The 121,825-nt window shown below is 40.5% G+C and overlaps 5 protein-coding genes and 1 long non-coding RNA gene across 11 annotated transcripts; 3 read left to right on the top strand and 3 right to left on the bottom strand.

The window, feature by feature from the left end:
* Positions 1–15,561: 15,561 nt before the first annotated feature.
* Positions 15,562–19,931, top strand: erlec1 (endoplasmic reticulum lectin 1). Its single transcript, XM_069538882.1, has 14 exons — positions 15,562–15,910; positions 16,047–16,151; positions 16,504–16,584; positions 16,740–16,817; positions 16,916–16,979; positions 17,097–17,143; positions 17,240–17,463; positions 17,587–17,728; positions 17,823–17,984; positions 18,067–18,126; positions 18,396–18,520; positions 18,599–18,676; positions 18,829–18,904; positions 19,065–19,931. The coding sequence occupies exons 1-14, from the start codon at positions 15,764–15,766 to the stop codon at positions 19,134–19,136; spliced, it is 1,461 nt and encodes a 486-aa protein (XP_069394983.1). The 5' UTR covers positions 15,562–15,763; the 3' UTR covers positions 19,137–19,931.
* A 630-nt stretch (positions 19,932–20,561) lies between these two features.
* On the bottom strand, positions 20,562–23,945 carry gpr75 (G protein-coupled receptor 75). Its single transcript, XM_020105680.2, has 2 exons — positions 23,804–23,945; positions 20,562–23,506 (listed from the first exon to the last, which is right to left on the bottom strand). The coding sequence occupies exon 2, from the start codon at positions 23,388–23,390 to the stop codon at positions 21,747–21,749; it is 1,644 nt and encodes a 547-aa protein (XP_019961239.1). The 5' UTR covers positions 23,391–23,506; positions 23,804–23,945; the 3' UTR covers positions 20,562–21,746.
* A 679-nt stretch (positions 23,946–24,624) lies between these two features.
* psme4a (proteasome activator subunit 4a) lies at positions 24,625–46,854 on the bottom strand. Of its 4 annotated transcripts, XM_020105684.2 has the most exons (47): positions 46,062–46,827; positions 44,898–45,038; positions 44,518–44,634; positions 43,319–43,375; positions 41,719–41,763; positions 40,462–40,611; positions 39,583–39,646; positions 39,418–39,492; positions 38,898–39,020; positions 38,709–38,801; positions 37,437–37,702; positions 37,113–37,299; positions 36,936–37,025; positions 36,778–36,842; positions 36,012–36,162; positions 35,810–35,908; positions 35,644–35,713; positions 35,459–35,526; positions 35,120–35,335; positions 34,227–34,384; positions 33,983–34,078; positions 33,832–33,887; positions 33,677–33,733; positions 33,527–33,582; positions 33,135–33,233; positions 32,908–32,970; positions 32,739–32,834; positions 32,447–32,578; positions 32,123–32,332; positions 31,381–31,517; positions 31,211–31,264; positions 30,958–31,087; positions 30,742–30,823; positions 30,483–30,636; positions 30,293–30,362; positions 30,065–30,190; positions 29,819–29,971; positions 29,614–29,718; positions 29,419–29,510; positions 29,206–29,337; positions 28,870–29,081; positions 28,623–28,708; positions 28,371–28,499; positions 27,666–27,821; positions 26,404–26,566; positions 26,168–26,301; positions 24,625–26,035 (listed from the first exon to the last, which is right to left on the bottom strand). In XM_020105684.2, exons 1-47 carry the CDS (start codon positions 46,256–46,258, stop codon positions 25,901–25,903), a joined length of 5,547 nt encoding a protein of 1,848 aa, XP_019961243.1. In that variant the 5' UTR covers positions 46,259–46,827; the 3' UTR covers positions 24,625–25,900. The 4 variants fall into 4 exon arrangements, with proteins under 4 accessions (XP_019961243.1, XP_019961244.1, XP_069394725.1 ...); XM_020105685.2 differs by lacking the exon at positions 43,319–43,375 and having other exon boundaries at positions 46,062–46,854; XM_069538624.1 differs by having other exon boundaries at positions 30,483–30,823.
* Positions 46,855–47,973: 1,119 nt separating this feature from the next.
* On the top strand, positions 47,974–81,958 carry wdr27 (WD repeat domain 27). Of its 2 annotated transcripts, none has more exons than XM_069538885.1 (24): positions 47,974–48,367; positions 48,821–48,986; positions 49,281–49,405; positions 49,636–49,749; positions 49,881–49,932; positions 50,208–50,278; positions 50,417–50,531; positions 50,651–50,753; positions 52,365–52,456; positions 52,869–52,933; positions 53,467–53,579; positions 54,518–54,591; positions 58,271–58,340; positions 58,762–58,830; positions 58,917–59,020; positions 59,573–59,662; positions 60,256–60,377; positions 62,015–62,148; positions 62,690–62,787; positions 63,734–63,855; positions 66,209–66,306; positions 70,126–70,228; positions 72,646–72,744; positions 81,140–81,958. In XM_069538885.1, the coding sequence occupies exons 1-24, from the start codon at positions 48,227–48,229 to the stop codon at positions 81,251–81,253; spliced, it is 2,454 nt and encodes an 817-aa protein (XP_069394986.1). In that variant the 5' UTR covers positions 47,974–48,226; the 3' UTR covers positions 81,254–81,958. The 2 variants fall into 2 exon arrangements, with proteins under 2 accessions (XP_069394986.1, XP_069394987.1); XM_069538886.1 differs by having other exon boundaries at positions 47,975–48,367; positions 48,845–48,986.
* On the bottom strand, positions 81,184–84,479 carry LOC138413658 (uncharacterized). Its single transcript, XR_011246069.1, has 3 exons — positions 84,194–84,479; positions 82,551–82,678; positions 81,184–81,323 (listed from the first exon to the last, which is right to left on the bottom strand). It is a non-coding gene; the product is annotated as an uncharacterized lncRNA (long non-coding RNA).
* Positions 84,480–94,599: 10,120 nt separating this feature from the next.
* thbs2a (thrombospondin 2a) lies at positions 94,600–111,733 on the top strand. Of its 2 annotated transcripts, XM_020098274.2 has the most exons (23): positions 94,600–94,896; positions 95,223–95,294; positions 95,573–96,126; positions 96,490–96,574; positions 98,807–99,006; positions 100,793–100,933; positions 101,020–101,113; positions 101,503–101,673; positions 102,699–102,875; positions 103,204–103,377; positions 103,756–103,883; positions 103,993–104,145; positions 105,266–105,484; positions 105,563–105,670; positions 105,762–105,921; positions 106,021–106,139; positions 106,219–106,453; positions 107,758–107,985; positions 108,094–108,365; positions 108,452–108,549; positions 108,938–109,077; positions 109,831–109,861; positions 110,166–111,733. In XM_020098274.2, exons 2-23 carry the CDS (start codon positions 95,228–95,230, stop codon positions 110,167–110,169), a joined length of 3,558 nt encoding a protein of 1,185 aa, XP_019953833.1. In that variant the 5' UTR covers positions 94,600–94,896; positions 95,223–95,227; the 3' UTR covers positions 110,170–111,733. The 2 variants fall into 2 exon arrangements, with proteins under 2 accessions (XP_019953833.1, XP_019953841.1); XM_020098282.2 differs by lacking the exon at positions 109,831–109,861.
* The last annotated feature ends 10,092 nt before the right edge of the window (positions 111,734–121,825 follow it).

The raw sequence follows: 121,825 nt of genomic DNA on the forward strand, positions 1-121,825 counted from the left end.
TCTTAATAAAGAATCGCTTCAGACCCATTCACAAATGTCACTTTGACTTGGGATACTGGTTTACATCATCATATGAATCAAATATTTTTAGCTCTAAAACTTTTAAAGAGCTCCTCACAACCCATAAATCATTGCATTAGAAAAGAAAAACAATGGAAAATAGGACCTTTAGCAGGTTTTTTTCTTCCTTTCTGTCCACCTTAACACTAATCCTACAATCCAAATGATATTTCCCTAAATCAATATGACTTCCTAATAGCACTGAGCACCATATCCAGTATCTGATCAGGGGATGTACATTTGCTCATGATTCTTAAGATTTCTTGTTCATGGCTTCTCTGTCTTTAAAAAAAGATGGAGCTAACATGTACTGAATAAATAAAACAAAAGGGTCTTTGAAATTGAGAGGAGGAGACAAGGTAACAAGGTTATAACACAAATAAACAATGATGAATTATTTATGAAACTGGAGTTGAGTGTATGTCACAGAAATTATGTCTGTTAAATGGGGCCAATCACTCCAAGCAGCTCCATGGACCTTGTGGGGTTTTTTCTCTCCCCAAACACACATTTGTTCATATTTTCCCTCTCTCCTTAATTCTAGTCATTTTTTTTCTCAAGGCAAGTCATACCTCAGAGGATATGAAAAGTAGCTACATGTAAAAAAAAAAATACTTTTTGACAGAAGTGGAACTTTTCAAAATGAGGCTCAGTCCTTAAATGAACTTGTTCAGAAAGTTGGCTGCGGCTTCCGCATGTATTCTTTGTATAAAGCAGGCATGCGGACAAAACTCATAACACGCATGAAAGTGGTCAGCTCTTCTGTCGGAAATTGCCATCTGTTTTTAAATCAGCGGAGATGAAAATAACATTCTAAAAGGGAACAGTTTGGAGAATCAGCTCGATGCATTCATACAATAACGATATATAATTATCCACGGGCAAAGTTTTTGTAACATTTGTCATCGCTTTTTGATATCTGCAATCCTTTTATTGGTAATTTAAGCATCACACTTGTGCTATAGATGTTAATCCATAAATATGTTGGATTAACAAACTCAATAAAAAAAGTCACTGAACAGATCATTGTCTATTCCATCTGAAATAGGACATGTCCCCCTTATTATTACTGAAGCTTGAGTGACACCAGTGAGATCCAGAATCACTGCTGAGTCAGAATAAAGAACACCTTCAACTTAATTTAAATTAAGCGATTGCTTGATCTAATACAAACGGGCACCCCCCCCCCTCAGGAGCATATTAAGTGAGACACATTCCTAAGTCTTGAATTTTGTATGGTATTTAATTGTGCATACTAATGAGGTTCATTCATCACAATAATGGTTCCGCTCTGAGCTTGGCGATGCAGGTGTTGACTCCACAGTGGTGAGACTGCAGAAGCAGGAAGTCGAGAGAAATCTTCCATCACAGTGTTAAGATGAGAACGTGGCCTTATATAGAGTTTAAGAAATACCAAAGGTTCAGAAACTAACAGATTGTTTGAGGGGTTCAGGGACATGTCCCCTGATCTTTATGGATCATAAAACATTTGGATAAAAAAAATGGAAATTACGATCTGTATATGTGCCCAAAATCATGGTAGTCCAATATATAAACTACATACAACAGAAGTGAGGATGGACTGAATGAATGAACAAATATATATCATTTCATGTAGTATATAATAAGTGCCGGTTCATAGGTTCAGTTGTACAGATGAATGAATTCTCAGAGGCAGACAAATCTAGTTCAAGCAGCAAAGGTAGAAGTAGCAACAGATCAGACAACACTTATACTGTATAACCAATCCCTGGAACAGTCACAGCATGGGTGGTAATGGAAGACTCTGACAAATGCAAAGTTGAAAGTTGAAAACAGATGAGAAAATTCCTCGGAGCTCAGCCAGAAAGGGAGCAGGATTTTCCGGTGAAGGGCACAGAACAGCGGCACACTGGTAGAATTTACACGACTGTTCGAATAAGATTTGTTATTCATTCCTCCTTTAATGTCAAAGCCCAGTTCAATACAAAGAAAGAGCCCATCTGTGACTGGTTGTGGCTGCACTGGTGTATCTTATTCATTAAAGTTCCTCTTGTTTTGCTTTGATTTTAAGTGGTCGCGACTCCTCTGTAAGAACTGAGCTTGTCGGTCGGTTGGGGTTTTTCACTCATGAAGCCTTTTGTAATGCACAGTGCTTCAGGGAATTACAGTGTGTGCCTTTTTACCTTGCACAGCCGTAAAAGTGGTGCACAGTGTGTGCTCATGCAGCACGCTGTGCGAAAGTGACAATGCATTCATTAAATCTTTTCTTTGGCAATTTTCCCTGTTACAACACTGGAGTGCCAGGGTGGAAATAAAAACCCCATGTGAACAATATTTTCTACTGTAATAAAACACGTATGTGAGGATACATTTCCTTCATTATTGTAGAAAGCCAGTTGCTGCAGCTCCAGTCTTGTACATATGTGACATCTGACATGTATGTGCTTCCTAGTGTTGTGGATATCCTCACTTACACGCCTCTATCTTCTTACAGAAACAAATTTGCAACTAGCTTCAGGATTTTCTCTCATGCTGCCGACACTCACTAGAGCTCTTGTGACCGTGATCAAATTAGCACATCAGAAACTTTCCTCAGGGTCCTGGAGAAGCTCAATAAACCATTCCTGAGTGTATTTAACAATTCTGTTATTGATTCTGGGCTTCAATGAGTTTTCAAGGGAACCGTTTTCACATGCAGATGTTTCTAAGGATATAACCGGCGGATCAAAATGTCAATATCACATAAAACATGAAAACAGAATGTATACCATAAACCAATGTGGTGCAACTGTGATATGATGTTGTGATATGATGTCTCATATCAGACTCCGTTTACACTTCGCTATTAAAAATGTTTCGTTTCGAGATATTATTTTAACCTGATTGCCTTCACACCCATGTGTCTCTAGTGTCCACACTGAGATCTAATTGTGATCTTATTGCACTTTCCAGCTCATGTTACATCCCTCACAAATCAACGAAAAAAGGAGAGAATAAAAGGAAACTGCAGCCATCAGTTAAACTGTATTATTGCATTAAGATTATATAGTTTGCAATAAACCATGGTTTAACAATGGACATTGAAACTTTTAATTTATTTTTTCCCCAACTGTGTTCTTTTGCAATGACTCAGTCAATAATTATCTCAGCACGCATTATCTTTAAATTATGAGCAGATTCTGTTTTGGCAGAAATACAGTATGAAAAATATATATCTAATAATAAATAAATAATGATCTCTGATAATCTACATTAATCTCAAGGGCACCTCTACTCTCTAATAAATACTTAATGATAAGACCACATCAGTCCCTTGTGGTTGCATTTAGAAAGTATCTTCTGTGTTTGTTAAGTAAAGTAAGAAGGTTAAAGGGTTCAAACTCAAAAGAAAATCTCAATCTGAGATCAATGTTTTTGTCCTGTTTAATGTTCCCTTTAGTCAAGTGTTGTGAATATACTTTGCATCTCTCAGGACCCAGCAGGCTATTTACAAAGAGATTAAATTCCTGGGTCAATGCAGCCAGCAGCTGGATCGAGCTGCTCCCTCCATGGCAGCCACTGAAGTACATTTGAAGGCAACCTCTTCCTCGAAGACAGCCGATTGTGAGCTGACAGCAGTTGGCCAACGTCGAGCCATGTGGCACTCTGCCTCTCTCAGCCTCTGGTTATCCCATTCTCTACACATTGTGAATAAGTTACCGCTAATGTCGCCCTGTTGTGTTTTTGCCTTTTCTGCACAACTGTAATTAACTGCCCCAAATATGCCTAAAAAGGATGTTTACATGCAAGGCGACAAATCTGTGTGAGCATTTCATTCATGCTGTTATTAGCAGCTATAAGACACAATTTGCATCCCTTTCACCAAGTGTAAAGAAGACTTGTTCACTGGCTAAGGAGATGAGAGAGGCACAGTGCCACATGGCTCGCAGTTGGTTAAGTGAAGAGTGTCAGACCACTGTTGGCAGCCTCAGAGGAGGCAGCTGTCTTCCAGTCACTCAAGGAACAAAAGTTCCTCCAGATGTTCAGGCGTTTAGAGCTAAGTCTGAATCGAAGACATTTGAATATGAATCAGGAAATGAACTGTAATTGTCGGTAAATCGTCACATTCAGTATCAAGTATTTGCTTTCAATTTCAAATTGCCGCATTCAGGAAATTCAGTTTCAGCTGCTCAGTGGAAGCTTGATAAAATCATATTCATGCAGGTTCAAATTGAGCGTTCACATTAAACATAATATCAAATCACATTATGTCACAAACAGACACCATATTGTTCAAACAGGCTACAGTTTGGCTAAAGTGCAGAAACGAATCATCTGACAGAATTTAATGTTTGCAGGACCCAAATGCAGATGACAGACCATCTAAATAAATGAAACTGACTTACAGTCACTGGAAGGCGGGTAGATCTACCGAAAGTCCAAAAGCCCACAATAAAAATCCAAAAATAACAAAGTCGACTCACGATGGTGAGTAAAACTGACCTCCCAGGACAAAGGGAAACTTAGAGACTGAAAACACAAGGGATGCTGGGATTGTTGAACACAGGTGAAACACATGAGGTGCAGATGAGCACAAGGGAGGAAACAGGACAACGGCAGGAGAGACACACAAGAAATAAGCTTCAAAATAAAACAGGAAACAAAGCACTCAGAGTGCAAACACATAACCCAACTTAGAGCACAAATCCAAACACAAGGACAACAAGATAAATGTCCATGACTTCAAAAGTCTATACAACATCAAATTAACAAAAGGGCAGAATCAGGGACCAACCAGAATACATATAGTAGTGCAAAAGACTTGAACATTTTCGTTATCTGAACTGGCTTTAGTCTAGAGGTGTTCATAATTAATAATTTATAAACCCATTCAATACATTTTTAAATACCAAGTATTTGACTTTTCTCAACAGGATGAATAATCAGTCAAGAGTAAATGTCAGCAAGTGAGAAAACATTTCATTGTTTGCGTGTACTTGTCTGACACTTATCTTACAGGCATTGATACTGCTCCAGCGTGTACTGCAGATCTGAAGTGTGCATGGCATGTTATACAATACTATTTTTTAAATCAATTTTTATGCACAAAAACACTCACCCTGCATTTTCCCATAATGCCCCTTAACTGCCTTCAGAGTGGGCAAAGGCAGCACTATGCCATTCAGCCATAGGTTATCCGTGGGTGGCAAATGTAACAGAGATACCAACAATTTATTGTGAGAGGGCAAGAGACCAAGGCTGATGTGAGAGTGTACTCTGAAATAAAACACAATATGAATTGTACTGAATTTAGTATCTCTTTCTCAACAGAGATGGATTTCTTGCGACACGATTGCTGAACATTGAAGAAAATTATGCTAGAAATGGGCATTTGTTCTCCTCTTTTATTCAGGTTCTTTAAATCTGGCATGAACCATTTACAGGTGAAAGAAAATCTTCAGGAAAAGACACGGCAAGACATAAAATATCATCTCTGTCTGGTTACTTATTCTCAAAAATATATATAAAAAATAGAGCACCCAAACAATAACACAGATTCAAAATGTTCTTTAGAAGTCCATTAAAATGGGCTGGAATAACATGCGATGCATTTTATGGGTGCTACTGTAACAAGGGAAGCCTTTGTTTCGGTACATTGTAAATTACACTGTATGTTTGCATAATGACGGGTGAATCATGAGCTAAAAGTATCCGCTCAGCAGGTCATCTGTCAGGACTGCTGACAGTACCAGCTGGCCCATTCTGGCTGCCAGGGGTACAGGCAGGTTAGAGAGTGGGCCTCCCGCAAACATGCTTCTCCTTTCTATATCAGGGGCTGGAAACGCAGCCAAGGCTCAAGTTGCGGTGGACTCGTTCTCCAGAACAACAGCATAACAGATCCAAAAAACAACAGAAGGGAAGGAGGAGCAGATTGCCCACGCAGCCATTCATACCTTGGACATTATACTGCGGGTCCTGGAGTTCAAACTAGGTCAAGGATGAAATATCAGAATCAGAGAGGATAGAAGATCAAAGGTGTGCGAGTGTGTGTTAGTGTGTGTTAGTGTCAGTGTGTGAGGTTAATAAAAAATGATGAAAGTGTGCAGGTGATGAAAAATTTAAAGCCTCCTGGACATTATACTGGCAGGCAGAAAGTGTTTATGGGTTTTACCAGATTGGTTATCAGTGAATATGTCCCCACATAGTCCCTTTGTTATCATGTGTGACACAGCAGTCTGGATGTGTCCTGTTCTAAACAAATTTCACTGTTAGTGAGAAACAGTCAAAGAGAAAAGTTACTTTTCCAACATGTCCTGTCGCTGGAAAAAACAAAAGTCTTTTTTGTTTTGGTTTAAATGAACGTTAATATTAAATCCGAACTGAGAAAAGTTTAGGACAATTCTCTTCTGCTGAGAGAATTACTAAAATCTACAATCTACATCTACACATTGGCAGGAAGGAAGAACAAAATAAACAAATACAAATAATTAATAGTTTACCAACAACAAACACAATTTAATCAAGCAGCGATGTTTCTTTGTCTTTCATTATTTCTTTGATTTAATCTTTTCTGAAGATACATCCTTATTTATATACTGTGATAGACTTAATTGATTTAAGAGCTAACTAATACACTGTCTCAGAAGGTCCCATTTCCCGAGATGCGAAATTATTTTTGTACTTTGGTTTGTTTGTGTTCATAGAAGTTGGAATGTGGAAAAAAAGGGACATTGTAAACAAAATGTTGTCTTTATGTATTTCGATTGTTGAAAGAACACATGGACACCTCTTTCCAATATTAGCATAATAACAATGAGAAAAGAACAAGGATCAGGTGAGAAAGACGTATAAATAATAATCATCGTAAAATCTTTACTTATATAGCACATGGTTACAAACTGCTTCACAAATCGATGCAATCAGATAAAACACAAAGATAAAAGACACAGTTAAAGTAAGTATTGTCATTATATCATTTTACTGTTTCGTATAGGAAACAGTAAAAGGATAACATGAACAGAAACTGAACTCACATAAAATCTGGAAAGTCAATACGATAAAAATGTGTTTTAAGACAACTGACTCCGTCTGTCGAATTTCCTCAGGCAGGATGTTACCATTATTCTAACGTACATATGTTAATCATAAAAATGTCTGTATTGGCTAAATAGTGGCTTTAAGGATGCTTGTGAGAAAAGTGTAAGATTTACATAAAGGTTCACATAAAAAGCTACAATAGAGCTGATTGTAAAATTATGTTGATTGGTTTATAAATGCTGAACTTCAACTTGAGATGGTATTCACATGAATTTTCCTAGTTTTGTGAAGTTCCATCACCACTGACGAGTAGCAGACTTATATAATAACTTCACAAAGCATTGAACTACAACCAGGTTCATCACATTTTTGGGTCCCCTGGAAACATTTCACCATTTGCAGCGCGTTTCTATATTTGCATGTGTCGTGACCTTTTGCAGCGCATGTGTGGTCAAATTGATGAAGTTGTTTTCTTAATTGCACAAGTTTTTTCTATTTGCATGTGTTTTCTTAATTTGCAGTGCGTTGAGCTCTCTCGCCCGCCATAGATTAGCCCATCTTCACTGATGAATCTAATTCCTCTGCCCTCTTCAGATACTAAATCTCATTCTGATGAGCCAACAACGTTAACCTAAAACCCCATCAAGCCAAAATTACATCTCAAAATCAAAAGTCGGAGCCAAATCCAACACCTTGAAGGAGGGCATGATTAAATGTGTCTGAGAGTAAGGCTCTCATTTTGCAAGATAATTGCCCGCGATGACACATCCTGGGAGATTTAAGGGCTGACGATTAACTTTGTGTTGGACGACTCTCGTCATTAGCTTTAGTATCCGAGGATTCTCTCAATAGATAATTTTAAGAAATACGTAGAATCATCATGTCTGCCACTTTTAAGGTAAAACCACTGACAAGTGAAACAGCGTGAGTTTATTTTGGCAGTGTACCTCCGCATCCCAGCAGAGCCGAGGGTGAGAAGCCAAGCAGTCAGCTGTGAGGAGAGCCCGGGTGGAAAATGTGGATACATCATTAATTTATCCCAGTTTACATTGTGGCAGGGAGTTCAAAGCTTACCTTTTTGTCTCTCTGTGTGTGTCCTCTGTCTTCCCCCTGGCCCTGACCGGCAGGCATTTTGGCTGGAGGCAGGTGGAGTAGCAGGTCAGAATGGAGGAGAAAGCAGCATGGATCCTGCCAGTCACACAGGGCCCAGAAGACTGAGTGGCCAGGTCCTGCAGGACCAACTGGCAGATGGCTGCCTCGGAATAATGACCAGGTGACATCTGCAGAGTGAACAAGCCATCAGGCTTACAGACTCACCTTGACCCACCAGGCAAGCCGAGCTGCCCGTTCTCATCCCTCTCCCGCTCCTCCTTCTGCAATTCCCTCAGGTCACACCCACAAACCAAGAACTATAACAGAAGTTTATTGATTTACTAAGTTTCTCAACTTGATGAAAAAAAAAAAAAAAAGGTGTGAGAATGTCCTGAAAAAACATTAACAGATTTCATGTGGGTGTTTGAATTGAATATTCTTTTATACACTGGAGATCCATTCACTGCCTCATCAATGCTGAAGGACTGGGGGTATATTTGTCTCTGTACCATTCTTCTCTTCTCTCTCTCTTTTGTGATGCTGACTAAAACTAAAGACATGAAGTTATTGTATGACAAACCAGACCCCCCCCCCCCCCGGTAGCAGGAATCTGTTCAAATCTAACATAATGCTAAATTAAATTGTTTTGTCGTTATTATTTCACCCACTATGTTGCTCTTGACAGGTGATTTTTTTAAAAGGCGCAGCTTGTGCCCTGTCTAAAGACTCATACACTCTGACTACGTGATGCTGTGCATAAAGGTCAATTTTTGACAGCACTGAGATCATGAAAAGGTCAGAATCTGGTGCCATTTGGAAAAGAGGCAGTGTGATACCAACCTGCCGATACAATTACAGCGTGTCTCTTTCATCGGTGTTAACATCATATATTGTTTACTAAATAGTTTAAAATGCCTGTACGACTGCTGGCAAACCGCAGGGTTGAAGTTGAAACTTTTGAGAAGGAGGTGCACTGTTGAATGAAAATGAACTGAAAATTGAAAATGACACATATAGTGTCTGCGGTTTCATGTTCGGGTGTGGACCAGATAAGAAAGTAAGTAATGTTGCATATGATGATTCAGAACAAAAAGACATGGGTACGGTAAGATACTGTGTAAGACTATTCACAAGCCAAATACACCCGGATGAATTGGATAACACACAGCGTGACTTGCAGTAGGGAAAGTCTTGATTTCCTCTTATTGTTTGGCAAGATATGAAAATCAATTTAAAACCAATTACAGTTGCTGTCTTAACTTGCAGAGGCAGTAGATTTTAGAAACTAGCTTAATAGAGGAGAATGTGCTGCAAGTACAATGACCACTTATTCCGACATGCATACAAATACAAGAGGAGCAAGTAATATCTACATCAGGTGCTCCAGCTGAGTTATAGTTAAATTAACTCAGTTGGACATCAAACAGTCTTCACTGCACACGTTACATCAGTGTAGTGCCTAATGTGAGGCCTGCATTCATTAACGGTTGTATTTATACACTGTAAAACATGCGTAGCACTAAATAATTATATATGTTTACTTGCTTGAAATTGTAATGTGAAATAATGCATGCAGTAGGGTTCAGATTATACACTGTAGATAAAGATGGATGACGTGCTCCCATCCTCTTCTTCCCAGTATTCAGAAATGAATAAAAATGAAAATTCACTTTTTATCTTCTCACCACTATAGCGATGGAGGGGTGGGTGAAGTGTTTGAGTCCACAAAACACTTTAGGAGTATCAGGGGTAAACAGTATATCAGCCAAGGCCACCTTTTCTTCAGACGTAATAAAACAACAAAAACAAAAAACATAACATTCCTCCATACTGCTCATGTGGTGTCATCCAAGTGATTCGAAACAAGGTCATTTAGAATGCTAGCAGACGTAGCTGCATGAACGCGCACCCCGCATGTGCATTTTGGTGAGAGTGTGTACAGTTGCAGTATGGAGGCATGTTAGGTTTTTTCTGTTGTTTCATTACGTCTGGATTCGGCTGCAACGCTGTTTACCCGAGACTCAAAAACTTCACTAATAATCGGACATAAATCTGTGAAATAATCACAACCTAAATTTACATTTTATGGACTCTGTTGTTTAAGTTTGGTACATTTCTCATCCACTAATATAGAGACAAGGTTTATGACCTATACTGCAGCCAGCCACAAGATGGCGATCAGGACACTTTGGCTTCACTTTCGTCCATTTTTACATCCAGTCTATGGTTCAGACAGAGCAATAATGTTGTGCTTTTATTAGCCAATTGTCTCCTAAGTCCTTTACAATCACTGGTTCGGCAATCATATTCATACAGGAGTATGACATTTCCATTATAATCTGACACTTCCTACTTGCACTCTGGTGATTATCTGGTAAGTTCTTCCCTGAATACCTCATTATCCTGAAGAATCTGAACACACATCCTGCTGGAAAGTTAAATTTTTCACAGTAAACTATTGTATTTGAGTGTTTTCTCCCGTTTGCCATGTGTTAGTGTGACATAGTGGATGCTTAACACATCAACCAAGTGGACAGTGTACTCAAACATGGAGTGGAAGAAGCTGTCGTCTCTCACATACATCAGTCAACCAAACCCGTCTGTGGTGTCAATTAGATCTTTCAACTGCATTCAAATGATGATGGATTGTGTGAGGTTGTCTTTGCATCAATTATGCCAGAGCTGCCAGTCAAATATAAAGTACTCAGTAGATGCAGTACATACTGTATGTGTCATCTGCACGATAATCAACTTGTTAAGAAAAAATAATTTGCTATATAAAATTGCTTATAGCCAAAAACGCACTTCTGGGGTTTTTACTGAATCTTTTGAAAAACGTAAGTCTCAAACAGTGCAAATAGCGTTTACACATATGAGGTCACCAGGGGGAAAGCTCATGGTCAGATTGGTTGCTTTCGTTGTGAAGAAGCTGTGACTCGAGCTTCCTGTGAATGAAACCATGACCATATGTAAATAAATGTATCCAAATATACATCTCCAAAGCTCCAAGAGTTCCCTTATGAAACCACATTTAAATTCACTGTACACCAATTCATATTTCGGTCCACACCAAATTGCACACACTCATAAATGTCAGTCCCCTAAACGTGCCTGATTTTTTCATCAAATCCATAAATTGTTCTCTGGGAAATTAAGGAAAATGGAAAAAAAACACACACACTATCTCACATTCCTGTATCCACCTCTGCACCAACATGTAATTGGTTCTTCCCTGACCCACACCACATCAGTCCGAGTATCATGGTGATTGGTCCAGCAGTTAGTTTTTGCGTAATCTTCCTAACTAGTAAATGGACCGGGGTGAAAACATAAACTCCTTGGCAGAGGTAATACTTTGGAACAACTATAAAAGAACTTACAATGCATTCAGAGATTCTCTGCCTCTCTTGACTCTGCTCTGATTTTCTCTTGTAAGAGTTAAGCCTCAGTCACTCACAGGCAAATAAAGTGAGGACCAGCTCTGTGCCTAACTGGATTCTATCCAGATTCATCCAAACAAAAATACTCTCTCTCATTATCTTCTCTGCAGGGACGTGGAGAGCGACGCTCTGATCCACTGGCATGGTTAAATCCATTTCTTTTATTTTTCACCAACTTGTTGTTTCTGCCTCTCTGCAGCATTTCTTCATGTGGTGGCCCCTTACAAGATTCGTTTAGCCGCCAACATAATGTTTTAGTGTGATTCGAAAACAACAGGTGTGTCAGGGACTGTTTAGCCTACATACGTTTTAAAATGCGTATCGGGAAGCGAAGCACATTTTCTGACACTTCAGTCCATAAGCTGGTAAACACACACCTACCAGCTTGCTTAAGGTTATTCAGAGTGGTGTGATCATTTCAGCACTCCAAAAAACTTAGCAGACAAATTGAGTGTGTGTGATTTGCGCAGCAGAAAAAAGATATGATTTACGATGAACCATATAATTAATCAGACATTCTGTATGCACGCCTGGTCTAAAGGTGTGTGTCAGAAAATAACTTTCAGTGAGGGAAACCTGCATAAATTACAAAAGAAGTATGTTTTACGCAAATCGATACTGACTGTGATTAAGAAAACCTGACAAAATTGACAATATTGATCTGACACCTGACATATTCCATGGATATTTTTGGGTTACAGCTCTGGTGATATCTTAATCTCGCTCGAGACCTTCAAATGCCACAATTCATTTCTCCCTGCTCCCTTTGGAATGATGTTATTATGGTTAGGGAGATGACAGTTGTATCAATTATGCATTAGGTAAGAGTGTGTGGAAGGCATCTATGCAAATCAAGTTTGCCCCACGGGTGGCAGTGAAAATAAATGAAAAATGCTGCTTTCAAAGTGGTGAGTTCAGTTAAGTTCCTGCCAGTCAGGCTCTGGATTAATCTGTGAGGAGGAGACGCTGAAGGAGGTTTGACCCTCTTCCACTGGCTGTATCTCAATCATGGGTTTGATACGTTCACTGTTGCTACTGTAAAAGAAATTTCATACATGACAGCAGGCAAAATAACTGTGCTTTGGAAAATATGCAGCGCTGAGTGCAATTCTTCTGTCGGGTTTTTAAATGTTCATGATGCATTAAATGATCTGTACGAGTTCTTTAAATGTTCAAATGTAAAAATCTGATTATTGGAAATATACTTTTCATTTTGGGTTGAAATGAGAAAATAAATACCACTCTCAAGTTTATATGCTAAATATGAACCTGTTGGCTTAGCATAGCATACACGTGGGCAAACAAACCTCAAGATCTGTCCAAATATAATAAATCTACCAACCAGCATCTCTAAAGCTCACAAATTAAAAAGTCATATTTTGTTTGTTTACTCTGTTCAAAAACTTAAGTACAAATACATCAGTTTGTTGTTTTACAGAATTAAGTTAGCTGACCCCCATGTTTCAGCCTTTGTGCTAACACTCTGGGAAGCCATTTCAATAGTCTCCTTTAAATCTCTACAAGAAACTGAATATGCTTATTTTCCAGAATGTTGTTTTAACAAGAAAATCTCAACCTAAGGTCAAGTTACTGAATCAGTAGCTTTCCAACAGCATCCTATTGTCTCATTGGGCTCAGTTCAAAAACTTTAAAAAAAAACAGCTAAACAAACTGCATGATACACAATTTGCTCAAGTCAAAATCATTTTCACTACTGTATAAAAGGCGTTGCATGAATCTGGACACTCTGGATCTTTTCAGTCCTGACCAAAATGTGTGAAAGGTCCCATGAGCCGTGATCCAGACCGATGGACCAAAATTACTATCATCCAAAAGAGGTGGTCCCCGTCAGACCAGTCAATGTCAACTATAGGTGCAGCCCATGTAGGTGATGACAACAGGAAATATGTACATCATACAAAATGCTTCACTACGCCCATTAAATTATATCTATCCATCTATCTATCTATATGTCTATCTATCTATATGTCTGTCTGTCTGTCTGTCTGTCTATCTATCTATCTACAGTTGTGTAGTCTAAACATAAATATATTACATCCATATGTAGTGTGTACATAGGAGGCAGTTGTGACTAGAGGCTGTGTGTGAAGAGCAGTGTTGTAGAGGGGGGATGATGTAGTGGGCTGTTCTCTTTCTTGTATCCTTCCCTGTTCCTCCAGATCCCTTTCTCCTTCTAATCCTCTCACTCTTTGTCTCAAAATCTCTTTTACAATCTCTCTCCCTTCTCCCGAGCTAGAAGGCTCTCAAATTATCACTCCAACAGCTCCACCAACAGGTGGGAAAAGGCCCATCTCAGGTTTTCACGCCTCCATGTTTCCATCCGTCCAAGGAGCACTCCACATTTATCCCTGAGAGTGAAATGCAACACCACACATTTTCAAGGTCTATGTTTTAAATTTTGTCTCCATGTGAACGGTTCAGGTGGGTAAGGAAATTATTTATTGTCATTCAGCACACAGCAGTGCTGAATCAACAGGGTCAGAGGATAAAAAGAGTAAGGACACGGCACGCTGGCGCAGAGCTGCTCTCGTCATCGCTTCTATATAAGTCAGCCAGCATAATACCCAGGATGTGCTCAGTCAATCACACCAGGATCAGCTGCACCCTCCATTGTCATACTGCATGCAATCCTTATAAAAATAAGTGTGAGACACCATGAGGAACATCAGTTCTGTGTGTTTGCAGGCAGACACAGTTCTAATTTCTATATCCATCCACTGGGAGGCAGAATTGAGGAGATGTGGTTTTTATTTTGTGCCTTCTTCATGTGGAAACCTTTCTGAAGCATTTAAACTCAACAGGAGCCAAACGCTTCAGGCGCGCTGTGGTCTGCATTCAGTCACAGCTTTATGAGAGCTGCTCTCACCAGAGGATGATGTGGTTAAAGTGAGCGTGACAGTAGAAACAGTACACAACAGAAGAAAATGTACTGACCAAAAGATTTCAGATACATGCATATTTATAACATTGATTTTCTTCTGACAGCCACAGCCGTTAGATATAAGCCTCATGTAGAGCCATTTGGATAACAGTCCATTAGGTGTGGAAAGACCTGCCGCTTTTCACACTGGCTTGTAAATAATACAAGTTATATTGTACTATATTTATGTAATATCTCAGATTGATCAACCATATGAAACAAACATATGATCAATGATTTAAGATATTGTAGATATTGCAGACTGCACTATTACCATAGTCAAGCTGAACTTTCATTAAAATTCACATAACAGATAGTGAGTGGGAGTAAAATGTATATTACATATGATTCCTAAGGGGAAATGTTGTATTTTGAAGATTTTGTTATGACATTCAAGACGTGAGGCTAGTTGTTAAAAGAAGTAATCACATCTTATAGTTATGTAAAGTAGTTATACAACAGTAAGATGTCCCCTGTGGGTGAGTATTTTTCTGATGGTTATTACCGATCCAAAAATGTATTAGCATCATTTCAATGTGGCTCATCAGAATTAGGCTGGTTTTTAAATACTCCATGTATGTGTCAGTAGTTTAGTCCAGTGATGCCCAGGCTATAGGGTTAGGCTATAAGATTACAGTAAAAAGAAAAGTAAAGCTGATACATATATGTATATAAATAAAACAAACTCTTATCTTTAATTTTGGACAATCACACCATCTGAGAAGTTCATATGGAAAGTCACTCCTCAGTGGATTTAACCTGATTTGATCTTGTATGTTATTATCTTACATGTTTTATGATACATTTCGTAAAGATCTTGATGCTAAATATGCTAATCTGAAATGTAATAAATGATTTTCTAAATAAAAGTATAACATTTCCCTGTGAAATGTAGAGAAGTACAGAACAAACCATTTCTCCTCATTTAATAACATGTTTAATAATCAACATGTTTAATCAGTACCTCCTCTTGCCTCTAGAGGGCGCTGTTGTAATTTCGGCCGGACGCGGAGGCGGAACTTGACGTGGCAAGTAAACCGTTCACTTCCTGTGTTTTGTGCCGTATTGACATCCGTCTCCCACAGTCTCACCGCCGATCGACCGGACCTGCTCGGACTCTGTAGCGGCTCTTACCTCAGCCCTCAGGCCGGTGTCGGTGCGAGCGGAGGCGGCTGCCGCGGTACATGAGGAGCGGGCGGCGCTGAGGAGCTCCGCAGCCGGGACAGGAGAGATGACGGCTGGGCTGCTCTTGGTGGTGGTGGTGGTCGGGGGGCTGCTGGAGGTCTGCGGCGGCGTGTCGGCGAACAGAGGAGGTTACCCTTCGTTTACAGACGAAATCCCGTTTAAAATCACCTGGCCAGACGCTGAGTTCACGCTGGTATGAGTCCTCCTGTGGGTGTATGGTGTCGGGGGGTGGGGGGGGATTGGACTGTCACCTGTGCAGCAGCTTCCCGTTTGTTCAGAGTCAGCTTCCTCTTTCTTTCACACCCTGACCTTATCTGTTTTCATTTCAGCCGACGTCAGGTGCACTCTACCGCGAGGATAACTTTGTCATCATGACAACAACAGAGAAGGAGAAGTACAAGTGTCTCCTGCCCTCCCTGACAGGTGGAGATGAGGTGAGCAGCACCAACCACAGTATTTGACCCTGGTTCAGGCAACTGTCCATCTGAACATAGATCGATGAGACTGGACGAGGAGCGAGTCCCTGCAGAGCAAACACACATTTACCTCACTTTGTTCCATAGTATACTTCATCCTCTACAGGTCAACATGCTTAGTAATGATATTGAGCTTTACACGATATGATGAGACTCAACACTGCCTCTTGTTCTTTTAACAGCATAAGCACCAGTTTTCAATTTACTTCACTAAATCACATCATACTGATTTTAAAAAAGACATGTTTTCATTGAAGTAAACCATAGAAGCCTCATGTTGTCGTTTGCTCGGTGTCTGTTGGTGTGTTAGGATAACAATAAGGAGTACAGTGGGCCGGGGCCGGGTGACATGCTGGAGCCGCTGTTCAAACGAAACAGCTGCTCTTACAGGGTGAGAGCTCTTTGGTTTCTTTTCCCCTTGAATCTAATTTCCCTGCTTCTCTCAGCAGACACACTGAAACTATGTCATGCTTCATTAACAGAGCATCACTAAAAACAAAAGTCTCTCATGTGTCTTAACTTGCTATTGACTCGCCAATATTGCAGATAGAGTCGTACTGGACATATGAGGTTTGCCATGGAAAGCACATACGACAGTATCATGAAGAGAAGGAGACTGGCCAGGTCAGTGGTTTGAGTCTGTAAATTAACTTTCAGATGCTAGGAATGAGTAGATATCTGTTAGTAAAGTTTGAACTAAAGCTGACTATGTTTTTCCTCAGAAAATTAGTCTTCAAGAATACTTCCTGGGAAATTTGGCTCATAAGAGCCAGTCGACAGAGACAGGTGAGTTTCTTTACGAATGGAATTTACGGATTAGTGTGTTTATATTATTTTGAAAATGTTATTGCATGTATCAGTTTCTCTTTGTTGTACTAAAGCAGGACATACATTTTTTTCCAGATAAAGTTGAAGAAGCAGAAGATGTCAAATCAACAGCTGAAACAGAAGTTAGTAAATGTAGACACTTTACTAACCAGCCACATTTGCTAGGCAAGTTGTCAGTTCTCACATTTGTTGCATCTTTTCTTTTTTCCTCTGTCCAGGTGCCCACTAAGAACATAGAGGGTCAGCTCACTCCCTACTACTCAATGGAAATGGGGAACGGGACTCCCTGCACGCTGAAAGAGAACGAGCCTCGCTCCACGTCGGTGCTGTACGTGTGTCATCCTGAGGCCAAGCACGAGATCCTGTCTGTCGCAGAAGTCACAACCTGTGAATATGAGGTGGTGGTGTTGACACCACTGCTTTGTGCTCACCCAAAGTACAGGTAGGCCTCTCAAAAAAGGACTTGTGTTAAAATATTGTTCTCAAAGGAATACGCCTCACTGATAAAATTATTATCGTCCCTGATTGTTGGGATTCTACTGAACTTGTGGTGTATCCCTGGCAGGTTTAAGTCGTCCCCGGTGAACGCAATCTTCTGTCAGGCTCTGGCTGGCTCCCCTATGCGACCTCAGCGGCTCGCCCAGCTGGACAAGGAGCAAGAGGAGAACCTTAAACCGCCTTTCAGCGCCACCTCGGAGGCGAGAGAGGTGAGCCATCAACTGAAAGGTCACTGAGGGGAAAATGGATTCTGCGTGAACCCACATCCACAGGTTCTTTCACATCTTTGACGTGTTTTTACAGGAGGAGGCGCCACCAGTGAGGGAGGAGGCCTTCACCTCCACTCACAAACCCATGACGGTTGGAGGGCAGACTCAGGTCACTGTGGGCACCACCCACATCTCTCGTTTGACAGATGACCAGCTAATCAAGGAGTTCCTCAGTGGCTCGTACTGTCTGCATGGGGTGAGCCATGTTCATCTCTACTACAACAGTAGTTTAAAATAAAGTACTTATTGATAAATAATCATCTTAATGTGTGTTTTAGGGAGTAGGCTGGTGGAAATATGAATTCTGTTATGGAAGGCATGTCCATCAGTACCATGAGGTAAGGGTCTTGCTTTGCATCTGTGTGTGGAAGCTGGGCGGATAATGTTTTAAAGAAAAAAATCAAATATACTTAATTTTATTAAAAATAAAATGCAAATATATAGAGCTTGAATTAAGTTTTTTCATAAAAAGTTAACTCAAATGTACATCTCTTTTGCATTTTTCGTTCTGTAAAATAAAAGCTATGTCTTTGAAATGCTCCTAAAGTCAATATTGTCAGCCAACCGGTGAATTGGTCAGTGATGAAAACGTTGCTTGCTTCCACAGGATAAAGAGCAAGGGAAGAACATTGTAGTGGTGGGGAGCTGGAATGCAGAGGAACACGTCGAGTGGGCCAATAAAAATGTTGCCAGATCCTACCAGCTCAAAGAAGACGGCGTGCAGAAAGTCAAGTATGTTTTTCATATTCCTGAACTCTAACCTTCGTGCAAACTGAGACTATCTGTTACATTTGTTCTGATCTGCGACAGGTTGGTTTCCCACTTCTACGGCCACGGGGATGTTTGTGATATGACAGGGAAGCCCAGACAGGTCATTGTCAAGCTCAAGTGAGTAAACGAGTCATTTGGGAGGGTTGGGGGGGAGGGGTTATGGCCATAACACCAGTTCAGTGTCACTGCCCTGAGTTGACGCGTGAGTAAGACGATACCCAAATGTCCCAGTGTTGATTCACTCATCTCACTTCTCTTCTCTGCATCAGATGTAAAGAGTCCGAGTCTCCACATGCCGTCACTGTCTATATGCTGGAGCCTCAGACTTGTCAGTACATCCTTGGGGTGAGTACTCTATTACCCAGTGAGTCACAGTCACTGGAAACACACGCACGTAAAATGAAAGGGACCTCAAGCTCCAATATCCAGCTGTACTGGCTGTATAGGAGGTCACCATGGATCATTGGCTTCACATTCATACTGACGTCTCTACTACTCCCTCTAGGTCGAGTCTCCAGTCATATGCAGGATTCTGGACACTGCAGATGAATATGGACTTCTGTCGCTCTCCAGCTAAACTGACCAACACCATGTGACAGCGACAGCACATGAAAGACAGGAAGAGGACAGACGGAGAGAGATATGCGCTTCCAAACATTGAGGACGCAGAAGCTGAAATATAGAGTAAGAGAGATGCCCATGACACTGTGCTAAAGCCAAGATCAAGATCAGACTTAAGTTAAACTTGAGGCTGAGGCTGGACTTCATGTAGCACAGGAGCTCAACCCACGGCGTCACCTGCGCAACGGACAATGCTACTATGTCGGTCTAATCCAGCAGCGGGTCTCGCTCAGACGTTTGTGGAAACAGTGAAACGGGGCCGATGCCTCCGCTCCATAAGGCAGTGGATTCATCACCTATCCTTAATAATCTATGCTTCACTTTGTGTTGATTAATTGCAAGTAAACGAGTGATGAATCAGGGGATTCATAAATATCAGGGGAATCAACAATAATCATGGTGGTTTTAATTGTCTGTGTGTATTTGAGTGGGTGTGTGTGTATGTGTATGTGTGTGTGCATTCAAGTGATTAGTGGTTTGACTGTTGCACTTTGTATTTGTAGATATGAGAAAAAGAAAGTCTTATAATGTTTTTGCTGCAGCGTGAGTTTGTTGCTGTGTTAATTTGCAGGATGAGTGACGACTAAAGTGAGCGGTTGATTTAAGTTTCGTTTGGGTTGGTAGGATGTACAGAATGTGAAGGTGTGTGTGAAAATATGAAAACACACACCGGGATTATAGTCACTGCTGTATCACAGAGAGGAAAACCAAGCGTTTGAAGGAAAGAATAAAAGTAAAACTTGAAACCTCATTAATTGTCATGAATTATTCCACAGTTTAAAATAATTGACTCAACTGAAATTTTGGCAAAAAAATCTTTAACTCTAGAAATATTTATTTAGATGTTACTTCTAAAAAATTTGAATTTGAATTTTGTTTTTTAAGTAACCTTCATAATACATTGTCTCTGAATATAGGAAATCCACTAAGTTTCCACCAGGGGGTGCTGACACTAGTATAATCATTTATGGGAACCTTTTTTTTTTAATTATGCAGAGAAAACAACTGAGACTCTAAAAGAATCACTGCAGAGAGTTCTATTTACACCGAGGAGTTGAACCATAGCCACTGCAGTCGTGTGCATTCCCAGTGTTAATTAAAATAAGAAATAGCAGACCGACTCTGAAATGAGGGTTCGTGAAACTCCAGCAAAGCTTCGTGTGCAACTTAAATGAAGTGACGATCATCACGTCAACACTCTTAAAACTAAATCTAAGACTGTGAAGATTCTAAAAAGCTGAAATGATCTTCTTATGCAGATTCGCAGGACAATTTAAACAGAAAAAGAAAATATAAAAGAAACTAGAATGGCAGTGAAGCGGAAACCTCCACCAAGGCTCAACAGTCCCCTTATGAAGACCAAATTGAAATCTACTGAATCCAGATTTTTATTTGGATCTGTCCCAAATCTCCTACACTCTTAAATATCAGTCCCCTAAATACGTCTTTTTATTAAGCTGCATTAATTATTCCCTAATCCACATCTTACCTAACGTACACCACATCCTTCTGTCAATCCATCCCATAGTACAATCTTGGTAACAAGCAACAACAAAGAAACAGACGGGTAAAAAGATAACCTCCTCTGTGAAAGCAAAATCAATATAGTTACTTGTAATTAATAGTGTGTCAACTCAAACTGTTTTGCTGGTCTGGTTTATCAGTGAATAGCTGTAAGATAACAACCACTGACACTGCTGCCAATTCATTCATTCAAGGCTGCAACTACAACCCCCTTCATTATTAATTCATGTCATTACTTCAAATCAATGGACAGATTTTCTCTAAAACATCTGCTCATTAAATTTTATGTATACCTAGAAATATTGAGTTTCAATCATATTTGAAGAAGCATCTGTAAAAGTTTGACCTTTTTTCTTTAAAAACAACAATTATGAAGATGATAAAATGGATTTAGCAATTGTCAGAATAGCTTCTGGTTGATTTTCTGTCATTGGGTTCATCAATTTGTCATTTTTAGCTCATTAAAACAGTGAAAGCACAGATCTGCTGCACTTGTCAAACATTTATTGTTTTAAAAAGTGTATGAGGTTCACAAATACATTTTTCTTTTTAAGAAGCAAAAGTCCATCAAGGTGCAGCCACATGCCATCGACATCCATGTGTGGGCCTGTGCGGGGTTTCACAGCAACTTCAGCCAAAGACTCTGCAGCAGTGAATCCAGCAGCTGCAGCCGGTCGCTGCAGTGACAAACTACAGTCTTGGGTTATAACGGCACATGCGTGCACAACGCAGGGGCAGATTTATGTGAAAATGCATGTGTTAAAGAAAAAAGAAAGTTAATTCAGTAACATTAAATAACTTTTTAGAACAGACACTCTCATTTGCAAAAATCTCTTGCATGTTTTCATGGCAAAGCTTATGACTGGTTCTGTAAATGTTCCACTCAAGAAAACTCGACATGTACGTCCACTGTAAAAGAGAACTAGAGACTGATTATGATCCCAGATACATACATCGGATGCTGTCCATATTCCTCTTTTGATTCACATTTGATTTAAAGCCAGGGTGAGATCGTCCAAATCCTTGTTTGAGATCTCTTGGATCAGACTGAGGGAATGGGAATCTGGTGCACTGAGGTGCTCTCAAAGTCTTGCAGTGCATCTTGGTGAGTGTGGTAGTGCATGGCTACATATGACTTGGCAAAGGCAAATGTCTGAGAGCTGACAGGCTGCAGGCTGGTGGGGGAGCTGGGCCCTGCAGAGGGACTGCTGTTGTATATGCTGTAGTAGGGCTCAATGCGGGTGTTGATGGGTGTAGAGGTGCTGGGGGGGCGAGGTTTGCGAGCACCTGTGGCCCTTGGACTACCAACGCAATCCCTGGAGTGACTGGGCCCACAGGCCTGGTCCACTAGCCTCCTCTGTGGCTTGGGAGACAGCACGTAGGCCGAGTTGGTTTCATGATGGGAGGATTTATTGCGATTGACTTCCAGGCTGCCCTTCCCCATCGCATGCAGACGAGTCTTTTGCTTGCAACAGAGAAAGCCCAGCGCCGCCCACTGAATACAGCACAGCACGCGGCGGCGGAGGCCCGCGCTGTTGCGCGAGTACACAAAGGGATTGATGCCCGACTTGAGAAAAATGAGCACAAAGCCACACAGTTCAAACTGGTAATGTGCAAAGCTGCTTTCTGGTGACAAAACGTCCTGTGCCAGTGAAACCCCCATTGGCAAGCAGCACAACAGCACAGAGAACACTATAACAACACAGGTGACCACTGCCTTAGAGTCTTTGGCTGTGGCCAAGTTGACCGTAGACACCAACTGACAGCAGGTGGCTCCTTGGGCAGCACCGGGGACCAGAGGGTGGCCGGTCCTGTTGGCATATGAGTGTGTCTGAACATTCTGCAGTTTGTTGTAAGTCTGGTTGCGGTACAGAGAGGGGCCTTGGACAGCACACTGCATGCTCTCAAAGCCTGCTGCAATGAGAGGTGGAGGGGGCGGAGGACACGTGGCATCTACTGTGATGATGGGGCATTTCCTCACTTGTGCATTCTTCCTCAGGGTTTGCGCAATCATCAAGTAGGACACAGACACCACAGCTACACAAAAGGCAAAGTCTGCCAGATAGACATACAACACAACCCTTGCCTGTCCACCTCCCAGGCCAAAGTAGGGCAAGCAGGGTCCATCTCTATGAGGGTACGCTCTCATGGTCAGGAGGGAGGCCATGGTGAAGCTGGACGTCCACAACAGGGCGGTGAGGACCAGCGTGCGGGGGAAGGAGGCGGTGCGGTTGGGCTGCTGTCCCAAAACCATGCGCAGTCTGTGCAGGGCGATGACAGCAACCGTCTCCAGGGACATGATGATGAAGCCCGAGCTGGTCAGGTGGAAGGCAAAGCAAAAGCTCTTCGACACGCCGTCCCCTCCGCCTGCATCCAGGAAGAGCACCAGTGCGAACATGGGAGCAGTCACACAGCAAATGAACAGGTCACAGAAGGACAGGTTGAGGATCATGAAGTCGAAGTTTGTGCGAAACTTGCGGAAGGCCGGGTCGAAGAAGGACAGGAACACCACGAGGTTCCCATAGGAGCCCAGGCAGAAGATGAAGATCAGGAGCAGGGAGCAGAAGGTCAAGGTGGCGGTGTGAATCACGGCCCAGCCGGATGGAGTTTGGTTGCCCAGGGTGCCATTGACGGACTGATGTCTCGGCACATCCACCAGGTCTGATGGTGTAACAGTGGTGTTCATTGTATTGTTGACAGTTTATAAGAGTCCCACAGTCATCGGCTTCAACACTATCCCTTTATATGGATGATTGGAGGATCTGCTGCCTCCGTCACTGCTGCTGCCACCTTGGTCGAATGCTACAAAGGAAACAGAGTCGTACATTAGCTCTTGGGCTGTGCAGCAGATCATAGCTGATCATCTGGAGCAGTATTTCACCATTGAGTGCAAGCGGGTCCATATTCAAAATAAAGCTGTGGTACACAACACAGCTTCTATAGCTATGCACCACTGCATCTGGCCAATTATGCCTTGTACCCACCTCCCCAGCACCCTCCTCCTTTCTCCTGCAGAAACCCACAGGAAACATGCACACCTCTGTTTTTTTTCTAACCTATGCAGACGATGGCTTCACATGAAGATGAAGCCAAACCTACCTCCTGAGATCAGTCGTGTGTCCGTCATCGTGGTCAAAGCAGCGAGTGATCGCACTGAGGTTTAGGTTTGCAGCAGCTCATCCAGAGATGCAGCAAGACAACATGTCTCCCCACATGTCAGCGTCGTTCTCACAGCACAGCCTCGAACAGATGACAGCCTCATACTCGGTTTTTTTTTTTTTTTTTGTGTTCCTCCTGGCGGTGCGTCCGCTCTTCCACAGGAGCCGCTGGACCCGCACCGAGCGGGAGGAGGGGGAAGTCACCGCCTACGTGTGTGTGAGCAGAGGCGGCTTCAGCGCCAGAGCTTCGGTGTGTGGCGGCGGACGTCTCCGCGAGAACTCGGGATTTAAATGAGCGTTAAAGGACATTCTCCCTCGGTTCGTGTTCTTCACGGTGCAACGATGAGAAACAGACCATAATCACAGCGTCTCTGTCACACGTCACACCCCGCAGCCGACCAGCGCTTCACCATGGCAACACGAGCCACTTCAGCCTCCCTCCATCAGTCTCGATATTTCTGTTCGATAAGGAAACAAACACAAGTCTTGATATTTAAACTGGTTCTTTACACTATATAGTGTAAAACACCCATTTTTATATATACACATATATACACACTGTACATATATATATACACACACACACACACTATATGTATATATACCACACCATTTTTAAAATTCAGCCAGCCAGTTTTGGCTTAATACAATTGTTTTATTAATATTACCTATATATTTGAACTGATATATATATACATAGTTATTTACTACAGATAATATTTTTTAGTGCTGTGTAAAAACTTGAATAAAAGACAAATGCAGTTTTTGTTAGAAACAATTTATTTTCATTTCAGTCAATAAGCAAACAGTACATCTAAAAAAAAGAAAATCACTGCAGTTTTGGCACTACACTATACATCAGTGAGGTACTAAATGCTTCAATGCTGTGACTGATTTCAAGTCATCAGGGGAAAACATAAGCAAACCAGAACTTTCGTTTTGCTGGGTTTTAGAAAAAGAAAAAAGTAAATTGATTTGAGGATAAGTGGGAAGAGGTCACAATTATGGACAGGCAGTTTGGTTATATTCTTGCACCGAGATACATGAAATGCTAATCAAACTGTGCTAAGGTCCTCACAGCAAACGTGTCACACAGCACAGCAGTGGGGAGTTAGCCCTCTCCCTTCCTTTGCACCAGTAGATGAGAACAGACTCTTGAAGTTCCGCCATCTACTTCCTCTCAGAAATGATTCCAATGAGAAAAACAAAAGTTAGCACTTCAAAAAAAGGTCAAATAAATAAATAAATATGTTTGTGCATATTTGCTATACGATGATATATACATACATGATGCATATAATCATATATAGATCAAACAGTCACACAAACATTGTGTGTTGCAGGTTCAAGTCTAACCCTAAGAGACCATTCTTCAATAGTCAATTCTCTGTAGCTTGCAACAAATGCTTCACTATCGAAAGATAGTAAAGAGTATGTCCTACATTGGACATCGTGTTGGCTCAGAGTTGATTCTTGGGACATAATCCTGAGAAATGTGTGGGACACCAGCAGATGTCTTCAAGCATCCCATAAACACACCCACACATATACATCCGTGCACATGCACACAAACAAACCAAAAAAAGGGGAGGGGGGGAGCTGTACAGTAATGTTACAAACTGCAGGTCACTCATCCCTGCAATGATTGATCCTTAAATATTAAGTATAGTAGAAATGTGAAGGAGCTAAATACATAAATACAAATATTATCAATCATTCAGTGTGCCACAACTCAGTTGACTTGTGTGCCAGTCTTTAACCACAGCATCAGTCAAGAACTGGAGCCAAGTGGCCCATGCAGGCTTCAATCTGTGCAGTCAGTCGTCCCACGCTGACAAAAGTGAGACACACACAAACAACTGTAGAGAGGTGGCTCCAGGAGTTTTCTCCTATCCTCTCTGGGATGATCCCCTCAGCAGTTTCAATCGATGATCTTCAGTGATGATTCATGTTTAAAATCTTTTGGGTGTGCATGTGAAGACATTCGATGAAATGTATTCCTGGAGAACGGTGTCACGTGTCTATGCTTTACCAGGATTTAGGCATAGTAACAGGGGGAGACCAGCAGGTCAGTCAGAACGAGCAGCTGGTCGTCTGTGAACTGCTGCTTATGTTGCTGCCAGTTGTCATGGTGAGTCCGTCTAAAGTTTGACAGAGTTTTCTTCACAGTCATCTAAGGAACAAAGTTATAAAAACACAAGTTATATTTAAATTTCTTATTCAGCGAAGACACTATAAGAGCGAGCCAACTGAAAATTAGGCTCGCTGCAACAATGTACGGTGATTAATAGGTGACTACGCATACTTCAATAGGTTGTGTGTCATTTAGGTGAGCACTGAGGTCCATCAAGAGCTGCGGCATCCAAGTGGGCACATCGTACGGGCTGGACAGAATACAAGCACTCAACCCGAGAACACCAGCATGGCGCCGTACCAGGTCTACAAAAACACAACAGGAGGGAGTAAACTAAAATGAGACAACAGCATAGTAAAAACACCATCACATATTATTGAGGAGTTCCTTCTAAGCTAGTTCTTTACCAGCAGAGGGAATAGTGTCCACTATGGAGCCGAGCTCCCTCTTCCTCTTCTTAGGTAAGGACGTCTTGCAGAGGGCCTCAAAATGTGCCTGCATAGGGGCGTCCATGGACAGGAAATTGCACTGAAGGAAGCCACTGAGCGTAGTAGCGGCCATTTCTCTCACCTGGGAAACAAAGGCAGATAACTGAGATGGGAAGTTGTAGTTTACAGTGTATGGGGTTGTTACAGTACAGTATTACTTACAACACACATTACAATGACTCAAATGAATACACATATTAAAAACGGATTGTTCTAGAACTTGCTGCCAGTAAATAAAATAATAAAGAAAGGAAAAGTAATTGAAAAACTAAAGCAAACATTACCTATAATTAATTGGACTATAGCTTGAGGACTGTCTTTTAACTGAATATTTGAATCGTATCATATAAAACATTGTGCTTCAATTAAATTTGGAAGGTAAGTGCAACTTTCAAGCTAGGGTTATGATGCTTTGTAGCACATTTAATGGTTCTATTCTCTGTTTAATTCTTTAAATGGGTTTTATCCAGATCTTTGAGCAGCATTCTCCAGAGAGAAGGCCTCAGATTAAATAAGACCTCTCATGCAAATAGGTTACAGCCTCTCTCTTCAGTGCATTTTTAAGTTCAGTATAAACTAACATGTTTTTTTTTTTCTTGAAAGGAAGGCACATTCCTCATGAGTCAAGCTCTGTGTTTTGTGTGATAAAGCTTACTCAGTGATATAATAAAAGAAAAGGGTTTGTGCATGCATTAGATGTGTTTTCATATGTACATCTAATGCATGCACAAACCCTTCATATAAACTATAAACCAGGCGTAGGTTAATTTAAGAGGCCAAACAAAAAATGGCTTCTTCCATCCATCCCCCACTTCTCCTTTGTCTCCACTCCATCCCCTCTCCCTCTCATCCTCTTTCAATCTGAACGTTATCTCCATAGCAACAGATTACTGCAGCCTGTGGTTTCCATAGCAACAGCTAGAGGACTGGAGGGGTGGGGATGAGTGTAGAGCCAGGAGGAGAGTGCTGAATCACTACAGTGAAACTGAAAGACAGCGAGAGTGCCTGCTAGCATAAACAAGTACTGGCCCATAGCTTGGAGATTATATAATCAGACAGCCATGTGTTTGTTCATGTCTCCAACTGTGTACCAGTTACCGTTCCGCCAGACTGATCGAATGTTTCATCTGTTAGTGTTAACATTTCTTATGAGCTTTAACATTGAGCTGCTTGCAGTTTACCTCCAGCTGCTCGTCTTCCAGCAGTTGTATCACAAGCGAGCGCACGTCGTTCACCGCTTTCTGGTCACTCATGAAGGTGAACAGGTTGTAAAAAACCATGATCTGGAGGTATGTGAGCACCGTGTAGCGAGCGTGCCAGGAGCTGCTGCCAGCAATCTGTAACAGAACAATGGACATATCCCACATCAATAACAGACACTGAGCATGAATTTGACAAAAGGAACAGAACAAGGTCAGGATGAGTACAGGATCTATGTTATAATAATGGAAATAATGTCAGAATCAGAGTTTGTGAACATGAAGACTATTGAAAGCCTTCTCTGCATGTCATCAATCCACAGCCTGGAACCGTTTTATTTTCTGATTATCAGTTGATCCACTTTCCATATAATGTTGGTTATTTGTCTTTATTTTAATGTTAAATTACATTTGTCATCATATTGCTACCAGTAGTGCAAAAGAAGATGCAGCCTAATGGGAATAATCTACAGTACTCTTATATTTTTATGTCTCAGGGAGCTGCACATAATAATGACAATATTTAATGGCGCTAAATAATTTAAGAATGAATCGTGAGCAAGTCAAATTCTGTTTGACCTCTCATCTTTTTTCTTATTGATCTCAAGGGTTAAAAGACGAGGTTGTGCCCAGTCATGTGGTACAGGTGAGAAGTGGAATAACAGCCACAGCAGCCAGATGACTCACCTCCTGCAGAGCTCTGAGGACCATGGGGATCTGCTCCGGGTAGAGGAGTCCCTGAGACATCAGAGACAGGCAGGTCTTTGCGTCCCTCTTCAGCTCATCGTAACTGTCATCGTTCTCAACTGGAGCAATCTGGAGCACAGGAAGGAGATGGTGAATGTGTGGGCTAGCGTCATTGTTGAATACACGTCAAGAGGAAACAATTTAAAGCGGGTAGTGACAATACTAGTTGCTATGAATGAATGAGTGTTTCACCTTGAAAAGCAGGGGGAGCAACCGCAGCTGTTCTGGCACAGCAGTGGAGAAGGAGCGACCGGCACTTGCAATCAGCCACTTCAGCACTGCAGAAGACAGATGTATTTTATGTTGATCTTATTTTCTAAATTATCCCCCCCCCCCATGTTTGACGAAAATAAATACAATTTCTGTTTAAAATAAATTCCCTATTCTAACTAGTATTAATTGTGACAGCTGAGTTAACATTGATAGGTTCTTCACCCACCTGTCTTAAGAAGCTTGATGGCTTGCGTCCTCTCATCCTGCACCCCCCCCACCTCATTCTCCTCAATCACGTGGTTCTGGATCTCCTCGTCGCCCTCATTGAGAGGCTTCAGCTGCAACAAAATCCGCTCTGTGAAGTCAGAGATGCGCGGAGACGTGGTCGGCTGGGTAAACGGCAAGTTTACATCAATCATGAAGATGTATGTGAGCACGCTGGAAGGAGGCCAAACCAGAGAGCGTAAGTTGAGAAACAAAAACCACAGAAATCATTTTTTAAAGTTAATAATGTCAAATGATGCATTCACGTTCGCCTGGGGTGTGAAGGACAATAACTCACCTGCCGATTCGCTCTCGTACATTCTTGTAGACCTGTGTGAGTTTGGGCTCCAGGTATTGTAACAGCCTGTGAAGGAGCTCTGGAACGCGCCACTCCTGCTGAGCCAGGCCTCCCTGCAGCACGTACAGACGGCTGGAAAGGAAAAGGACGCAAAATCATCAGAGTAAGTCAGTCACCTCTATGTCTGCTCCATGCAGCATCCATTCTACTCACCAGGCATCCACAAAGGAGCCACCCTCGCCATTTACTGGAGACTCCATTAGCAACTCAAACAGCCAGTAGAGCTTCCTTGGGTCTCTACTCTCCTGTAAAAGCCAGAAGAGTTGTATGATAGTAAGCATGAGATAGACAAGTTTAGGGAATGGAAGGATAAAAACAAGATGAATATAAGGGATCAGAGATGCTTACACAGGCTGTGGCGATGCAGGTTCCCCAGTCAGCGTAAGTTTCTATTGTGATGTTTGACAGGGCAATACGGAGAAGTGGACACAACAGCTCCCAAAGATTCTCCACCTGTAAACACAGCAGAAGTGTGCGTCCTGGTTTGTTTGTACATATCGAGGGTGAGAAGGACATTCTTCATCAGCTTGCAACATGAGTTTTAAATTCATACCTTTGAGTAACTCCAGTGCTTGCAGCCTCTGATCAGCCCAGAGATGATCTCTGCAACACAACGCTGCTTGCTCTCGTGGCAGTCTGCCACCAGGCGCTCCATGTGTGGCTGCAGCACTGGCAGAAAGGCATCGCTGAAGTTGCGAAACAATCCCTGGAAAGGCACAAGAAGGAAAGAAGTTATTTTTTTATTTGGCTGACTTTAGTGTTTTTAGTTACACATGAGAATTATGTGGAGAAATCTCACCTTGAACAAACAGAACCTGCGAGGGCTGAACTTGTCCTTGCCCTTACGGTCCTCAAGGGACAGAAACTCAATGAACTGGTTGATGAATACTGGGTCTGAGAAATGGTCAAAGATGATCTGCTCCCTCTGTTAAAAAGGACATGAACATTTATTTTAATGTATAGCTAATATAATTTTCTAATACTGAAGGTGTCCATTTTTTGGTGTGTATGATGTTAAATCACAAACCTCTGTCATTTCATCTCTGGACAGATTCTGTTTGGGTTGTTCCTCCAGCGGTGCATACATCATTAATTTTCTAGAGAACAACAATGGACCAATGGTAAATAAAAACAACCATAAGGCAAATCCTGGATATATCGAGGCAATGAAAGATAAGTTAAGTAAGGGATGAGAAATGCAGGTGTAAAATAAGGACCTTGGCCAGGAGTGGTATCCCCAGTGAGTCTTTTCCACAAACACACACTGATCCCAGTCCTGCTGTGTGCGTGGCAGACTGCTGCTGTTATATTGAAGCCACTGGTTGTCTGCACGGTCTCCCGCTACTTTACCACTGAGCTCCTTCACTCCACCTAGCAGAGATAAGTCAAGATTTTTGAGATCTAGAATTAAAACGAGACACAAACAATCATGTTTATACACAAAAACACAAGAGAAAACAAACGTATGATGCTTACAAAGCTCAGAGGGGTCGACAGGGACTTTCTTGTGGGGTCTCTTTATTTGTTTCAGTATCCCTGCTACAGCTGATATCGCCACCTAATGGAGAAAATAAGACATTTCAAGCAAAATGTCTACAGGAAAGGCTGTCGGGCATCCTTACAGTTTGATAACACTGTTATAGTGTTTCACAGCATTACTACTGCATGTGTCGTAAATTGTGAATGTCAGACCTTGCGGACGTAGAGGGAGTCATGGTTGAGGCTTTTGACAAAGAACATAACAGCAGGTGGTGGAAGTTCGTGGTCGTCTCTCAGCAGCAATGAGAGGAAGCCAATTGAAATGTGTTCAAACTTCCAAGGCCTGGAACAATAAACAAAGCAGGTGTTACAGATAATAATATGTATCTATATATATCAAAGTACGTGTATATATGTGCATAAACATGTACAAACATCATTTGATGACAAAAAATATTGAACTTACATGTTCCTGTTGCTGAGGTAGTCCAGCAGATCGCCAATGAGGTGTTTGTATTTCCTTCAAGAAAAGGTGAGATTGTTATTTCATATTATTGTAACCAATTCTATTGTTGGTGCTTTATTGACATCATCTGACAGTGATGAGTCTTTGTTTGGTTGCTGGTGTGAACTTACTGAACAGACTCAGAGTTCTTGAGTTCCTGCCTCTTTACACCCTCTGCCGTTTCTTCCTCTGAAGGGACGGGTTCCTCAGGAAGAGGATTTCCAGTGATCATAATTTGTTTGGCCACAGCACAGCACTCAGCAGGGATCTAAAGCAATGACAAAGACAAAATATACATATCAGAACTGATTGTATGAAAAAACCTAAAGCAAGGCCTCATTGGAAGAGAGTTATTGTTACAATTATAGAGTAAGATGTTCAGGGCTCCTCCACCAAGTCACTGTACAATCTGATGTGCTTCTTAAACAAATAACTTCACTGAAAAGACAATAAGCACTGGGCATTACACAATAAATATTGATAATCTCATTTATAGGCTGTATTTTTGTGATTTATAAATTGTGATTCAAGTTTGATTGTTTTTTTATCGTTGATGTATTTTTATTAAACGTCTCCTTTACAGTTATGTTAACTGTCCCTTTGTAAAAATGTAATAAAATAAGTTATATTTACTCTTTTTGTAAGAAATGATTTGTATTTATAACAGTTGTATTGTGAGGTTTGTAGTGTCAGCCAAACCTTTCCCACACTACTGATACAAAAATGATCTTACAGCAGAGAGATGAAGTGCTATTATGAAATTATGAACACCTATATGATAAATTATTGAGCCATTATTATAAGAAGGCAGATATCACTATTGTCTTTAATTGTATGATAGATTTGTGTGGGGGTTCTCAGTGTTTTTCTCACAGAGAAGTCCATGCCGATTGTCTCATACTGCCGATGGATTTTGTCTGCAAGGTCATCAAAGAGCCGCACAATGGAGGGCTTCTCCAGAGACATGGCTGTGCTGAGCCCAGAGCGCACGATGGCGGGCCACGTCAGCGTAATGCACTCCCAGTCGTGCAGGTTGGCCAGGCACACCCCGCTGTGATTTCCCAGAAGACAGTACAAGGCACCCTGGTGACAAACAGAGGGAATATTTGAGGAAATTAGAAATGTAAATTCCTAAATATGAAAATGCTCATCCTTATTTGAGGGTTTTAATGGTACAGAGTGAGGGGACTGTCATACTTTGAACTGTTGCTGTGTTACACTGCTGTTGTCCGGGTTGAGAAACTTAAGGACGTGGGGGATTAGATCTCTGCAGCAGAAATTATAGGTTCCCAGTGCAGTGAACAAGACGTTTTGAGCTCTGCTGCGAACCTGGAAGTACATAAAACATCTTTGTTTAGGTGGAAGTCAAATAGTCTTTTTGATCTATAATGTGTCAAAGAAATGAACAGAAAGCAAATAATTAAATAAATAGGGTAGACACACTGACAATGGCTTGATAAGATGTAGACAGATGTCCTGAAGAACTCACTTGACTGTAGGTGCTTGTGGAAAGCCTCAACAGATCTCTCATCAGCTCCTGGTGGATGCTCCTGTACTGACATCCTTCCACAGTCAGCTTTCTCAGCTGAAGAAAAAACAGAGTTAAAGAGGGAAATACATTGATATCCAACAATATAATTGATATATTGATGATTTACCTCATGCTGGAGCATGACTCTGTCTATTAGCAGAGCTCTGATGTGCTGCTTTCTGCCGTGAAGCTGCAAATACAAAAAGCATTCCACTTTCAGTTCAAACATAAGATGTAACATCAGCGTCATTGATGTGCATTATCTGAGCCTGGAGGGAGACACTAAAAGGTTTCTGAATCCCTCTGAAACAGTACAAATATAACAGCAGTAAATTTAAATGTCAGATGTCTCACTCTGTTTTCCATTGATTTCTTCACAAGGTTGAAGCTCTTCCAGCGGGAGTCAAACTCGTGTTTGTGAGAACCTTTGAAGTGCAACAGGTCGCTGATAATCTGAAAGGTAACAGACAAAAATACTGAATCATCTTAGGTGATAAGATCAATACATCATCTAATGGAGATAGTATAAGTTTAAGACTTGAGTGATAAATAAAATCAGTTATGGACTGTGTCTGCATAATTTCCCACAGCACATAACATATACACAGCTCTCTACTGTGGCTTTTCAATAGTATCATGTGAATTTAGGTCACGTGAATGTAAAGGATTTGTAATAAATGGGTATAAATCATGCTGCATTTTGGTGACATAGAAGTATACGGGTCATAATGTTACTGCTTGCCCACCTTGATGATGGAGAAAAGAGACTTGGTGTCATCCTCAGAGTGCTCCAGGATGTATTCTGAAAGAAGAGGTCAGGAGAGAAAGTTGTTTATGTGTCGATTAAAAAATAAAAAGAGTTCACAAGACCGACACATAAATGAGCTGACACTTACGCAGCAGCAGTCTCATTACACTACAGACAGCATCTCTGTAGTTCTCTCTGGATGCATCTGTAGGTGGAGATAAGATTATAGTGGAAGATTATACAACAAAAAACTTAATATCTATTGTGAGTCAAACTTTTATCATCCCACTTCAATATACGTACCGTACTCAATTCCTGTGTAGAGGATGGTCTCATCTAGATTCACCATGCTTTGGACCCTGGATAGAGAAAGCAGGTTTGAAACCAGTTTAACTACTGAACATCTGAAATGAATGTCAAGACATAGTATGTAAATGAGAATGCAGCCGCTCACAGTTCAGGGATGGGTTCTCCTTTCAGTGGCGGCATCAGAGTCCCAGCACCCAGCAGGCAGTGCTGAACAATGGTCAGACTTTGTAGGACATCATCTCTGAAAAACACAAAACCAACAACTATCAAATATAAAGTATAAATCCATTACAGAGCCTGGACTAAATGAAGTCTACAGCTCTGTCATCAGTGAGAATCAAAATCATATGTCTGAAAAAAACTCAGAGTGTTCAGTTGTTCCTCCATACCTGCTCATGTCCTGTTCTCCCTGTGCAAATCTCTGAAGGCGCTGAAGTTCAGGCTGGAGGATCAGGTCCAGCAAATAAAAAGCAAAAGATGTCTCCTCAACACTGGGCACGTGCCACCGGATGTCCAAATTCCACAGGTCCCCGGGGCGACCCCAGTCCTACATGCAATAAAAACAATGAAAAAAAACTTGTACTATACACATATTTTTGTAAAAACAAATTGTCTTACATGACACAGCTTGACAAATGATATCCACTTTCGAGTTATTCGAATGAATCATTATCATTATCCAAAACTGGACTTCTATTGGCACAAGTCTATTTGAGTTACTTCTGGCTAAAAGAGAGGGAATGAGTTCTAAAGTGGCTAGCCATACACTACATCATTTAATTGAAGAGAAATAAATATATGTCTACGCCATTAATTACAGAGCACTTTAAGACTGACATAACCCATAATACATTTCCCCAGGCCGGCACTAAAGCTGGAAACCGAGGAAACCACAAGTGGGCGGCAGTAGCTCAGTCCATAGAGACTTGGCTTGGGAACCGGAGGGTGGCCGGTTCAAGTCCAGCATGGACTAAAGTATTGAAGGTGTACTGGTAGCTGGAGAGGTGCCAGTTCACCTCCTGGGCCTTGAGCAAGGCGCCGAACCCCCCAATTGCTCGCAGGGGGTTCGGGGCTGCCCATCACTCCACCATCTCTCTCCACATTCCATGTCTATGAGCCCTTTGTATGTGTGTGGTTGTGTTTCGCGGTTAAAATGCATGTAAAAAAAATGAGTGAAAAAAGAATTTCCCCTTGAGGGATTAAAAAAGAATCTCTTCTTCTTCGTGAATTTCGTTTCTTTCGTACTTAAACTACAATTAAATCAATCAATCAATATTTGTACCTTGATGGGTAGGTAGTCACTGATTGGTTGGTGGAAGCCTCCTGGCATGCTGCAGTACTCTGTGGGGTAGATGAGGACAGTAGATCGAAGGATGTGGTGAAGCAGGTTGCAGGCGAGAGTGTAGCCCTGCTTACACTTGAGGTGCAGTGTCAACTGCAAAATCTGGACCAGGTCAGAGCGATAGGGCAGGATCTTGTCACCATCTACACGGGACACCTGAGCAGCATATGGCAAGAAGGGGAAAACATATTGTTTCAATACAGAACTATAGGTGGGAGGTATTGGCAAATACAGAAACTTAAAAGTTAAGGTTAGTCAATCATGAGTAGTCTAAATCACCTCAGACAGAAGTTGGAGATTCCACAACAACTCCTTGTCAAGCTCCTCCTCATTCAACACTTCCTCATCTGTAATACATCAAAATGTTCGTCAGGCAAATGACAAAAACTCACAGAAGAAAACAAGTCATCCATTCAAAACCCTACTCTTATAGAAATGCTTATTCCTGTGTGGGGATCACTTACTGACAGCGATTTGGTTTATGGCATTGCAGCAGTGTGGCACAAACATCTTGAGAGACTCTGCAGGGTTACACTGAAGACAGAAACACAGGATGGAGATAGTAAACAAATAGGCTACATGTCTTTCATGCTTGGGGTCTATATGAAATGTCTGAGTGGACTGACTGACCTTTGAAGCCGCTCTGCACATGTCAGACACCATTCTCCCAGCAACACGTGTCTCAAAGATGTTGGTGGTTGCAAAATTGAACACTTTTACCAGAGCCACCTGTTAAAATAACGTGACAAATGTGTTCATGTTTATACATAGACGTATGAATGAGAGAATGAAAATGTGAAATGAGATAAGAACGTGAAGGCTGAATCTTAACCTTGAAGATGTCCAAAGAACACTGAGTGAGGATGGTACTAAAAGTGGAGGACAGGCCGAGCTCTACCAGACTCTCCAAGTGAGTCATCTTCTCCGTTTCCGTTTCCTCTCGAGTTTGTTCCAGAGTGCTGCTGTCTATCAGGGCAAAACACCTGTACATATACACAAAACAAGTTACCAAAAACAAGTGAAGATATTGAGATTTTATTCAATTCAAATATCAAATAGACAAACATTTTCAAATTGAATGTTTTAGAGCTTGATCAATATATAAATCTATTTTTTAAAAATGCTATGAAATCAATATGTAAAATGCTTTAACAAGTTTTCAAATCCGTTCATTTTCCAACTACCTCCTTGAGCACACCACTAACTCAACTGAAAACACAATTTGAAGTCAAGAACAATGTATGTGTGTTCAAAGAAAACCGCTTTTTGCTGTCTACTGACTCCTTTACAAAATCTATCACAGATTTTTCATTCTGTTTGTTATTTTGAGTCATAGAGATGTCAGTTCCCCTAAATCATAAATTCAAACTAAAAGTGTGAAAAATCTAGTATGCTTGGTCTCATGGGTGTTGATTACATTCCTGTGCATTTTGCATTAGTTTACAAAGTTAATGCACATCGACTTAATTGCGATTAACTAATGAGTGGGAACTTGAATCCGTCACTGGGTTCACACCTGCATTACTGAAAGCAACTGCTGCAAATGAGTGAAGTGTCTTTTGATGCAGAGTGTGTTTTTATATCAGAACTCCACATACCTATCCATGAACTGAAGCACAAAGTCTTCAAACTCAGCTGAGGCCGAGCACATCTCTCTTTCCACCTGGAAATCATGAGAAAGCAACAAAAGCTATACGCATGGCTCATCAAATACCACAGTAATTATGAAAAGGGAAGAAAAATAGCAGCTGATCACCTCAGTTAAGTCAGTTCTTTCATGTAGGGCAGATGAACAGTCCACCAAAGGCACAAGAGTCACAAATGTAGCAATAAACTGGAATGTGATCTGCAGGGATATGAATAATGTTAATTTATGAAGTTAACCATTATATTGTCACCAAAAATACAGTGGGGATCGAAAATTGGAGCGCACCATGCACTTGCTGAAATCATTTGGGTCGACGCCAGGCAGAGCCCTCATGAGCAGGGGCAGCATGTGAGTGGGCCCCTCAGGAAAGCGCTGCCCACCTGACACCAGGCTCCGTGCCACACCAATCATGCAGCTCAGAGTGGCTGTCAGCTGGTGGGGCTCTGTTAGAGTCTCCAGAGCGGGGTATGTTCTATTGCAGAAACAGAGAACAATCAGCCATTTGTCTTAACATCAAAATTTGTTTCTCTCAACTAAAGCAGAAAATTAGTGGCAGAGCTCCAGATTCTTTAGAAGCAGAACTTTGAAGAGGCTTCAGTGAACACTTACTTCTCCAGCACAGGAGGAATGACTAGCTCAGGCCTCATTAGAGCCAGGTTTTGCAGGGCCTGGGCTGCATCAAGGCTGCCTGTCTTGCTGAACATGGCCAGCAGAACCGGCTGCATCATGCTCTCCACAAAGTTTGTGATATCCTCCTCTGTGAGCTTGTGGCTCTCTGGTATGGGCGTTAACCATGTCGGCTTTCTGTAGCGTTCTCTGTGCAGCCGCCGTACTACGCTGGCCGGGAGACGCTGAAGCAGCTTCATGAGCTTCATCTGCACATGAGGGCAGAGGGACAGAGAGACAGATACATGACAAAAGGGTGACAGACAGGTGTGTCCATTTACTCTGGACAAATGGAGATGTAGAGGGTGTGGTATGGAGCATGTGGAGACACACATGACATATGAACATACAACCACAAACCAGCTCACTGTGAAAACTGTTTTGTCTGCTTGTCAGGTATGATCATGTCTGTGCAAATTACCTCAGTACAGTCAAACCTCTTGATTGACATTAAATCAGACAAAGAACACTCATTTTGTGACAGTTACTAAATGAATATGGGAACCAATAATCTTACTATTGACCTTATTCTGAATAAGCCTTCTTGTTTACCCACAGTACATGGGGACCTAACTCGGTTGATTGCAAAACATTGTTTACATGTAACAAAAACTACCGCCAAGTGGATGATCTTCTCACGTGTTTCGAAACAACAGCCAGAAATACACAAAATTCCATCCCCCCTGCCAAAAATAAAGGCTTGTACAGAGGTAGTTGCATGTGGTATTACAAATCTAGTGCAAGAGGTTCCTCAAAACAGAAAGGCATGTGGTTTGGTTCCCAGTGACCTTTTTAGCGTCACAGCCTCCTCACTCACATGCCACTTCTGAACTATATACCGATGTTAACCCAGACAGCCAACGAAATTCAGGAAGCTTCCAGCAAAAACTATGACAAGTGACTACGCCCTCTGTCATTGTTAAATGCTGCTGCCATGTGTACTGTTAGGCAATGTTAACATGATGCTGGAATTATAGTTGGAACAAGCAAGCAGTCAACCCATCATGACTGGGATCTACCTTTTTTTAACTGTTAATGATAATTTCACGTTTCTCTCACTCAAATCTATATTCTAGAAAGGTTATATTTTTTGAATATTTATATATGAAAGAAAATCAGACGCTACAACCTCTGATCATACTGATTCTCTTAAAAAACGTGTTGATGCTTTCTTTTAATTGAACTCATGCTCCAGAGAAGTAGAAAGTGACTCACCAACCAGCGGCCATGGTTTGATGGGTGGAAGAAGGATGTAATACTGTTGAAAAGGCCACTGAGTTGTGCTTGGGTCTGCTTGCTGGGTCCTCCCTGAAAATGACGCAATCAACAGACTTCCCTTTAACAAACTTTCCTCATTTTGTTTACCAGTAAATATTTACAAACATGAAAGAAAAATAAACTAACTAGGAGGGATGAGACCCAAAGCACCACATGTCCGATGTCGTAGGCATTAGTGACATATCGTGGAACCATCATCTGACTGGTCCCCACAGGGAGATTCAAACTCCTCAAAATTCTTGTGAAAATCTAAAAAGAAAGGGGGAAAAAGTTATATTCAATGTCTTACTAGATTATTTTTACACAGTTCATGAGCCCATGACATTTAATTGCTAAACAGGTAGAATATCCCTATTTATGTTTATCCGTAACACATACTGGTGTTGTCAAAGAGCAAGGATCTAAACAATCACAAACATGATGCAAGTCACTTCCAGATTACTGACCCTGAGCAGGATAAACAAGGAAACACGATAGTTTGTTTCTCTGACGGGAAGCAACCATCATGAAATATACACCAAGAGCCAAAACCACAAAGGTTGCACCACACATGAGAGCATGTGCCACTAACCTCAAAACAAGCAAGTATGAAATTGTGTCATAGGTACTGGGGAGGGGGGGGTTCAGTAAAAAGAGTGCAACAAACCTTAGGGATATAAGGGTCCCAATCAATGTAGCCAATGTTGTCATTAGCCAAGCGGGCAAATAGACTGACCAGATGCTGCAGAGAAGTAGGACAACATGTCACACAGTGAGCACAGCACAGTGAAGTGTGTTTTGAAATATTCTGAACAATTTTTTCTCTACTCACCACTTCCCAGCTTGGGAGATTTTGCACAGAGACCCATAAACTGATCATTTCATCAAACCACAACCTGTCAACAAATGATATGGTTAGAAAAGCAGGGGACAAGCTTACTAAGTTAATGTGACCTTTCACAGACAGGTGTTAAAGTGACCTTTCACCGAATGTAGCGTCGGGCTGGGAAAAGATTGGGGCTTGAAATTACTATACTCCTACCATAACGTAGTACTTTGGCTTTTTTTTATCATCAACATTCCTCACTGATTATTTTTATAGGGTTAGGGTGAACGGTTAGGGTCAGTTTATTATAAAAACATAATTTTGTATGCACAGGTTGTGTCCAGCATTCCTGCTGCTTACTGCCTCTCATCATGAAAGTTAGCTTGAGTTCAGATCTGAAAAGTGCAGTAAAGTCACTGTCATGATCACTTGCTTTGTTGCACTGATGAAAGTTATATTTTTAAATAAATCAAAAGTGACTCTGAAAGTATGTGTTTGGTCAACAATCAGCAACACTTCTAAAGCATTAGGTAAGAGGTGACATTTAACAGAGGCTCTGGCAGTGTTAAGGGCCTTCTCTCACCACATATCTACACTGTGGTGTAATGGTGTGGGAGAACAGGAAAGCCAGACAATTATGGTAATGAAAAGATTGTTATGAGGTTTTTTTTCAATAAGTGGTAAAAGTACTGGAATTCAATATAGAAATCAATGTGTGTTAGGGGCTGGTTTTTCGTCAGGACCCTTTTATGTATGACAGACGCATTTTGCTCCTCTCATTACTGACATTTTCTTTACCAAGTGCCAAGGCTACCAAACTATCTCCAGACTGGAGGACTGGCTTGGATCTTAATCAGACATAGGAGAGGATGAGAGGTTTCTTACTTGAACCCCATGTGATGCTGCTCTGGTGGCAGAGTCGTGGGTAGGAAGAGCTCAAAGTAGCTGATCGCTCTTTGCATGGTGACATCAAACGGACAAAGGAGTGGTCTCCACTCATCCAGCATCTCCTGAGTGGCAGACTCCGAAAAGTATCTGCATGAACAAAGAGAGGGAACTACAATCAGTTTTTTTAAATTTATTTAACCAATGGCATGTTAGGAAAGAGGGTTATTAATATCATCCACCAGCTTATGAATGGATATATATGGACACTTGAGGCATCTCGACCAGCAGAGGAGCTTAGAGAGTGCTAAGAAAATGGACAAGCCTCTTAGGTCACATACAAATCACATTCTCACACCTCAGAACACGCATGATGCTCGGGACTATTGACAACACTGACAGTGAGACTTTAAGAAAAACCCTACAGTTACATTCATGTACAATAAATAGGGGATAAGACCTTGAGTGATGGCTTTAGAGCAACAGTTTCCATTTTTCAAGACAAAAGACTGATATACAGATGAACCAACAGCTTCTGAAAATTAAATGCTGAGTGAAATGTTCCACAAACAGGAGATTATAAGTCAATAACCAGGCACATTTTTAGCCGTTTGGGTAAATCCTGTAGTTCCACTTTGCTCATGGTCCCATGGGGGGATTTTCACGGTTCATTATGTGCTTGTGTAAACCCTGCAGGTTATACCAGGTCGCCTAGCCTCCTCAGCAATTCCCAAACCACTGGAGGCCTTGATAAAACTGTTAATTCCAACCGAGGTGACTTCCTTCGGCCTCGCTGCTGATCTACAGTGCCTCAGCAACTGAACACAAATCACTCTCCCTTCTTGCCGTAACAGGAAACTCTTGCACAAGACCGAATTAGATGAGATAATAGGATTATCTGCCTAAGTGCAAAGTGAGGGGACGAGTCCGAGTGCTGGCCAAATATATCTGCGTGCACCACAAGGGTGAGCACAATCAGGGACCAGGCTGATGACAGCGGAGTTATGGAATGATGAAGCATAACACTGGGCTTGTTCAGCCACTGGAGCATCCAACATTTAAACAGAGGGTCTTGTTTTATCAGTTTAGCTTTACGTGACTGTAATTTTCCATGAATCCTTCTTCATATCAGTAAATCAAGTTAGCAGGGGCAATATTTATGACATATCTGACTCATATACCTCTAATTCTTAGCGTAAATATAAAGATAAGACATTGAGAGGGATTCAAAGACAATAAATTGGAAGATGTACTTACGGTCGGCAGCTTTTCACAAGTGTTTTCAACACACTTTCCACAGAGCTGGAATAAATGAAAACAAAAACAATGTCATGGACGTGTCCAAACAGTGGATATATACTGATGTTAGAGTGACAATTAAACAGCCCTCACACCAATGCAATTTGACTTTGATTGCATGCACACAAAAACTTCTTTACACACCTGACGGGTAAACAGTGGAAAAGCAAAATTTAATGTAGTGAGGACATTGTAATAACACTTTAACGGCTCATAATCTGATCCCTGAAAATGGTGACTGATGTCAGTAGTGGTTGACCTTCCTGGGTGACCTCATGCTAATATACAGATTTATATTACATTACTAGTTTGTCTAACTTTTCCTCCATAACGTGTTACTTAAAACTGAATCACAGCAATGACAGTGGTGGTTTTGGGTTTACTTCCGATAAAATATCTTACACATCAAAAACTCCTGAAATGTTTCGCAACACAAACAAACTGCAAACGCAGGACTATGCTGACATAAAGCTTGGGACCAATATAACCACAGCTTTTGAGCTCCTGATTCTCAATCCCACCTCTCTGCTTACATGCAAGCTCAAGCCATGCCTTGTTGGAAATGCCCCACTCAACAACAACTGGTTATATAGCCCCACATCATTCAAGTCTTTTTGTAGCCAACATACTCCACATTTAATACTCCAAAATTAATTGTGGGTGACACTCTGCAAGCCAATATGCAACTAAATATACAAAGATATACATACAAATGCATAGTTTTACCCCAACGTTTCACACTGGAAGCCCACAGCACACAGGCCACAGACCAGGGTGAAACTCATGCACAGCAAAATCCAGCAAAAACAACAAAGCTAGTCAAACTAAGCGTCCCGCAACAAACTACTCAGGGACTCAGGGAGAAGGAACCCCAGACAGCCCTCTATGACCTTTGTATCTGCATTGATGTGAACCCTCACATTCACCTAAACACATTCCAGGAGGGGAGGAAACGTGACAAGAGACAGCCCTCTTCCATGACTCCTGAAAATGCTGTGTAGTGGTGCAGGGGTATTTAATATCAGTGTGAGCAAAGAGGAGGGATATGTAAAAGCAAACATTCCCCTGAACGTGAGCCAAACAGATTATAGTTGAGAGATAATTAATGTAAATGCTAATGCCACTGCTAAGCTTGTGGAGTAATGAATGTTACATAATGTATCATAAATATGATGAACTGCATCATCTGCTAACATGGTCGTCATGATTGTTTTTCCTATAGGTGCCATGCAATCCACGATGGCATATAAAAGGGAAATCCACCATGAAAGATTAAAAGAATAACCCGGGAAAATATGAAAGAAACTACACTGTGTATTATCGCGCTCTCATATTTAATATGGGGGGTGGGAGAAGGGTAGAAACTCTGTTAGCTGCAGTGCGACAGTCTCCAGTATGAGTGAAATGTTAACATTGCTTCAGTCTCCATTTTTTCTTCTGTCAACAAGCTGCGTATGGGGTGTCCAGTTTTTGTTTTCACATGCAATGTAAAAAGAAAAAGAAAGTGCCTCAAACGATGAATTCAAAGTAAAAACACAAAGAGAAGTATTGTCCTTACCACCTCTGAACCAATTTTAGAATTATGAGTTTAGAGGATGAACGAGGCCGTGGAGAACTGAATGTGAAAGGAGACAAAGGCATAAAGAACACATTCAGCATGTGATAAAGTGCCAATCACCCAAAAAATCAAACATATGATGCATCAAACTATACAATTTATTAAGTAGTCAGACTTTAGTGTGCATTGAGGTAATTCTCTGACAGCAACGAGTCATCAATCAGCCAAAGCAGCTTGATTTCATCCACTGTAATATAAACAAGATGTGCTAACCAGGCGTTTTTATGATGAACATACAATGTTCCCATAGCACCATAATAGAGCACCTCGCACTGCTTGCTAAGACCATCATAGGGAATATCCAAGGGTGTTGAAAAGACTGAACCAATATTGAAACCTCTGCTAAGAGTAAAGTTCACAGCAAACATTCTACCTTCTAAAAACCACAGTTTTGGAGGGTGTGTTACATAAAACACGTCCCCATTCTCCAACCACCAGCCCACATTTGCCAAAGCAATCAGATTGCATTCAGTCTAAAGAAACCCTGAAGAGTAATGTATAAAAACTGACTTGAGAAATGATTAACCTTGATTTATAAATGTGACTGAAATATTCTGTAACAGTTCATGAAAGTAGAGTAAAACAAGTTATAATTTGAATGAAAATACAACTAAAGTAGGTTAAAATGAAAGGGCCTTTGTGTGGTACACTTGATCTGGACAATTGGGAAAAGTTCAGCAATGTACAGGTCAATATAGTGTGCACAACAAAGTATTGATCCATTGATCAATTTCAAAATTAAATGTTTTTAGTATAGCAATGTACAGGGAAGTACAGCAATACCAAAATGTTTGGTCTGGTTACTACAATATCTTTCCTCTGTAATAACTTTCAACATCTAAACAGAGGTTGAATTGTAGGGGCAAAAAAAAAGATCTGAACATATTTAATATGACCTTGATGGTTACTGAAAGGTGGAGGGGAAAGCATAGAAAAAATAAATTAAAACATCTACATTTCCAAATGTGGTTACTAAATGTTATTTGATCTACCACAAAAATCACCAAATTTGTACAATTTTAACATTTAAAACACACTCATCACTGAATGTATCAATAGCCTTTCCTAATTTCAATTTTAAGCATGCATTGAAAACGTATAATAATAGAAAACAGCAATAACAATGAACAGAGGCATACTTGGGAAACCAGTTGAGGCCCAGATGCTCTGTTTTCGAGAAAAGAATCCGGTCGTGGAGCTCGTACAGTGGTCTCCATGGCAGCTCAAGGTCTTCCCTTGACAGCAGTTCCCTTTTCCTGTTAGTTAAAATTGAATTAGTATATAAAGATCATGGCTCATACAACTTAACACAATGTAAAAAATGCAGATCTCAATGTTTAGTCTGAGTCTGTGGTGGATTTTCAGGTTTTGTTTTAAAACCTACATGGTTTTAAAACAAAACCTTGAATCTTGAGGAACCAATGCCCACTCAATAATATATATTTACTGTGAAATTTTAAGTATGAAGAAGTTACATGTGTACAAGGTGTTGTGTAAAACAGATGGGGCCCATTCTTACTTGAGGAGGTTGATAAGAAGCCGAGCAAGGCCCTGCATCATGCTGATCTCCAGTTCGGAGATCGTCACTAGCTCGTAGAGCAACTTGATGAATAGTACATGGTCTTCTTTGCTGAACTTCCGTCCATACAGCCTCATGTACCTTAATAAGAAATACAGATTTAAGGATCATTGGTCCAGTTTAGACAGGTATAGTAAACAGTCAGAGCACCTGTGAGCCGCATGGAAAACACAAACTCAGGTGCTTATACTTTCTGGTGCAAAAGAAAAGGAACACAGAGAGTGAGAACACAGGCTCATTTATTTTATACAAGCTCAAAAAAACTTAATTGAGACCTTTAAAATTGCCCATTATAAAAGGTCTGTATTACTGTTAAAATACCGTATTACCAGCGAACAGAATCTGGGTCAACCCCACAGTAAACTTTCCATCTCTCTGAGCCGGCAATGACTCACTCTTGGACAGGCCAGTGTGCCAGCATTGGGGACTGAAATGGATTAAAATCAGCCCGGCAACCAAGTACAACAAAATGAAACAGCTCTCTGTGTCATATTCCACTGTCAAGTTAACGGTGTTCTACAGGTGCCATGTGACATATTACTAAATGACTGAAGCAGGAATGTAAAGGGTGTGAACGCAAGACTTGGTTAATCTGATTGGCAGTCAACTTTCAACAGATAACAGACACTAAAACCATATGAAAGACTGCGTATCAGGAGCTGGGTGTGAATGGGAATCCTCTAACACAACTCCTCAAGAATCTGATTAAAACGTGTTTGTGTTTATTTGGAGATATCCTTTGAGAGTTGTCAGCTGTCCAGAACACAAGGAGAGCAGCAATGTCAATGACCCTCTGCTACTGCGCTGCACCGCCTGTGTCAGGTTGTGTAGTTCACAGTCTGAGGCCCCGGTTACGAAACTGTTGCCGTCCCTAATCAGATACACTGGGCTGTTTGTAGTCTCATAAAAACACAATAAACTGCAGAGCAACACATGCTTTCACCACCGGCGGATACGATCAGAGCCAGTCATTCACCGGACCGAGTTCAAGCCTCAGTGTTGCCTAACATCGAACATGAGACGCACAGAGAGATGTTTGTATGACTGGGAATAATAACTAGATGCTAATGTTATGCTAGCAGGGCAGAGATTAGTGCTACTTACGTGGAAAGTTTCCTCGTCCAGAACAGCACCCCGGGCCATATCTCTCTGAGCTGAACCGCTCGGCTCAAGTTTCCTTTGATTTTGCTCAGAATCGCATTGGATTCCGCGTCGAGTCTGTCCGCGTAGGGCAGAAGTTTGTTGTATACTATGTCTTTTTGAGGAGCGAAACCCAGCGTGTCCGACTGAGCCTTCTTCATGCTGCCGACCCCAACCGACTAGCCTCGCCGAGCTAGCTGCAATAATCTCGACTGTTTGACTTCGCACAGAGCACCCGGCGCAGGGTTGTTATGCTAATGTGACAGCTAACGTAGCAGCTAGCAACTTCCGAGCTACGGGTACGGATGAACCCCAGCCGTAGCTATGGCCCGCGCGCACACAAACGCACAAACACACACACAATAACAACCACACGCTAACAAACACACGCTAAGTTAGGGGATTCACAAGTTAGGTAACACGCTAGCTAGCCACCTAGCTTAAGTTGAGTCAGCTTCTTTTCCCGGAAAACGCGTAAATTATCGGCGTCATATTTTCTGAAATGTTAAGACCGACGGAAAACACCGGTGTGTCGGGAGAAAGCGTCGGCACTCGCACTCCTCTCTTTCGGCTAGCGTTATCCTAACAGCCCCCCTGGTGATCCGCTAACGGTCTAGCTACAGTTAGCTCCCTACTACGAAATCACAGTCACATCCAGAGGACTGTCGACGTCGTCTGATCCATCCAACTACGGCAGAGCAGACTGCAGACGACACCCAGCTACCAGCCAGAACACACGCGTCACGTCCGGGTCCCCTTAGCCACTGAGGCGTAAACTCCAGTCCCCAGCATGCCCCTCTCCATTCATGCTTTTTATAAATGTTTACCTTCTGGCCACTCGAACTGGAAGACTTGAAATCCACTTAGCACGTGTCCTCCGGTGCCTTTTCCACTGCTGCTCGTTTAGGTCATAAGATCTACTCGATGCTGTGAAAACAACCTATGCGGAAATACAGATACAAAACATTTGTAACAAGCATTAAGCATATTCTGTGCAAATATCATTCTGTCTGTGCAATACAATGGTTCATGTTCATATCCTCACACTGCACATATAGTTCTAGTTTTTACAATGTATTAATTAGTTTCCATTAATATTTCTCTGAACTCATTGTTTACGTACTGATGCCTATTTGTGACTATTGCTGCTGTAATACTGCAACATTTCCCTATTGTGGGACTAGTGAAGGATTATATTATCTTATCTTATCATGACACTTTAACTTCCCGTAGAAAATAACAGACTAACTGTACTTTGCACAATCCAGTCTTCTCTGGTGTTTATAGTATTATTGGTTTCATATTTTTATATTTTTTTATATTTATGCACCACAGCAAATTCCTTGTGTGTGTGAACCTGTTTGCCAATAAAACCTGATTCTGGTTTTATCTCATTTTATAAAGGCCAAATATAAAGTTGAGCGTCTCAGTCCACAAATCTTTTTTTCCCCAAAAGTAAAACAAAATGCAGTTTTTAAATTAAACCATGAATGTTAAAGTGGTGTTGTGAGTTGTTCTAGATGTCATCCTGTTTGTATGATGGTCTGTGGTTGCTCATCCCTGGTGATGAGAATCTGGTAGTTAACGGTAACCGGCCGCCATCTTGTGGCTAAAGTCACAGCTACACAAGAAGCAAGTGAAGAGGAGAGAGGTCTCACTCTGACTGTATTTCCATGCGTCACTGCGGGAAAATGCATTATATCCCACCAAAACGCCTCCACGTGTTGCTCGCGTCACATAACTTCACTGTTGATAGTTTTTAAGAGTAAAATATGCTTTTATAGCGCGTGATGTGATGTTTACGGGCAGCACATGTTTACCTTAAACGCGGCTATTGTTTTCGCTCGTGCGCGGGACGTCGCTCCGTCATAGACGATCTAACGTAGAAGAAGCTGATGCGGTGTCCTAGCAACCTGAAGCACCTGAAACTTCTGCATAGAGCAAAGCTCCTCATGTCAGCAGCTAACCCGACAAACTGCAGCTTTAACTTCAATTCAACTACTTTAAAACTTAATCAACTGATGCTCAGAGTCGAGTTAGGCCTCGTTTAATGTGGCGGAGCCAGCGTCTTGCTCGGTGGCGGCTTCACACGACACACAGGGCGGTGTGGGGGGTTCGCAGAGAAGCTAATGATGCTGGTCGAAAAGCTCAGTTTGACTTGTGATGGACTCAGAACACACAGGCAGCTCGCATGTTGTCACTGTTACTGTGGGATACCAGTGCACAACAAGGACATGCTGGTTTACAGTCATACAGACACTGAGATGAAGGTTTGTCCGAATTAACAGTGTGCATCAGTGGTTTTAGTAAGAATGCTATTGATCAGCTAGCTCCACTACAGGTTGATCAAGAGTCAACTACCACTGTCACCCATACTTCTGTAAATGTACAGATTTATTATTCTCATGCTGTTAGAGTATTCATTTAAAATGCCATATAGAGCTCAACTAAACATTTTAAATAGTTACACAAGTGGCCACAATCTTGTAATATTGAAAAAAGAAATCATCTTAAAATATATATTGTCATACTTTACTTTATATCTTATTTGTATATTTTTTTTCAAGGTTGGGTGAGTACATACTTCCTTGTTGTATGTGTTTAATTGTAATCAGAGTCTTGTGTGGCCTCCAGCTTTGTTTGGTAGTACTTGTTGACACAAGGAGCCACAGACACATAGACACAGACAGCATGAATTTGTTCTAATGTACTGTGTGTTTTAGTGGAGTCTGGTTGTTTATCCGCAGCCCCTGCTGCTTACTGGGCACCATGGTGAGATAGGCGCCATGGCTTTTGGAAAAGGAAGCCGACCCGTTCTCCTCTGCTCTGCCTCTGCCGATTATATCATCGTCTGGGATGTGGAGCTCTGCCAGAAGAGAGTGAAGGAAGGTAAGGGAATAGTTTATCTGTTGCTTTTGTTTAATTTTGTGTTGTTTATATTCTTCATATTAAACCATACAGGATGTGCCAAAAATCATGTATTTGCCAAAATGCCAAATCCTCATCATCCTAATCCTCATTATAATTCCACACTATTTAAATTTCCTTTTTAGTTGTGGAGCTATATCAATTTCCTGAGAAAATATTAGCAAGCCTGCCATCTAGTGAAATATTACCACATGTCTATTATGGCCATGAGGTTATTTTGCTTGTTAAAATTAATCAGAATGAATTGGTTTGCAGGTAAACTTGCAGCTGGAGTAGTAATCGGGACTTTACTGGGGGAAGTCGTCCATCTTTCCTTCTGTTTCTCTGATGAACGAGTGGCTGCATGTTCAGGAGCCATTGTGTATATCCTCAACTCAAAGGTACAAGATGATGCACAGTTTCACAGTTTCCCTCAGTGAACACTATCAGGTACTGGATACATTTGAGCTCTTGGGTCAGCTAAGTATTGTATTTTCTATTGCTCATATACAGATGTGACGCTAAAAACTGACACAAAATCTGTACTTTACTGTGATTGTGTGATATTGATTCAGTTTGATGTGTCATTATCCATCAGTTGTATTTACTTTATCTTCTTCTTTCTCACCAGAGAAATGAAGTTATTTCAACCTTGACTGGCCACCTGGGACCTGCAACATCAGCAGAGTTTTGTCCTTGGAATAAAGACATTCTCATCACAACATCAGAAGACCGCACTTTTAACGTACTCACATAAGATTCTTACATCATAGAATACAAATGTATCACATTTGTTTTAGTAATGATGTTAATTTGTATATTGTATATTGCTCACTGTAATTGAATTGTAATAACCATGAAGTACTCTTCCTGTAGGTGTGGGATTTAAGAACTGGAACTGTTTGCTACCAGTCTTTTGTGCTTTCAGGTACGATATGGTTATTTTGTTTTAATATATCCGTGAGCATCATACAATACGGCCTTTAATTTGTACAGTAGAAACTACAGTACTTGAGGGATTTAAAATTGGAAATTTGCTATTGTACAGTATCCAAATGTATGTGACAAGGCTTATCTTTAACTATTTAAAACTTGTAAGATCGACCTTCATTTTTTAAACGGCATGTTTTTTGTCATGACTACGGCCAATCCTAGCAGAATGGGTAAAAATGTCATATCTAAAAAAATCTGTCTATTCTACAGCCTCTCCTCTGCTCAGTGCATTCTTCTTAGAGGAGACGAGGCAGATTATCACTGGTTCAACTGATGGACAGGTAAGTGACTGAAACACACCAACACACACACACACACACACACACACTCACAAACCCACAGCTCAAAATCACCACCAGAGACAGAAACACAACAAGCTACAGTATACAATAAAACAAATTTGTATCTGTTGGATTTAGGTTTGGAGCTTTTCCCTCAAAGACGACCACAAGTGTCACCTGGTGACCAAAATGGATCTTCAGAAGATGGAAAAAAGACATCACACGCACCAAGAGACTGTGAGACATCCAGCAGGTGAATTTAAGAAAGTCAGAGTAGTAGAAGAAATTCATCAAGCAGAGTCTATGCTTCTCTCTAGCTACCTATACAATTTTACTGATTTTCAATGCTACTTTTTATACATTTTCTTCCAGGGGGTGCAGAGCAATCAGCTGGAGATAATGTGGAAACTGCAAAACCAGTCCTCAAAATGGCTTCATGTAATTCATTCACTGTCACTGGTAACGAACAGAAAAAGTAAGAAAACACTTAACATTTATTGACAACTCATCAGTGTCAGATATGTGTCCTTGATCCAAGAATCTGCTTTTTGTGGCTTCCTGATTTACTTATGAGGGACTCATAATTTCCAAAGTGGAGTTCATACTGTCAGCATAGTGCCCAGTCTCAGTCTCAAGGGCCCAACCTTCGTCAATGCACCTTATTAGTGGACCTTATCATGAGGAAGTTCAGTTTTACTTCATTTCTGCTAAGGAATGTTAAAGTGGAAGACATGAAACTGTCAGTGCTGTGACCATGGTCTTGGCCTCCGTTCAGTTCTTATTTCCACAAGATAACAATTGTATGTGATTCAGGAAAATATTAGAAAAGCAAATTAAACAGTCTTCTTGACAAAAAACAACAAATAGCAGCACATTTCTTCCATTAAAGCTCTAGAGATCTCATACTGTCACAAAGTGTGGAAAAATTCTTGAACTAAAAAGCCACATAGTTATTGGCTAATTGCTGCACGTGTCCACACAGTCACAGAAAACATCAGAGAAACCTTCACTCATCGCAGGAAACTTTGCAGCCTCGTAGCATAAACAGTTTCAGGCTGTTAAAACACTTGTTATAACAGGAAGCAGGCACTTAAAAAAGTGACAGACGTAACTGTGTGTATTTTGTGAACCATTTGAATGAGACAGACTTTCCTTCCTCATTGCTCTCCGCAAAGCACATGACGCCAGAGCATTATCCGTCATCATCATTATCATAATATTTACTGTCGACCAAGAAGACTTTGAAATAAAATTAATTAATCGCATGAGGTCTGCAACCACTGCTCGTGCACATGGGTAACCTTACACACACCAAGGGTTATTAGCTTCGCACCCCACGGAATTTGCCTGTTTCAATGTTTGCATGACATTTACATGTTCTCATTTGGCAGATGCTTTTATTCAGAGCAATGTACTACTGGGAGACAATGTTTGTCTCCCATCCACATACAATGTTAAAGAGTTTCAAAGGGATAGTTTGGATATAATTCAATATTAAAATGGTTTTGATGCTCAGTTTCTTTGTCATCCAAACATTTGTCAAACTTTCACTCACAGGTCCATATTAAAACCTCCACGTGTAGAACTTTGACTTTAGTGCCCCCCCAGTCGTAGACTCAAAAAAGATGCCTCGGCACACAGAAACATAGTGCGATGCAGTGATCACATAAAACTTGCCCACATAATGGCTATAGTTGTCACCATTTTTTAAAGAAGCACAAGCTCAGCATGAACATCATGATTTACTAAAATGTAAAACTTGGCTAACATAACATATTCATCATATTCCCCTCAACAGCGTAACCCCAGCATGTAGCTCAGTGCAGGAGGTGGATAAAAACCATCCATCAGACTCAAATTCCTCTCCTTTCTTCTCTGTGTGGTTGCAGTTTCCATCTTGCAGGGTGTGCATAGTTTAGTCTACATTAAATCAATGGAAACTTAAATAAAAACCCTTCAGTCCTATGGTGTGCATACCATACCACTTTCATTTCAAGTTTCATTGTGTTTCCCTGTGTAAAAGTGCTTTTTAGGGGAAATCCTTAAACAAAGTTTTTACCATATGTTTCTGTGTGTGGCCTTGCAGGGACAACAGCTGTTTGTGTATCGGAAGCTCTGATGGCCTTTTTGTGGTAGATCTGGCTACTTCAGAACTCCTAACAGTGCTGTATTTCAAAGGTAAGCTGGTAGTAATGTGACAATGATATGTATCATTGCATCAAGTATTTCTGCTAATTTAGTGCACCATCACTTTTACAGAAATCGTCTTTATCATTCCGAAAGAAAAACTTTTGACATTCTTTTTTAGGATGCATAACCTCCACTCTCTAATTTTGGTACCTAGAAATATCTCAAAGTTGTCAATGCTACCTTAGATAACACATTTTCAGTGACAGTGTCAACAAAAACTCAACATTATAAGTGTTAAGGAGAAATTATTGAAATATTTATGTCTTGCAATGATATGTTTATAATGACGGCTCACATTAAATGTCCCAATGATATTTGATGTCAGTTTTTTGCATAACGAGCTTAACCTGATATGAACTGGTATTTGAATGCAACAAAACTAATTTGCTCATTATTTTAGATTACCCCAACCTGAGCATCACAATGGCAAGGTCGTGGTCAATCTCTCCAGGACGGAATAACTCTGTGAGTCATGCTAATAATATCTTGATAAACCAGATGAAGACATTTTACTGACCTCTATCATTACACTGGTCCATCTCTTTTCCCAGTAAATCTTTTCAATTTATGATGATGAATGTAACATAGAAATGACTACTGAATTTATTTAAAAAACCAAAATCATTCCCTATTTAGTAACTTGATGTATGTAGAATTTTCTTCATTTTATTTCTCATTAATTTTTCATTAAGGTGCTCCTGCGCTTAACTTTGGCATTTTTACAACACTGCAATTAAGCTTTTAAGGTTTTCACAACCCAAATAAAGACATCTTTACAAGATATGACTGTGGTTTGTTTCCTGGAGGAAATTGATGTATTTCTGTTCCTACACAGAAGCAATTATATGTTATAGTACATCGTAAAACCCTGACTTAGTGTTGTCCTTGTTTTTCCTTATTGGTCGTAAACAGTTTTTTTTCAGTATGTTTCTTTTTAAAAAATAATTTATACAATAGTTTTTCTAGATTAATCCATTCTGGAATTCTTTGTCATACAGATGGTGTTCCTAGTGACCTCGTTGTTCACTCCAAGTGTGGCCTTGTTGGAGTTAAATCTTTGTGACCTGGAGATGATCTGGACTCATGGCGAAGTCTTGTCAGTGTTTCCGAGGTAAACCTGGAAATTGAAGGCAAATATCTGTCGATGCTAAAGTATGGTGACCCTGAAAGTAAAGACTGTCTTTTTGTTTGCTTTCTTCAAACTATAGAGACTAAAATAAAAGTCAGTATCTTGCTCAAAAATCCTTTGGCCAAACCTTGTATACAAATAGGCTTCTAAAAATACTAATATGCTATCTCAGCTATTTGAACTCCAAATAATAATCTGTTATTCTTATATTTGTGTACTCCGTGGCAGTATTACAGTCCACAAAAGACAGAAATGAGAGAAAACAACTGCTTCTCTGTAGCTCACATACTCGTTTGTTTCCAGCCTGGAACTGCTCTGCTCGGTGAACAATTTAACATATAAACATTTTTTTTTACATGTGTAAGCTTTTAAATCCACATGAGATTAAATAAAGCTGTCCATGCTGGATGCACTCCTTAATCTAGAAAATCATACTTATTACTCTCACAATAACAACATTATATAAATGCCAAACATTGTGCTCTGGGGGAAGGAATGAAATTAATCAATCAATTCAATCTCTGTAAATGATTATTGAGCAAAAATCCAGCAGCACCAATAAACGTTTTGTGTGTTTCTGCTTTAACGTATTTGTCATTTATGAGCTGAAGCTCGTTCAGTAGTTATAGAATTTATTTACGTCCTCTCAGACATTGGTCACCTGAATTCACCAGCAGCAGTTAGACAAATGAGAGTGGCCTGTTTTTCAGTTGGCCTCTTGCCTGTGACTCCCTCTGACTCTGACATTTCCATATTAACTCGGCCTATTACAGCCATTCCCGCCATCTGGTTTTTCATGAGTCAACAATATCACGGTACTGAGAATTAGACGGACTAATAATCCATAACGGTGGAAAAAGTGCTCTGCTCCTTCATTTCCAGTCACTCTTTCCCCCTGTTTCCCCCCTCCCTTGTTTCAGCTCTCCGTCGCTGCCTGAATCTCCTCTGAACGCTCAGTTTAAGAAGAAGGAACCCAGTCATCCTAAAAAGAAAGGTCAGCATCCCTGTTGTCGTCGCAGCACTCACTTACCTCTCGCTTATACTAATGCTTGTACAATAAAAAAGGGAGCTGCTGACTGTGGGTTTAAAACTATGACCCATTTTGTATGACTGGCTCATTGTTTTTCTTTGCCGCAGATTATTTCTTTTTTAATTTGCATTTATTGTAGGTTTATAGGAAGTCTCTTTGCCTGTTACAAAAGCTTCTGAGAACCTCCTCATTATCTGTAAATACTGAGAATGGACAAGATTAAATCTTTTGCATTGTGTTGACATTCATACTTAGATTGCTTTTTCAGTTTTTATTTGCCACGTAGGCAGGTACTTGGAATTATAGAACAACCCATTTACACGGGGAAAATCCCCAATTGGTTCCTTTTTTTTGAAAGGTTGCTCCTTGCAGTAGTGGATTCCTACGTAAAGTGAGAGTATTTGCGGTTCCTTGGTGTATCATTAGAGTCTGGCAGCTTGAAACTATTCTGCTGGAGACGTATTCTATACTGAGGTTTACATGTTGCACTCACAGAGTTCGTTCTGAGAAAGCCAGTATTAAAGCTGGATTCCCCACAGCTGGAGGAGAGGGGGCTGCCAGAGCCTCAATATGTAGGACATCTTCACGGGAGTCTAGGAGTGCTGCGTGACTGAAATGTCAGACCAAATACCACAAACATTTACAGACTGCTGCTACTCACTGTGCTGCCTTTTCACCTCGTGTATTCTTAAGGATATCTGCGGAATTATATACAAATTACACCATAAACCTCTGTGACTCCTGGAAAGGAAAATGTTCTTCCATTGTAAGTCTGACACAAGTCTGAAGGAGCTTTGTGAAAAGAGTTGCGAGTGCAGATAACATATCTGTTGTCGTGTCACAACATATATTATGTAAAGTGAAGCTGGTGGCTTATCCAAATGATAATAATCAGGTGCTATTATACTTTTTGAATGATGTCACCAGTCGGACGTGGGATGCCTGAATCCTGTTGCATAGCTGGATGAAGTTGTTGGATGGGCTGTCAGCAAATGTATGTATATGTAAATCCCAGTTGTCTCAATGAAGTTTAAAATGGTCCCTGCAGAGGCAACTGTTAGTGTCTTAATCAATGTCTCTTGTCACAAACCCACCTCATCTTCATCACATCACTTTTACAAAATTTGAATATGGATGTGTGTTCTACAAATTCTGGCACCCAGGGGAAATGTGTTTGCAGGACACAGTTTAGAGAGCCAGCAAACTCTAGGTTGCAACCTGCAATTACTCCATAGAACCACTGATTCTGTTAATACACTATTCAGTGCATCACTGAGCCGTGATTTTGTCCTGTGCAAAAAAAATCCTAAACACAAAAATGACAGCAAACCAATTTCTTAACCTCCTTTACACAGATTTCACATGTGTCTCAAGCTTTTAACCAGTGTTCCAGTAACTAGCGTCACTGCTTTATAGCAACTACGGTACCTTTTTGTTAAGTTCGACTATGTTCTCCGGCTCGCCAGTATATTCTCCAAGTGCTGTATAATTTCTGCTGTATGTCCTTAGTTACCATACTTCAAATACCTTTTTACTTCTTGCTCCTCCTCTTACAAAGTGCCCCACTTTACACAGGTCAATGAGTCAATACCTCACACCACACACTCTGGTTACTCTCAGAATAATACCTTAGAGTTATATAAACTTGCTATGGTTTGTACTTTTTTAAAAGCTTGAGTTATTTAGTCGTTTTCTTGGACCACATTCCATCAGCTGACTCAGACGGAGGTCTGAGTTTTGCCGTCTCCCCGTCTCTGACCGAGGACAAGTTAGTGGTTTATTTCAGCATAAACCCCTGAGCCTTTTCCCTTCTAATATAGGCAGCGCAAGCTATAAAACGAACCACTGTCACCTCTTAAAATTACATAATCTAAGGTAGTGATAGATTTTTTTATGAGTTGTCAGTCCAAACAGCCAAATAACCACTCATGGTTTTCAGACACAGACCTGAACACAGCATGAAGGCCCATTGACTGCAGACAAAACCGTGTTGCATCAGATGCTTGACATCCTAATGTGTAAAGCTGAATTAAAGAGTTTCTATATTATGAGACTCAATTTGCCATAATGGCGAGGACAGCCTATGCTGAGTGTGACATAATGAGTGCTGTTAATAGGAGCACTCAGCAAACTGCCGTGATTTTATGCAGATGTGATCCGACTTGGAAATTTGTTGGAAACTCTCACTTTGTTTCAAATAGCGTCTCAAGTAAAGTCAGCATAAATGATGAGGATTTTACTGCCCCATAAAACTAAATGACCATTATATATCAACAGGGGGTCAATAGGGCTGTTAAGTAACGTCAAGTGATTGCATCGCCAGGTAATTCGTTTTCTGGCCTCAAATGCTTAATTTTGTAATCTGTTCTGGATCAAAAGCTACTTCCAGCACCTATAATCTCACACGAGACAATGGATGAAGGTGCTGCACAACCAGTGGCACAAGAGGTTTCGATCCCTTTGGATTTAAAACTGTCTGTGCCGATTGAGACGATACACAGTACCACTTTGACCCGAGTTAAGGTTCACAAAACCGTATACATTTGCTCTGATACAATGAAGAATTCTTCATGAAACAACAAATTAAGTTGAACTGAGGAAGACGAGAAGAATATTTCTGATGTAAAAGCAACAACACATAGTAGCAACAGTAGTTTACTGTTTAACAGACAACAGATAGAGACAAAATGTGCCTGTGAAGCTCAAATTTCAATTCAAAATCCAAGGAAATGGGAACGGACTGATTGTTCTGAGATTTCACAAAAAAATATGATTCCAGCCAAAACCAGAGAACATTGGTGCTGCTCATCAAAGATGAAAATCTTTCTCACATAGGAGTAGTTTGAACAGATCCAGATGTGCTTTCCTTTTGATTTAGATGGGTTCGCTTGTATTAAATTTCATTATTGTGTTTGGACCTGGCTAACAATGAGTTGTGTATTAAATACTAAAACACTTTGTGAATGATTCACACTCAGGTGAACCTGTTCAGCTGTTAACATTAAAACTGCTAACGTGTGGTTTGTGTGTTGCTGGCTTTTACTGTCAAATGCTTGTTGTGTTGTTGTAAAGATATTTACCACACAGTTAACTTGTCCATATTTAGTTGTAGTTTATAGTCATTTATTTATTAATGTAATTGATTAATCCCATCTTCACAGGTTAATCTCTGCCATATATGATAAACTAGTGTTGAGTTGTGGTAAAGCCTGAAAACCAAAGCAGTATATTTTTCTCTGATGCAATTTAAGTCTTAAATTGCCACTCGTGTTTGACAGGAGAGCAGTTTTTGGAAAGCCTCACACATTTTAATGGCTGTGGAAAAAGTGAGCTCATTGTAATATAGTAAAGGCACTGACAGTGAACAGGGAGCAGAATGAACCGTCCCACAGTTCGTGGCTGATGCACCTAATCCTCACAGCACAGAATGGTCACTCGTATTATATCTTCTTTTCCTATAGTTTAATTCATGAAAAGGCACGACTGTATAATGACTACTTCCATTCTTATTATGGAAAATGATCCACAGGAGTCCATGATACTGAGTGATATTGTTTGACTGCTCATTCCTGACATCTGCAGACTCTTAAATGGGATTCTGTCTCCTATCTTTTATCTTTCTTTGTCATATATTTCCACAAAGGAGGAACAAAGGAGCAGCCTCTGGTTTTCCACACTAAAGTGAAGTCATCTGGATACACCACTGCCCCACGGTCGGTTATTAACTTGTTGCTTCATAGAAAATCAAATTACCGTTTATTGATTTATCTCGAATTGAATGAGGGTTAAACATATTTTTTTTAATTTAAAGGATGAATTGAACCTTGTTTTCCTTTTTCATTTGTTAAGGGGGCACTTGTTCATTGTGTTGACTTGATAAACATCAACTACTTAACTGCTGTCACCCATAAACCCTTTTTAGCTATTTCAGCCTCAGTGAGCAAGAGCTTTTGATCAGGGTCTGTTTACAGAGACACAATCTTTGCAGTCAGTTTCCTCAACCACACACACACACACACACACACACACACACACACACACACACACACACAGCCACCCCTCCAGACCTTTAAAATCAAAATCAAATAAACTGATATATGAAACATCAGATGAAAATGTTTTTTTGGTTTTCAGAAATCATATGTTCTCACCCAAAACAAATATTCAGAAGAATCCTTCCTCTAAGACGGCTAAAAAAAATACGTAAGTTCTACATCATTAAAAATACAATACTGAGAGTTTTAAAATGTTATTTTTGATTTAAAGACTAAAAGTTTTTCATCATTTAGAGGATTACTTCTCAGAGATTATCCAGCAGACAAGGCAGCACCCACGATTCCACACAGTCATCTCACCATCACTGACAAACCAGTCAACTGCCTTCACTATTCAGGTGAGACAATGTTGATGCTGCCACACCTCCCATGTGTACAACATATTATCATGATATATTTAAATGGGCATTCCCTCTCTCTTAAATATTTCAAATCAAAGTTGAGTAAAGATAAATTTAACTCTTAGAGCAAAGTAGTAATATGAAAAAGAAATATGAGTGGTATCTGATATTTTAAAGAGCACATGTAGGTTGGTAATACAGATGACCTGATGGATAATCTTTGTAAAGTCTGAACTACTTCCAGTATTTTACAACATGGAAGCATTTTAGATTTATTCTAATTGCATAGCTTCAATTTACAATACTTAAGCAGCAGGGGAAGCTTCAAGTATTTCTGAGAAAAACAGACAAACAGTTATATCCTGCACAGATACAACAGTCATTTATAAGCTATGATTGGCAAAAAACATTTTATTTTAGGATTAATGTTCTTGTTTCATGCAAAACACATCTCTGCATGATGTTTAAAAATGACATTTCTATTTTTGGTGATATAATATCTCAGCTATTCACAGAAATGTCCTAATAAAACAATTCTGTTTCCCCTAGGTGATGGAAAACACATCCTGTGTGGTCTTGGCGACAGCTCAGTGTTACTGTACAAGTCATCCCTTACCGGCAATCCAGCTGTCTTCACAGGTGCATGAAGCGAACACGAGTATTCACACCTTACAAACCTCAGGCGTACACAGTTTATACCCGAGTCACCTCAGTGTTTCTGCCAGCTGTGAAATTATGATTACAGACTCCAGAAAAATCCAAATATTGAGTTAGTCAGCTTATCACTATCAAAACTGTAGATAAAGAGTTTTCATTTAACAGATAGTTTTATTCCAAAGCAAGAACTTAGTGTCTCTGTTTTTGTTTGACAGTAAATCCAAGGTGATATAAAGAAGGGTACATTGTCTTCCAAGACCCACAAGGATTGAACTGATCACAATTTTAGACAATATCTAATCCATCATTGCCCCAACAGACACCGATAAACTATGGTTGAACCTGATATCCACGCATAACATCGAGCATCTGTTTAAAACTAGAAGGATTGAGTGCAACAGAAACACAGTCTCCACAAGGGGGCGGCAGAGATAGAAGGACAGAAGTCGAGGTGATCAGTGGGTCATTGTGGTCCTCTTCTTTTTACACTGATACTGAGCAGCACCATAAAAGTCAATGATGAAGTCACACACTATTTCTCCAAGTTCAATTCGACCCTGTGTCTCTGCGTGCAGGCCATGATAAACCAGTGAGCAGTGTTAGCTGGAGCCTCAGCAGACAGTGCTGGTTGAGTGCGTCAGAGGACCGGTCACTTCGAATCTGGGCCGATGGCAGCACAGAACCTGCCATTATCATGGTAAAAGAATTCACTTACTCAAACTTGAACAGGTATATAATATATATTGTGTTTTTACTCTCTGTCACCCTAATCTTAACAGTCACTATTACAGGTTTTACCTTGAGCCTTAATGAAACTTTCACTTCTTATTCTAAGCCCAAATCCAAACCATGAAAACAGTGAAATGAGGACCAGTCAGAGTGACCTCATATTTTAAAAATGTCCTCCCTCTGAAGGTCTAAATACTCATATTGGTTCAGAAGTAAAACTAAATAACTACAGACACATGCCAAATGCAATTTTCACTCTCACGCTTGTCTTCGAAGACAGCTGTGATTGCTGGAAGGGTTTTTTTTTTCTGTAATTGCAGTTTTGTAAATGAGGCAATTATTCCATACTTGAATGTCAGTGAAACTGCAGTTGCTACTGTATCGACAATGTTTCGGCTTTCAAAGTAAAACGTCCCATTTTTATGATCTGTGATTAAGTTATATACTGCTACTAAAAGATCGAGGGTGAAGGAGAGGCTGCAGCCTGTGGTTAAATATGGTGGTGTGGTGCCCCAGGATAATTGAGACCCAGTATCTCTGACATTATGACATAAAGCTTGCTCAACTCACTTTTTCTTTCTCTAATAGAGCATCCTCACGGAATTAAAAACAGGAAAGCCAAATTAACAGAGGTGAAAGATGGTGTGTTTCTTGGCTAAAACATAGAGACTTTTCATTCAAAGCATCTGTGGACTTGAAACATCCAAAAGTCTGATCATACGCAGACCCTCCTCACTTGACTGGCTTTTAATAGGACAGTCCGAAATGTGTCAACTTTCCCAAGACATGTGAAAACAACGGTCTGTGAAAACAACGGTGTCCCAGTCGCTGATGCTAACCATCACACTCAGCGAGATTGTTTTGAGCCTCACCCGGCCTGCAGCTTTTTGACTGCTTGGTGTTCTTGTGAAACAACCTGGCAACAAGTGCAAGTCTTTTCAGGGACAAGAGTGATGCCGGGGTGAGCCAGAATTACAAAAAATTCTGGCTCACCCCAATCTCCAGAAAGAAAAAAACTAAACAACATTGTAGTCCTTCAGATTTCTTATGATCGGTAGTCTCAAGATTTCAGATTTTTGGTGAGAGGTGAAACTCTAAACCTGGACAGAGTGAAATATTTGTTGCAAAACATCTGACAGGACAACCCATCTGTTAGTTTTACCTTGACAGACTAACTGTGCCATTATGAGGACGTCTCTTTCTTAGTTAACCTCCTTTTTTGTCACAGATTATCTTTTCCTCTTCTGTATGGACTGTGAATAGACAAAAGTTGCCTGTTGCATAATAGAGTCTCAAATAACTGAATAAAGCAAACATTAATTCAGATTAAATGATCTAACATTAATGCTTGCAAGTTAAGGTTTAAGGGGACGGCACAGACACAGGCAGTGTGTGCAGAATACTACTCTACAACTGAGACTGCTGCATGTATCATTTAGATCCATTAAAAAACATACGGTGCTCTATAATACAGCTTTTTATTGCTTTCACAAATCACCATTAAGCAATATGGAGTTAGAGCTAAACACTAATAAAATATATTCTAATTAATGATCCTTCTTCTTGAATTAAGTTATCTTTCAAATTGTGTCCTCTCTCTTTCAGGGTAGCAGCTCATTCTCCAAACCCATAAGAGGTGCTCGGTTTTACTACCTCGACAAATTTCTGCTTTTTGCATCAGGACCCTCTCTGTACTTGTACCTGTATGATGTGGACACCACACACGATGACATCAAGAGGTAATTCCATGTGGTTACTGCATAGACAGAACAGTTTAGCATATATAGCTTTGGTTTGTTTGTCAGATTGTCCATCCATACAGCCCATTCTCCTTGAGTAGATTATTTCAAATTAAAAAACATTCATTGTGACTCAAGAATAAACTGATAAGAATTTGTAGGTCAATGCTCAAGATCCCTGTGTCCTTAAAACGTCTGCAGTAACTCAAATAACTCTGAAATTTAATGATTATGATTAAATTCCTGGAATTCTTCACTGCATGTATCATTTGAGTCTAGACAGAGATGGATGTAAACTGCAGCTTAAAGATTGGCAGAGACATACAGTAGCGAGTTGGTAATACAGTTTGCTTTCTGATTTAAAACTGCTTTATTGGTTATTGGATATGGCTTGATAAAGATTGTCATCAGTCAGTTAAAACAACAGTGCCTCCTACTTCTCTCCTTCAGTTGTACTGCTCAGACAAATATCTAGAGTGATTGGTGTGTGGAGAGATTATCTTAAAATTCAGATTTTTGGGTTTTTATCCTTTTCTTCTAGATATCAGCAGCGGAGTGCCGTCAAATTGGTCAAGCGCTTTACAACGGCATCATCAACAGACATCACAGCCTTGTCTGCTGTCAACGATTTCCTCTCTTGTATCCTTTTTGCTTGTTGTTGTTGTTGTTGTTCATCTTACGAGAAGTGTTGGTGTCTGGATTGCGTTGATGCTGGGGAGGGCAGAGAGAACCTATGCCTTCCGTAGTTTTACTCGAAGCATCTGGTTGGACCGCTTCCACGTCAACCACAGCAATCTGTCTGTGCTTTAGAAAGCCTTTACATGTTGCCTCTGGCCTTCCACTGCTGATGTTTACCTGTAAATCATTTAGCCGTCTTTAATTTTTCAGGAATGTCTACATTCCTGCCCCTTGTTAGGGTTTACAATGTATTTATTTTCCAATAAATCCACTGAATTGGGCTGTGTCTGGATGAGTGAGATCCTGTCGGGAATTACTTGCTGCTGCTCTGTGCAGGGCAAATATCTTTTGTTGGATTCTCTGTGTAAATCATGGATTAACTTGTATATATCGTTAAAAATCCCTCCTTTTAGACAAATGAGCGTGTGAGTATATACCATGGCTAAAGGAGGCTATCACTTGCATAAATATACACAATCTACATGAATGAAGTAACAGAAATTACTATGTGAAAATATCATCTGTTATTTGTATTATCATAATATTGGATATTTTATTTTCACTTCATTTGAAATATATTTTCTCAATGTAGAGTCAGATGTTGTAATAACGACATCTGTAGAAAGTCAACTTCAGAAAACTAAAACAACTAAAGGCTTCAGTGTTCACTCTTGCATCACATCAGAGAATGATAGAGACTGTCTGCGAGATAGCAAACAGATTGTTACGTTATATTTTATATCTGTTGGCAAAACAAAACCAAACTCATGTAATTAACAACCTGCCCAGCTCAGCGCTAGTTTCGAGCTGTGGTCCTTGAAGAATGAGGGAAAGCCGACTCTTTGCAAAAGCAGGATTATAGTTTTTCAATGACAGTTGTGATAACGTCTCTTAACAGCTGCCTCAGACATTGTCCTGCTGTGTGGTTCAGATCGATCCATTCAGGTATTTGATATGAACAGGAGCACAGTTGCCTCACAGCTGCTCGATGCCCACAGCCGAAGTGCGCACTGCATTTCACAGAACAAGGTGAGGCCATTTAACATTTCGAAAAAAAAATTATGAAAAAAATAGACTGTAATGGAAATTTAGCATTTCTATTTGGACAGTGACTATGTATTAATTATCTTTATTACATTTTAGTAAGATTATATACTTTTCTTTTTAATGTGAAGCATATGTGAAGTGACATTCAGTACAGGATTCGTGTTTTATATGTGGTCTTTATGCATAAATTCATTAGACATAAGAAATTATAAAGTACTCGGAGCAGAGTTTTGTTTCTGACTATAAATTGTTTTAATATCTTTTTTATTAATTTTGGTCATTGAAGGAATAGCTGTAAATTACAGTGTCTCGTGTCCTGAAGTAACACGATTTCAGCATTTTTCCTCTTTACTTGACTGCGACTGGTGAGCACATTTAAAGTCTAAGGTTTTATTTAACAGTGTGCAGCCTCAGCTCTACCTTTTTACATTATTTAAAACACAGTACTTTCAGTGTCAGTCTTGAAATGCTGAATTATTTCATGCTTTACATTTGTCCCAGTTTCCTCCTGGCATGTTCCCTTAAACCATGTGCCTTAATATCCTCCAGAAAAAAATACATTAATCAAATGTATTTCACCAACTTTTTTCCTCAATTATGGTTTGACAAGAACCTTTGAGAACAAAGATATCTCCTCACTCCACGGCAGACTGAGTGGCCCTGATCCACATGGTGAAGAATTTGCTTGGCTGGACGTCAAGTCCGTCTTAATCTCGTGTCCACTACTTGGCAATGGTTGTAGTGTTACATAAGACGTTTATTAATGTGTTGCACAAGTAACATAATGCACAGCTATTCTTTGGGAGGATATGAGTGTTAGTGTTAGTTTGTGGTGCGAATGAAGAAGGTCATGGTTAAAGAGTATGTCGTGGTTACACAAATATTTCCATCACTGGTATCATTCATTTAAGTGTTTTAATGTAAATCCTTGTTGCATATAGGATTAAGGCTGCCAGAGGAGACGGCAGGAGGAGATTCCATGCTGGATGATGGCCTTGGAAATACTATTCCATGATGCTGTTTGGGTTTTTACATGGCCTCACTCCCTCATCACTGTCTTGGACCAATGTGGGCTCAATTTGCTGGTGTCTAACAATTTGACTGTTCGGGCCAGTGTCCACATCCATTATAATGCTATGCAAGTGATGTAATGCACATCACTCAGAATTAAATCATAAATATTAGTGATAAATTCATGCATTCAAGTTTGGGGTGCTGCATATTATTTACATTTCTTTACAGCTGCCACATACTTAATGCAGTGATGAGCAGCCTACTCGCCTGATGTGTAATCACAACAAAACCATTTATTTTGATAATGTACATTTTGACCCTATTTCCAGATGCTTCTATAACTTATTGGAAAACAGAGTAGTTTGCATTTGCATGAGACACAGGCTTGTACCCAGTGACCTTGAGGATTTGACCTCAGTCACTTTTGAATGTTGACCTGTGCATACTTGGCACATGCAGATTGTCCAGCTAATCCGCAGCCTGGATTAGCTGGACACACTACAGATAGTAGTATGGATTAAATCCATTAACCCATTCAACTATGATGCACAGCTAACCATACTCCTACCCAGAGGTGCCTGTTCTTTGTCACGCCAGCTATTGTGTTCCGTACATTGTGGACAGCCCGCTGTGTGTTGTTTCAGCTTGGCTCTTGCGTCAGTGCGGGTTCCTCCGCCCGGGTGCCTGAGGGCCTATGGGTGCTGCAGGGTTAATTCCTGCAGATCAGAGGGACTGCCCCTGTCGGGGGACTGCACACATAGCATCACTCCTCTCCCCGCTCTTGGTTTCTTGTCCCGAGGCGGATCAAACATCAGGAACTGCGGCATGTGAAGCAGCTTTTCCCACTTCAAATTTCCATCGCCTCTTTGGGAAAATTCACCTGGAACTCATCAGAGCAGAGAACTTCTCGGAAAATGGAACTGGAAATGCCCTCTCAGACTGCCGTTCTCACACTCTTAATGGAAATCTAAACAAAAAACACCCCAACCACTGCCCTCTCACTCTCCCTCACAAGACCTGGAATTTCTGTATAGATGTGCGGTGGGACCTCTCTATATATAAACCTAAAGCTGATCTCAGTTTGCTCCATAAAAGATAGGAGATGACCAACAGACAAATTGTGCTTCCACGTCAGTTTGATTTCCAGGCAAAATGTGCTTACATTGTCTGTCAAGTTGGCTTTGGTAATGCTTCCTGAAATAATGTTAATTCTAGGTTTGCCAATGTCAAATGCAAAATAAGATTCCATTTCTGGACAATAAGACAACCTTTGTCCATAAAGCATGTGCTGACTCATTTTTCTTTCCTATACATTTCACAGGGCTCCATGTTCAGCACACAGGCACCAGACTCATGCAACCTCTTTCTCACCAGTGCAGTCACAGATGGTGTGAAGATTTGGGACCTCCGCACACTTAGGTTGGTATTGATTCTGTGTGTTCTGTTGGATTTGTAATGGGTACGCCTTTAATGTGAAAATCAGGAGAGGAAAGTTTGATGGATGTTTATTGAATTATCCTGTGCTGAGGAAAATTATTAGATAACTGTATGGAAAAATATGAAAAGTATTGATACCGAATACCTTTAGTTAGGTTGTGACAATATAAAAACTTGGCTGATAGTAATATTTGGAATGATTGACATACAATACTGAAATCTCTTCCTCATTAAGACACGATGGTGTTTTGCCTTGAATTCAGATTCAGGTATTTGTTCCTCCTGCAGCCTCTTTGATAAGTTGGCATCGTTGTTATCATTTATAAAAAACATTATAGTTTTTTATTCCACTGCAATTCCTCACAGTGCACAATGACCTTATATTCAAATTACAGCAACTTCTTTTTGTCTTAGACAAACATTCCTAAGTTGATGAGTAAATCGGCAATTGCTCAGTTTCCAAAGTACGTAGCTGAGAATATTTTTCTTTAGCCCTCAGTAGCAGATATCCATATAAGGCAGATAATTCAAGTAGGCCTTCTTGGATTTCAAAATGTTCTCTTTGGCCCAGTAGAAGACATTATTGAGTATTTCATTCTTTCGTGTCAGCAATTGCTTCCACTCCTCATCCCAGGCTCCATCAAACCCGTAGTGCTATCTGATAAATATTTGTACCCGGTTTCCAGGTCAACTTCTGCTCCTGAGAGCTGTCATCAAGCATCCCTCAGAATCTGTTCTTCTGGGGTGAAATGTTGGATGTTCATTTTGTCGGCCCTGAGACAACCCTGTTAATTTTATTTTCCTCTTTGATAAAACGTATGTGTCTTTGTCCGCTCGTAACAAACACAGAGTTACTGTTTCTCTGTATTTCTTTTTATGTGGTTCTTGCAACAACTGGAAGTAGTAAAAATAGTTCTCTGGGTTTTGTGTTCATAAAAACTCCTCATGATATAATAAGGTAATATAAAAATTCTTGAAACAAAGTTTGGCGTGAGTGGAAGTAAGGCTTTAATGTGAGTGCACTTCTTGGTAATAAGATTATTTTATGCAGATTTCATTTTTCAATTCTTTGCTCAGGATATGACAACAAGAGCATGAAGAACATTGTATTCGATGTGGAAAACCAATTCTCAGTATGCTGACAGATGACTGGTAGATGAAATAAAAAACAATTCTCAGAATAAGCAGAAGTTACTTGAGCATGTTCATGGAATATAATAATAACTCCATGCGTCAGTGAGATGAGGCCTCTCCCTAAACTTGACTGATAGGCAGTGATGTTTGACATTAGTGTGTCTGATCTGTTCTGTTTTATTTCAAACCAATTTCCATGTTTAGCAGTCACAGTCAATAATGGAGTTATTTTACACAAGCTATGAACACTGAGAATGTATTCATTGTAGACATTATTAAAAGAAACATCATCAGAAGTCATTGACATGCAAAGTTAATGGACTTGTGACATGTACATTTCACTGAGCGGAAATTTCTGAAACTTCATCCTAACTTTATTTTTGCCTTGTCACCAGAGAATCCTCAGCGCCTTCCTCTTCAGACAGAAGCACAAACATTCATGTTCATTCCTCAAAGATCGAATGAGGATAATGGTTTTTGAGAGTTTGACACACTTGTACAAAGAGTTTTATCAACAAAAGTTTGTTTTTCAACCCCCGACCCTTTACTGACCCCTTGCAGGTTCCTGTTGAGGGATCTACACACCAGTATTTAGTTAGAAGTCTGACCTAGTAAGATGCCGATTCTAAGAGAACAGATGGCAATCAGTTTCTCTTCAGTGAGGCTTTATTCCCCTTAAAGCTCCTGGAATTTCCATCAACTGATAAATTCATGTGGAGTAATACATTCTATGATGAATACATCATTGATGTATTTATATCAAATAGAACCATAACATGCACATTTTCACCTGATTTGCATTGACGCTGCAACACGGGGTGAAATGTATTGGCTGCAAGTAATGAGCTATGATTAGCCTGATGATTACTGTGATGACTGACACAGAATACCCAGGTGGACTCAGTAACCGCACAGGCTCCCACTCAAGAGGATCAGACCCTCCAGTGCTGTCTGTGTTAGTCATTAGACAAATGCCGGATACTCATCACTCACTGTGTGTGTGTGTGTGTGTGTGTGTGGGATTCAGCTCAGCGTCTCCTCTCCCTCAGTCAAACATTAGATTCACAGTCTGACCTAGAAAAGCAGCAGAGTGTTTACTCTAACTTGTTAAACTTCTTCTTATCAGCGTGATGGTGATAGGTCGTGTCAGTTTTGCTGCAGACCTTTCCAGATGTCCTGATGGGGGATTTAGAAACAGATGCATTTCATCCGTCTTGTTATGCATCACAATTATTAGAGGTCAGATTTGTCGTGAGTAGCGCTCACACTACAGCAATGACCCAATGCTTATAAGTATATTCTTAAATTCAGAATAACCTGCACATGGGGCTTTATCGTATATCTTAATGAATACTTTTTCTGATTGGCTGCACTAGCTGTCAATCATCTTCAGCCTGTGTTTAAAAATGAGTGGATAAACTCACCTGGGTCTTAATAATAGTTACGACCTTTACACACCATACTCTCAGGTCTTGAGTTACACACTAGTATGGTCACAAACTGCAGCCAGCATGTGTGGATGGATGATGTCGCTACGTCTGAATTCATCTGCCTCCAGCAGTCGTTTCTGTTTTCTTTTCAGTCAGGTGGCCACTTTTTGGCTGCGCCGGTTCAGTCTAATGAGGTGCTCCGTTGCAGCCACACTTACTCTTGTGAGGGTTGCGTTGTAGTGCAGATAGTGCAGTCAGCTGACAGTGACAGTGTTCTGGAAAAATGAGAGGAAAGCCTCAAAAAACAATTCAGTGATTCGATTTAGTGCAACACCACGGAAAAAAAAAAAGCTCAGCGACACAGTTTTAAAAAGATTTCCACATTCATAAAGTTTGTGTTTTATTGCTTAGCAGTTGAACGTGCTCCCATGTGTCCCCCCCCTGTTCCCGTGTATGTTTCACTAAGTCACTGGCACTGGTTATATCACATTTCTTTTATGGTCACCAGTGAATATGACCTACTTTCAGTCCAGCTTAATGACATTAGCATGTGAATGTCAAAAGAAACGCTCTTCCCAGATCCCTGTCAAAGCCCTGCCTCACCAACATGCCAGCCCGTATAGAAACCCAAGCCCACTGAGTAGTTAGTTCAGTAAAGACATTGTAAAGACATTACATGCTGTTGCAAACCAAATGAAACAACACAGAAGTTGCTCGAGGGATCTATCCGTCATCCACTAGCTTCTCTTTTCCTGTGTTTTGCTTGAGTCATGCTCAGCTCCTCGTCCCTCGGCTGGTTAAGATGTTTGTGAAATGTGAAGTCTGCAGGGTGGCATTCGGCTCCTTGGTTATTCCTGCAGCGTTCAGGTCACTTAACTATAAAAATGAGAGCACTCATGTGTGAAACACCATCTGTACTCACACTGAAGGAATATCAAAAGTTGCTTTTTAGATCAAATCCTTAACAACAGTGACCTTTTCTATTTTACAGAACAGACAGTCCAGGGTAAAATCATTTTTAATGGCTTAAATTATGTTATTTTACACTATAAATATGAATGTGTTCTTAATATGAACATTGCAGTGACATGAACCAGAATTATATTGATTCAATCCGACAGGGACTCAGTATTATGACATAGTTTGTCAAATACTCAGTCTCTCCTTCACATCAGGTTGGCTTGAGTTTATTAACCTCAGCATTCCTCTCTCACCACTGTTTATTTCACCTCCTCAGATGTGTACGCCGTTATGAGAACCACGTAAATCGCTGCCATCCGTGCTCCTCAACCATCTCGCCGTGTGGGCGCTTCATTGCGACAGGCTCCGAGGATAAATCTGTAAGTTGTACTACTCAGTTTTTTAAAAAATATATAAATGTGTTTCAATCTTCCATGTCTCTCTGGTAATATTCTATTTCAGACAATCAGGTTCTGTGTAAGAACAATTTGAAAAGATTCATTTTTGATTTACATAAAATTTAATGGGGGGACAAAGCAGCTGAGAGATTGAAAAAGAGGTTGTCTGTTAAAGCCACCGACAGCATAAATTAGGTCGTTTTATTGTCACAGAGGAAAGTAAATTTTACACCTTACACCCCCACATACCCAGCTGTATGTGGTTTTATGAGTTTGAAGCAGTGATATTCACAAAGTTGTAAAAAGTTTGATGGTGAGTGTGGCATTTTAAAAGCTGAGAAAAACGAATATATATGGTTAGTTTATGTTTAATCTTTGGGAAGAAATCACCAAACATATTACAGTTAAATGAAGGCCCAAAATACCACAACACAAAGGGACAGATACGTCCTGAATGGAACTTACGATCTTTTGTATCTGCAGCCATTTGTGTTATTTGTAGGTACTATTCACCAGAAGCATATTCAGCAAAGTATTCCAACTCCAGTTCTACTACAGTAAATCATTATACACATAAATAACACATTCTTTTCTATTGTTTACATCTTACTCGACCTTGTACATGTGAAATACATCAGGGAAACAGTAGCATAACTTTATCAGTTTCACCTCCATTTACGGTGAGGACTGTTTTCGCTCGCCGATCTTTATTTGGACCTGAGCCTTTTTCCATAGAAATTCAACATTCATGTCGAAGCAAGAACTGTTTAATTGCTTTTCCAGACGGTGCCTTATACTCGCTTTCAAGAACGTTTTCAAAAGACTGCCTCCCTTTTCCTAATCCATCTCTCTTTTCTTCGGGTGTGTGTGCCTGTAGAAAGCAGTGGAATAATATATGCATGCCACTGGTTATCATTAATTATGGGGACTCAAGCACAGCACCCGACATTTGAGAGCATCTCTGTCGGGCTCGTGTATATTCGGTAGAGGGCTGCAGCGTACTTATTTGTAGCTGCCTTGAGACTTCGATAAGCCAGACACATTTATACTTGTCTTAATATATCAAAAAGCAATCATGGAAAAGAAGAACCTCCATTCTCTGCAAAGACTCCCTAGATCATATTACACATTTTCCAAAGAACATAAGGCCAAAAACAATCTAAGCAGAGTAAGATTTCACTGTGGTAGATTTTAACCTGTTATACATTCAGTCACAATATGTATAATTTTCTCCTACTTTGACCGCCGCTCTTAATATCCAATATGAATTAGATTATTTAGAATTTTATCTACATTAATCAAGATGCCACTGCTGTGTGCTTCACTTACCGTTCATATAAACTGATCCATCTGTGAATCCTTGTGATATTTTAGAATTCCTGAAAGAACTCTACTCTTCCAAGTATCTAAGACCCTGTTAGGCACCACACACGTCATACGCTTCAGACAGAGAGACACTCTACCCGTGGACCATTTGACAGAGCTCACGTACATAATACAAAACAGCTGCAGGAATCTGATGAGTTGCCGTCTGGGAGCAAACATCTTCATGTCTATTTTTATCTGTGCTCATGGCACCAGAGCGAATAGAATGAGCCTTAAAATGCACTGATTGTACTTGAGATTACAGATTGTGAGACGTGTTGCTCCTGAGATGTCTACACCAGCACTGTGCAAATGTTTTGTGTGCAGCGAAGGCCGAAGTGTGAAATCTGCACCTACTTAACACCCACACGTCGAGCTTATTAACAAGGCATTTATTACCTCTAATCAGCAAATAACATCAATCTGTCTGCAAGGGTTCATTTAGATTGTTAATCGGTCTCGATGACCAATTCATTTTGAAGTGCTCAGTGTTAGAGAGGCATGAGTCTGGGACTAAGACTTGTTATTTAAATGCTAAAAAAGTCATTGGCAGTCAACTTTACAGTATTTTGCAATTTGATATCGTCTGATTCTGATTTTATCACCACACTATTTTCTGTCTTGGCTTTTGCTTTGCTTTGACTGTAAAGCATTTTGGCTCAACTGCCGTATCAATAAATGTGACTTGATTTTACACTTAAAAGAAATAAAAGTGATAAGAATTTGGCAAAGAGACAATATATATATTTTGTTTTTCACCCCAAGTATTGAGTATTGTGTTGATTTGTTGACTTATTTGTTTGCATATGATTGTGTCTTTTAATTGACATTGTATGCAGCTTCACCTAATTGAATGTGGTTATTTTTCAGACTAAACATGCTTGTGTACTGTTTTTATTACATAATGAGCTTCACTAGGTGGGTCCACGCAACTCATTTTATGTTGGTTTATCGTATACTACATCTGTACATCACTGCATTGAACAGTTGAGTTCTCCTTCTCATGTTCACGTCGTTCATCTCGTTCATTTCAGGCCTACGTGTATGATGTCCGAAGCAGCAGCTTTCTACACAAACTCCAAAAACACTCAGACACGGTGCTCAGTGTGACGTTTAACCCTGCCACACCAGAGGTAAGAACCTTTCTCTATCTTCTTCTTCTTCTTCTCTCAATCAAACTTTATTTCTCATACAGGAAAGTGCAATCCAAAGTGCTTCACGATTGATTGATCCATTGTTTGCATTAACACCATGAGGGACATGCCTTCATACAACATTGTTAATGTGTGTTTTACCCTCAGCTCTATCACGGATTGTACACACACATCAATACTCTAATACCTGCAGTAATACAAGGCCTGTGTAGCATTAGTGCAGCTGAGTCTTTTAATATCTATCTGCCAAATTTTCATTTCAACACACTGACCTTAAGTGAGGGAACACTCCTCCCCTGCTGACTCAAGCCAATCCGACGCTACTAATCAGTGGATTTTGTTCTTAAGCCAAACGTTTTTCTTTATCTCGAGCATCTGAAACAGGTATGAAGGAGAAAGGTCACAAAGCATGAGGTCAAAGTGAAAAGCAGTGTCAGTCAGAGGTCATGTCCTCAGTCCAACGAACTACTTCATCGTTTTAACAATGACGTGTCTTTTCCTTGAACTTTTCTTGAGATATAAACAAAAAAAAAAAAGAACACACTGTGTTTTAAAGTAACAGACAAGTCATTTTTCCAAATATTGCATAAAGTCTGCATCATCTCTACTTGCTCTGCGGTCCAGGAGTTTGAAAAGAAGGAATGATATCCTCAGGCTGAGGTCACATAGCAGGGCTTAGCTGGGTCGCTGGATTTTATGTCAGTAACTTCACAGAATTTCTTCTAGTGGCCACGAAAGAATTCAATGATCGAGCCAGAAATAATAAGAAGCTCAAGTCGGCACCTCATGTGTGGGATGAGTGTACTTGTCTTGTCTCATGTGTCAGTCTGTGTTGTCTTATACTACACAGTGTACAGAAATGGCTAGCAACACAGATTACTCTCATCCAAAAATATCAAGCCCACACAAAACTGCAGTTTGTATCTATAAACTCTCCTGAGACAAGTAAATCTTTGTTAAAGTCAGCCCCCTGAACCAAAATCATTTCCATTTACAATGACATCAAAAATCAACCGAATCCGTCTGTGGGTTTAACCAGTGGTGGTCATTAAATAGTCCAATCAGATAATGAGTAGCCCTCTTCTCTTCCGCACCTTAACCCTGTGGGATCTATAGTGAATCTCTTTGTGCACTGTGCTGATCCACTCATCTGTCTTGACTACTGCCGCAGGGTTGTTCCAGCCTGTGATTGGCTGCACACTTCCACAGTGGAAAAAAGACATATGCAGGGATGTGTTAGTTGACTGCAGAAGCTTCTTTCCACATTTTCTGTGAACTATCATTTTTACTGGATCCCTTGAAGTTGAATGTTTTGCCATGTGTTGCATTCTGTGTAAACTGATGCAACAGAGACAAAATTTAGTCATGTGATGGTCAAATGTCAAAAAATGTATTATTTGTTCTTGTGATCTCTTTATTGCAGGTCGTCCCAAAAATGAATTAAATCCAGATTTCAATGCTTGGCCTCATACTATCGGTCTAAACTAAAATAGAAATCCAGGGACTAAAGCCAATCTCTCAAAAGAAAAGAAAAGAAAGCTCAGTAAAGGTCAAAGACCTTTGTTTATCTTGAATCTCCATCACATGACATCAAAGTTTTCAGTGCAACTTTATTCCAGAATCTGTTCAGTGTCTCCATCACTGAAGCAACAATTCCCTGTTGGAAGTGTTTTGTATTCCAGTAAATGATTTTCCTTTGGAGTCATTCAAAGTATCTGCAAAGGAAGAAAAAAAATATTATAAAATGTAATATCACAACCTCTGCTGGATGTCTCATGAGACTTCTTGTTGACTGTGTTTTGTGTCTAGGCACATGTTTTAAATCTGTATGTCCGTCAGATTGATCCATGGCCATTTCCAGTGGTCTGCAGAGTTTGCAGACACACTTCATCAGTGAGAGCACGATCGCTTCCCATCAATACCTCTGCACGTTCTGGTTTATTTGATATGACACCTGCTCAAAGTCGAAATTTTGGCACCACAGACTAAAACACAATTGTATTTTTAACTGTGTCAGGCGGAAAGGTTAAAATATATGATCAAAATAATGAAATCTTCCTTTCTTTAGATCTAGCTATGTGTAATTTTTCCTCCTTTAATGATTCCTCCTCTCAGATGTGTGTCTCTGACCATCTCATACTACAGATACCTGTTAAGATTTGTCCTGATTGAAGTCATAAAATTCACAAATGTGTGAAAAAAACCGAAGGGCTCCGGAGGGTCTGCAGCTAAATAAAGAAGAGACACGACGAGTCCACCCACCTCGGAAATCAGGATGTACAAATAGGAACACTCTGATTCAGCGTCATGTAGATTTTCACACGTTACAGAAAAGACCGAGTGGGAGCTATGATATCAGCGTTAACTGTATTTAGGAAAAGTACCTGCAGGTCCTCATGGGTGAGGTCAGTCATATTGATTTTTAGTGGTATTTGTATGTATTAATGATAATTTTACCTTTGGCACTAGTTTGTCTAATTAGCATTTTAATTTAGAGCCTCTGCCTCTCATAAAAGAAACTTGCTCTGTCATACTAACAAATAAGTAATGATACAGAAAGATTTTTGAATTAGAGCTGCTTATTACATGAACAATTTTATATCTGCTCTGGTCAAGCAATTTTATAAATGTGATGAGCACTCAGCTGGGGACAGATACCATTTTGTTGGCTAACCCAGAAAGGAGAGAGCTGTTCTTCATCATTCTTCCTCACTGTGGCCTATTTAATGTTTCACCAGACTTCACTGAGATAGTCAGACTTCTGCAGTGCTAATCAAATTGAGATAAAACAATGAAAATGGATCCATTGTTAGCTTTTAAAAGATTTGTAGATTGTAAAAGGGTTGTGGAGTAGAAAGTACAAGTATAAGTGAAAAGTACCTGTAAATAAATCTACTTAAGTAAAGTACAGATACATGAAAAATGTACTTATGCACAGTAACAAAGTAAATGTACCACGTACCATCCCACCGTTGATGAAGTCATCGGCAAGAGTTCACTTAATTGTCACTGAGACAGATCTGTTGACTTGTGAGCTCAGTAAATGCTGTGGTTCAATACAGGCTCTTAGATTGTATTAATACAGCTGTAAACAACTCTCAGATGTTCAGGCTGACGGTTTGAGATGTCGAAACCCTCCTTATGTAACCTGTCAGCCTGTTGAAGTAGTTAGACGTGGGAAACAACAGTTCAGTATCTGGCATAACATCAGCATTTATAATTATTACAAGCTGCAGAGGAGTGGAGCTTTGTAAAATCCAGGTTCACACCTTTGACCAATGCTGATGCTCTCATCATTTATATGAGCATTAACACTGAGTATGTAAGATTTTAGGTACATAACGAGTTATGCAAAGCCGTTCTTCACATTAGCTGATGTGTTTCTTTCCAGTTCCTCAAACAGTTGATCTACTACTGATATATTGAGTTCCTGGCTCCGCTGTGTGAGGCTGTTTCGAGTTAATCATGATGTGGCTGCGTTAATGTCTGACTGGAATGGATGCATACATATCAATCTTTATTTTCCATTTGTTTGTATCCAAAACAGAGATGGGTAAATAAAAAGATTTTTAGAAACTAAAGGAGCCCTGGGAAATGACCCATTAGTCTCAAGCATAACTGAGACCTAGACTCTGTGATATCACAATGGTAACATTGCTGTATTTCCTTAGCCCCAGCTTTCTTTGGCAAAAAGTGTCCCAACCTGTGCTCACCTTGCTCTTCAGCCAGACTGGAGGGCCAGATGTTCTCCATATTTCCTGCTGTGAGAAGCTTCCGATGCGAGGCTCAGACAGATAATGCTGTGCATATTTTCCACTCATTTTTCACTCATGTTTTCCACCCTAATACTTAAAAGACCATCAAGCAGGCAGATCTAGCTCTGGGGTCCATTCCCTCAGGTTTATTCTGTAATGAAAGATTCCAACTTTTACTGTCACTTCACTTTCTTCAAAAACCTTTTGGGATTTCACATGGTATATTTCTGTTAACTCTGTAACGCTGGCCTTTGCTGGACCCTGATTTTGCTACAACAGAAGTTGATTTGCAAATTTTAGAAGTTGTTTACTCACAGGTAAGAAGTGGGACTTTGTCTCTGCTGGTTTCAACACATGATGATTTCTCCTCAGATTTGTGGGAGGCAAACAAATGATTGTCCAATTTAATTTGTGCCTAAAACACAGTGTTGATACTGTGTGCACATTTATAGTATTAATTATAAATGTAACAACCAAAATAAGAAGAAACCATAATGAATGGCTCTCTGCTATGTTTTTTTGCCAGCGGGAGAATAGAGAGACATGAAGACGAAGGTGCAGTGGGAGACATTTCCAGAAATGAAAACATGGTTTGAATAATCCTTAACCAGCTGTGCTTGGTTCATGCAGAGTTTTAAACATACTGACCGGAGTTTCAATTCAGCTGTTGGTCACGAGTTTTATCAACTGTATGTCATGATGTTTTTGTGTATTCTCAGTTGCCTGTATGCTGGATAAAACAACAATGAGCTCATATTAAAATAACAAAGAATTGTATTGTTTGCTTTAATTTAAAAGCAAATTAACATCTGTATTAAATAAGTCCCAAAACTAATCTTCAAAACAACCAGATAAAATTAACTTTTTTGGGAATCTGACTTTAAAAAATGTCCGGTTCAAAACGATCGATTCAAAGTATCATTGACTGAAAAATATAACCTCAAGTCATAGCCAGCTAGATTTGTCAGTGTCTTTGTGTGAACGTATTCCTGAGAAAAGCACTGAACCCTCCTCCACTTCAAAAACACCCCTGCACTCTGACATTTCTGGGCTTATTTTAAACACATACGCGTGTGTTTGTTAGAAGTATATAAAAAAGGAAACTCCAAATTATAACTCTAAAAAATAAATTTCTTCATTTCCTCTTTGCCTGACCCCAGAGAGTAAAACGGCTCTCTTCTTACTGTAGTGGCCAGACAGCAAATACAGGGGTGGACTCTGCTGTCTGGTCGAGAATGTCACATCAGAGTGAGACACAGACTGAGCTGAGACAGCCTTTCTGAAATCCACTGTGTTCAGCACAACTGGAACCGCAATGAACAGGAAGCGAGGAAATGGGAAGGTTGTCCAGTTCCAGAGTTACAAGGAGGGTTGTTGTGTTGTTTTTGCCGGAGTGTGTAGATTAAATGCATTAAGTCAGTTCACATTTACACATATAGCTAAAAACCATGTAGAAGGTCTCTAATCGCTGAAAATTGCATCAGTTGAGGATTTATGATTTAACTCGTTAACTGCACAGACGTTAAACTGCCATCACCAAAACTATCGGATGAGAATAATTAAGGATCGTACAGTTTGTAGCGTATCAGTCACCATTAGCGATAGCCTCTGTCAGGGCGATATAGGAATTAATTATATCAAGATAAAATAGTTCACATCAATTGATATCGATAGTTGTCACGACAAATGTCTCATAATGAATTCTGTTAAGTTTAAAGTGAAGTTAAGGAGTGAAGGTAGTGGTTTTAAACTCTTCTTCAAAACACTTGACAAACAGAAAATTATTTTACAAATCTGAGGTGGATCAATTATGTGTTATAGCATTATATATACAATTCTACTGGATTATTATTGCTGGTGTTTTACCCCCCAGCCCTATGGCTTCTTTTACTGATAGATCTCACAGTTTGCCTGCTCATGCAGAAATAACCATGGCGACCATCTGCTCTCATGTGGATCATTCTTCCCCCTCAACACGAACACCTCAGAACATCCTGTTGGCATGTGTGAGGCTCATATTCCTACCAGTTTTTACAGATGGACACTCTGTCGTCCAGAATGCCAGAATTTGACTTAAATGTTCAACACAAATCTAAACCACATTGGATTCTTAATCATCATTTTTTTTATTCTCGAATCATTCCTTTGAACTGTTGATTTGTGATCTTTTGTCTGTGGTATTGAAGCAGCACTCCGGACAATAACTTAAATTATGTAATATGTGTGACACACCGTGGAAATTCTCAACCTTGTCTACAATCCCACAGTTGCTTAAAATGAAATCTTAAAAGAAGATGTAGCCCATATTTTTCATGTATGTTCTAAAGATAAGATGTGCCCTGACCATTGTGGAAATTCAAAATTGACACTGCAGCACAAAAGATTTAAGGTGCAGAGAGACAATGTAATAAAATAAGAATAAAAACAGATTCCACAATTAGATTAAATGTATAAATGTGCAATATAAAAAATAAAAGTTGTGTGATTGTGCTATTTGTACAAAGTCTTTTGTAATATACACAGTCATGCAATCGCGTTCTGCTGAATGTGGGTGCTGGACCGGAAAATCACAACTGCTTCAGTTTGAAACTAACATAGACACTTAATCCCTGAAAAAAGCCTGTTTTCAAAATACATGCTTTTTCGGTTATTGGTGACATTTTTTTTTACCTTGGGGAATTCAACCCCTGACCTCTGCACCAGGTTATTTACTGGACTTGAACTGCTTAGATTTCAAGAAAAACTGGAATGGTGGGGGTGTGTGTCAGAGAACATCTGACATGGCAAATAAATCTTTAAAAGAAGATCAAACCTATGAAAACTTTCCTTAGAAGTGTGATGTTGAGGAAAGTTATATAAGTCACTTGTGATGGCCCAGCATGACCCCTTCTACATTTCTACAGTGAATTAGCTCACCACACGTTCTGACTTCTGACCCTGAAGCTCGCCCGAAACCTTCGCTCCTCATCAGCTCAGCTCCCTTCAGCCTCAGTTAACAAAGATGGATGACTGCAGAGATGGAATGCGGTGGATTTCAGATGTTTATTGCACGTGTATGACATTGTGATCACTTTTAAGACAATCTAGGATTTGGTTTTGACTCCAAACTGCATGTTTACATGGAGGTGGGCGTTTCCACAGTCTAATGGTTTGGAATGGCAGTTGATAAAGAGAGTTGTGGTTGCTAATGGAACTGCTCTCTGACCCTCTTTAAGTTTTAAATAGCTATTTTAGCAGCCCAGGGGCAGGAACCAGACAGCTTGGCTATTGTTCATTCAGGTCCCTGAGTAGAAGGTCATGGTGAATGACGATTCCTTGAAGATGGAAGAGCTTGTGAAACGAGCCATCAAAAGTCTTTGTTTCGTGGGAGTCTCAAACATTTTTACACTAGAAAACACTTCTACAATAAATGGATGTAATATATTTACTTGGCTGCCTCTTCATACGCACACCTGGAAGTCTGGGGAGGCAGCAAGGGTCACCCTTCAATGAAAGTTTAAATCAGCCCCAGTTTTAGTCATTGTGATGTTTGAGTCATCTTCAGAACTCAGCTATTATTCCCAGCACAGGCATCTGTTTGCTGGTAAAAGATTTCTCCTGCATAAAACAGCTTTAGTACATGGGAAAAAATGTTGGGCTATTGTTGTATCAAATGTGTTTTTTATCACCTCTTGGCAAATCATTGTTTTCCAGGATTCCCACTGTTAGTACCCTTCAAAGATATACTCCATCTTTACACTGATCCAAAAATCTCAGAAATCACCATAAATGACATTGATACGTTCCCGTTTAGTTTGCACTTTGTTGGTCTCTTTTTGCATCTTTTTCATCTTGTTGGATTTGTGAAATCCTTTGGGAGTTATAGTGAGATTATGTGTAGTACAATTGTCCCTGGCTTGAAGTAGTATGAAATAGATTTTAAATGGTTTGTTACAGGGCCTGGTTTTAAACATTGCGTCTGCTTGAAAATGGAGCCTTTTGTGAGCAACTGCCTTGAATTATGATTGTTCCATCGTATTATATACTCTATTTGAGTAGCTATTTATCATAAGCCTCGTTCTAAACCCCTAGTTTGGGGGTTTGAATTGCTGCTGATGCTGCTGATTGATTGTTGAGCTAATGCTATGTCACTCTCGTCTGCTCTACCGACTGATAAAAAGATGAAATAATCCTTGCCGCTTTAAAATAAATATAGCTCGGGCTTGTCTGTGTCGGCAGCCACATGTTAGCTATTGTGTGCTGTCTGTGTGTGTTTGCACATGTGTATGCTTAAATGGGTGTTTTATTCATGCCTTATTAATCTGCTGCTTCGCAATGATGAAGATTGGCAGGAACCTCCGGTACTTTTGATCAAACACAGTTATATAACTGAGGTCTGGAGAGAGGGTCCATGTTTCTAGTAATAAATGGTCTGATGGAAAATCAAGAATTTCAGTAGGACACACAGTATCTGGACCATGGTGATGCCAGTTTTATTTAAGGAGGCAGGTGTGCTGTGATGCAACTTGTTCCTCTAAACAGAGTCTTAAAAAGTGAGATGTGACACAATGCCTTTGAAATGTTCTAAAAAAGAGTAAGAGCTGAACTTCATGCCATGTTTGTTTCTGTGTCTTTCCTAGCTGCTGACTGGAACGCTGGATGGAAAGCTGAGACTGTTTCAGCCCAGTAGTGGGGCCCTTCTGTCTCATGACACCAGTGCTGCTGTGCATAGTATCCCCAACATGACTGGGTAATTACAGCAGGCTGCTGCAAGGACCATGCAGGTTTGGTTAAAGCAGGACCAGCCCCCCGGCTAGGAATTCACTGGGAAAGGAGACACACAGTTAACACAAGACCTTTGTTTTTTGCTGTTTGACCACTCATTCACTTTAAAAAGTTGTACTCTTGTGTGATCTGCTTTTTCATACAAACAAATGTGTCACCCATTTCAGCGCGCTCATCTTTGTTTAACTCCCAGTGTGTGCATCATCAGACCACTTTTACTTTTCACTGGGATCCAAAGAGATGTCAGTGTTTTGATTGAGTATCATTCACCAATTCCACCACATTATCCACATTATCGTGATGCAACATTTGGTCAGTTGCAGATAATTGCACCTAACATAGGTCTAGAATCAGATTTTGTTTGCTCAGTATGAGGAACATATTTTACTTTTATATTACTGCGTACTGTGAACAGTACTTAGCAGATCGGCACACAAAGCGATGACATCAACTGGGTGCAACCATTTAGGCTGCCAGACACACAGACGTTACTACTGTTCATACTGACACACCCATCCTCATTGTTTGAGCTCTACATTTAGTCCTCTTTGTCTTCTCTACAAAATGTCACTTACACCTGAAATAGAACAGAATAAAAATCTGGGATTATGACAATGTGAAATGTAAGATTTACGTTGTTGTCAGTTTTTTTAATAAAGCATAAATAAATCACTCCATCCTTCTAAATGCAAGTAATTTTACAGTTATTATAGATCTACAGTTATATTTTCTGGCTGTAGTGTTGCATTATATGCTGATGATATTGCTGTATTTGCATTGAAATATTTATATATATACATATTTAATATTTAACAGCAAAATGACTTCTGGAGTCTTTATGGTCTCAATATTAAGTTTTTCAGTTTTATAGATATATAACAAGGTTAAAAAAAATTATAAGGTTACTGGCAACCGTTTTATTTTCTTGAGATTAGGTCATAAATCTTTTTTCCTTCAGAAAAACAATTATTATCTCCGGCTACACTGCCATTTTCTCTGCTGACATGTTAGAACCAACAGTTAAGTATTCAGAGGGGTGAAAGGAAAACTCTGCCTATCTAGAATGGAATGATATTTCAAGCATTGCTCATTCCCTGGCCGTTAGGAGAAGATATTGATGCGTGCTTACTTGACGCATTATTTGATGCTGACGGGGATGATGATTCATCCTGATAGGCTTAACTCCCTCAGACAGAGGTGAATTTTCAGAAGACTCGTTTCTGCCTTGTCCCCCGTCCAATATCCAATAATCTGTGTTTGATTTACCGTGTCATTTTGGACTGCGTGATACCGAGGCAAACTGCCCGTGAAAGTTGTCCTCTGTGCAGCACCAGCTGCGGCGAGCTCAGATAAAATATGCTGTTGAAATTGTACAATTTCAGCCGCCAGGTTTCCTATAAACAAAAAAGACATATTAAAGAGGCTGGTTGAGATGGGATGGTACCTGTTCTTTTGTCATTATTTTGCACTGAATGTGTGTGTGCGTGTGTGTGTGTGTGTGTGTGCATGTGCTTTGTATGCACTGGCAAGGTTGAGCCTGCACTGTCATGGTGAGCTTGGCTGAGACTTTTTACTGGAACAAAAAACACAATAAATTGTCTTTGGGGTAAATTTATGAAGCTGTGTTCTCCCTCCATTTGAAGGTGCTGGAATGTGTGTTAGTGTTCAGGAGTCAGTATCTCCTCCCAAATGATTTAACCTGTGAGCTCACGATCACAAAGCAAAGTGATATGTTGCTGTTCACACACATTCCTTGACTGTGTGAGGTAGTTTTGGGGGCACTCCCTGCATGGATCTCACCACAGAAGAATGACGTGTTTATACTGAAAAGGATTTCAAGAGTAGCCACACCCATGCATCATAATGCAATCTGGTCCAAAGTTTGATCTCTCCCATTACTTTATCATTCGATTTGACAGAGAGAAAGAGCACGTCTCCAACTTTTAATAGAACTAGGACACTGGAAATGTGATGACAGCACTGAACAAAGCACAATGTCACTTCAGAGGAACGCAGTGCAGAACTCATAATCTGGTCATTCACTTTTCATCTCAGCATCATTCACAACAACTCAAATAAACTCAGTGTGGGTCTGCAACATTGCCTGTTAAATTTGTTGGTTCACTGGCTCTCTGGCCTGAGCTCTGCATACAGGACTGCCTGCACTCTCCCTCATGTGTACTTTGTATAAAGAAAACCAGGATATAAATCCTAAGCCACGTGTTGTTTAACGATCCCCGAAGACCTCTGAGGATCTCTGCTCTTTTGTTTTCATAAACTCAAAGCAACTCAAAGTCGAGGGAGGGGAATATTTGTGCACATGTCAAAAAAACTGCTGTCATAAAGCTGTGACTCATGCGAGTCGAATGCTTTCCCGGTTCTATAATCTCCCATTAATTATTTAAAAGAAATCAGTGGCCAGGATAATGGAGGGATGATCTTTGACATGAGTGATGCTAATTGCTGGACTGGCACAATATATCTACGGTTTAGCTCCTGTGATTCACGTGATGAGGGCTTTTAATGCTGCCTTAAAGACCTGGTGTAAACTAACAGCTACAGGGGATCAGCCTGGTAGTGATCTGTCATGAAAGACATTAGGCATCAGGGAATAATGGGCAATGGTTGCTTGTCTGTCCACAGAAGCACTGGGACTCACACAACAACAGTCCTTCAGACAAGGGTGGGACTGTCTTCTACCTTCTCTCGTCATGACTGACAGAAGCAAAGAGACCTAATGAAAACAAAACTGAAAACAATCCTGGCACTTTCTTTATGACACGTCACTATTGGACTGAATGACACTCAGGGAGCAACTACCTCACGGTTCCAACAATCCCCTTATGAAACCACATTTCAGTAGATCAGAAAATTAAAAACACAGAGAAATATTAGTCCCCTAAACATACCTGTGTTTTTTAATGAATTATTCAACAAAAATGTAAAAAGAAAGTGAGAAAAAATTCATGGATCAAAAAATGCATTATCCCCACGAGAATTGAGCACAAAATAATGGACATGCTCAGTAGGAAACAAACTGGCAAACTGAAACTGTTCAGGAAAAACCAGACAGGAAAAGGAACTTAAAATGGCAGAGACTAAAGAGACAGCTCGACGAAGACAGAACTGAGGACGTGACTTAAATCCAAACTGAACTGATGACAAACTGGAGACAGGTGCCACAGGACAAACAGGTGAAACAATCAAGGCAACAATCACAACTGGAAGGAAACACACAACGGCAGGAAGTTAACAGAACAGAAACACATGAGGGATCAGAACTTCAAAATAAAACTGGAAACACAGAACTCAGAATAAACGCAAATCTAAACACAAGGAAAACGTTCATAAGTAAGGAGTCATAAAACAGAACCAAACGATAGACTTTCAGAATTAAAAGTTCAAAATCATGGCAGGTACTTTCCTGACCAACACTGCATCCTTCACTAAGTTTCCTGGTAATATGCCCAGTAGTTTTTGTGTAATCCTGCTAAATAACAGACAAACAAATGCAAACAAAAGCACAACCACCTTAGTGAAGGTATTAAGATTTGTTCTGATCCCCTGTGTACATTGTGTGTGATTTATTCAACTGACAGTGTAATTTTTTACGGAACATACACTTCTTGCACAGTGTTGTCCTTCTGCCGACAGAATGTGACTTGTATGTAAAGTGTGTTGAGAAGACAAGTGCTGTATAAATTCAGAAAAACTGTTATGACCAAATTCAACATTCAAACACATAATGCACCTCTTAAGATAACATAAGCTGCTGCTCCGCTCCATTCATCATGAATAGGATTTTTACTTTTGATACTTAAAGTCAGTTTTTATCAAAATATTGCATAAACTTATATTCTTCACCATAGCTCCAGCAGCAGCAGCAGCAGCAGCAGTTTGCATGGAAACTAGTGGCATTTCGCATGAGCAGCAATAGATACTAAAGCTAAACAGAGATAATAAAGCCACCCATTGAAAGTGAAGCCTCATCAACAGAAAGCTGTCAATGTAGCACCCAAAAGAAACATTTGAAAAGAGCCGTGCAAAAACACCACAGCATTGAGCCGTGCAAAGCACCAGTCTCAGAAATTAGTCAGAAACTACATTAATCCAGAGCCGTGACAGGGAGATAACACAACCACTGAATATGACAACACTACTCCCTACGTGTCTGCCTGTGGAACATTTTTCCTCTTATCACGCAAACGCTCATGTTACCATTCTCATACATTTATTTGTGAATATTTTTAAAAAATGTCTCGTAGAAACGGCACAGGTGTTAGCCCTCCTGTGTTTCTCCCACGTAGCTTATGCAGACAAGCTTGAATGATCTTGCACGCACCCCAGTGTTCAGTAACTCTGAATACAATATATGCACTAACTGTAGAGGATGAACATGAACGGTGAGTTGGAGAGTGACTAGTAAATACAAATATCCAGATGGAGCCTGACAGGAAGAGCCAGACAGGGAAATCAATGTCTTTGGACTTGACTCTGTCCCGAGCTGTCCTGCATGGGCTGCTGTGTGCAGACGACGACGGAAATACAGATTAACAGCAGATGGTGTCATCCAGGGTGCAAGGCATAAACATGCAAGTTCTTAACACTCCGATAAATCAACACGAAGCCCTTGTGGAGTTAACGGGACAAATGGGGAAAACAGGAGTGCTTATAACGCAAGGTGCCAGACGGCTGGATAAGACTTGACATCACTTCAAATAGTAAACTTTCAGAAAACAATCTTGAGCTTTAAATGTTTCTGTTTACTCCATTAATTCCTGTCTCTCCTCCTGTTTATTTTTGCTGTAGAAAAAGGGGTTATTCAGGTTTTCATTCGGGCCTTTACAAGATAAACCACTTAAAGTGCACAGTCAAGGTAAAGTTCACGGAGTTAGCACACTTACTCAGCCCCATTAAGCCAAGGTGCAAGGGTGCGATGAGCTGATAGTTTGGCATCTGAGGATAAACCATCAAGTCTCTGCACATTTCTCAGCACCATTAACTCTCCCCACCGTCCTAAACTCAGAGATAGCATTTCAGCATCAGCCTCCGCTATTAGCAAATTCCCTTGTTTTTATGGCTCAATTAATTTGCTCAAAGTTAAAAGTTTGTCTCTCTAATCTGAGAATTAACAGAACATGTGGCTGACGCGTATGTTTTAATACTAGATTCGATTTTTACAGTTTTTACATTAAAGAGAACATATAGTCTTAATCTTTTACTGTTTCCAAAGAATGAAACAGCTTTGAAGAGATGTTATCAGTCGTGCCTGGGGTTTAGTGTGCTGGCAACATTTCAATATCAAAGTGAGTTATATAAAAGACCAAATAAATCATCTGTAGTTCCGTACTTGAACTTCATGTTGTGCGGTTGCCAACTAACCATGGCTATCACCTGCCTGACTAACTCAAAATTTATGGCATAACGTCAGGTCGCACCACAGCTTTATTTCATATTGTGCCAGGTTTTCATTCCATCGATTGAACTCCAATTCAGCAGGAAGAAAAATGTTGTGGACAAATGTTGTCACCTCACCGCGGCGGCATCATGCTACTTTACACTGAACGCTTAAAACTTCTCGGTGCACAGACAGAAGCGGGAGACCAGCGATAAAACCTGGACTCAATAATGAGCAGGAAATTCTCCTCTGGCACATTTGGGATTCTTTAACATATCATGCTGACTGCACCAATCTCCAATGTGTTTTCAATGATTGTGCTTTAGTATCAAAGTCCAACAATCTCTCCACAACTTGACAATACAATTTGTTTATTTAACTGTGCCAACAGAAAAGCATTGTTCTACCTTTCAAGAATGAGTCCTGGTGGAATCCTATATTTTTTTCTTTTTGCCAACAAAAGCACAACAATGAAGTGATTCTCCTTGATATTCTTCCTCTGTGCCATGAAGCTCTAAAAACTATTCAAAATACATCAATGAGCCAAGTCAGTTTATTGGTTGACACAGGCACTGTAGTTTAACTTTAAACACCCCCACATGCAAACTGCTGCTGTCACCCAAATATGAAATATGTGTCAGTGCACAGCTGATAAAAGTCCCGAACAAATGCTCTAGTCACTCCGGTGACATTTGTTTAAAGCCCAGCTGCTTTGGTATTTTTCTACATATTTAAAAAAAATAACATTTTGAATATTTAGGTTTCCAGCTGAGTACCACAGACGGGCTGGAGCAGTGTGAGAGTAACGAAACAGGAGAATTCTTGGTTTGGTCTTTTCATGAGATTTTATCACAAGAGGAAACATTCTGTATATGAATAACACTTTGAAGAAACAGTCCCACGCTTTAAGAACAGAAATAATATGATATTGGCTCCAAGACATTTGTTCATTTTTTGAAATCAAAAAATGATGTAAGACATGTATTGAGTTTGCGTCTTTGCATTATTGTGTCAGGGAAATAAAAATACACAGGAAAGGCAATCTGCAGTTAGGCAGCTTTCTCACTGTGATTGTGTTCAAGTGTGTCTGGTTGTTTGTTTTCATTGTTCATTTGTCATCAGGATTACACACAAAACATTGAACTTGGTGGAGGGATTGGATTTAGTCCAGGAGCCAGGGGAGAACCCTTTAGGTTCTGGTGTGGAGCCAGGTTTTTGACATTTTTGTCAGTTTCTCAAGAAATAATTGATGGAAATAACTTAGTTTAAAAAAGAATCTGACATATTGGTGAGATTATCAAACCACTTCCAAATTCCTTTTATTTTTCTATGTGTAGGATTGTTTCTCCTCGGTTGAGGTATGCACCCTATAGCTGCCATTATTAAAAAAAACATTTTGGGCCAATGGAGTAAAAGCTGTTGCCACTGATTTCAAAATAGTATAATTTATTGTTTTTGATGTATCAGTCGTGTACATTTCATAATTAACTTATACAAGGAGAGGAAAAGTTAAACATGCCAAAAAAAATGGAGAGACCAATCAAGTATAAACAATAACTAAGAAAGGAAAGAGAAAGAAATAATGACCGAACGGATGAAGGTCAATTGAGAATCATTGAATTGTCAGACAAGACAGGAAAGAATAGAAACTAAGACAGAGAGAGGTGAAGACAATGTGCTGGACTTCAATACCACATAGTACTTTGAGTGAGTGCTTGAAAAAAAGGAATTGGAAGGGCAAAAAAATATATAGAATTGTAGTAATTAGGTTAATGTTGAGTTAAAATCACATCACTCATTCACACAATACATTAGAAATTAATTGTAGGTATCTAATCCAGCCGAGGCAAACAAAATGTTGTCGTCACTACCAAAATATTTAGTCCCAAGAATGTGTAGTCGCAACAGAAACAGGGACTTTTTTTCCTTATAAAAATAAAGTATAATGAGCAAGTTTATACCCCCAATAAAAAAACTGGATTCAAAGAGAATGAATCTCATAAATTCCATTTTCAATTTCGTAAAATTGTAATTGTTATTGATGTAACTCTTTTTTAAAGAAATATAGAATAAAAATATTTGAATGTAAAGAAAATCCTAATGGTTCAATACAACTATTTGTATTATCATTGTTTTGGTAAAGTAATGACACATTAACACTCTAGAAATGTGCATTATATAATATAGAATTCACATTATTACAACATTTGAGTACATGTGTTTTCAAACATCATATGGGCAGTAATTTAAATATAATATAATAATATCCAATAATAAAAGAGAAAATACTTTCAAGTAAGCTTCAAAATAAAAGTAATGTTATGGAAAGTGTGTGCTGAAATACAGGAAAGTGCTTTGCAGGAAACTTTAATAATAATAACAACAATAATAATAATAATGAAACATTTTATTAATATGTTTAAATGGCATTTGTTTTCATAGCACCGGAGGGCAAATGCAAGGAAAATGGAAAACAATCAAACTGAATATGCCCATTTAATAAGATGGGTTTTGAAAATGGAGCGTGTAATGGATGTTACCCTTAAACATAATAGTGACCTTAAACATTAACTGTGTAGTTCATCTCACAACAGAGCCACAACATTGCAGGACGACTTTGTGTTGTATGTAGAGCTGCAGCACCTTCTGTGCCCAGGGACCCAAGGCCAGAGCTCCTCCTCCTCCTCCTCCTCCTCCTCCATCCTCCTCCTCCTCCTCTCCGCTACACTGAAGAAATCCCACTCTCACTTTCTTCTCCTTCTTACACAACAGTGTACATATTGCTTGCTTTCACTGTCCATAGACATCAATCTTTTTCAAGGTCCAGTGTTGCTGTTCCCTGTAGATCTCTTGGTCATATGAGCACACGTTGTCTTCAAACAAGGCCAGAATTCTCCCATTTCTTAAGCTCTGATAAATGTGCATGATATATCTTACTTCAGTGCCATAACTCTACTCATCCCATCCGTGCACGGAGGAAAATGGGAATCTGGAACTCATTACCAAATGATTGCATCTCAGAATTTTTTTTTAAATGCAATTGTGAGAAAAGAGGGTGAAAGCCAAATTGCTCTTGTATGATTCCCCCACCCATTAACATAAATGTACATGAGTAAAAGTCAAAGCGAATTAAGGAAAACTACGATCATCACTGCTTTATTTGATTGTACACAGTTTGTCACATGAACTGGAAGTCCCTTGTTTGTATTTCAGCCCTTCTATTTGGGGACATTTTGCCTCGTCTTCAAATCCAGCAGATCGAATGAACATCTGGAAATAACAATAACTCAACTCACTGAATCGACTGAGGCATGATTACATCACTTTGACAAGCAGCGTTTGACCCTCACTCAACTTGAGCAACCGGGATGTAATTAATAGTGTTCTCACAGCCTGCCATCCTCCAACAGTCCTGCAGGCTACAAAGGAAGTAAACAAGATTCATCCCTCCTCTAAGAATATTGGCTAATCACAAACAAAGAGTTGGCAGGTCTGTGTCTTGAGCTGTATCATCTGATATGTACTCTTTGCGAAAGTAAAATCGAAATGTTGCCCCAGCACTGTTATAACCCCTGTGTGTAATATCACTTCAGATATTCATAATCTGTTGTGTTAAGTTTATAAATCATGCATCAACAAATCTCACATGTAAACCTTTGAGAGGAGACCAAGTCAAACATTGGTTATCTCATTTCTCTGTAATGCCTGAGGCAAGCCAAGATATGTGAGCCATTTTTATATGATAAGTGGAATTAGATGCTTCAGAGACAAACATGTGGTATCCAGGAGACAAATACTCTTTTTTTGAGTTATTTTTCCTAATTGCTACATACTAGACAACCTGTATCATCACATAATATTTACGACATATGTAGAATTCAAACGTTGCTGATTCCAGTGCTGGATCATCGAAAAAAAAATCCTTGAGGGTCTCGTGATATGAGTCCCAGGTGGCAGAAAGTGTAGGACGACAGTTGGACGGGATCATTGTGTCAGACTTTCTTTCAAAAACGGAAAGTCGCACTGGAAGTCCCGCTGCGCTGCGTTTCGATGATTAATGGTGTGTGCGGATCAGCTTGAAAGTTTTCCACAGTTTTCTTGCCCCCCTGTTGGCTTCTCAATTGCCTCACAAAACCTATGCGAACAATTCATGGAGCTCTGTTCGTTAAAAAAAAACAGGCCCGCTGAGCGACTCAGATGTTTGTTGTAAATTACAACCTGCAACAATCCATCTCAGAGGGAGAGGAAGTGCTTTGTATGTGCTGGTAAAGATCCGGACATTCTGGTGATTGGTGAAGTGGAGGGATGTGAGTTATTATCATAGCGTTTTATGCATTATGCCAGAACTTGGGACTGAAGTTTATGGAAATGACATCAGATGTTCTTTTGTTATGAAATGTGTACAACTAGTGTGGGTCCAGACACAAAAGATTTTATGTTGCTTGTTTTTGAACAAATCCACTTAAATATATAAAAAGATAGAAAGATATAAACACAAATCTCTGTCATCAGGTCAAGTGAAAAAGCGTGGTGGGGAGAACGAAAACAGAAGACCGTTCTGTGTTTGGTGATAAAAACAGTAGAATATTTTGACTGTGACAGCTTGAAGCCATTTTTTTCCTCCAGACAATACAGAACAATTCACTTCAAACATTCTAGCAGCTCTGTGGTCATCCTTAAGTACAGCAGTGCTTTGAGTGGAATACTAACATTCAGTGATTGTTGAGACATGTAAGACCACAATTGTCAACCCGCTGGACAAAAAGTCAGATATTTCACTATGTACCAAAGTGGTGGTTTGACCAACTCTGTCAATCCCAATACTGGCAGTTAGAATCGCTGAAAGTCCATTTTTTGTTGGTTTCTAACCAGGTCATGTAAGTAGCAAATTCCATTTCCAGTTAGATTCAGTAGTAAATGTTCAGCTGTTACATGTTTATTATAAACAAACATGGACCTAAATCTTAATTATAAGAAAAAAGCGTGTAAGGTGATGACGGAAGAAGCGTATAAACAACAAAATACACGTGTGTTTATATAAAGTTAAATTAGATATGATTTGAAAGGATTGTCAGTTACTGGGCATGCAGAGTACTGAAACAATGACAATGAGGAGGGTAGGGACAATGTCAGAATTCCACCTCCTAAGCCCATAGACTATATAAAGATGGATAACATGACAGCTCCCAAAAGTGAAGCCAAATTGCTTCACTCTCCCCCTGGTGGCTGGTTGCAGTATAGGTCATAAACCTCACCTGTTCCATGTTGGGGCTCGGAAATCGACCAAACTAAAAATACATGAATCATCCTGCGCAGACGGGCTCGAAATGATGATATCAAAGCGGGATGGCAGTGTTAGAATGAAAGATATTTTGGCTACATTTCTGGATAGTGGGAGGAAGTTTAGAAACAAAGTAAAATCAGAAAGTACTGTAGTATGGAGAGGTAAGTAAATGAGGACGTCTCTGCAGATGTTTGAGCACATTCTGTACATTTTAGTGCAGCTGTCATGCAAAGAGAGTCGTCATTCCATTTGGGAGATTGTGCAATTATACTTTACAATGCCAGCCATTCCAGCCAGATTTGTTTCATTGGAATTACTCAGCTTTTGGCTTGATCAACTTCAATGGGCTTTTTGAAATAAATACTAACTGAAAAAGACAATTTATACTTCAAATCTGAATTTCCATCATTCCCCGAACTAGAGGCTGTGAGATTTGCATGTTACATGTGTCACTCTCTCCAGCTCTCGGTATTTTAAACATTTCTTGTGCCAGGTTTCCTTTTTGGATTGTGCTCCTGAGTCACACTGAACGCTTTTTTTCTTTTGTATAACAGAAAACACATAACCTCCATGGTGAAGTCACAGCTTGGAGAATAGAGCTGGAAACTCTAACTGTTTATCAACCTTACTGACATCTATCAGCTTCCTCTCACGGCTCCTCCACGTTGCTGCTGTTTGTAGCATTAACAGTCTTCTGTGGACTTCTTGTTGCTGTGTACTAGGTGAGCATTCCAACGTGGTGCGGTCCAAATGACCCAGAACGTTTCCAGAAGTGTCTTAAAAATTACAGAAAACTTGACTGTGCAAAATTGTCTTTTTTTTGTTGCATAACGCATTGGAGCACTGCATTCTTGACAGTTGATGGCACAAATTGGTATAAACAAGTCTGACGTGGATTTGTTGACTTTTAAAGTACATTGCACTTTCACTTCCACGGCCCCCCGCTCTCTACTAGCTAAATATTTTTTCATTCCTCTGGTAAAGCCTCAGTACTCAGTTTTATTGTTTGTGTGTATATTATCAATGGGTTTAAGTGGGTCAATGCAGATTGTAGAAAAGATGCACCTTGGTAACAGTATATGCATTCTTACAATAATGATAATTGTATTAAAGGTTCGGTGTGTAGAATTTAGTGATATCTAGAGGTGAAGTTGCATGTTGCAGATGAATACTCCTCGCAAAAAGTTTTAGTTTGTCCAGTTTGGACGACAGTAAAAACACATGGCGGCCTCCACAGAGAGGACCCCCCTCCATGTAAATATAAAGTATTTAAATATAAAGGGCCCATTCTGTGGTAAAGAAAACAACAATTCATACAATTTAGATGAAACACACCATTGAAAACATCACTTGGATTATTTTATATAAAATTTTTGCCAAAAATCCCTTTCACCTAAATCTTACACACTGGACCTTTAAATAGTTATATATGTTTATATATATATAATGTATTTATAAATATTTCATATATTTATGCTATACATAAAACTATACAGTTGACCTTCAGATTGAGCTTCAACAGTACTTTATACCGTTTGCTGATTTATGATTTACAAGAAACATATTCAGATGCATTAATACTCATCTTGAGAAATTAAAACTGACAGTTGTATTACCACATTTAATGAGTGCAAGTCCGTGGACTATTTCAACTTTTTCCATCCCTGACAGTTTTAATCTGACGGCCTCTGGAAAGCTTTTATCATCAGTGAGCATTGTTTTTTTAATTATTCTTGTGTGTCTGACTAAGCGTCCACTACTGTTTCTAATTTCTATCAGGTTAGTAAATCCTTGTTGTTGAAAGGAAATGGCCCCCTTTGGTCAGAAACTGTCTGTTCCTCACCCCCCCCCCTTTTTATTCCTCTAAATGGAGTGCACATTTTCAATTGACGCAAACTATCCCTGAGATGTATCCTATTGGTACACAGAGGCCTACCCACATCCAGCCCTGAGATCCCTCTACAGGGCTCCAGTAATAATACGGTGTATCAGCTTCTCTTTCCCTGACACTGCAGTTAAGGAAGCCTTGGCAGACACCTGACAATCTCCAGACACAGGACGCTGCCTGCCAGCAGAGTGGAAGCATCCAAAGTGTCTATTGGACAGGAGGTCATTTTCATGTTCTTTCGTTGTCACACAGTGGAGACATGACTTTCAGTTACTAATAGTTTTTGATAACAACTTTGTTTTACTGTAAATTCATATTCTGTATTTTTGCTTTATGCCTGTAAAGTCTTGTCTTTTTTTTTTAAGGGAATAAATCCCACATTTCTCAGAGTTAATTATAATCCTGCTATTTTGAATATAAAGAATGCAGATATGAAGTGCATTCACTGCTGCTGCAGCTATTTAACTTCATCTTTTAGTTTATTCATCAGCATCCAGTGAAAAGCTCTCAGCCCACCCCCTCCTCCACCTCTCCCCCCTCGTGAAAGTGAATCAGCTCCAGACACAGATGGGGGGCGGAGGGTCTGACAGGGAGGGGATGGTGGGCATCACGGTCACAGACAGACAGGAGGGAAGGAGGGGTCACGCTCCCCACCCCCACCCCCACCCCCTGAGTGCAAGCACGGAACAGAAAATTACGCCATCGGAAGATAATTATGTAATCTGTCCCTTATAACCACCGATCACGAACTGTTCATACCTCCAGAAAGAGACGTTTGATTGACAGCCTCTCCGCGAGCCTCTATATAAGAGGAGGGAGGCGCGTGCCTCAGCCACTGTTGCGCCTGGAGTCCTGCAGACTGTGGATGTAGTGGACCAACGTGGACTTTACGCGTTTTACGCACGAGGTTTTTCTGAGGGAGACACCACTTTTCATCCATTTCATCATCGGTTCAGGTCACTACAGATCTGAACTTGAACTTTAAAAAAAATAAAAAGATATTGTCGGATTTCAGAGTGATTAAAAAAGCTGCATTCGTCAGGTAAGTTTGGTAGACGAGGCGCAGCAGCCTATTTATAGTTGCACTGTTTCTGTGTGGAGGAATGGTAAAGCTGCAGTATGGTACCAGGATAAGTTAACGTTAAGTGCAAAAATGATAGTAGTATAAGAAACACTGAAGACTATGTGGTCTTTTAAATTCTTTTTTAGCTGATTTTTTTTCCTTCTATTATATTTCAGTCTCACTGTTTCAGTTTTCCCAACGTTTCACTGCAACGCAACATTTTAGAAGGACCCAGGTTGTAGAAAAAAAGATAAGAGTGATTTTCACCTCCTTAAAAAAATCTACTCCTTTTTTCTGTTTTAAAGGAGAGATGATACTCAGGAGAAGTCTCTTCTTGCTGCTCTTATCATTTAACTTCCTCCATGCATTATCTGAAGGTACGTGGGAATCCTGTAAAATGTGCAATTAACTGCAATGCATATTAGTAATAAGTTGTAATACTATTAATAACAGTTATTGATTGTGTTTATTAATGAATGTAACTCAATGCTAAGTCTTCTTAACTTAAGTAGCAATCATCCATTTCAAGATGAAACTGAAAACAAACATTTGTTTGTCATTGTTTCTTTTAATAGTGATGTTAAAGGGTTTGTGAATACTTTTGTACCTCTAAAATAAATGTCCATTTGCTTTTGTCCATTTGTCTACTTTTTAGATGGTGAGCAGGAGGACGAGACATCGTTCGACTTGTTTGAAATTAGCCACATCTCACGTAAAACTCTGGGGGCCAAACAGTTCCGGGGTCAAAACTCAGACATCCCTGCCTACCGCTTCATCCGCTTCGACCACATCCCCCCAGTGAGCCCCCCCATATTAAAACAAATACTACAACAGATCCAAAACAACGAGGGCTTTGTGTTCGTGGCCAGCATACGGCAGGACCGTGCCTCGAGGGGCACCCTGATTGCTTTGGAGGGCCCTGATGGCCGGCGCCAGTTTGAGATCGTGTCCAACGGACGAGCCAACACTCTGGACCTGGTGTACTGGGTGGATGGCTCACAGAATGTGGTATCGTTCGAGGACGTGGACCTGTCAGACTCACAGTGGAAGAATATCACGCTTCACGTTCACGGGGAAAACGCCAACCTGTTTGTGGGCTGCAGCCCGATAGACAGCTTCATCCTGGATGAGCCATTCTACGAGCACCTGCGGGCTGAGGGAAGCCGCATGTATGTTGCAAAGGGATCCATCCGAGAGAACCACTTCAGGGTAAGGCCAGAACTGTGGCACTTTGGTGTCTTAACAAAGATTTCCATCCAGCAGCTTCTCTTGGTCAGTTTCTTTGTGAACTGTCCCTGCAATATTTTCTTACCTCTCAGAGGAACAAAACTGTGATGTACTCTCACCTCATAATAGAGGCTGATCTGAAAGAACAGTTTCCAATAGAAGAAACTGACTCCCTCTTCAAGTGTCGCTCAGTGTTTCCCTGGTCTTTCTGTGGCAATGCCTCCAAATTTAGACTCTTAACTGGCCCTTTGTTTGCAAATATGAGTGTGAATGTAACTGCATATGGACACACTGTATATAAACTGTAGCTGCAGTGACCGAGACACCTATTTTCTTACCAAACAGGGCCTTCTGCAGAATGTGCGTTTCATCTTTGACACCCCAGTGGAAGACGTCCTCCTGACCAGAGACTGTGAGGCCACTAAGCAAGGTGAGGGTTCCTATCTTTAATCCTCTGTTAGCTCAGTGGGAGCCATTGTTTTGTTTTAGTTTTTTTTTTGGTATTTCCATAATCCACATGATGAGTCAATATAATTACATTTGAAAAGTGTTTCTAGCCCGATACTTTGCAGATGTGATTGGGAAACTCGCTCACATGCGATGCTCTAAGGCACGGCATCTGTATCTGCACTTTGTAAAGTATCAACCGCAGCAACTTTCCAGACCAAACAGTTTAGCGCTCTTTAGCCGACTTCCCTTTTGTGTGAATGTGGGTCAAAAAGCTTGAGGATTTAATACGTGGAAAAGATCTCCCACCATTACTTCATATTTACGGAAACAGTTGTGTCGATGCAGTGGCTTGAGGTCGAGTGGCGTGCGTGGTGGACAAAAGGAGATACAGATGCTTACATTTATTTCCTTTGGCAGTGGAATCAGGATAATACCCTGGGAAAGAAAATAGAGAGGAGAAAGTGAGAGCTGTGCTGCAGAGTAGGGAGCTTCCACATCCAGCTGCACACACACACACACACAGTGAAGTCATATATTGGCTGATTGGATTGCTTTTCTCAGCTAAGGCTCTCGTGAGGAATGGTATCTCGTGAGCCTCAGGGGAGCTCACGCGAAGAGCGGGTGCAACTAAAAAAACATTTTAAAACACAGATAACTAGGTAAATATATCGTCTAGGGGTCTAAACGGTGTATTGGCTTTGCTGTGACAAAGCAAATCCATATGCAGTTTGCGGGTTTGTTGCCTCTGTGTTGCCACAAGCAGTGTTGAATTCCAGCTGACTGAGGGTTTTTTGTTTTAACCAATGTCAGCACGACATGGCCATTTTCCTGCACGCCGCCTGGCAGCAGTCAACGTTCTGCGCTGGGAGCAGTTTTGATGCCAAAAGTCACTCATAAACCCACATGTCCCACAATTAAAAAAAAACCCTGTCATGTTGGACATTAATAAGCGTTAAACAAATTCTGGCTTTTTGATCCTTTTTTTTAATCCTTTCCTCTATCTGTTAGAAATAGAGAATGTCTGTCAGCTAGAGAAGAATGTTTGAATGCTTTCACAGACGAGCTAGCACGCGTTTGCACACGCACACAGCATGGAGCCCTCCTGAGATCTGAATGACTCCAGCAGACTGAAAGGGAAAGAAAACACAGCAGTGGCTGCAGTGGGACGTCATCGGGCAGTTTGGGTGACTTCTTGATTTAGAGCCCTCTGCACTGCAATTAATCCTCACTGATTTACACAAGATCCAGACGCAGATATGCTGTGTGACTTGGCTGAATGACAGACATACCATGGAGCTTTGATGTGTTTGTTCTCAGTAGCACACATTCATGCAGATTATCTGGGAGGATAATTTTAGGGGTAAACTGAGGGAATGTAAAGAATAGATGCTCATGACTTCATGTGGTTTAATGCAAACTCCAGTGCACCAAAGATGGCCTGTCCCACTCTATGATTTGTGTTCGGTGTCGTGCAAAGTTCAAAAAACGTCTCTGGGCTAAACCTCCTGCTCCAAATCGTGCCAAGAAGAGTTAGCATTTACCCTCATTACGCCCTCAAACAACCCTGTAGTTGGGCAATTGCATTTCCTTACACATTCTGCACTTAAGGACAAGACATTCTTTCTTTCTGCTTCGTGGTAAATTCGAGGGATTTTCATACACTCTGGATTCTTGTGTTGACCTTTAGACGAGGGCATCTCAGGTGCCTGCACTAATGATCAGCTGTAAGGCCAGGACCCTTAGTTTCACAGGCTCCTCGTAAATCCATCTGTGTGGCCACTTCAGTCTGTTAAGTTCATATTGGAAGTGTCCACTTATCTAAAAGTTCATGGAGATTTATGACAGCAGTGTGGTTTTCTCATCACACACGAGGAACACCCAGATTTCTGCCTCTCGAGCTCTGCGGTGCCATCCCCTCCCGTCCCTGCTGGACAGATTTACTGTCGCCTTTTCAAACTGATTTTTTTTCAGCTCAAATGCTGCTGACTGAACATCTGTTTCTGGGGACGACAATAAACACCGTAATCACAACATTGTTGTGATCTTTTGGACGACTACAGCAAAACAGGAAATTGATTTGTTCCCTAGTAAGAGTCCTAGAGTTTCGCTCATCACATCTTTCAAACGTGTTTTCCATCACTAGTCTCTATTGTTCATTCATTTGTTTGCTTGCTCATTCACCCTGATATCTTGTTCACCCCCCTCCTGCCAGATGACGCTAATATTGTGAGCGAGAGCACAGAAATTGTGGATGTGAGCCCTTCCATCACGACAAACATAATAGGACAGAAGACGGATGAGACGGGGGCAGATATGTGCGAACGCTCTTGCGAGGAACTTAGCACCATGTTCCAGGAGCTCAAAGGCCTCCGTGTTGTCGTCAGTAACCTTATTGATGGCCTGCAAAAAGTGGTAAGTAGTGGACATGACAAATGTGTTAACCTACCTTACACAGTGTAAATCAACATAACCCTGACTTGTAATTGTTTTAGACAAGCTACCGCCTGTTCCATCACACTTCACTCTCCAGTTTGTGGTGAATGTGAAATCACCACAATCTGTCTTTGTGTGAAGGAAGGAAAATGATAATTTTAGAGAAAATTGACATTTTAGGAAAATAAAATATACATTCCTCGGTGTGGCGGTCAGGAGGTAAGAGGATAGAATTAGGTTACTAGGTAACCTACATCCATTTGAAAGCAAACATCAAGTAGCCGCAGGACTGTTTATAGAGTCGCCTGCGATGGCTGAACCCGGCTGACTCCTACTATCTGTGGCAGCGTGAGTCAGACAGATTTTATGACATGTTACATGTGGATATAGGAAGTGTTCCCCTGGCAGCGATAGGGTCCAGTCTAATGTCTGGTTGTGTTTAAACAGCCCATGTGTTTCCTCTGGGAGCCTCCCAGCAATAAGAGCGTCTGGGCATGAACCTTGGGAAAAAAAACGGCTGGGATGAGAAGGGTCCCTGAGGCTCTTCCAGACCGAGTGGTGTCTTAAATTCTGGTGCTGCACACTGCTGCCTCCCTTTTCCATGAGGAAGACGCACGCATACACACACACACACACGCACACACACACACACACACACACAAACCTTTGGCAGTAGTTTATCTTCTGAGAGTTCCCAAGTGTTCAGGAGTCCAGCCAGAAATCTCTTGATCTCCAATTGGGTTGGAGGTTGCAGTGTTCATAACTAACTTCTCAGTGGGGTATTTTCCTAAAACTGTAAAAAGCCTGAGAAAAGAGTTGAGAACCACATTTTAAAATTAACATTTTACAATTATTCTCATTTATACAGTGGAATAGCTTTTGGTGTAGGTGTTTACAAGTGAAAATACATATAAGGTCTCAAAGACTGGATCATAACATGTCAACCACTATCATCCTGTTTTCACTGTGATGCTGAAGGCAACACCCAGTTGTATTTATAAGAGTCAGATTGTATTTACTGATCTAGTAGAAATAATAACAGCTGAATTTTAGTTTACAAACATCTCTGACTGGCCATTGAGACTACTGGGACAAATGCCAGTGAGACGCCACGTTGCTGCACCTGTGGACCTGGAAAAAGAAAAAAAGCATAATTTTTTTACCAGCCATGTCAGTCTCTTTATCGGCCCATCTTCACTGTTTTTGCCAAATAGCTACTGCTAGCTATCCTATCCGATACCTTGATTTTTTTGTTTTCAAAATGGCAGATATGATTCCTTTGTGCCATAAAATGAGCCTTTTCATTTCTATTGACATTTTAAGTAAACTGTGAATCTCTCTTTCCTCACGAGATGTCTAATGAGGACAGGACAGTGTCCAATTCAAAACATCACTGAACTGGAGGGGGTGGTTTGTTTGGGGGTGGTATGTAGGAATGGTTCATTGTAAGGGAGACAGGATTTTACATCTGGCCCTTAATTCTCATGATATGTATGAAGGTGATTGTGTTTTTTTAGTGTTAGATGTAATGTTACATTTAAGTGAGTAACTCCACTTGTACTGGAGCAGGATACACTATTCCTCTGTCCACCTGGTGAAAAGTAACCCTACACGTGATCTCCTAGAGGAATCATCTTGTCAGCAGGTGTGAACCCTCACAAGCTGCAGCTGAATGTGGCGTACCTGTAGCACAAGTGTGTCCTAATCCACTCTGACTGATCTCCTTTCCAACTGCAAATCCCTCTTTCTTTTGTTGTGCGCTCAGACAGAGGAGAACACACTCATGAAGGAGGCCCTTGGGAGGATTAAGAACCCTAAAGAGAAAAACATGTGCTGGCAGGATGGCCGCCTGTTTGACGATAAAGAAGATTGGGTTGTGGACAGCTGCACCAAATGTACTTGCCAGGTAGTACCATGTCAAGAGGACATATATGCAGATTAACTGTGGATATGCAGTGATGCTGATTTATCTCTTATATTTACTGATGGCAGGAGTCCAAGATTGTGTGCCACCAAATTACCTGCCCCCCTGTGGCCTGTGCCACCCCCTCGTTTGTCGACGGCGAGTGCTGCCCCGTGTGTCTGCGTAAGTAGTTGGACCGTCCTATGACTCAATGCACCCGGCATATAAACACAATTATAACCACACATGCATCTTTTATGTATGCATGCTAGTTTAAATTAACAGAGAAACGTGTCGTAAAAATAATATTTCACACACATCAAATTTTAATACTGCAGAATTGCAGCTGCCAGTTTTTTTTCTTTGAGAATGAACTACGTATTTATTAGTCACAATATAAGACACTCAGAGCTGCTAATGTGGGTTTTTCAGATGAGGTCATGTGATAAACAGGCCGACATAAAGATTACAACCAGTGCAGTTTTTCCAGTACTTTTTTATAAGTCTGTTTATTCTGTGTTTCTTGTGCAAAAAACTCATGAATGTCATCTCTGTGCTTTAACCTCTTTTAGCTAAATACAGTGAGGATGGATGGTCCCCCTGGTCAGAGTGGACCGAGTGCACCGTCACCTGCGGGACAGGAACTCAACAGAGGGGTCGGTCATGTGATGCAACCAGCAACCCTTGCACCGGACCCTCGATCCAGACCCGCAAGTGCAGCCTAGGCAAATGTGACAGCCGTGGTGAGGATACATTTTAAACATTTTACCTTCTTTTCTATCTCAATAGCTAAAATTAACTGAAATGGCACTAGGTGGAACGTATACCTCCGCCAAGACCCAACAGTCCCCTTATGAAACCACATTGAAATTCATGAGGTCTGGATTTTCCTTTGTATCTGCAACTGATTGCACACACTCATAAATATCAGTCCCCCAAACATAACTGAGTTTCATCAGGTTCTCTGAGAAATCAAAATGTTGACATACTTTTAATCCCCCAATGGTAAAGAAATGAAAAAGAATTCCTGAATCTGCCCCCTGATCCGCAAAAAAGTTTAATGGGTTCATCCCTGATACATCCTTCCACCAAGTTTCTTGGTAACCCATCCAGTAAGAACTAATACACTGACAAACAAATAAAGGGAGATAAAATCCTGAGCTCCTGGGAGGAGGTAATAAATGAATAATGTTAAACAGAGTAACACGACTTCCAAAGTGCTTCCATTGAAAATGCATCCTTCTGAGTGAGGCTGAATCCGAGCTGCAGGGTGTGCCCACTCAAAGTTAATTCCAAATAAGGCTGTAAGGGTTTTTCATAGTACAGTGAGTCACCCCTGCCTGCCATAGAAAAATATAAAACACCAGTGAATTCGATCATTATATGCACGATATATGAGGAGGAGAGAAGATTTCTCTGGATCTGTGCTGGATTCCTAAACAGTTTGGTGAACAATGGGGTTCGCGTGTGTTATTGCTTGCAGCTAACATTTCACTGCATGTGTGTGAGTGACTGAATCATTTTTAACCACTGGAGGATCGATTACCCACAATGACATAAATACTGGCACCAGCATCTTAGAACATCTTTGAAAGTGAGCCATCATCGCCGACATCATATCGTGTTTACTTGTAGAAATCATGGCGGTCTTTTTTTTTTTTTTACTTTTGCAAATTATAAATGTCTGTAACTATTTGACTGAATGAAAGTCTCGATAATACGTGGCATGTGTTTTTCTGCTTCCTGCCTGATATGTTTGATGTCCCAGTTCGCCAGGACGGAGGTTGGAGTTTGTGGTCGCCATGGTCGTCCTGCTCGGTGACCTGCGGAGAGGGACAGATCACCAGGATACGACACTGCAACGCTCCCGTGCCGCAGCTGGGGGGCAAAGACTGCGAAGGAAGTGGACGGGAGACTCAGCGCTGTACCACAGAGCCATGTCCCGGTGAGCAATTCAACCCGTGAGGGGAACAACCGACAGCAGCATCTCCATTACAGCAGCTAGCGTCCACGTGGAATAACCAGATTTCCTCATGCCTCCCTTGAGACAACACTCCCCATGTGTTTTGGCCTCCTGTCTGTCTTTCAGGAAATGTTGACCCAAATCAACTCAGTATGTTTTCTCTTGTACTATTAAGTTCCAGGCTTCTGACTGTGGCTGCTTTTCAGATTGTGGACCTTGAAGTTTGACGTGATTTTATTTAAACAAAAAGAGTTGGAAATATCTGTGCAATGACGTCAACTTCTGTGCCTCTGCCTCTGTATCGTTTTAGTGGATGGTGGTTGGGGTCCTTGGTCTCCATGGGCAACGTGTTCAGCAACATGTGGAGGTGGGGTCAGAAGTCGGACACGTGAGTGCAACAGCCCTCACCCTCAGTATGGTGGCAAGAAGTGTATCGGGGAGGCGGACGACAGTGACAGCTGTATCAAAAAAGACTGTCCTGTTGGTGAGCACCAGTCACTTTATATTTTACACTCACTTTAAAAAAGTGTTAAAAAACGAATTAGGAAAAGTCGGCTTCTGGCAGTTGTAAGGCAGAGACAGAGACTGCCGATGGGAGGAGGTGGGATTTATCGGTCTTACATTTTTTCATTCTCTTGCTTTTCCAGGCTTACAAACCCTAGCTTTAATGTTTCGATTTTTTGGGTTCTACTGTAAATGCAGCGTATGTCTCAGCTGGTGGGCTTTTATTTAGAAGAATCAACTTGAGATAAAAAACACCATAAAATTAAAGTGGAATCGTTTAGAGACACACACGACTGATTTGTCCAGCAATGTTTAAATCTATGTTTGTATCCATTCTCATCTTCTAAATCTCTTGCAGATGGCTGTCTGTCTAACCCATGCTTTGGGGGAGTGGACTGCAACAGCTCTCCAGATGGATCCTGGGAATGTGGCCCGTGCCCTGCTGGTTTCCGTGGAAATGGTACCCACTGTGAAGACATTAACGAGGTAAAAGTTCCTATTGTTCCTTCGTACTTGAACCCGACCAGCGTTCAAAAGTTCATCCATGTAATCATTTCTTTTGCGTTGTACTGATGTTCTTCTTTCCCTCCTCCAGTGTGACATGGTGCCTGACGTTTGCTTCAAAGTGAGCGGATCGCCACGCTGCATCAACACCGACCCGGGTTTCCACTGCCTTCCCTGTCCAAAGCGATACAAGGGCACCCAGCCCTTCGGTATGGGCGTGGAGGCTGCCAAGAAGAACAAACAGGTGAGTTGAAGCTAATCTTAGTCTGTGTCAAATTACTGATTGGATGCCATTCAAACATAACGTTTGAACAAGCGAGAACCAAATGCTGTAAAGGTAAGGGAGATGATGTTGACCTTTAGCTCCAGGCAGATTTTCAAATGCAGTTGTGTGGATTTTTCTATGTCAGATCCAGATTTATGAATGATGGAAGCAGCAGCTCTGGTGATTTATAAGCCTCAGTCTTGCAGTGAGCGTTTGCACAGTGCTGGAGGGGGGGGCCCTGGCCATATATTATTACTACCCAGTATTGGCAAGCAGAAGGAGAATTGGGCAACTTACTAACAACGAACACTTGTACATCTCTGGTACTCTCATTGTAAGATCAGAGGTGGATTAAAACAGCTCGCTTTTATTCAGTGCCTCAGTCTTAATTTTCTCTCTGCCAACTAGATCTGTATAACTACTAACTATTTCCAGTTTCCACTCCTGAATTGTATCCATATCGCAGGTAATATAACATGTGGTCTAAGTCAAACACACTTTTTTTCTCCCACGTGATCGCTAAATCCTCACAGACCTGACAAACCAGCTGTGCCACCCTGAACACCACTTTTATAAGGTCTCTGATGGAGAAGTCTGAAATTCTTTGGCTTCTGCAGCTGCATGTCTCTGACCTGTCGCCCTGATCCCTCTAATTGATTTAAGGAGATGGGGAATTGTCTCATCGCTGGCATTAAGGGGCTCCACTTCACAGTTTTGATCAAAGGTCTGGTTCCTGCTGTCACTTGCTGCTCCATGAGCTCATGGAGTGGCATCCAAACCAGAGTTATTCCTCATCCTCTGGTAATGAGTGGCAGCTGTGAATACCTTGTGCTGCAGCAAAGGGCGTAGTGGGATGTATGTGGGATTTCGTAAAATCAACAGTGCCCAGAAGTACTACACAGTTTGGCTTTGGACAAAATCTGTCCCTTAATCCTTTACTTCATTTTGGAGAAGCCCTCAGTTTGTGGAGTTGCCTTCTAAAAAGAAAAGTTTTTCTTATTCTAATATGTCACAGAGAGCGATCTTAGTTTCATGCAAATCACATTCAGTGCCATTGAACTCCTGTTATACAGTTCTACCTTCCCGTTATTTCCTGTAGGTGTGTGAGCCAGAGAACCCATGCAAGGAAAAGACCCACAACTGTCACAGATTTGCAGAGTGCATCTACATCAGCCACTTCAACGACCCCATGTACAAGTGTGAATGTCGGACCGGTTACGCTGGAGATGGCTTCATTTGTGGGGAAGACTCAGACTTGGACGGCTGGCCCAATCAGAACCTTGTGTGTGGTGCCAACGCCACTTATCACTGCAAGAAGGTATTATACTGAACGCCATCATCTTATTGGAAGTATCCCACCCTGTACTCAATCAAAACAATAACATTGCTGTTTCAGGACAACTGCCCCAGCCTTCCCAACTCTGGACAAGAAGACTTTGACAAAGATGGTCAAGGGGATGCTTGTGACAAGGATGACGACAACGATGGAATACTAGATGAGAGGGTACAAGAGTCATATTGTCATATTTTTTATTCAATGGTCAGATTCCTTCTAATCAAAGAATTCCCTAACTAGTTAGTGTTTTCCATCACAGGACAACTGCGCCCTGCTTTTCAATCCTCGCCAGTCTGACTTTGACAAGGATGAAGTTGGTGACCGATGCGACAACTGTCCCTATGAACACAACCCTGCTCAAATAGACACCGACCACAATGGAGAAGGAGATGCCTGCGCAGTGGACATTGATGGAGATGGTAAAACAGACAAAATCAATCTAATCAGCCCATCTAGGGCAATAAATAATTACTTTTATATAAATTCTTATTAAAATCATCGAATCGCCTTTTTTCCAGAAATTCTGAATGAGAACGACAACTGCCCCTATGTGTACAACATTGAACAGAAGGACACTGACATGGATGGAGTTGGTGACCAGTGTGACAACTGTCCAATGCTGCACAACCCTGACCAGGTACTGTTTCACACATATAACAACAAAGCTCATCATATTCCTGCGTTAACACAGTTTAACAACAATGTTTAACCACCAGACTGATGTAGACAATGACCTGGTTGGAGATCAGTGTGACAACAACCAGGACATCGACGAAGATGGTCATCAGAACAACCTGGACAACTGTCCCTACGTGGCCAACGCCAACCAGGCCGACCATGACAAAGACGGAAAAGGAGACGCATGTGACTACGATGATGATAATGATGGTATCCCTGACGACAAGGACAACTGCAGACTTACACCGAACACAGACCAGCTGGACTCTGACGGTGAGGATGTAATATTTAAAGTTGTGGTAGCGGTTGCTTGCCATGTGCTTTTGAATCATGTGTGGATCCAGCTGTTGATGTTGTGTAAAAAACACTCAAGAGGGTGAACATTTGAGACATATTTCTCTCATATTACTTGAAAAAGTGTACACACTCACTTTCATATGACTTTTTTCAGACTCTCCATTACATTGCTGCAGTTCCTCTTTTCAGCCTCTGTCTGAAACACTTGGTTTTGGTTGCTATCTCTTTAAGGACCCCCTTCCAATAAAGCCTAGTCTGCTCTGATTGGCCAGTTGGCCCATTCTGTTAAATAGGGCTTCTAGCGTGTGTAGGGAAATGTCAGCCTCTGCTCTCTCTTTGCCTGGCTTTGTAAGTGGGTGTGTCAGATTAGCCTCTAGAAATATGGGTCACATGTCAAATAACATCACAATGATGTGGCAGTATGGGCTGGACCACTGACGAGGCGTCTCAGGAGCTTCAGAAACTGGATTTTCTGTGACGGAGATGATCTCAGTTTACCACAGATTTGGGGCTTTTAAACTTTGCAGACGTTTTTCGTACACAAAGATTGTTCACTCTGGACCTCGCATCCAGGTTGGCAGTTAGCTCCACTGCTGCAGTTGTGAAATGTGGTGGCTGTTGGAAAGAGTCAGCGACTGCGTTGGCATGTATGATGTCATTCTGGATGACTTCAGATACCCAGGAGGGCACACACCATGGAGAGAAGTTTTTGTTTCCTTTAGGTTTCAGAGAGATTAATCCATAGTGTCATATTTCAGCAGGGTTACCTGGAGTTTGTACAGCTGTAGGTAGAAATGGAGAGTCCCCACAGCTCAACAAAGAGTGTTTTTCAAGTTAGAATCAGTTTAGTCCCTCGTGCAACAAGAAATGATGACAGAGAGCAGCGAACTACCTCCACACAGTGGCCTACATTAGCCGCTGGCATCAGCTCTAATGTGAGCTCTTGGCCTGCAGCATGGCTCTAATCGACTTCAGGCTCCAGAGAGTTACAAGTATCAGTGGAAGTTGTCACAGCATGAAAAGACGGCTGATTTGCCTAAGTAAACTTGGCCAAGGTATTAAAGCCAGTTGTCCTGGGACGAATGGCTATTTTTTTTTCCATTCATTTTTAATATTGTCTTGGACGAGCTCCTCGACACTCACTGCAGTGGGAGTATTATTAGACTCACGTTAGCTGACATCGATAGTTTTCCAACCTGTGGAAAAATGCATGCATGTCTAATATAAATCAGGTCAGACCTACTTCTTCAATGTTGGTTTTTAAATTTTTTGTTTTACAGGCGATGGAAGAGGGGACGCCTGCAAAGATGACTTTGATAATGACAGCATCCCAGATTTTCTTGATGTGTGTCCAGAGAACAATGCCATCACTGCCACAGATTTCAGGAAGTTCCAGATGGTCCACCTGGATCCTAAGGGAACCACTCAGATAGATCCCAACTGGGTTGTGAGACACCAGGGTAAAGAACTGGTCCAGACTGCCAACTCTGACCCGGGCATTGCAGTAGGTGAGAAGCACACGTGTTTTGTCTCCAACCCTTTCTTGTTTAATTTACTTCTATGAGACCCCATTTAACAGAGTCCCAACAGTATATCTTTTATTCACTCCATTGCAGGTTTTGATGAGTTCAATGCTGTGGACTTCAGTGGAACGATGTATGTGAACACAGACAGAGATGATGACTATGCAGGCTTTGTGTTCGGCTACCAGTCGAGTGGGCGCTTTTACGTGGTCATGTGGAAGCAGATCACACAGACTTACTGGGAGGACAAGCCCTCCAAGGCCTTTGGCATCTCTGGCGTTTCACTCAAAGTTGTAAACTCGACCACTGGCAGTGGAGAAAACCTCAGGAATGCTTTGTGGCACACAGGCAACACTCCCGGACAGGTGGGAAGCGGTCAAAACGCTATTTGTTCTGTTTTAAAGGCTGTTGCACTGTTCATGTTAAACACTGTTGTAACTATTTGACGCAGGTGCGTACTCTGTGGCACGACCCCAAAAACATTGGCTGGAAGGATTACACAGCCTACAGGTGGCATCTGATCCATAGACCAAAGACTGGATTTATAAGGTAAGAAATAGAGGACCACAGAAAAGTCACCAGTGGCGACAGAAAATACCATAGACACACTTGTATGTAAAGGAAATAAATGTATGTGGTTGGTCATGGAGGTACTAACGGCCAGTTGCCTCCTTCCTGTGTGGAGTTTGCATGTTCTCCCCATGTCTGCATGGGTTTTCTCTGGCTTCCTCCCACAGTCCTTAAGTGTGAACATGAGAATTAATATTTTTTTGTCTCTTTATGTCACCTCTCCAATACCCCGGCAACCTGTCCATGGTGTACCCCACCCCTTGCACAATCTCAGCTCCCCCCTGGACCCTCAAAGGATAAGCATTGTAGATAATTGATGGATGATCTCACCACAAAAATAAGTCCATGTTTGTCCTGTGTTTTACAGGGTCGTGGTCTACGAAGGTAAACAGATCATGGCTGACTCAGGACCAGTTTATGACAAGACATTCGCCGGAGGAAGGTTAGGCTTGTTTGTCTTCTCGCAGGAGCTGGTGTTCTTCTCAGACCTCAAGTATGAGTGCAGAGGTTAGTACAAACACTTCCATCACTTTGAAAGTTAAAACCACAAATGTTTCTGACGTCTCCTGTATGTACATGTCTGAGTGTGTGTGTGATATTAAAGGATATTCGATTTCATAACAGGCATTACAGGAGTTCTTGCTCAATCTAGTCAAAGCACAATTTTTCAACCTTAGGGGACAATAGCAGCCATCATCATGTTTAGAATGTGTAAAAACAATTGTGTAGTTAGTTAGGATTTGTTTGATTGCAACTTTTCAAGTTGAGATAAATTAGAAAATGCACTGAATTCTTTTGTTACAACTGTCAGATGCAAAAAAACAAATATGTACCTAACAGCAGTCAAAGACTCACCCTGTATTTTAGAAATGTGTCCATGTGGGGGTGCTGCTAATGGCTCAACTCAAATTTGAACTGGTTAATGATTGAAGCTGAATCATGGAACATATAAACTATTCATGGGTTTGTGTAGCCAGAATTATTTGTTCTGTCACAGAGGCAGGGGTTAGCAATTTTTCTAGCGAATAAGTATATAACCTACCGATATCGTAAATTATGCAACTCTCTAAGTAGGAATATTGGCTTATATAACATGAACACAAGGTAAGTGTGTGTCTGTTTGCTGTATGTGTGTGTATGTAATGTGTATGTAATGCAAGGACATATATGGGTTGAGATCAGAAACTGAAGGGAGGGTTCTCCATGTTTGAGTGATATGTGTAAAGTCTTTAAACGTTCAACATCTTTTTCAAACCTCAGATAAGCCGGAGTTGCCGACAGTGTTCACAAGGTAATAATAAGAGAAGGTTTACTTGTTGTGTGTCGGCTAAAGCAAGAAAGAAAAAAAAAAAGGTGTTGCGCTATGTTTCTGCTTGTCAGCTTGCCCAAGTACACAACACCACAGATGCATTTTCAAAGGCCTTGTGTGCTGGTCCCACGACTTCCCACGTCTCTGCAAACGCTGCACGCTTTTCGATGCGCACCGTGCACATGTTGTCGCTACACTCTGGCACTTTTGACTGCGTGAAACTCTCTTTTCTTTACGATCATAGATGTTAGCAGTAACAGAAGCTGTCCTCTCAATCTTTTCGCAGATAACTGAACAAAGCCAAGAACAAAACAGCAACGACGAGAAGGTTAAATCTCCCAAAGCAAACTTGACACACACCATCGCCAAATCCATCTCAACATAAATGAAACTTTCCGTGCATTCCCATGTGCCTTGATCCATCCGCTGGAGAGGAAACCATGGCAACGGTTTTAGTTTTCCTGGTGACTTAGAAACTTTTCTCAAGCTGGAGAAGACAAACTTGAGCAGAGAAGTTTTAAAAGAAAAGAGGCAGAATATCTTAGTATAACTTGTGTACCGACATATGTCTACATGTTTAAAGGACTAATTGTACAACCACTTACATGCTGTATGTGCTTTCCTACCATTTCTTTCATTCTACAATATGTAAGTGACTCACTTCTTCTATCTTTCATACGTTTACATTCTGACGAGGCTCATTCGTGGCTTCTGACAAACATAAACTGTAACCAAAGCCTAATCATTTAGCTGTCTATTACTCTTTCTCTTCATGTTTTTCATCCTGAATGTGTTTTATAACGGAGAACTTGAGTTAACAATCTAAATAAGCCATTTTAGTAAGTGCCAAAGATGTTTATACTAAGTCTGTATGATAATTCCTTCTGTAAATTATTTATGCCCAGCTCGTTTTGTTCTCTTGTTTCCATTTATGCTTGTAAATAATTATTTATTTGTTTACACTGACAAAACACATCGACTATCACAGAAATCAAAGGTAACACATTATAGTATTGCAAGATTTTTTCTTTCTTTTTTTTGTCATGCACTTCCTTTACTTGTTAGTTTTTCAAATCTTTTAGACAAACTGCAGCGTAAAGGATAAACATCAGCTGCTTTTCTAAATAATCACATACATAAACACACACAGTAGCCACCAGAGAAAGTTCACTCTGCTGGGATGTGTATGTTAGAGAAAAAGAGCCACTGTGTTTATTTCTGTAGCCGCGCAGACAGGGCCTCATTGTCTTTGACGTGATGCATCACTTTGGTACACGTGGAACATTTTTCTGGTCTCGTACTATAGGAGCTTATAAACACTACAATGGCTGCAGATTGGGCTACTGGCACTGTTGCAGGCACCATTTTCTTTCATAATATTATACTTTATTATCTGTAAAACATTGACAAAAAAGAAAGTGTATCAAGGTCATAGCATCAGTTTGAAAGATATGGGTTCAACAGAATTGCAGTTTAAGTGCCTTATACCCAGTAAACCAACAGCAATGAAATGCAGTGAAAACATTTTATTACTTTTATTTTCATATAGTCATAAGTATCGCTCATGGATGTTTTGAAACGTTTCCAGTGATTGTCTGAGGAGGAATCCAGATGAAGGTCTGAAAACTAAAAGTGTGATTGTGTGGTGTGGAATCAAAGACGTGTTTGTGTGCGACCTTGTTGTCGAAAAAGTCTGTATAACTTTCATTTTCTTCAATCTTGTTCTCTTTGTTGAGAGTTTGCAATGCACAAAATGTAAATGTTTGTTTTGTATTCCTGTGTTGTTAGATTTACATTTTCTACGAACATTAGTGTAAGATTGTTCTGTTTCTTAAATAAATCACTTGTACACTGTTCGGTTGATTATGTAAAACACTAGTTAAAATACATTTTAAAGGATTTTGCTGATGTTCATTTATATTCATGTTATTGTCAACAAAAGTCAAAGACATATATATATATATATATATATATATATATATATAAACATAGACTGTATATGAAGATGGACAAAGTGCCTCCCCTTCTTCCCTCATCTATCTTCTGTCTTTATATACAGTCTTTGATGTGAACTTTCAATTTCTTGTAAAAGCCTCCATCTTTTAAAATTTAAAGAAAGTCTGTCTCACACCTCTATCGTACCAGTTCCTCAAATACCCTAAAAATGTGATGATGTAGTTGAGTTTCTAGTATGTTTCTAGGTTTTTGAGAGACTTAAAGTTTTTCTGTGTGGTTTTGCATCAGACCATCTGTCTCACAGCACGGAAACCAGGGAGTGAAGGAGTTTTTAGCAAATGATGGCAAGGCCAGGAAAAAATGCACCATTTGGAAAAAATGGGGAAGTCAAGACGTTTTGCTGTCGTAGCTCTGTGGCAGCGATATCTGGGCTAAGGGTCTGGTAATAGTCCAGGTGGCACACACCAAAGATCGGCTATGTGGGTCTGGCACCGGTGGCTGGTCTTGAGCCCAGAGCACGTTCCAGGGTGGTTCGAGGATGTCAATGTGTCAAACAGCAAAGCAGCGTTTTCTGCTGATGAGAGTTTTCAGAAACTGGCTGCATCTTACTACTGAAAGAAACACTCACCGGCAAGATGAGTGGTTTGGAGTCACCGTCAACGGATGAATTAAAGATCAGATAGTTTGGTGTTGATGTGCTTTTATCTGGGAGTAGAAATGTGGACTTTGGCACCAGGTTGGCATTTTTAACGGCACATGGAGACCCACACAGCAGCTGCAAGAGAGGGAAGCCTCTTCTTCAAATACAAGTTTTAAAAGGAGAACTGCTCTGTGGTGTTTCCGTTTAGTCACGCTGGTGTGAAATACCAACCTGTCCAATGCTGGGATAATGTAACAACAGACAATCTTCATGCTTTTCACAGCTTTTCAAAAGTATGACAGCTTATAGACAAAAGTCGAGCCAGTAGACAGCCAAAAATATCCATATCCTATTCTGAGGATATGAAGAAACCTATTCCAAGGCCCAACAGGCCCCTTAATATCAAGTAAGCTGCAACAGATTTCACACTCATAGATTACAGTTCCCTAAATAGGCCAGATTTTTCTGAGATTGTCAAACAAAACAATCTTGAATTTGCTCCTTTGTCTGTATCTGCACTAAACGTTATCTTGCCGATAATTAAACAAACATAACAAAATGATGAAAAAAATCTCATCATTAAAGAAAGTGAAAATGGGTCCATACCATTTTAAAAGGGTTCTTTATGGGCCCATGTCACAACCGTTCCAACTACTTCTGTAAAATCTGTTTGGTAGATTTGTGTCATCCGAAAACATTGTTGGAGGAGGTCATTAACTTTCTTCATAAAATCAAGATGGTGGATTAAACTGCCTTTTCATTTTCCTTTTCTGCTCATATATTTTGTGTCACAGGAAGAGTTTAACATTTTTGGAAAAACACTTCTTCATCCCTACAGTGTGTAGCTTCAGCCAGCAGTTTGCACGAAGCCTGGAAACAGGAACCTGGCTCTGTCCGACCGTATCGAAACCCACCTTTCAAATCAGAAAATCATCCAACACTCAAACCTCAGCCACCCAGGCCGCTGCCTTGGCAGAAAAATAGTTTTAATAAAAGACCAATTGTAACTTTGACTCAAAGGTAACATAGCATTTTTTTCTCTGCCTCCCTGAATCCGAGAGAAATCAGCGTTTATCGTTCCCACCGGCTCCTTCAGTGAGTGAGCTGACAGTGTGTTGTTGCTGAACAGAGTGACTGAGGGTGCAAGGAGAGAAGTGGGCCTGTCGGTTGAAATAAAGAAAGTCATTTATTTCAGGGCACAAGTTCCGCTTAGTCATCGGGAAAATATCCACGGTCCTTCTCTCTGCCAACCGTGGGGGCGCACACTCGTTTCACTCAGAGAACGGAGGTGCCAGAAGTGTTGGGCTGCGAGCGGAGGTCCTGCAGCACAGGGGCTCCACGCTGTCTCGATCCAGGCTCTTTCATATGATTCGTGGGTTTGAGGTGCTTCACTTCAGATGTTTTAAATGACTGACATCAGGGACCGGTCAAGAGGCAAGGACTCAAAATGAAAAAAATGCTCAAGTGGAAAGCAGGAAAAGAGAAAGGAGTTTTCCCATGCTGCAGTAATTATAGGTTTGTGGAAAACATTTGCTGAAATCCAGGCTAAAAGAGGCACTCAACTTCAGGGATGTATATTCAAGAAAAAACAACAGGAACTGCATTTTCTTTTTTTACCATCACTGATCCTCAAGAGCGCTCAGGGTGACAGAGCAAGGCTTGTTTCCACATAGGTCCTGATGGCACCGGTGTGAAACTGAGAACAGATGCATTGAGTCTCATTAAATCCGGTTGTGAAGTGTTGGCCTGGCAGTAACCTTGCAAAAAAATAAAGCCAGACGTCTGAGTTATCAGAAAAACTCCCAACTTCCCCTTTCGATTTGAGATAAATCCTTGGTTTTAATGGTATCATCCAAGAAGGGGCAAACATCCAAACACAACAGTGATAGCTGTGCTTGGCGATACGCAAACACAACAGGCTGGTTTAATTTCATAGATATTAACTTAACAAGTGATACGCTCAAATCCCCTGCTGTTTGAGACAAGCTGAAGGATGAGTCAGTCCAAAACCGAGCCAGTGAAGTGTCCTTGAGTGAGACGCAGCCTCCACCTGCTGAACTAGTCAACAGTGGAGGTCGCATAGAGGTCAGAGTAAAACCGAACAATTCTGACGTGAGAAATAAATCGGCGTTCCCAAAGATCACACCGTTTGCTAAACACGCAACCAAACGCTAACATCTGAATGAAAACTTCAGTGCTAATCAGACGTTTTATGAACTTGCTCTGTGGGAGAGTGTCAGACCTTTTGGCTCAAATAAACACTTTAACACAGACCAGACATCACGTTACACTGCACCTGCACCTGAAACAACACTGGAGCCGAATCACCCAAATGTGTGTTGTTCAGTTGGCACAAAGATCTGCCAGTTTCCTGCATGAAGCTGGAAAACACAGTCACCAGTGATCAGTGAGCTTAACCAGTTACTCTTTGTGTTGCATTTACAATCAGTGTATAATCACTAAATCAAGTTTATAACAAAATGAAATTTGATACAGTCATTTTTATTATCAAGTCTTACAACTTTTTTAACATCAAATTTAATGACTGATTGCAAAATGTGCTAATCAACATATTTAATAATACTATATATTGTAGCATTAATTAATGCTTAAATCATTCAGTGAGTATAAATATGACATTTACACTGTTGGGAGAGGTGAATTATCAATGTTCATAGATGCAACACAAAAACAACTATTGACCAAAAAAAGAAAATGTATATGACTTCAACTTCTCACCCAATGTCAGCTGGAATTGGCTGCAGCTCCTCCCTCAACCCTTAAGGGATAAGCGGTATAGACAAATGATGGATATTCCACCAAGTAAGTTGTGTTTTCACCCCTGTGCGCTCATTTGTTTGTTTGATTACACAAAAGCATTTTGAGGGATTACAATGAAACATTATTAAAGATTGTTCTATGGGTCAGGGAAGAAACTATTTTTACCATTTTCCTGAGTACAGGCTACAGTCTAGTTTTATAATAAAACATACATATAGCTGGAACCACAACTGTGTATTTTTGTCTGTTGCTCATTATCTTTTTATGTGAAAAACTAGAACTTTAGGTCAAGAGGGTTGGTTGTCGTTAGTCTGAAAGTTTACACAGTTAAAGTTTTTTTTTTTTTTAACCCTAACAGATAAATGCACGAGGGAAACAAAACACATGGAGCTATTTTCTAATTCTAATAATTCTCTCAGTCTCCAGGATTGTCTCCATTGAAAACAGCAAAAGCTATAGACAACTACGTATTGTGTATTTGATTTTACAAATAAATGAATACACTAACAGCATTACAGTGTGTTAAAGGAGCTAAATAGGCAGCGCAGCGTCTACAGGCTACGATGCTACACGCTCCCCTCCCTTCTGTTTTTTTCACCAGTGGAAACTAATGATCATACCCTATCCTTTTACATCTCTGATGGGTTTTTCAGCCATGTTGCACTCTGCTGTAATGGAACATCCACTCATGAAAATACACATGGCGAGCTGTTTGAAGATATCAGCCATTCTCGCCTCTCTCTTTTTTCTCTCACTCCCCAAATTGCAGCCCTAATGGAAAATTTGCCATGGTTTTCCATTCTTCATGCCAAAATAGTTTATTTAAAAAAAAAATCTGGAAATGGGCTGATTAAAATATGCTTATATACATTTGATATTTTTCTTCACATTTATAATTTTTCTTTATGCACTGTTCTTTATGTAATGTTAATGCATGTGAAAGCTCTGAAACAATTCAAATTGTTTTCATTTATCAAATATGATTGAATTTCAGTTTCAGTTTGAAGAAATGAGTTAATATTACTGTGATGATAATGTGTGGGGGTTCAGAGTTGTTCTGATTTCATTGCTCATAGTTTGTTCTCTCATTCCTGAGCATTCATTTGACATCTGCCAGAAGAGGCAGGGTTGAAGAGGAGGACATGTAATTGTTTAACCATGCTGTGTTTTAATCTTTTTCACCTTGGTGATGGCGTTCATCAAATACCATCACTCGGCCCAGGGCTTTCTGACCCAGGGCTTTTTGGCCCTCAGTTCAGGCCTCATTCATGAGCCCGCAGCACTCATTTCATTGTAGGTTACTCTACTCCGCTCTTAAAAGAAATCCACAGAAACTGGAAGCATCATCATTTTACTCTTTGTGTTAACAACATAATTAGCAGTTATATACATTTGCTTTTTTCTCAGCAGACTGTGGACTTCAAGGTCAGAACTTTCGTCTTTCTGAGTGTTGAGTGATTCGATGACAATTTGAGAAAATGAAAAATTACGAGGTTTGGGTTAAACTTCAACTGATTCATCCTTAAGAATAGGTGGTGAACTGCACTGCAGCTGTGGCAGGCATACATTGCCTCCAACTGTATAAATATATATATATATATATATATATATATATATATATATATATAAATGTACTTTACATCCAGGCTATAAAGTCTGACTGTATGTACATTTTTTCGTATATATGTTAACAATCTTCCGACTTCTGTGAGAGGCTTTTTGGCTGCACACATGTCCAGGAGCACAGCTGTTGGCACCATCTGAAACGCGGCAGTGTCAGAATGTGCATGCGATGGAAATGTTTCTAGGCAATCCCTTCGCTACCAAACAGTTGGAATACTCTTCACGAGCTATTTGGAAAAAATGCAAGGGCCCTTTTTATGCTTGTCGGAGCAGTAAAACCAGACCTGATATCTTCAGTCGTTTCTAAGAATGCTGACACAGGACTGTGGGAACTCTCTCTGCGTCTCATGGTCCTGCAAACTCACAGGTTATACATCAATCATTACGTGGCTCTATTTACCATTAAATTACATTACTGTATTATTACTTCTGCTATATTATTAATGTTTTTAATCCCTGTATTTTACTTTTGTCTGAGAAGGTTAAATGTAGGTTTTCAATCTTTGTTTCATTGGATTTGGTTTTGTATTTGTGTCTTTAAGTCCAATATTTATGGAAGTTTTAGTTCTGTTTAGCAGTACAGCGATCAGGGGATCAGAGCTGTGGTATTGAGGTCCTCATACAAGCACTCAGACAAAGGTGAGTCACCCCAGTTTATATAGCATCAAATTAAAACTAAAACCACCAGAAAAAATAAAAACTGAAATATTATTCTATACCTGATTTTATGTTACAATATCTGCACAAACTGTTTCTACCTCACATGTGCTGCGACCAGCATCCAGAGTTCTGCACACGTGACCTCACGCTGAATGGTTCTCTCATTCCTCAGCGTTCAAATCCCAATTCTGACATCTGTCAGAGGAGACAGGGTTGAAGAAGAGGACATGTAATGCTTAACCCTGCTGTGTTTTAGTCTTCCTCACGTTGGTGATGGCGTTACATCAAACATCTTCACTCGACCCGGTGATTTTTGGCCCTCGGTTCACGCCTCATGCGTTGGCCCTGGAGAGCAGCGGAGCAGGTGTCTCCAGGAAACCGCCCAGTGTTTCTCTGACAGTCGGATGTGGCGGAGAGGCCCGCTGCTGCGTTGTCGTCTCTTCTGATGGACGAGGCTATACAACGCTTGGAAGAACGGGGCCTGCGTACATCAGGATCTCATTACTGGCTTATTGCACATATACACTATGTCAAATAAAGTTTAGACCTCTGGCTTTGCCGTCACTTTTTCTGATTTCTACTTTTTTCCAATACGTCCAAGAGCCTGATGCATGAAGCTCTCAGAAAATCTGAGCACATTATCTCCTGTCAGGACACTCCAACTTGCAGTCATGCAAAGTTACTTAATCTGATTTAGCACCTTATTTACTGAAGCCTGAGTTCTTCCTGATTTATTCACTACATTTGCACAAATGTAGTCAGTCACAGTTTCCCAGAATACAAACCAATGCAGCTGAATGTGCTGTCGAGTGAAATCACTCAGCTGCTCCATTTGGTGTCTTTTCTCCAGCTTTTCCCTCAGTCACTGAAAAAAGAAGTTTTGCTCCCAAAATGACTTAAACTGGTAACACACAAATGAGTCGAATGAATTTAAAATTGTGTTGACATGATGTATCTTTAAGTTAGACAAATTCAAGTCATCTGTGTGTAACCATTTGAAGTTGGTCCAACAATTTCCTTTTTTTCTGTTATTTCTTTCTTATTGTATCACAATAAGTAAATTTATTGCATCCTAAGAAATAGGCTTTCTCACAGTGAGACTTAAAATCCAAAGAGTAAAGACTGAGAATTGTCTGCTGATGTCTTCCTATTACTCTGAAGAGTTATGCAAAGATGTAGAATTAGTGTTAATTTGATTCTTGTAAAAAAGCCAGTCCCAGTCTACTGACGCAGAATGGCTCATAAATCACTCTTATTCAACAATTCCACTTTAATCCTCGGTGCATTCTTCATACGGCATCAAACAGTTCATCCAAACCGTCCCTGTGTTGCTGAGCCAGAAGTCTCCTTCTCCCTGGCTGCACGCTGGTAGCTTCAGGCAGATGAATCAACCTGACTGAGAGAAAAAAAACAGCCAGCAACAGACACCGATTTTTATAAGAGCAACTAATTAATTTTGGCAAATAAATGAAAGAACAAGCATCTTAACCTGCTTTTAACATTATGTTCTACGTCCTAACGGCGATAAGAGGTTTAACAGATTAAAGCGGATGTTTTGGTGCTGAGTTTTCCCACGTGCCAAAGATTGTCCAGCTTCATTACATCTGGTTTTCAGTTTGATCTGGCGAGCACACTTTTTCAAATTAGCTTTATGGCCTCCCTGCTTGATTTAATGGTGAATAATAAATAGGAGTGTAGGAGAAAGTCATGCAACAAATGTCAAGAGCTGCGCCCAAACTCACGACAGTGCTCTTATATGGTCTCCGGTTGCCTGCTCCACCGCTGCACGGCCCTAGAAGGGAAACGTTAACAGTGAAACATAACTCATTTAATGAAAGCTGACATTTCTTGGAAAGGGGTAACTTCTTGTGGGGTGTCCCTGCAACACATTTTTGAATCCAGTAACCTCAAATCAACTGCACTTTTCCACTGGAGAGTGAATGGGAATGAGACGCCCTCCTTCCTGGCTATCGGTGGTTTGTCTTTTCAGTTTAACAACCACATTCACGAGGTATGTTTTCACTGTGATTTACATTTTCCATTTAAAGGTTTTTCTCATACATGTCTCTTGCATAAGCTGATGGGCTTTGAGTGGAGCGATTTAGCTGAGGGAGCTCTCGGAGTGCATCTATGACGCAGATGATAACTTCAATTCAGTTTAATTTCATGCCGTTAAAGTCCCCCTCCTCCTGTGTTTTCTGCTTGTTTTCACTTCACTCAGTGTTCGACCTTCACTCTGCAGAATGATGCAGCCTTCACGCAGAGTTCGACCCTCGATCACTTTAAATCTGAGTTTAACACAAGCATGATTCATCGTTCTTGTCCAAAATGCAACTTACACAAATGTGATGGGGAAACTTGAAACCTGCAGCACACTGAGGCTGAGGAGGGAATACAGATATCGTTGAAGGTGATATCATATTGCATCCAGCAGCTGGACATCTTGTATATTTGTTTTCAACGAGGGCATCATGAGTAGTTTGTTAAACTTTGTGTTGATAAACCATGTGGTGAAATTTAAATTCTGAACTGATTGTTACCACTGCAAAGGAGATTGTGTTTGTTTGTTAGTTGGTTGGTTTGTGTGGTTGTTTGTTTGAAAGCAGGATTACACAAAAACAGGAAGGATGGAAGGATGTGGGAGGTGTCAGGGAAGAACCCATTAAACTTTGGTGTGTATCTAGCTCAGGGGGAGGACCCAGGACTTTTTTTTTCACTTCCTTTAACATTGTGATGTGTTTTTATAATGGGACAGTTGGACCTTGGTGGAGTAATGTGCTCTGCTGAGTGCCATCGTAATTATACTTGATTCAACTTTGATGATTCATATGAAACGAATTATTATCCTGCATTGTTTATTTTCATGTCTTTTGGTCTCATACCTTTATTTTATGGTCATGAAATTATCACTTGAGCTACTTCACTGTGCAGAAACCTTTGAGACAGATGCAAAAGCTCTGCTCCACATATCAGACAAAAAGTGGCATTAAAATGAAATAGATAATATAATACTAAATACAATACTATAGAATGTAACCAGGCCTTAATAACTAATGTAAATGGCTTCTTTGTGTGTCACAACAGTTTAACCCATTGACTAGGATGCATTGTACTAACATGTGCACTGACTTTGAGTAAATAAAAGGATTAGTTTCCTGAAGGTGAGTTTGTCGTGCATTGGTGTTGACTTTGTAAAGCTGCTGCAGGATTTGTATTAAAACTCTGTCCAAAAAATCCTGCTGTTGTGTACAAAGTGACACACACACACACACACACACACACACACACACAGCCAACTCTTTGTCTCTGGTATTTGAACATAAACAGCTTCCTGGGCTGCTGCAGCGTGTGTTTGGACCACTTCAGACAGACACGTCCTCTCTTCAAGGTTATTTGGCCGTAAAGGACAGGACAGCTGAAGCATTGCGGGACTTGTAAAAATAAAAGAGAGAGAGAGTGCTTGGAAATACTTCTCAGTGACCCACACAAGGTGGAACAATCATGTGACCTTTTGTTAGTGGTCCCTGGTTTGCAAAGAAAAATAATCTAACACTGTTTGGTTTGGTGCAGAGGTTACAAATAGATAACACATCATAACATGTGTTGTTATGTTGTTGGCACACACGATAAAGTTCATCTCTTATTTATGGTTCATGTGGGGGGGGGGGGCATTTTTCTCATCTGAGGGGCAGCTGTGTTCAGTGAATCTGTATTTCCCTCTAGTGGTGGCACAAGGAACTCTTCTGAAATGTTATTTTTGAAGTAAGCAAGCTAATGTTTTGTATGTCAGTGTATCTGTTTCCACTTCCACTGTGTTTTGGTTTCAGCTGGGGAATGTTGTTATTTTCTGTGAGGAGAGAAACTCAGTGTTTCCATGAGCCAATTCACACACATGTAATTATTAACTGTGAAAAAAAACAGACAGACGCCCAAGTGCTCGAGTCAATTGTGTGTGACCTTTGTTTTGCTTTTTGAAGGAACTTTTGTTTTGGGTTTTAGGAAGTGGGTCATTTGGCCCTTTACACTTATTTATGTTGTACAAAGTGGAGAAATCTTGCTTTTAATAAACATGGCTTTGTGTCTGGAGAAGACGTTTTGTCAACGTCAATGATGGCCTAAATTATCAGTGATGGCCTACATTTTAAGATGATGTAGGAATGTTGAATGATAAAAAAAATGACATGGGTATGAATAAATAAATAAATGTAGAAATGTGCCTTTTTCATTGCAAACTGTATTGATTTTTCCATTTATATAATGTGATTATTTATTTCATCATATTGTTT

Source organism: Paralichthys olivaceus, chromosome 14 (assembly GCF_024713975.1).
Source record: "Paralichthys olivaceus isolate ysfri-2021 chromosome 14, ASM2471397v2, whole genome shotgun sequence".
NCBI classification, from domain to species: Eukaryota; Metazoa; Chordata; class Actinopteri; order Pleuronectiformes; family Paralichthyidae; genus Paralichthys; species Paralichthys olivaceus.

What these genes read in the sequence shown, in the direction of transcription:
- erlec1 (XM_069538882.1), top strand. Translation starts at nt 15,764, where the DNA reads ATGACGGCTGGGCTGCTCTTGGTGGTGGTGGTGGTCGGGGGGCTGCTG. An exon ending in GAGCCAGTCGACAGAGACAG is followed by an intron (nt 16,980 to 17,096) that starts GTGAGTTTCTTT and finishes ATTTTTTTCCAG; the next exon opens with ATAAAGTTGAAGAAGCAGAA. An exon ending in GACGGCGTGCAGAAAGTCAA is followed by an intron (nt 18,521 to 18,598) that starts GTATGTTTTTCA and finishes GATCTGCGACAG; the next exon opens with GTTGGTTTCCCACTTCTACG.
- wdr27 (XM_069538885.1), top strand. Translation starts at nt 48,227, where the DNA reads ATGATGCTGGTCGAAAAGCTCAGTTTGACTTGTGATGGACTCAGAACA. An exon ending in GACTGTGAGACATCCAGCAG is followed by an intron (nt 50,532 to 50,650) that starts GTGAATTTAAGA and finishes ATTTTCTTCCAG; the next exon opens with GGGGTGCAGAGCAATCAGCT. An exon ending in CAGAACCTGCCATTATCATG is followed by an intron (nt 60,378 to 62,014) that starts GTAAAAGAATTC and finishes TCTCTCTTTCAG; the next exon opens with GGTAGCAGCTCATTCTCCAA.
- thbs2a (XM_020098274.2), top strand. Translation starts at nt 95,228, where the DNA reads ATGATACTCAGGAGAAGTCTCTTCTTGCTGCTCTTATCATTTAACTTC. An exon ending in CCTCCATGCATTATCTGAAG is followed by an intron (nt 95,295 to 95,572) that starts GTACGTGGGAAT and finishes TCTACTTTTTAG; the next exon opens with ATGGTGAGCAGGAGGACGAG. An exon ending in TACCACAGAGCCATGTCCCG is followed by an intron (nt 102,876 to 103,203) that starts GTGAGCAATTCA and finishes GTATCGTTTTAG; the next exon opens with TGGATGGTGGTTGGGGTCCT.
- psme4a (XM_069538624.1), bottom strand. Translation starts at nt 46,258, where the DNA reads ATGAAGAAGGCTCAGTCGGACACGCTGGGTTTCGCTCCTCAAAAAGAC. An exon ending in GTGCTTCAGTTCATGGATAG is followed by an intron (nt 36,163 to 36,777) that starts GTATGTGGAGTT and finishes GTATATGTACAG; the next exon opens with GTGTTTTGCCCTGATAGACA. An exon ending in CCAGAGATGAAATGACAGAG is followed by an intron (nt 30,191 to 30,292) that starts GTTTGTGATTTA and finishes CCTTTTTAACAG; the next exon opens with AGGGAGCAGATCATCTTTGA.
- gpr75 (XM_020105680.2), bottom strand. Translation starts at nt 23,390, where the DNA reads ATGAACACCACTGTTACACCATCAGACCTGGTGGATGTGCCGAGACAT.